Source organism: Phascolarctos cinereus, unplaced genomic scaffold (genome assembly GCF_003287225.1).
Source record: "Phascolarctos cinereus isolate Bilbo 61053 unplaced genomic scaffold, phaCin_HiC Scaffold_7;HRSCAF=346, whole genome shotgun sequence".
NCBI classification, from domain to species: domain Eukaryota; kingdom Metazoa; phylum Chordata; class Mammalia; order Diprotodontia; family Phascolarctidae; genus Phascolarctos; species Phascolarctos cinereus.
In genome coordinates this window covers 164668082-164812260 of record NW_027556180.1, presented here as the reverse complement: position 1 = coordinate 164812260, position 144179 = coordinate 164668082, and the positions used below count along the sequence as shown (strand labels likewise).

Sequence of the window (144179 nt, the reverse complement as noted above, 5' to 3'; positions counted from 1 at the left end):
CATTTTATAGTTTCCAAAGCATCTTCATCACAACAATATTGTGAGATAGGTTATACACATGTCATTATTGCTGTTTTATTAAATTTGTTTCATTCATAAGAAAAAGGAATTAAGAAAACTGAGAAAAGTTAAGCGACTTCCCCAAGGTCATATAGGTAGAAGGTGGCTAAAGCAAAAAATTAGAAATGAGGTCTTCAGAATACTGATGCAGGCATAGAACATGGACAGAATATGCTTTCATACCTGGACCATACTCCAGTATGCACAACTGTGGCATTAGTCTCGATATCTTTTGTTTTCTACTATGCCACATTTCCTCTATTCCCAAACTATCCCAATCCTCAGTGATTTTTCTCTTTCTTTAATTTCCTGTAACACTTATATTATCTTGAAACCTTTCCCCCCCCTATTTTTCTGGATACTTGTGGAACCCATCTCATTATTTCAGTTATCCTTCAGAATTTTTTTATGAACTAAGTAAAAGGGATTTTAACTTTAGGTCATGTTCAGACAGGACTTTACATTATTCTGAGTCCTGCTTCAGCAGACAATGAATGATTTTACCACTCAGACCTATTCTGTTCTCTTTCCTAGTGTACTGAGGGTTGTGATAGAGGCCTTCGTCACAAGTTAAAAGGCAGGATCATGCTTAAGGCTTTGCCTTATTGGATATCTGTAGACACAAAGATATTTCCATTGTACTTTTTCTAGGCACAATTGCACTTCGTAGTAGTGTGATGCTTTTAGCCATTCTCCCGTGCTCCCAGGTTTGTTTTCTCAACAGAACAAAACAAAATCTGCCTCCCAAAAAACCCTAAATTTATTCTTATTTTTGTATAACATTGTAATTTTCCAAGTGAAGATGGAAGTTTAAATAAGAGCTTCTAAAATCCCACTCATATTTCAGATACTCTAAGACCCTGAGCAATTAAGTGAGGTCTATTGAAAAATCTCCTTCTTTGAGCATTTTCCACTTAACTCCTCTGCGTGTCTAATCATTCCAATGAGGAATTCACAAAAAGATGGATCCATTACCAAACAAACTGGAAAGGTGCAGCTAGAAGTAGTGAAAAGTGATCTTTTTCATCTTTATAGAGCTTTAGGATCAATGAACTCTTGAGTTCTCATTCTTCACTGTTAATCATAACAAATAAAGGTAACAGGAGTAATGTTAACAGTCCTATTTGGTGCACACAGAGTGGATGTCACATTGCTTATATTATATGAAATGAAATAAAGCATGCACTGCTGGGGTTGATGTCTGCTAGACTTAAGGAACTCAAGGAATTTGGTGAATGACTACTGAGCCCAGGCCAGAACATACAGACAATTACACGGAATTCTCTGTTTGTTTTTCCTCCCCTGATATGACAGCTTGGATCTATGGGAAACATTCCCCAGCATCCCAGAAATATCCTGCATAACCCAAAGGGAACTCGAACTAATTGGAAACAATTCAGAAAGAAGGAAATGCAGTCATTGAATCATTTTTTCCCTGTTACTCAGATGTACATATGGACTATTTTTTTGTGGGGATATTTGTCTTAATTTTAAATTATACATAGTTTAATGGAACAAAATTAATTTAACACTCTAATCTCTACGTAGCCCAAGGGCCTTTCAAGTCACAATGAAGCTTGACAAAAATATCTCCCCCACCCCCTACTTGATTCTGGCTATCTATATTGCCCTAGGAAATAGAGATAAAAGTAAAGTAATTAGTTATTAAGCATATGTGCATCTAATTACACATTTAGTGTGATATGTAACCTAACCATTAAAGCTATTGAATGAAGAAACCCAAAGACAAATCAAAGGAAAAAAAAAACACAAAGAAAACCAAAGGTAGTGTGGAAAATAGGAGGTAAGCAGGTGACTGGGCTTGGAATGGGAAATAAAAAAATTTAAGTTTTCTTTTGTTGGTCTGCTGTTAACTTCCTATTTGACAAAGTTGGAAACAATTTACATGGGTAGAGTAAAACTCATAACAATTTCTTCTAGAGATGGTAGGATGATAATACAGATAGTAGGTGTCTAAGACCAGATTTGAACTCATCTTCCTGATCCTAAATCTAGGGCTGTATCCATGACACCACGTTTCCTTTCCTTTATAACATGACACTATTGTAAATCTTCCATTTTTACTTCTGCCGTCCATCATCAGACACCATAAACATCAGTAAAAGGGGAGCATATCAAGTGTGATTGTGCAGTGATTCAAATAGGTCCAATCTGTTTGTAACTTGTACAAAACAGTATTTTGGATTTCCTTAGTTTTATTGATGTTAGGGGTAATGTAGAAAGCTATATTCAGTAGCTTATCCTCTTCATGGAATTAAAATGTAGAAATGCCATCTTTCAAATTTTCTTATCATTGAAGAGTAAAGCAAGTACCTGAAATGATGGAAATGTCATCAGGCTGTAGGATGATGACACACAATAGGTCCAAATAGTTGCATCTCACCAACCGAGTTAGATCCTTGCATATCTTGTGGCTTATTATATTTGATGTTCAAAATTCCTCTAGTGGTTTAAATATTATTTTCTATTTTTCCTCCATCTTCATCTTCAGAAATTGATGCATACAAAGATAAAAACTTCACAATTTAATGCCCTCCCTAACACAATTACAATGGCTCCAAAAAGATGATATGAGGCTTGGTGGTGGATCCATGAATTTTGTTGTTTCTCAGCTGTTAGTAATATTTTTTAGTTACAGAACAAATACTTTCACACATTCATGTGAATCCGCACAGCTACAATCTTCTTTGTAATTAATTCACAGCAACAATAAAGTAGGAGATTTGCGGTCATTGTTACCTATATAAGAACCTCAGCATTTACTGTAGACTGGTTGTGGAGCACCATTCCTTCTTGGCCTGGAATGCTTTCACTTCTACTTTTTACTTATTTACTTATTCTTCAAAGCCTAACTCAATTTCTAGCTCTGCAGCAAGGTCTTCCTAGACCACTTCAACCCAAAGTTTCACTCTTTTGTATACCCTTCCTCAACTCCAAATACATTTCCATTCTGTTTTACTTTTCATTGTTTACTTATCCTTGTTTACATTCATTGCTTATTTATTGTTTTTAATTGTTATCTATTTTTTCTTGTTTTCTTGTTTTCTTTTTTCTTATTTTTTAAAAATTTATGGAATAAAATAAACATTTCCATAACATAGTATAAACACCCCCCCAAAAAAGGTCGCACTTGAAGTCACAAATTCACTATGTACAACTTGCTATTCCCTTCAAATATATAATAAAGTTATTTTGTAAATTTCCCCTTTTTACCTTTCCTTGCCCCCCCACCGCAGACATGACTACCATTAGACACAAATAGGTATATATATGTAAAGTTATTCTATACATACGTCTATTTATCAGTTCTCTCTCTGGATGCAGATAGCATCTTTCTTCATATGTCTTTTATAGCTAATTTGGGCATTTATAATGGCCAAAATGACTTATTTGCTCAAAGTCATTCTTAAAGCAATGTTAGCTATATTTTAAATGGATGTATGTGCCCTCATATTCTGGTTCTAGCTTGCTTTCTTTTCTGCACGATTGTAATAAGGATGTCTTCTGCCTACACATTTATAGTAACAAAGGTGGGAAACTATGAAGAAGGACCCTCCCAGCACTGATAAGCATTTGAAGTATTTTTCTCTGGGTGTATATTCTCTAATGACATTTTTTACTCTGATTCTCTGTGTAATTCCTCTGCATCACAGCCTGATTATACACTACCATATGACTCTCCATTTACATTTGCTGGATCTTTAAACCTCATTCAGTTCTTGAAAGACCAGTGGTATCCCCTAATTCAGAGACAAATGATATAGGAATCTCATTTTAAAGTCTGCAGAGTATTTTATATAAATTGTCTTATCTGAACCTCACAATCCTATGAAATAGGCATTAGTGGTGTTATTATCATTTTTGTTTTATAAATAAGGAACAGGTTCTAAGAAGTTAAATGACTTGCCCAAGTCTCTCCCTCTATATGTTGTCACTCTGCCTCTCACTTAGCAATGAAATAGAAGCATGACATGATGTAATGGAAAAAAGTCCTGGACTTGGAGACAGGACATTTTCATTCAAACAGCAACTCTGTTTATCATCATCATCTAAACATCAAATTATTCACTTGTGAAATGAGATTAATAATATTTGTGATACCATGGTAAAAAAAATGGATTAGAATGAAAAGGTATAGGAAGTGGAGAAAAGATGGTTGAGTAGAAGAAAACCACACAAGTTCCTTTCTACAAAACTCAGTTTTAAACAGAAGAGACAAAGGTCTGTGGATAAAGGTCTGATGAAGAGCACACTGCTAGGTGAAGCGAATTCCAGCACCCAGGGTGAGGTTGTACACCAGGGAAAGAACAGGTCCCAGCCTCATACCAGGGCATTACCCATGCCAGGAAACTAGGACTGGGACAGGTGCCAATGGGCAGTGTTGTCACCTAGTACTCAGTTCTAAGTCATAGATCCAGGGCAGACTTGCACATGAGGAGTGACTTTTCCTATTCCCAGTTAAGGAGGCCCTGGGAAGTTTACTGAAGAAGGACAAAGTTTCAAAGCCAGAAGCAGCAGTAGTGTGATTCAGACCCCAGGGCAGAGGGATCCAGGACCTGGGACAGACCCTGGCCCTGACTCCCTTTGCCAACATGGGGAAGTGGCAGCACCAGAAGGATAAGATGTATATGTATACATATGTAACATGTGCTGAATACATGCACTTCCATGGTGGTAAGAAACCTGATCCCCCGCAAGTAAATTTTTGCTGCTTACCTTTTGATCACTGCAGCCTATAGCTATAGCTGTTTGAGTGCCTGGAGTGCACCCCCAGAGGGTGGTCTTTGACTTACTGAATATTATGCCTTGGATAAAGAAGTATGGGACCAACCCTAGCCCTGGAGAGAAGCTGAATGCCAAGGCTCTGACCAAACTGAACTTTAAAAAAAACGATGAAGGTAAACACCATTGTCTAGTGCTGTTCGCTGGCTTTACCAATAACTCCTTCGTTGTAGCAATGCAGTCAACTCGCAACATGTATGCTTATGAGACAGTGGAGCAGGCATCAAAAACAAAAAGTACAAAGATCTGCTGACAGAAGAGCCCTTTTCGTGCCTGACTCTCCAGGAGCTTATGGATCTCGGCGAGTTTAAGGCGGTCAACTTTTTATCATGTTAAGAGCAATCTAAGAGCCCTAGATCCAGAGGAGGAGAAAGCCAGGCAGGAGCTGACTTATTATCTGAAAAGCACCAATTGTGAGACTGGAGAGACCCTGCAGGAACTTCACAGAGATGTTAAAGGGATGAAATCCAGGGTCCAATGTTGAGGGCTCTGGAGAAGAAAAGAGCTGAATGTGGCTCATTATTCCACTGGGAAGCCAGTACCTCCAACACATTCACAGACATAGTGTTCAAAACAGCCCGTGAAGCAGCTGCCATTGATGATGATGTCCTCTGGTACAGGGTTGTGAAGAAGAAGGGTTGGAACCATCTACACACCAGCAAGGGGGACCTTAACCTGGAACTATGCTGTGACATGACTCCAAAACCATTTGAAAACTTCATCAAACTCTGCAAAAAAAGAATTACTACAATGGCTCAATTTTCCACAGGTCAGTGTGAACCTTTGTGATCCAGGGTGGGGCACAGAGGTCAAGTCCTACTGGAGGAAGCCCTTTAAAGATGAGTTCCTGTGCAACGTGTGGCACCCAGACCAAGGTATTCTCAGCATGACCAACTCTGTGCCAACTGCAACAAATCTTGGTTTTTTGTTTGTTTTGTTTTTGTTTTTGTTTTTTTAGTCACTTTTCAATCTTGTGCTTATCTGGACAAGAAACCCACCATCTTTGGAAGAGTTGCTGCTGGCTTTGACAACCTCATAGCCTTGGAGAACATGGAAAGTGACCCTAAAACCCAAGGAGGAGACTCTAATTGATTTTGCCACAGATTTTATAGACACATATGAAAAGGCAGATAGATTGCTGAAGAACAAAAGAAACAAGACTGGAGGAGGAGAACCCTTCCCACCCATCCCTGCTGCACAAGGTGAAGGCCAACATAGCCCAGAACAAACTGGAGAGTGTGGGGCCTTGAACTTAACAGTCAGGGAGTGGGCAAATATGTCTCTTCCAAAGCCACAAAATGAGCTGCAGGGAAATAGCCGTCCACCAGTTGGGTCTCTGGGAACTTCAGTTCCTGGTAATGGCCTCAGCCTAGTAGGCACCAACTGTTGTAAGTCTGAGCCCACTTGTGACAGAGGCAGTTCAAGGCCTGACACGGGCTTTGATTCCAAAGGTGTGGGATTAGGGAAAGATCTTTGTAGAGTTGCCAATTTGAGGAGTCAGGGGACTGAGGGAAAGGAGTAGAGGTGTCCAGGGTGGGGCACAGAGGTCAAGTCCTATTGGAGGAAGCCCTTTAAAGATGAGTTCCAGCCCAATGTGTGGCACACAGACCAAGGTATTCTCAGCATGACCAACTCCGTGCCAACTGCAATAAATCTTGGTGAAATAAAGCGGGATGCTCTTAAAAAAATAAAAAAAGAAATAAAAAAAGAAATATAGTGGATAAGTCATGGTAGGTCTCTAATGTCAGGTTAAAGAATCTGGAATTAATTTGACAATGGAGAACCAGTCACTGAAGACTTTTGAACAAGTGAATATCATAATCAGAACTGTGCTGTAAGAAGATTGATCAACTACTGGTTCTTAAAAGATTTTTGAAAGGCATGAGAATAAAGGTATAGAAGGACGGTGCCACTCTCTTCACCCCAGTACTGACGTTACCTTTTTACATACTTTTTATCTATTTCATGTTTTCTTTTATGTGTACATAATTCTTCCTTGAAAGAACGTGAGCTTTTTCAGTTGTTTCATTTTGGGGTTTGTATCCTAATGCACATTACAGAGCCTGACACACAGTGGGCACTTAATAAATCCTTCTTGATTATTTGTCTAGGCAAAAGATAATGAGTTTCTAAATTAAAATGTCATAAAAAAGTGTCATTGATATTGACATTCCACTTACAGATTTGAATGTTTCTTCATTCTTTCTTCCTCTTCAGCCTAATGCTCTCCACCATACTTTCCTCTCTCAAATTCGGATATTTCCATATATATACATACATACATACATACATACATATATATACGTACATACATACATACATACATATATATACATACATACGTATGTAGATCACAATACTGCTATATTACCCTTTCTTTTTCAACATGATATATGAGGTGTACAACTTTTGAATCAAGTATACCAGCCAATAAAATGAGTAGTAACCATGAAAATGAAGGACTGAATGAGAGATTTGTGGAGGGAGCATCCACAGGATTTAGCTAATAAGCATATGTGAAGATATGAGAAAAGTGATAATGACAAAGTTTCAAGCCTAGGTGACTGGAAGGATCACAGTATCATTAACACAAATAAAGACAATAGGAATGGGTGAAGTGATTTAAAGGAAAAAGATAATAAGGTTGATTTAAGATATGTTAAATTATATGGACCACCTTTACAATCCACAGAATATGTTGACCAAGTAGTGATAAAGCTTGAGCTATAGGTCAGATGAGGGAAAAGCCAGGGCTAGGGAATATAGATTTGGGGGGTCATTTGAAAATTGAGCCTAAGGGATTTGGGAAAATTGTCAAGGGAGAGTGCAGAAAGAAGAGAAAGGAGGTAAGAGCAGTACCTTGAGGGAGTAAGCTGGAGTTAAGTAAAATTTGTTTAAAAAAAAAATACTGGCAATCTAAGGCTGAACAAATTGTGGCACATGAATGTGAAGAAATTTTATTGTTCCATAAGAAAGGGGGAAATAGGAAAATTTATAAGAACAAGAAAAGACTTGTATGAACTGATGCAGTTAATAAAATCAGACATATATATCACATTAATATAAAAAAAGAAAAAAAAGAATACTTTTGTAAACTGATAAAAAATAAAATGAGCAGAACTAGGAGAATTATTTATCTAACACTGTAAAGAATAATACCTTTGTGTGATATATGAATGTAATGGAATACTATTGTACTTTACAAAATGATAAACAAGCAGACTTTCAGAAAAACCTGGAAAGATTTGAATAAACTGATGCTGAGTGAAGTGAGCAGAACCAAAAGAACATTGTACACAGTAACGGCCACAATGTGCAATGACTAACTTTGACAGACTCATCAATGCAAGGATCTCTCTCAGCAAAGTAAGGATCCAAGACAGCTCCAAAGGACTCATGATGGAAAATGCTGTCCACGTCCAGAAAAAGAACTATGAACTCTGAATGCAGATCAAAGCATGTTATTTGATCTCTCTCTTTTTTTTCCTTTTTTAAAAATTTATTTCTTCTTTCTCATGGTTTCTCACATTGGTTCTAATTCTTTTTTACAACATGACTGATGTGAAATATGGTTCAATGTGAGTATAAATGTAGAGCCTATATCAGATTGCACACTTTCTTGGAGTGGGGGGAAGGGAAAGATGGGGAGAAAATTTGGAACTCAAAATGTTATGGAAGTGAATGTTGAAAACTAAAAATAAATAAATAAATTTTAAAAAGAAAGAAAGCAAAAAGAGAATAATTTTGAAAGCTATAAGAACTATGATCAATTGAATGCCCATCTATGATTTCAGAGAACTGATGAAGCACACCATCTCACTCCTGACAGAGAGAGGTGATAGATTCAGGATGTAGAATAGGATAGATTTTTTTTGAACGTGGCAAATGGAGAGAATTTGTTTTGCTTGACTATTGATATTTATTGTAAGGAATTTATTTTTTTTTTAAATGGGAGAACAGGCACAGGGAAAACAACATAATCTAAGGATGTTTGTAGGGAAGGGAAAGTGCATTCATAGAAAGGAAGAGTCTGAAGATGGAAGAGAGAGGGAGTAATTGACAAAGTGAGGTCATGCAGGATATGGGATTGTATAAGATGGGATCAAGTAAAGGTATTACACTGAACATACAGGAGAATCTTTTTTTTTTCTTCAAAAGGAAGTAACAGAGGCATGGAAAATAAGATATGTAGAGACATTTTAAGTTGGAAAAGAGAGAGGATGAAGAAGTTCCCAGAAGATAGTCTTTATGTTTTCAATTTGTTGGGACCTAATTCATCCTCATACAGCATACAAGCTGAATTTGGGCTTGAGAATTTATGTCGGGGACAGATTAAGTGGATAATGCAAAAGGAATTGACAAGAGATAGGGTTATAGTTATAGTAAGTGGAAATCTATTCTTTTGGAGTTTTGTATTTGAATGAGTCAATAGGTATGTTCAGACATGACAAATTCCAACATGAATTTTCAGAATCGTTGAGGGAAAAATAATACAGATATTAGGCACAGAATTAAGTAGGGATGTAGCTGTAGATTTAAATATAGATACAGATGATACAGATGCAGATTAGATATGGATACCTTTGGCAGTGTTGTATAGCAGATAGAAAGTTGACCTTGGTATCAAGAAGACCTGGGTTCAAACATAGACTCTGGTTCATACTAGCTATGTGATGCTGGCCAAGACAAGGCACTTACCTTCTTAGTGTCCTAGGCCACACTCTAAAACTGAAAATTATAGAACAGTTGTAAATCTGCATTGATAGAACTTTTCTCATCAAAAGTTACTGTAGTGATAAAATAAGATATTCTTTCCATTAAAAAAAAGGTTATGGAGATACATATATATTATATATGATATGTATATATGTATGTATATGTGTGTGTGTATATATGTGTGTATAACACATTTAGATATCACTATACTACCGTATAATACCACCTGATAGAATGTTAGGAATGAAACCAAGTGCCTTAATAGATGACCAACCAAGGGAAATGAAATGGATCAACAGATAAGAAACTTTGATCTCTTCCATTTATTGAATGGTCTGGAAAATTTTCAAATAAAATGCAGCATATTCAAAATCTTCACATATCTGTAACCAGTCCCAAATTTTGCCGTGAAGATTTGCAGAACTCTGACTTTTAAATAGAGAAAATGTCTTTTCCCGTCTTAAGAAATGACTATGTAAGTCATACTTAAAACACATTTACACTTTCGTTATTTTGGAGAGCATCAGAAGCCTATCTACTAAAGTTTTACATGATGCAAAAATATTTGCTTTGTAGGTCTAGTGATATAAATAGCTACAAAGGAAAAAAAAAACTTATTTCAAGAGTTGATGAATATACCCATTACCTTTATATAAATGGAGGCTTGAGGCAGACAACTGAGAAGTGATTACTTTTGAATGTTTGTCCCAAATATATTTAAAAGGTCCTTTCTATATTTAAAAGATCACTTTGCATGTGTTTCCTGAGTTCAGAAGTGCTAGGTTTTTTGTTTTCTCTTTAAAACGATATTTACAGCATTTTAATTTCATGTTTTAAAGTTAATTCAGTATCTTTAAAAAGTTATTTTCATTCTTTGCCATTTAATTCCAATGAAAAATGATATATAAGTGAGTGTTTCTGCCAACACATAACACAGAGATTGCTCTTCACCTTGGGGCCTAGTTTCCATCAAGAAAAAAGCGAAAAAAGGAATGAACACAAAAAGAGAACTGTAGCCCATTGAAGTTGAATCTCTTGAATGTCTCTTGTCCATTTATTTCAGACCTGTCTTTTCCCTCTCTTACCAGTACAATTCTCACTGCCCCGGGCTGTGCCCCTTCTTGGAGAGTCACACATGGCACTTAAGCCTTCTAAAACATTCTTAAGAGCAGCACAGGCTCTAATCTCTCCCAGGAGACCGAAAGAGTCCCATCTGTAACAATTTGAGCCCCTGTCAGCCTGAGGACCATAGAATTCAGTCACTTCCTAACCAGGGTCTCCCACATGTCACACTCTGCTTTGCCACCGAGGCAAGTAGAGAGGTTATAATAGTGCGTTTTTGAGTCACAGTGACAATGTAAAATTCAAACCTGTATAAATAGTTGTTACTGCGTCTGTGCCATGCTGCAGTGTACAGTGTCTCTGTGTCCGAAGGAAGACTTCACTCAATATCCCTTTCCAGCCAACTTTTCCAGAAATCATTTACAAGCTTTGCACATATTTTTCTCTCTTTCCTTCAGAAACTGGATTTTCCCAACAACACCTACAGTCTTCTGTGACAATATTTTCTGCCTTAAAGTCTTTGCAGTATTTTAACATCTTTATATACCTTCCTTCTTCTTTTTCTTTTCTAACTCCCACTCCCTACAAAACTGCTAATATTATTTTCTCTATTGTTTGCTTGTTTGTTTGTTTTTAATTTAAGGGGCCCTACAGCAATATTATTCCCATGGAGCATCAAAAAACATCCGGTCCCTGGGAAGCATTACTAAGAAGTTTCAGCATGTTGTAATGACCATAGACAGAAAAATAACCTACTGAATGATCAAGTTTGCTACATTCTGTCACAATAACATGCTTTTTTTCCACATTCATACATCAAAAAGAAATACAAGGACGCTTTGCAGATTACTCAGATGGCAGATAAAGCAGAAATTAGCTTTCATCTATGTGTCCTTCCTCTTTTCCCCTCCCTGATTGCTTACCCATCCCCCACATCACCATCTGTACTAGAGTCTGTGGTAGATTTCTCTATTAACAAAGCCCTACCCATTTGGCCTATTGATTCTGCTTTAATTCACCCTCCTGCCTCCCTCCTTCTTTCACTCTTCCCCTCTCCCACCCTGCCTAGAAGGAACAATTCATACGGTTGATTCCTTTGTCTCCTGAGTTATGGTTTGGGAAACATGTCCTCTCTTTCATAGTTCATCAGGGAGATTTCGAGGCCAGTGTAACTATTGGTGTGGGCTGTCAAACTTTCATTAAAGGCCTGGATGAAGAGACAAATTCTTAGCTTTCTCCGGCCATGTTTCCCCTGCTGTTTCTGGCACTCTGGTAATGGAGAATTCACTTGAGCTTGTATGCAGTGAGGGAAAAATAGGAGAGCCCTTCCCAGAATTTTACAGCTTATTAGCAAACATTGTGCTTCACTCTATGCTCAGTGTTTCATTAAAAAATTAATGCCTACGGAATGAGCTTTCAATACAAAATTACATGGAGGTGAATTTTTTATTTTATTTTAAAAAACATCAGTCTTCTCCATAATTCATACTTGCCCCCCCCCGGTCTCACTAAATATTAAATAGGATAAAGTTAAACATTGTGGAAAACTAAACGTAGGCTTTATTCTCCCAAAGGATCTATGTTTTCATCGCTGCTAACTTACTTGAACATTTTTAGAAGTGGCACACGTGGCAGATGTGAGCCAGCAGGTGTGTGTGTGTGTGTGTGTGTGTGTGTGTGTTTCCACTTAGCTTGAATCTATTGAATAAATGAGTTTACGTACATGCTTTCTTTGACCTATGAAGAGCTGACAGGAATCCGTAGATTACACATGTTGGAAAACAAAACAGGAAGCACCCAAATGGAAAGTAAAGGACAATTCTTCCCCAGGCTACATCTACTCACCAGAAAGGGAAAGTCAGAGTTGGCATTTGGCCAGTGAGTTTGGTCAGTGTAGGCAGAATGCCTGGATAATTAATTTCAGGCCATATTCTCTTCTCTACAAAACCTCCACCTCTTCCTTTAATTATTTGGGTAATCAAAGGATTTGGGGGGAGATGGGTCTTTTTTTTCTTCTACTGAAATATCTGTATGTTATCTGTTTTGAACTAGTCACAGAGGTTTGATATGATCTGAATCCTTGACAATGCCTGCCTTTTGATTATTGTGATTATTTCTAATGGGCTTGAAATTATATCTTAAAAAAATTCAACTTGATATCAAATTTACACTGTAGTTTTTCATGCAAGAGATACTACAGTTTATACCCAATTTGTCACATTGATACTTGTAACTTACACCTAAAATAGGGAGCTAGTCCCTTCCAACTCCAAATCTATTATCCTATGATTTTATGTTCTTTCCATTGTAATATCATAATGATGATAAATCACATTTATACTGCCATTTACAGTACACAAAGCTGTTTCCTCACAACTTTATGAGGTAGGCAGTACAAGCATAACTATGCCCATTTTACAGATGAGGAAACTCATTATGTGCTTATTGATCTGGATATATTATATGCTTTCAGAGAAAGCATTTGAAGTATCTATTTTTTGTTTTATGGCCAGGGAGTATGTGTGTGTGTGTGTGTGTGTGTGTGTGTGTGTGTGTGTGTGTGTGTTGGAAATTTAAATCTATAATTTCCTGGGTGTGGAGAATTCTTGGGGTAAAAATTACCTCCACTGATGCATATAAGCAACTTATCTGTGTCTTATAGTATTATGGAGCACCAAGAGTACGAATGCCTTATCCATGGTCAAAAACCCAGCATGCGTCAGAGACAGGACTTGGCCTCAAGTCTTCCTGATTCCAAGGCCAGCCCTCTATCCACTACATCATATTGCCTCTTGAATGTGTCAGATAACAGTAGAAAATCCTTGTTCTCAAATCTCCTACAGGGACATAACAGATGAAACTGAGAAAATTTATTTTTTGAGTTCAAAAACAAGCGTTAGAAAAAAGGATCATTGAAGGTCAGAACTGTGCTGTGGTAACAACTCTGAATCCAGCTGCCAGCCCAATATGCCAATCTATTAGAAGAGATTAAAGTCTCACATATCTCGATTCAACCTTCTGTTTAGGGAACTTCCATAAACAAGCTAGTAATGTCATCACCAGGGAAACAAACAAGTGGAATTGATGCATGACTTCCCCCTGAGTGCATCTGTGCTACCTAGTATAGGCATTGGTGATGTTGTCTATTTAAACAGGCTTCCCTGCCTCCCCCTCCCCACACCACCCCCAACCCTTCTGTACAGACACTGCCACTTGCTGTAACTATGAAATAAAGGTTTGTGATGTCTTAGAATACAGTTCATTTACAAGGTGATATAAATTGTGGGTTGCAGGTTGAGCTTGCAGTGTGATAGAAATGCTAATCTCTGACATAGATCCTGCTTTCATGTTTTATTAATGACATCTGCAACATATTTGCAAGATATTTTACATAATATGTTAATTTACCAAAATGGGAAGGAAGGGGCTGATAATTGCATGTGAAATTAGCACTCACTCTATTTATGCCAAAATTAAATATATAGTACTTCTGTAGAACTTGTTAGGGCTATTTTGGTCAATATTACAGGTTTGGTCAATAGGATGATGATAAACTCATTTTTCAGGAAGTGAGCTTAGACTCATCCTATCTGGAATTGAACATGAAACAATAGATTCATTTGAATATTTATATTTTGGATGAACTTAACAGTCAATATAATATATATGGAATTTTTTTTTTTTTACTCATGCTGTGGGATCCTCAAATGAAATGAAATCTGGCATTTGTCTCTTCCACAAGACTGTTGGCAAAGGATTCCAGGCCACCTTATGAATGTGATTATCTTATGGTAATCATCCTAGTATCATGGAATTTAAAAATGCCGTGCTTTTATCTGCTTTACTTTCTATAGGGATTTACCACAGCAGGTCTGGCACTTGGCAGAGGTCATTTGAGAATCATCTCAAGAAAACAGATGGTGAGAAGATCCGGATCATCCAAATCTCACATTGTTGCTTCTGTCATAAAACCAAATTTGAAGGCGGCAGCATGCTCCTTTAATTCCTAGACTTGACTATTGCATACATTACTGCCTGCCTCCACTTCCTTATCTGTAAAATGGAGGTTATTAAAGGACCTGGCTCCTAGGGTTGTGAAAATCAAATAAGATAGTGTTTGTAAAGTGCTTTGCAAATCTTAAGATGTTATTATACAATGCTCCTATAAAAGCTAACCTTTAAAGTGCTGTATAGTACCACTTAAAAATTATTATAACCAGATATTCTTAGCCATCACTTATTTCAAAAAAAAGTTTGAGCCGCACATAATATGAATGTCTTCTTTTAGATTTGATCACAGGTAGAACATAGTACCATTTAAAAATTATTATAAGCAGGTATTCCTACCCATCCCTTGTTTCAAAAACAATGTTTGAGGCACACACAATATGAATGTCTTCTTTTAGATTTGACGCAAGTGGAATTCACTTTCTTCCTCGTTGTCAAGTGGAGAAGGGTACAAGACTAGGGTGAGTTATCAGAATATAGCCTGAATTGATAATGGTTTACAAGTCACTACCATTTATCCAAAGCAACACAACAGAAGTGGAGACAAGGTGGTGTAGTAGAATGAGTGCTTAACTTGGAGATAAAATGACCTAATAACATGACCTTGAACTTTGACATCTCTGAGAAGGTGGTGGGATTTCCCCCCCCCACAGAGATCTTCAAGCAAAGGCTGAACAACTACTTTTTGGGGCTCTTGTGGACGACATTCTTGGTTAGGTACACATCGAACTACAGAGCTACTGATGTCCTTTCAAATTCAGAGATTCTGTGAAAAAAAGGAATAGTAATGCAAATACCATAATCTGCCTCAAATAGTTGATATAAAGGAAATACTTCATAAACCTTTATGTTCTATTGAAAGTTACTATTTCTAATGAGTTTTTCATGAAGATCAAATGATATAGTGCATATTAAATAATTTAGACATAATGTATGTGTGTACACATGTATATTTTTATGTATGTGTATATGCATGTGTGTATATATGTAGTTTTATAAATATATTGTTATAGTCATTGAAAGCCCATAAAAGGGGCTTGTTTGTCTCAGAATTCTCTCTGCAGCTGAATCTACAAAACCTAAAAAAAAAAAAAAAGCAGGTGGTAAGTTGGGACAGCATGAAGAGCCTTGCATCTAACATCGGAGGATATGACCTGAGTTTGAATTCTGGCTCTGCCACATTCTACTTTTGTGACCATGAGCAAGTCACTTCTCCTGTTCAGGCCTCAGTTTCCTCATCTGAATCTAACAATCCTCTAGAATTATTCTTCCAATTTGTAGTTATTCTCGTAGGGCTCGGTCCCCAGAGAAATGACTACTATCTTGGCATTCTAGGGGTAACCAGAGGGGTAGCTACACATCTAACTCCAATGCCCACATCACTGTGATTCCCATCAGTACTCAGCCAGTAAAATAACTTTTAGCAGAGGCTTTTATTGTAATTTTATGGTAAGAACAGTTAAAAAAAAAGTAGCTTCCCCCCAGGGTGGGGGGACGGAACAAAAACAAAAACAAAAATTTGGACAAATGCAACATCGGTGAGAAAAGTGGGTTCAGTAAAGAATAATGAAAGTGAAACACACACATTGGGCATGCATTGCGAAAGGATACTTCTGACACTGGAAGCCCTTTTTTTTTTCTTCTCACTTTGTAGAACTCTCACATAGACCATCTAGGATGTTACTCTCTTCCGGGTAAATCACTCAAATGGCATCCAAGAGCCTTTCTTGAGTCCATAGGTGGCATTTATTTTTGCCGTTAGGGTTCACCCATCTTGAAGCCGCCTTTCTTCAGGAGACTATCTCTCTGCAATTCACTAGTCCTTGATGTATCTTCCTGGTCTGATGGAAGTGTTTTCCCTGCCATCAGCTCCTGCCAATCAGTCAACAAGCATTCTTCTTCCTCTTCCTCTCCTCCTCCTCCTCCTCCTCCTCCTTCTCCTCCTCCTTCTCCTCCTCCTTCTTCTTCTTCTTCTTCTTCTTCTTCTTCTTCTTCTTCTTCTTCTTCTTCTTCTTCTTCTTCTTCTTCTTCTTCTTCTTCTTCTCTTCTTCTTCTTCTTCTTCTCAATAGTGGTTAAGTGACTTGCCCAGGATCACACAGCTAGTAAGCGTCAAGTGTCTAGGCTGGATTTGACTCAGGTCTTCCGAGCTCCAGGGCCAGTGATTTATCTGCTGCACCACTACAAGCATTATTAAATACCCACTATGTGCCACATACTGGGCTAAGTTCTGGAAATTGCTATCTCATAGACTTCCTGGGATCTTCAGAGCTTTTAGGCCTTGCAGTCTCCTGGACATTCCATCTCATGATACTCACTAGTTAAAGATGAAGAAAGACAAACACCATGATTCAGAGGTGGTTCATGTATGTATCAGACCTGCACTGGTGGAAAGGGACCAGCTACTTCTCCCCTTCCTGAGTTTCTAGAGGCAGCAGTTGTAAGTCGTCTTCCTGCTTCAAAGCCAAAGAAAGAGAGGCAAGCAGGTCACATGACCTTTGGCTCTTCATTGCCCCCCATTTCAGACCCCAGTGCCATCAGTTCTTTTGTATTAGCTGCCAATTAGGTATCTCTTCATCACCATTGCTCATTCCTGAGTCATGCATTGCCAAAAGAAGGCTCCCTCTAAATTTCCATGTGATGGATTGGACCCAAACACGAAATCTCTATTTACTCACTGTGTAACCTAGTACAAAAAGCAAATCCAAGCATGCACTCTGAAAAATGGAAGTGTTGGACTAGACAATTTCTAAAATTCCTCTACATGTATGAGCTTATCATTCTGAGTCATGCTTTTTGACACTGCTCTCTTTCTCCACAGAGGAGACACAGGGCCTATCTTCAACATCTATTGTTAGGCCTTGAGACAAACAAAACATTTTTCCTTCTTAACCCTAAAAATGAGTCATTTTTCATAAGAATTATATATATATATATAAACTTAAATAGAAAAGATAGCTAAAGCCTATAGTCATCTACTATTGCAACACATGTATTATAATAGAATGATTATCTCCATCTTTCCAAAGTTTAGTTAACAATTCTAGGTTTCGTTTTTTAAACTTCTATACTTCCTTTTGTAACCAAAACCAGAAATACCAAAATATTACCAGAGAATGATACTGTCCTTTTGGTATTTCTAAACCCCGCTAAAAACAGGAAGTTAAGACACTAGTAATAAGTAGTTGGCATAGGCAAAATACCTTCTCACTGAGGCTCTTGTGTTTTTAAGACTAGTGCTATCAGGAGCTACTTTTACATATTTTAGAAGCAGATGGGGATTGAAAGGGAATACTTTGGAAGGATGAGGAGGGAGATGAGAAAAAACAGAATTAATTAAAAGTTAAATCTTAATAATGCAGACATTTTGGGGAAAGTAGAAAACAAAACAAACAAAAAAAACTTTAGCTACAAAAAAGGATAATCCTATGTGAGAAAAAAATTTTCTATGTATGTTATATGAAAATAAAGAATATAAGGTGGTTATGTTGGAGGTGTGAATTGATCTAACCATTCTGGAAAGTAATTTGGGATTATGTTAAAAAAGAATCTTTAAAATGTACATGTCCTTTGACCTAGAGTATCCACTGCTAGGAATATGTACTGAGGAAATCAAAGACAGAAAAGTCCTCTCTATATAAAAATATTTACAGAAATGCTTTTTTTTGTGGTAGCAAGAATGTAGAAACAAAGTAGATACCAATCCATTGTGGAGTGGCTAAAGCAGTTGTTGTACCTGAAGGTAGTAAGATATATGATACAAAAAATTACTAATGTGAAGGTAAAGAGAAAGACTGAAAGACTTACATGAAGAAATACAGAGTAAAGTAAGTAGACCCAAGAATACTATAAACAATGATTTTAACCATGTGAATGTAAGTAACAATAAAATGAAGCTAAATGTTGTATAATTATAATGACCAAACATGGAGGAAATTCACGTTTTGTTGGAAAGGTGGGTGACCAGGCATGTGACAGATTAGAAGATGGTGGAAGGGATTCATTCAGAGGTGAATCCGATGTAAGAATAAAAGGGGGTAGGAAAATCAAAAAATTAAGAAAAAAGAAAAGAAAACATGATATGTATGTATTCCATGTCTTAAACTGGGAGTTTCTTAGAGGAACAATTTTTCTGTCGAGTGCTTACGAACCTGGGATATTCAAATAAAGTAAAAATAATAATTTGTCCAAATTTACAGAGAAATTATGTCAAAATTGGAAATCTGTCAAGCAACATTGTTTTAAGAACAATTGCGTGTCTGACACAAGCCATACATACATATATATGTATATATTATATATATATACATATATATACAAACACACACACACACACACACACACATATATATATATATATATATATATATATATATATATATATATAATATACTGATTAAACACTAGGAAGATTCAGGCAATTATCTAATAAAATCAATCCTTGACCTAAAATCTACAGGCATAGATTGCTTTGTGTAGCATTTTACTGAGTATAGAAAACTCTCAGTGAGAAACTTTTCTGCAAATTATAATTAGAGAGAGCTATCTGGGCCACAGAAAGATTAAGTAGCCTCCCCAGGATCACAGCCATTATGTGTAAGGATGTTTTAGTTGCTCTTTCTAACTTTATCTTCTTTCTTTCTTTCCTCCCTCCATCCCTCTCTCCATTTTTCCTCTCTCTCTTCTTTCCTTCTCTCCTTCTTCTTTCTTTCTTTCCTTCCTTCTTTCCTTGCTTCTTCCTTCTTTTTCCTCCCTCCATCCCCTCCTTCCTTCCCTTCCTCTACCTCTTCCTCTTCCTCTTCCTCTTCCTCTTTCCTCTCCTCTCCTCTCCTCTCCTCTCCTCTCCTCTCCTCTCCTCTCCTCTCCTCTCCTCTCCTCTCCTCTCCTCTCCTCTCCTCTCCTCTCCTCTCCTCTCCTCTCCTCTCCTCTCCTCTCCTCTCCTTTCCTTTCTCTTTCGCTTCCCCTTCCCCTGTCAATATCTTTAATATTAGGGGCTGCCTTGTCCTACATACAAATACAGATATAAATAGAGTCCTAGCCATATGTGTGTATGTTTATGTATATATATATGTATGTTTATGTATATACATACATACACAGACACATATATACACATATATACAGACATATACATATATAGTATACCTGTGTGTAGTATACACACATACATATACACATATTATCTAGCTAGACATAGATAACATGCTATAGCTATAGTTATAATGGCATAGGTATAATCTGGGTTTATTATTGCACTAGTATAGACAATTCCCAGTGAGAAAATTCTCTCTGCTAGAGCTAATGAGGAACTTTCTACAAATTTTAGTGTTAGAGAGTTACCTGGAGTCCTGAGAGCCTGGGACTTTCTGCACAGGGCCACACAACCATGCATCAGAGGTAGGCCTAGAACCCAGATACTCTATATCCGCTATTCCATAGCTGTTTCTTACACACACACACAGAGATTCACAAGAAGTTTGTGGTATGGCAACATTTTCCGAGGACACAGATGTAAAGCAGTATATGACTTAGGAGAGTAGTCCTAGAGAGATGTCTGAGGTACTTAGAAGTTACTTTATTTGGCTAGAGGAATATAACTGGTAAGTGTCAAAAGTAGGACCTGAACCCAGTTCTTCCTGAGTCTAAGAGCAGGACACTATATTTACTTATACCCAATCGCTATATAAAAGCAGAAACTCAACTCTTCAACCTGAGTTTCCAAGAGAGTTTAGCAGCAATAGTTCACACTCACATATTGAACTCAATGTATTTCACTTCTACAGCTTGACATAAGGAAATATAAGCTGGTTTTTCTCTAAGTTATAGCAGTGAGGGCCTTTATGATGACATGGGCAGGGGGCCAGTGGGGCAGTGGAAAGAATTGAAAAAAAAATAATTAGTTCAAAGCAAGTCAGTGATGAAAAGGAAAAAGTGCTGTCTCCTTCAATTACTGTAGTTTCTTTTAACCTTGTTTTAAACAAGCAAAAGTATCTCAGAACAAATAAATTAATGAGATTCAGGGAATTCCTTTTGGTTACATTATTTTGAATATAGTAGACCAGAATGTCTCTAGAAAATTTAAAACAACAACAACAACAACAACAACTATATTTTATTCACCAGATTTCTTGCATTAATTCTTTCTTAGTAAAATTCAAAACCCATCTGGGGCCTCTGACAGAGCTTTTACATTAAGTACGTGTTTTTCCCTCTATTGAATTTATTAATGTGGTGGTAAACAAAAGATGTTTACTTGAAGCTTTATTAAATAGTTTGTAATATGTTTTCAGTGTGGTGAATAATTTTTGTTATTTTTAACCCAAAATGATCAAGAATGACTTGTCAGACAGTTTAAGTACTTCAGAGAAAGCTAATGTTAAGTTTCAATCATCTACTGGCCCCTCTGTGTTCCAAGATCCAACATGGATTGCCTTGAAAACAGCTTTCAGTCTAACAAAACAAGAGTTTATGATTCACTTTCAGACTTTGTTCCTTAACTAACTTGTTTATGCAAGAAAACAGTTTTCTAAGACTTGCACACACAGCAGTACCTTTGTGCTCCTGTTTATACTCCTGTTTCACTGGTTTTGGGCCAGAGAATACATAAATCCACAGCTACGTGTTGAAAAGTCAGCTGATCTAGTAATGGTGGTAGTGGTGGTGGTAGGTTCCTTCCCTCTGCAATTCCTTCCTTCTCCCGACCAGACTATGTATAGGAATACTTGCAAACACATAAACCAGAATGTCTATTTTCTCAACAATCAGATTTCAGTCTTAGAATCATAGACCTAAAGCCAAAACGAATCTTATAAACTTCATAATCCAGTCTCCCCATTTTATAAATAAGGAAATTGAGGCCAGGAGAAATTAACTCACTTTTTTCAAGTTTGTCCTGATAGTAAATGACAAAGCTAGGATTCAAATCCAGGCCTTCTCTTTCCAAATCTCTACTACAGTTTCTAGGATTTAACTGAACTCTGAGAATGAATGGTTCATGGTTCAACATGTGATCTAGATACCATTTAGAAAAGCAGAATCACGTTTTGATATTCTTGTCCATATTCTTTAGTTTCCTACTCCTTAAGGGCAGAGACTATTTAATGTATGTCTTTGTATCTCTATGTCTAGTATGGTATATGGTCTGTTGTAAGAACTTCATTAATGTTTGCTGAACTGAACTGAATTTCCCTCTCCATTCCCTATTATTCACTATAAACTGAGCCTTCATATGATTAATTCCTTCTTTTTCATTTTCCTAAAGTAAGTAAGTATCTCTCACTGAGTACCATCCTAAGTTTCTGACTAAAGCATGCTGGATTTGGAGTTGAAGGATCTGAGCTTGAAATCTGGTTTTGCTAGTCTGTGACCTAGTGCAAATAATTTCTCACATGTGGGCCTCAGTTACTCCATCTGTAAAATAAGAGGTTGGACTAAATGCCCTTAAAGTTTCATCAGTTCTTGATCCTTGTTCCTAAAATGCATATATATATATATATATATACATACATACATACATACATACATATATATATATGTATGTATACATATTCAATATATATTGTATATACAATATTTACAATATAATATCTAGTATCTATAAAATAGAGAAAGAGTGTCATGCAAATGAACTGGAACTAGTAGGCTCCTTTTTTGACTTTCTAAGCAACAGATAGGGGTGAAAAGAGGGATTGGGAAAAGTAGAATGGATGTGCCTTCATTTTCTTGGCGATCTGAAATGTTAAAAAGGAAATACTGAAAAACAGTAATGGATTGTACTCCCCATATTTGAGCCACAGGGATAATGGATTGATAGTCCACTGAGATCAACTAATCAATCATATCCATGTTTGTTGACACTGAGGTACAATGACAACATTGCTCTGTGACTTTACAACTCAATGCAGCTCTATTGACAAAGTTGTCCCATACGTATACAAGGTTGAAGCTCATAGGGTCAGCTAACTAGTTAGGAAAGAAATTCAAGTCTTCTTGAAGCTAAGCCTTCACAGCTAATTGAAACCTGAGCTTTGGAATAATTAAAACAAGAATGAGACAGTGAACTAGTCCTGTGCATGACTAAGAACTATTTTGCCAAATACACATAGTCGAGAATTACCTTCCATGACTAGTTGAGCAAAGGCAAGAATAAAGCCAAGCTTAGGAAAAATGGTGAAGTGGCAAGATGGGCAATGGGAGTTGGTCTCTGGTATTCTCCTGTCACATTTTGTTAACAGTTGCCCATCTACCTCATCAGCTTCCTTATCCACTCTCAACAATGCTTTCACCTTGTCTACTCTTTTTTTTTAAACTTTTTTTTATTTTAATTTTTTATTTTTAGGCAATTGGGGTTAAGTGACTTGCCCAGGGTCACACAGCTAGTAATTGCGAAGTGTTTGGTCTGATGTCAGATTTGAACTCAGGTCCTCCTGACTTCAGAGACGGTGCTCTGTCCACTGCACCACCTAGCTGCTCCACCTTGTCTACTCTTTAAGGGCAATTTTTAAAAATTCTCTAAAAACTGCTAACAATATAATCTTATTTTCAGATTGACTTGCCTTTGGAAACTTTCTAAGTTCCTTTAATGACTCTCACCTTCTCCTAGAAGCAATGGTCATTAAAAAATACAAATATTCCAAGGGTTGTTATATAATTGTGAGCCATGGAATATACCATGATCTACAATATACATTATTCAAAGGACATTGGACAGGTGCAAGATGAGTCTAAGCAGCCTGAAAGACATAAAAATAAGAAATTAAGAACTAGAGACTTATCTATGAAATGTATAATTGAAAAGATGAACTATTCATGTGGGGAGAGGAAGAGAGAAACTGTTGAACGGCCTGCCTGCTGTACTAATATACTTATTATGTCAAGATAATTGAGGAAGTCCCTCAACATGCTGTGTGGATGCCTTATGGGAAATTTATGGGAAGACAAGGACAAAGATCTCTGGGCAGGCAGGGGCAGGCCCCAATTTGCATGTTTTTAGGGAAATCCCAGTGATGAGATCATGGATCCCTAAGTATCTGCATAATTTGATTAAAATAAGCACTTGTTATAGCAATCTAGTTCAATGTCATTTACTCTTGTATCATTCATTTTTACTGCCCCTTCTCTCCTTTTTTCCTTCTTATTGTCTCTGGCCCCTACCTCTTTTCAACTTTACTTCTAAATCAGTACTCCTCCCCATGTTCTCTTCTTTCTCTTTCTTCCATTTTTCTCACTTTTACCTGACAACTTTTTGCTATTAGCTCCCTCTTCACATTTCCTTTTGGTAGCTTCAATGATTTCAGATGTAATAAAATCTCATTATTTCATATTAATTGGGGTTGGGAAGGAAGGAATTAGGTCAATCTGATTTAAAATATTTTATTAATATAACATTTGAATAAATACAAATTCTTAGATTTCATGTATACATAATATTGCTTCCCAAGGAAGGGGCAACAGAACTGTGTTCATTAGATAATCTTAAAACCAGTTAAATAAATGGACAATAATTATATATTAAGAGATTCATCATTTGAATGTGATTGCCTACTAAACCCTTCAGTTCCAAGCAAAGTATTTTTCCTTGGCTATTTGAGAGAGAGTAAAATATTTCTCTCTGCCAAGGACCACTAAGATGAAAAAAAAATTAAGGACCACATAGGTAAAATACCTTACCTTATAATTCGAATTTCTATAGCATTTTAAGTTGTTTTTTTTTAATGCTTCCTCCCCAGGAAACCTGTAAGTATAAATAATAATATTCTCATTTGATAGATGACAAAGTAGACTCAACTAGGTTAAAGACTCAACTAGGTTAAAGGACTTACCCAAGGTCACACAGCTAGTAGATGATACAGATTTTAAGATAGGTCTCAACTCAATGTTTTATATTCTTCCCATTTTGCAATGGTGCAACACTGCATTTTCTCAACTTTTTAGACACACACATCTGTGTGTGTGCATATGTATGGGTGTGTATACAGATTTATATGTATATACACGCATAAACATATACACATATATATGCATATGTAAAAAATTAAAAATATTTAATTTCCTTACTTTTAAAATTAAAAGCGGTTAACACAAAAATCTGTTTCAGCTTTAAATTATTTTGTTTCTGCAAATCTGTTCAATAAATACAGTGAAATTTTGAAAGTCATTTCTTTCTTTTGAGACAGAGACAGACAGAGAAGGGGGGCAGGAAGGAAAGGGAAACTGAAACAGATAGAGAAAAATTGAAAAAAAAAAGATAAAAATAAGGCCAATAATGAGACATCAGAGGATACAGAAAGACAGATAGACAGACAGACACACACACACACACACACACATACACACAAACACAAAGGTAGAAAGCAGGGATCAAGTGATAAATATTTATGCACTGAGATTTCATGTATGGCTTTATTTAGCTATTTAGAATATTGCCACCAAAGATTTTGAAAACAGGTTGTGGTTTTGTGTGTCCTGGATGAAATCAAACCACAGAATGCATTGTTACCTTATAGACTGCAATAGCTTTGAAGTGGAACAGATTCAGGATTCAGTCTACCGGCACAGCTCAGAATCTATGGGTATGGAGATTGAAGTCCATTAAACCTTGGGCCTGAGTTTTATAGATACTTGTGGATTGCATTAGTTAGCTAAGATGCACAGAGGTTGAGTGCTGAGTTTGTAGGTGCCCTTGGAATTATGGAACTCCGGAAAGCGCTTGGCTGAGTAGGTTAGCTGGAGTCATGTGATTACCTGGGAAATATCAATGATGATAAGGATTGTACCTAGTCTTGGTTTAATACCTTCTTATCTGAATAACTTTTTTTTCAACATTTTCTTTCTTTTCCTGCCTAGAAGAAAAGTATAGCAAGAGGACATGTTATCTCTCTTATACATACATACTCATACATATATACATGTAATTATTAATATTTATATAATAGTTATTCATCTATCTGTTATCTATTCAACTAGATTCTAAGTTCCTTAAGGGAATGGATGAGGTCTTATTCTTCTTTGTATCTTACAGAACCTAGAAGAATGCCTGGAACATAGTAGGCATTTAAAAGATGATCATGGGTTTGAATTATTGGAGGGATGGGCAAAGGATTCCATTTCATGGACTCAACCTTTATTGGTACTTATTATTATAAAGAATTATTTAATGTTGAATCAATGTTAGTGACATATTATGGGGAAAATATTCAAATAAGATCCATTGTGTGTGTTTTATCTTAGACTGGAGTAAGTGTCAAAGTCACCTTAATTTTTTAAAATTTATTATTTATTTATTGTTTTTCCTGAGAGACTGACTTTTCATCTTGATCTCAGTTGCTTTATATGTGCAATTGGCATATTTGGACATAATTGGCACAACTGATCTCTACCAGCAGCCATGTTTCAGATCATGGTTCCAACCAAGCCATAGCCCATGGTGCTTGCCATCAGTTATTCAGGTGCCTTAATGGCACAAGGAGGCAAACATTTTATTTTTTTTTCCTGATTAAAGTTGTTTAGATATAATACTTTGGCCCATAAGATCAAGCAAGTAGCTAACACATTATTGATTATCTTTTGTAAGCCAGCTTCTTAGTGTATTGAGAGTTTCTTCGAGCCTTTGAAGCTCTGGGCAAGTCATTTTTTGAACGATTTGGACCACCAAAAATTCCTGTCCCTTAAACTGTCCTATAGTCCATCTTTTTATCCACTATGTTTTTGGTTGCGTGTGGTCTATCCATGGACAGTACTCATTGTTACATTCCAAGGTAAGCGTTTTGTGCTCCCTTCATGCCCCTCTTGTAAGAACTTGATAGTTTGTGCATAATATTGTAGAAGATGGATTGGCTCTGAGTCCTTGGTTAGATAAGCCATGAATAATTAGCTTATGAACTAATAAGTTCCTAGATTATTCTCTAAGATGTGAATTCTTGCTCCCTTGTCTAGGAAGGGAATAGATGGAGAGGTGGGGTTTATGGGTCTGGTAGAGTGGAAAAATACCACCTGTCTCACAAAAGCTACTTGTACACTTTAATGTGGATTTCTGAAACAATGAGATTCAACATAAAGTTTATCTCATTATTAATGGATGCATTAATAATGCAACAAAGTATAAAGTATGTATAGAAAAATTCTTTTCCAAGAATAAAAAAATGATTATGAAACAAGGCCAATAATGAAATAAGAAGTCTAGTCTAATACATTTTAAGATTTTAAATCAGAAATTCTCAAATAAACATCTCAAGAAAATGTATTTCTTTATATCCTGATTCTGAAAGAACATAACACGAGCTCCTTAAAAGGTATCTACTATCCTGATTTTATTTTTATCACATACTTTCCAATTTCTTTTATATGTGATTTGAATAAATTGGTCCATTATTACACATTCATTCTTTATTTCATTAACTGTTTCTATGGCATTTTAGCAACAAAATAATTGCACATCTGATGTGTGTTTGCTTATAATTAGGGGAATTCTAGCATTTTAAGGATAAAAGCAGAGGACTAGTATTAAATAAGTGTAGTAGTGTAGTACTCAAATGCTCATTTTCTTCTCAAATCTGTAGTTTCTTCAAGAAAGCATTACATAGTTAAGCCAGTACAAATACATCAATACATGTTAAATATTCAGAGCCATTTCTGTGCTTCCTGCTTTCTGTTTTATTTGATACCATTCCAAATTATTCTGCTTGGGCTGTTATCATGGAACTTTTCTCTCTCCTCATATGGATGAAAAATTGGAGAGGTTCAAGCCTCGAAGTGTAAATTCCACCTGTTTTTCAAATGAGACTCATTTTCTTTTGTTCTTCTCTTACAGGTTATATGACACCAGGCCCTTTTGAAAGTTTAATGTATTGTTTTATTTCCCCCCAATTACACGTTAAAACAGTTTCTTAACATTTTTTTAAAGTTTTGAGTTCCAAATTCTATCTTTCTCTTACTCTCTCCCCTGCCTTTCCCTGAGACAGTAAGCAATCAGATATAGGTTATACATATGCAATCATGTAAAACATTTCTATATTAGTTATTTTGTACAAGAAGACTCAGTTAAAAGAAAAAAGAATAAAAGAAAGTGAGAGATAGCATGCTTTAATCTGTATTCAGATGATATCGGTTCTTTCTTTGGAGGTGGATGGTATGCTGCATCATTCCTCCCTTGGGATTGTCTTGGATCATTGTATTGCTGAGAAGAGCTAAGTCATTCACAGTTGATCATCATACAATCTTGCTGTTATTGTGTATACCATTTTCCTGGTTCTGTTCACTTCATTTTGCATCAGTATATGTAAGTCTTTTCAGGTTTTTTTGAAACCATGCCTTTCGTTATTTCTTATAACGCAATAGTATTCCATCACGATTATATACCGCAGCTTGCTTAGCCATTCCCCTGTTGAAGGGAATCCCTTTTGATGTCTAATTCTTAGCAACAAAAAAAGCTACTATAAAATTTTTTGTACAAATAGGTACTTTCCCCTCTTTTTTGATATCTTTGGGATGTAGACCTAACAATGCTATTGCTGGATCAAAGGGAATGCACAGTTTTACAGCCCTTTGGACGTAGTTCCAAATTGCTCTCCAGAATGATTGGATCAGTTCACAGCTCCACCAACAGTGCATTAGTGCCCCAGTTTTCTCACATCCCCTCCAACATCCATCATTTTCCTTTTTTCTTTTATCATATTAGCCAATTTGATGGACACCAGGCCCTTTTGACATAGTTTTACTGACATATAACCTGGGTTTACCTAGTTCTCTTTTTTGGTCCCAGTAAAAACTAAGACAAGTCTAAGAGCCCCATTAAAATTCCATCACCAGACTGAAAATTTCTCTCCAACTGGTCTGTTTCTTTCTGTCATGAATAATATTTTCCCCATTGCCACCTGACCCTGAGCACTATAACCTACATGTCTACTCCTTGTTTGGGAGGCTATGAAATAGAACTCACTGGGTTTATTCACTATTTTGCTGGCCCCTTGTTCTTTAAAGTACCTCATTAATTTCTCTAGTCTCCTTGTTTTACCAATGTCCTTGTCTCCCATTCCCCAAGGACCAGAGGATACAACATTTCAGCCATGAGGACCACCTTGCAAAGGCAAAAACATAATAGATGAGACATCTTGTATTCATACTAGCTAACAGGACAATTTGATGGGACTGGAGAGTGAATGAAAGCACGTAATTGAAAATTAGTTCCAAAAGGTAAATAAGAGTCGTAGTGGAGAAGGCTTTAAATGCTAGGTTGAATATTTTATATTTTATCCTTCATTCAGTAGAGAAGCTATTGATGATTTTTTTAAAGTTGGGGTGTGTTCTTTTCTTTCCATATATAACTGGCCCTACCTTACCTAGTAAAGTTTCTCATAACCTCAAACCTAGACTATTGCTATAGCATTGTAATTGATCTCACTACTTTCCCTTTTTCCAGTCCAGCCTTCTACATATCTGCCCCATTGATATTCCTAAAAAGCACCTTTCTGATCATTTCATTTCCTACTTAAAAATATCCTTATCGTCTCCAAAATATACAGAGCTTAGTTTGGCATTTAAAGCTCTCTACAATTTGTTTCCCACCTCATTTTCTATTCTCAATTTAAATTATTCCCTTTCACACACTCCAGTCAAACTGTCCCATTGGCTGTTCCCTTTATAGGACATGATATCTCCTGCCTCTGTTCCATTGCCTTCTGTCTCCTCCCAATGTCTGGACATAGGCCCTCTTTACCTTAAAACCCTGTGGAAATCTCACCTAGCTCTGCCTCAGGTGCCACCATCAACAGGGAGCCTTTTCCCAAGCCTGTAGCAGTTACTGTTTCCTCCCCGGAAAACTACTTTGAATATATTTTGTATTTACTCATGTGGGTGCCTGTTGTATCCCTCCAATGAAAGGTAAGCTCCTTGAGGGCAGCAACTATCTTGATTTTGTCTTTATATCCTAAGTGCCCAGCACAGTGTTTTTCAAATAATAGAAACTCAATAAATGTTTATTGAATTACGCAAGACAAAACCTAGAAAGCCCCCCAAAAGACAACAAGCAGCCTATTTTTTGTCCCCCAGGAAAGATGATAACTTTCTCAACTATATTTATAACAAATATATAAGGGTAGAAGTTGTAGGAACCAAGAGGAAAAAGGTGAGATCTTTGCTAACCTATATTGTTTCGTCTTCATTCATTTCCGTCTTCTTTCCATTTCCTCCCTGCAATGAAAAAAAAAAAGCAAATATTTACTCAGGTTGATCAGATTTTAAATTTTATACTTAGAAGCAAAAAATAGACTAATAAATTCACAGAGGAATTCCCCTCAAGAAAGAGGAACTAGATACCCTAAATGAATTTCCAGTAAATAGCAAAACTCCAGTTCTAATCCTTCCCCTATCCTTTCCCCAATTAACTCTGTGAACTTGAAGTTATTTAATTCTCTGTGCCTTAGATTTTCTTCTGTAAAGCAAAGGACAAGGACTAGATCACTTCTAAGCTCCCTTTCATTTCTAACATTCTATTGTTTTAAATATATATTTAAATATATAATAGGAACTATAATTTCATATACAATCCTCTCCTTTGTTCTTTGTATACCGAAATGTTCATTTTGTTGGTGATTTTTAAGTTCATAATAAAAAAAATTAATTACCTGGAAATTTTCCCATGCACTCCTCCCAATGGATCAATAACAGAATAGGTGACATTTAGAGGTAGCCAAAGTGATCCTCCTTTAAGGGAGTGCTCATAGTAATGACAATCTTTACCCTGTTCTTGTCCTATTTTTGGCCTCAGTAAGACTATGGAGTAAAAATACCTTGGTGTTTTGCCTTCAGCAATCATTCATTCATTCATTACACAACTGCTTTATCTTTGTGCATATCCTGGAACAATACTCTTAAATAAATACTGTCCTGAGGTTTTACTCAGTGATTATTTACTTTCCTTTTCCATGATCTCAATGGAATACAGAAGGGGAGGAGATAGGTTTGGCAAACAGCAATTTGCCACCATCTACGCACAAGTGACAAGTGTTCATGGATATTGTTTTTTTTTTTTGCAGTGAGACACGTCATGGACAAATTACATCTGTGTCCGGAGCACATACACACACACGCCCCCCCCCCCCCCATGAACGAGCGGGCGCGCGCGCACACACACACACACACACACACACATACATGCATACATCCACTTTGTAATCTAGCTAATGCCTATCCTGTAAAAGAATTGAGATAGCACTGTTTAGGTTTAAACCTTTAAGAGAGTCAGAATAATAGTTATAGAGGGAAGTGAGAAGGCCTCAGAGTCCGTAAATCTGAGTTCGAGATCTACCACTGACCAACACTGACTATAGGATATGACACTGGGCAAGTTCCTTAACCTGTCAATGGCCTAGGTAACTTTCTAAGACTGCAAAATGTCTGTCTTCAGCAGCAAAATAAATTTTTCCACCAGGTATTGCCTACACTGATAAAAATCACAGGACCAGTCAACAGAAGAAATCTCACCCATTTAAAACAATTACTCTGGCCTTATATAGTCTTATAATTGGGGTGATCAAGTTAGTTAAAATACACTTACACATCTACAGAGCTTTCAAATTACATTCAAAGTCCTCCGCCCTCTGCCCACAAAAATCCATTAAAAATCAAAATCTGTATTGAATCCTCCCACATTTCCACCGAGATTCACATTCTCTGTCTCCTTTCTCCTCTTGCCCTCCTCATATTCCTATTACAATTTACTAAGTATCTGCCCTCAGAAAAATACACAGATTCTCATGAAAATCAGCCAAAAGGGAAAAGAAGAAAGAGGAAGAGGATATAAAATTTCCTTTAGGTTTGCCACTTGATCCTTATTAAACCCCCCCCCACCCCGATTTCATTCCTGCCCTGCACATGAAAGCTAGTGTTTATTTTCATGAATGATAACCAAGATCAGACTACCCCAGAGGGCAATGGGACATTTGCCCAATGGCCTATTGAATACTATAGCTCTTTCTTTCTCCTTTTAGAAGATGAGGAATGAAGATCATCAGCTGGCTGCCTCTAGAAGGAAGAGCTCTCTAGTGGTCTTCAATTGAAGAAAGGCGATTGTTTCATTTCATGATGATAGTCCACTTGTGACAAATGGAGTTGAAGCCCCGATAATCCTTCAGAGGATGGTGAAATAAATAAATCTTTTCCAGGAGTTCATACCAATCCATTTTCCTCACATACCAAATGTAAATCTAACTTTATTTCACTTTTTTTAACCAAGAATTTTTGTTGTTTTTGTTTTTACCAATCATGTGATTTCATTGATGTAGTGAGTTCTTGCAGAGGAATTTCATCTACTACTGCCACCAATGGATTGCGAGCTCCTTGAAGGCAGGGACTTTTTTTTTTTTTGCTTCTTCTTGTATCCTCAGCACTTAGAATACTACTTGACATATAGATGCTTAACAAATAGTTAATTGATTAGTTTATTAATTCACCAGCACTTTGTCAGCAACTTAGAATTTTAGTGGGTTGCCTCAGGCACTGAAAAGTTTTTTTTCCCCAGGGTCAAACAACCCCTATACATCAGAGAGAGCATTTGAAACCAAGTCTTCTGGGATCTGAGGGCAGCCTTTATGTCTCTAAACAACTATATCAAAACTAATGTATTTAATTGAATGGTGTATGCATTAAAGTACTTACCTTCAGGAGGCTTTATACCTGTGGGTTGCTTTCCCCCTCCTCCACAAATTTAATGTCATCCCAGAAAGGAAGGAGTTGATAATAGAGACCTGAGGAAAGGAAAATCAAAACAATTCAAAGAAGTGCCCTAGCCCCTTTATCCTTTTACTGAGTTACCTATCCCTACCTGAAATTTAGGGCAGTTAAGTAGTTCAGTGGAGAGAGCCCTGGACTGGGAATCAGGAAGACTCATGTTCATGAGTTCAAATCCATCATCAGACACTTACTAGTAAGCCCCTTAATCCTGTTTACCTCAGTCCCTCACCTGTAAAATGAGCTAGAGAAAATGATAAGCCATTCCAGTATACCAAGAAACCCCCAAATGGGGTCATGGAGAGTCAGATGTGACTGAACAACAACCTGAAATTTAGACTCCACCTCTGCCCCCTCTTTTCAGTCCTCCTCCTCCCCACCCCAGTTCTGACAGGTGAACTTTTTGCCTTAACTTGCCAGGGCCCAGGCTTTAGTCTCTCCTCCATCATCTTTCTGTCTCTGTGTCTCTCTTTCTTTCTCTCTTTGCCTCTGTCTGTCTGTCTGTCTTTTCCTACAGTCTCTGTTTCTGTTTCTCCTTCCCCACCCCTTCCCCCAACATTTCTGGAAGTAGAATTAGAAAGGTAACTTGTCATTGGCTAGCAGAAAATTTAGCAATCACTCTGGTGTTCTTTAAGAAGCTAGACTTAATTTAAAAAAATTTTTTTAAAAAGAAGCTAGACTTAACCACCCAGGAGATAATCAACAGAATAGAATCCAGGGAGAAAGTAGCTTTTTTTCTTTTGACCTCTGTACCTTTATCAGAGGACAACAGGCAGTTAGTAAATTTCTTTATCCTGTCCTCCTCTCCCCTCTAATTGGCCATGATGTCTCACAGCAGCTAAGTTGAAATACTACATCTTGTAGGAAGCAAAGTGATAGAGGAAGAAGCAGCTTTAAGGAGCATGACCCCTGAGAGCAGAGAAAAGAACAATCATGTACTGAAAGGACAATTAGCTTTAGCAACTGGGAAACAAGTTGTAGAGATGATCAGGCATAGAAAACCCAGCCAAGTGGCCAGCCCACCAGAGTTAGCTGCCATCAGAGATAATAAGTGAGGGTGAGGATGGGCTACAGATGCAAGCAAAGGGTGTCATGAAAAAAGAAAGGCTATTGAGGCTCAACAGTACTGGAAGTATTGAGTTGCCACGGTCACATATACCCCAAATATGTATGCCTCATTACCAATGTATTCTGGGTTTGTATCTAACTTTCTCACTGACACTGTGTATATTTATGGAACAGAATATTTCAGGTTTGTGGGGAGAATATTACATAGTTACCATTCTTGCTATGGTATCTTAGTAAATGTCTTTGATGTTGTATTTTCCAGGCATGTCCAACGTGAACCCATTTGGGGTTTTCTGGGCAAAGATATTGGAGTGGTTTCCCATTTCCTTCTCTGGTTCTTCTTACAGATGAGGAAACTGAGGCAAATAGTGGTTCAAGGAGGACTAGTACCTCTGGTATGAGGGCTTGCTGGGCCCTTTTCGGAGGTGGTCATCCACCTTTGGTGGACACCTGTCATCTAGCTCTCACCTCTGGCTGTGAGAAGCCGTAGCATGTGCAGTGGTCACACCATGGTAAAACCATCTCAACAAGTGGGCTAAGCCACTTTGAGGGTAACCAATAGGCCTCAAACCCATCATTGAGCTGGAGGAATGTCTACCACAAGCATGTAAGGATCTTCCCTGGCAGAATGGGTAGATGAAAACAATTTGTTCCAGTGGCCATGAAGGCAGCTAAAGAAGGTGTTGTGGAGTACTTAGAACTTGGTCAGGCATTGAAGATGCCTGTCACCCACTGCATCCTGGGCCTTCGCCAATCATCCTGACTTTGGTTTTGCCATTGGACTTCAATGACTCTAGAAGAGAAAGTGAGGCATTATGCAACTCTGCTTTACTTAAGTCCAATTCACACATAAGTCAAGACTATCATCCTTTGATGTCATCGGTCCTTTTTGAAAATGAAAGATGAGCAACAATGACTTGCCCAGAATCACACAGCAGTAAGGGTCTGAGGTCAGATTTTAGCTCGAGAAGATTCATCTTCCTGACTGAGGCACAAACATTTTATCTCCCATTTCACCTGGCTGCTCAGTAAATGTTTTTACTTTGAGGTAATTATGTCTACTGGCTAAGGATTTAAAATAAGCATGTCAATGTGGGCTCATGAGAAAGAAAATTAGAAGTGTGGACCTGCAGAGTACTCTACAACCTGGGAATCATTACATTGACTGGGAACTAACTTGCAAAACTGTATATGCTTAGTTAGGGAGATAGCTTAGAATGGGTGCTACACAATTATTTCTGCAATGTTGCTGTTGTTCAAAACATTTTGTACCCCAATTTAAGAACTTTCTTCTGAACTTGTACATTATTCTATTGATTATTTCCAATTGAGAGCTAGTGTAGTAAAACAGAAAGCTTTCTGGTGCTAAGTTTTAATGCATTAAAGAGCACTGAAAAAATTGAAATGCTCTATAAATCTCTGTAGTTACTGTTACTGCTGCTATTGTTATAGATATATATCATCTTGCTTGGTGGAGTTCAGGTATATCACTATTCACTATTCTTTCATATTTATTATTCTATAGACTATTACACAAGCAAATTAAATAATTGTTTTGGGTAGTAAAATGAAAGATTTAGAATGTATGATTATCTTCTCCAAGCTCATTATAAGTATACTAGGTGCAAATTTAGTAGCAGACAGGACAATTAAAATTACATGCACTTTCTGCTGTTCTACATGAATTTGATCTATTCTAGGTCTCTATATTTTGAAATATATATGTATATATGTGTATATACATACATAACACATACATGCATGGGTGTATGTGTATATATTTCATCCCTTGTTTTTTGGAGATGACTGTCATTTTGTATGTCAACCCCCTTTAAAAATGTTATTCTTGTTTTTATGCATCAATATAATGCCAGAATTGTTGTGGGAAAGTCTGATTTTTTGATAATATTATAGTTCCAATATAATATGTTGGTTGAGTTTTCCAGGCTATTTTGAGGACTGTATAAGAATGTATCATCTGGTAGTCCATGAAAAATATTTTTGATATAGATTTCTAGCCACGTGGTCATGTCTTTCCAGGTATTTAAAAGGTGCTAGATTTTTATGGCCTGCAATAATGCATTGCACAGTTTTTACAATTTCCTTGCATGATCTATATTGGTAACTAAATTTGGTCTCCCTAATTTTACCCTTTCTATAATTTATAGTAGAAATGGCAATGCTCTGAGTAGTCATCATAAAGCCTTCTATTTCCTCAAACAAATCGTCATGACTCTCATCTTTTTGGTTAGCACTTCTCTGTGGACATATTATTGTTTGAATTCATGTGAATATTATACATAGGGGATCTTTTGATTCCACTGCTAGATCTTAGAAGTTTCATAGGCTCCATCAGAAGTAAACAACCTTTAGTTACAGCGACACTCAATAAATCCAATTACATATACCTATTTTCATCCTTTACTATGATTCAGTTTAGTGTTATCCCAATATTATAAAAATATTTCTGTATGTTTTTGATCTTTTATCATACATCATAAAAACATATATAAAATCTCTTCTTTTTTGGTGAGGAAATATTAATAACTTTATAGATGCTTCTGAGTGATTGGCCCTTACTTTTATTAATAGCATATAGATATTTGTGATTATATTTGCCAAATCTGTTATGATCCATTTTTGTAGTTCTGCAATATATATGCACACATACATATATATTTATATATACATGTACGTGTACCTGTACATGTATGTGTACGTGTACGTGTACATGTACATGTACATGTACGTGTACGTGTACGTGTACGTGTACGTGTACGTGTACATGTACGTGTACATGTACATGTATATGTATATGTATATGTATATGTATATGTATATGTATATGTATATGTATATGTATATGTATATGTATATGTATATGTATATGTATATGTATATGTATATGTATATGTATATGAAGGCTGGTATTGAATAGATGTTAATTACTTTAAACATTTTCTTTCCTTTCAGGTTTAATGCCAAGAAGTACCTTCCAAGATATACTTCCAAGAAGTCCCTTAATGTAAGCAGTCATGATATTCAATTAGAAATTTTTATGTTCGGTATTTCTTGTCTGCAGGAGAACCGGATTTGCCTTCATTCATTGGCTTATTGTGACCCCTGGATTCAAGCTAAAACCCTTAGATCTCTATCTTTCCTTGGCATCTATTAAGGATTGTATAGACATAGAAACTAAACAAGAATAATAATCACTAACATTTATATTGCACTTACTATATACTCCAGGCACTGTGCTAAGTGCTTTAAAATTATTGTTTCATTTGATACTCACAGCACCCTGAGTAATAGATGTTATTTCCATCCCCATTTTACAGATGAGGAAATAGAAGCAAATAGAGATTAAGTAACTTGCCCAGGGTCACACAGCCAGCAAGTTTCTGAGGCTGCATTTAACTAGGTCCAGCACTCTATCCCTAAGCCACCTAGCTGCCCATAATGACATTTTTATATTATTAGATAAAGGTTACTTAAGAAGAAGCACATCTAATGTGTTTTTCAGTGGATCTCTATGGGCTTGATGACATCCATGTACATAAAATGCTTTGGTTTGACTTCCTCTTTAATTCGGAAGCCATATTTGTGGACAGATAATAACGGATTTAAGGCCAGACGGAATCATGATAAGCCAAATCCTACTCTTGAAGAATGTCACATTTTACATCAATTGTTCTTGACATCATTGGGTTAGTGAAACATTTTAAATAAAAGATAGTTTTCCATGTGGACATCAAATACAGCAGTCTTCTCTCTATACTTGGGTCAATTTCATATATTTGCAGTGTATGAATAAATCATGAGTGCAGAATTGAGTCAAAAGTCTTGTGATCATCCACAAAGGTAGTTATAGCAATTTTTTTTCAGCTTGTTCAATAATTACCAAATTGATAAGTTGAATTTTAGACTCCTGAGACCTTTTGCACACTTTTTTTGGTTCCTCAGTCAATTTTTTTTATTGTTTATAGATTTCTTAGTGATACAAATAATGAATTATTTGTGTAAGGTATATTAACATGTAATTGGTCTATATGTGAAGAGGTTGTGAGTGCTTCCTTTTTGTGATAATACATGATATGCTTTTATCAAGAAAGGTGAACTTACATTTTTGGTGTGTTATAATTCTTGTTAAACAAGCTGAAATTCTCCATATCCTTCCTCAGGCTTTCTCTCTCATCTCTGATTTCTTTGCTTCTATAGGAAAGGTTTTTGATTAATACTGAAATATTTTGTTCTTTCCTTTGCTTTAACTAAGTCCTTGTATTATCCTTCTTGTTGTTGTTCAATAATTTCAGTCATGTCTGACTCTTTGTTGCCCTATTTAGGGTTTTCTTGGCAAAGGTATTGGAATAGTTCACCATTTCTTTCTCCAGCTCATTTTACAGATGAAGAAACTGAGATAAACAAGATTAAGTGACTTGCCCAGGATCACACAGCTAAGAACCATGTGGGAGCTGATTTGAATTTAGGTTTTCCTAATGCTAGTCCTGGTGCTGTATCTACTGAGCTACCTAGATGTCTTTTGTATCATCTTAACTTTTCAATGTCTGATTAGGAGAATCTAAAATTTTTATATAATTTGTTTTCCGTATTACTTTCTACATTTCTTTTCTCTTGCCTTTAGTTGGGCCTTTAGTAATTTCTGTTTTGTGTAACAGGTATATTTATGCAATTTTCCAATGACTTTCTGCAGATTGTTAATAGATCTCTCAACTCACTTCTGCCATGGTGATTTTTGATGCTTATTTTTAAGGTTATACCCTGGAAGTTCCACATTTTCTCCTCTTTAAAAAAAACAAGCATTGAAACAGATTTTATACATACATACATTCATGCACATAAATGCACACATGTGCATTGTATATATATGTGTGTGTGTGTGTGTGTGTGTATAAAATTTTGTACATGACCCGAATTTTTTTTACAGTTTCTGACAAATACTGTGAGAGAATGCATTCAGTTATGATGATTGCAGTAGATATCGGTTTTTTTAAAAATAATTTTGTTTTGGTATAATTTATATACTAGTGGAATTAATGTCATCATACCCAAGAAGGGTTTGTTGAAATTATAATCTAAGTATATTCGTTTCTTTATTTTTCAAAATCATCACAGATGATTTTGCTATTTTTGTCATCTCTTTTACTATTAGGTATAACTTCCAGAGTTTGCATTAAGTGAACATTTCCAATGACCGCAAGATCAAACTTTTTCCCTTTTCAGCTTTTAAGTGCTCACTTTCATTTTCTTTTTCATCCAATCAAGGCTTACAGATGAAATTATTTTTTATGATTTCCTTCTCAAGTTGGCAATATACAGTTGCGTGTCTTAGAACTGACAAAAAGCAAGATTTAGCCATTGTCCATACTAGTGAGATTTATTTCCAATTTTGTTATGTGATATATGCTACTGCATAAGGAAAGCATTCATATCTTTAATCTATTTCATGTGGTCTTGTGGTTTGCCTGCTTTAGTAGTAAGCTTCATCTCTACTGCAGCAGTTCCAGAAGACAGTGTATTGGTATCTCTGATTGTTTTTTCTGATGTATTTTTTTTTATGGTGATGGTGGTGGTAATAGGACATAGATGCAACTTGGTCTGCTGATATGCATGTAAAAATGGATCATTTTAATTATTTAGAGGAGGTCCATTTTGCAACCCTATATTATCTTGTAAATTTATTAGATTCATAGGAACAGTTTCATCAAATGGGCTAGCATATTAACCCAATCAGTGTAATTGCCTAAGTTCAACTGCTCAGCATTTCAAAATTCTTTCTAGGTCTTCATGTGTCAGAGCTCACAGAGTCTTCTTTGTACATTGTCCTGACTAGTATTCATTCCTTTATGTTGCTTCTCAATCCTTCCTCCTAACAATATGGAGAACGAGTTTGGTTTTGAGGGGATAACTATCATTGATGTTATTGGTAGTGTCATCCTGCATCTGTGACCACGGTTGTCACTTAATTGCTTATAGTTTCAATGTCCTCATCTTTAATTTAGGAATATTAACATTTCGAGTATCTGCATATAGGATTTCCATAAGTATCAAAGAAATTTTTAAGAGCTCTATATGTGTCGATACTTATTATGTTTTCCAATGATGGCAAATCTCGTTCACTGAGGATATATCTGACCCTTGGAAATCAGATCTACCCTCATTTGATTTATCTTCAAAAGTCATTTGAAAACAATTTTGTTGACAATCAATAAGGGCAATTCTAGCTTTCATCAAAAATTTATGTGGCCAAAAAATCAGATTTTAGTTTGATTGTCTTTGTTTTTGTTCCCTGAAACTCTTTCTTGAACTTTAAAGGCAATGCTGATTCTGTTTTTTTTCAATAGAAATTTTGCTATGGTCTGAACTTGGTACTTAATTTTCACCCAACATTTAAATGAATAGCTGAGGGTATTTCCATAGAAGCTTGGAGTACACTACTTAATCGATGCTGTGGGGCAGTTGGGCATGATTCTAGGCTCATTGACAAAGCCAGAAGAAGGAAGAATTCTACTCCTTGTTGATATGAAAATGAATACCATGGGAATACAGTTTATCTAGTTCATTGAACGAACATATTTTATCTTATGGTTGAAATATTTCTCTGAGGGTTAAATTTATTCTGCTAAAGGATTTTAAATGAATTATTTTGATTACCTATTTCATCATCATATTGAAAAATATTTATTAAGGTTCTATATCTATAAGTTCTCTGCTAGTTATGCTCCAAAGCAAGATAATTAGTTAGTCACAAAATGTTGATCTTGGATTGCGCTGATCAATTAGATGAGCTTTTAATGCATTGATCAAGAACATTTGATGAACATCTCCCAATATTGCATGAGCATGCCTATCAACACTATAATAACATCAGTCAGTTAATCAATTAGCATGTTACATATATATATATACACACACGTATATATAATTTCGTTAAAATTTTCCTGATTACTTGTAATTTTTTTTAAATTTGTTTTAAAAAATTGAGCTCCAATTTCTTTCCCTCTTGCCCTTCTCTCCTTGAGAAGGCAAGCGATATGATATGAATTATATATATGAAGTCAAGCAAAACATATTTCCATATTAGCTATGTTGCAAAAGAAAACACACACAAAACAAGAAAAAGAAAGTTTAAAAAAGTATGCTTCCATTGGCACTCAAGAGTTTGTCAGTTCTCTCTCTGGAGAGAGACAGCATTTTTTTTTTTATTATGGGTCCTTCGAAATTGTCTTGGATCATGATCTTGATCAGAGCAGTTAAGTCTTTCACAGTTGAACATTGTTAAAATATTCGTATTACTATGTACAATGTTCTCCTGGTTCTGTTCACTTCACTTTGCATCAGTTCATATAATTCTTCCTAGGTTTTTCTGAAACTATCTTGTTCTTCATTTCTTATAGCATGACAGTATTCCACCACAGTAATGTGCTACAACTTTTTCAGTCATTTTCCAATTGATAAGCATCCTAACAGTTTCTAATTCTTTGCCACCACAGAAAGAGGTGCCATTAATATTTTTTATATGAATAGGTCCTTTTTCTCTTTTCTTTGATTATCTTTGGGATTCAGACCTACTATCAGTATTGCTGGGTCAAAAGGTATGCACAGTTTTATAACCCTTATTGTTCCAAATTGTTGTCCAGAATGGTTGGACTCAACTAGCATTTTAAAAATGGCTACTATACATTAGACCCTGCGTTTAGTTAAGGGGATGCAAAGAAAGGAAAAACAACAACAATAGCAGCAACTACGACAATCGCGGCTTTCAAGGAGTAGTCTAGTGAGGAAAATCACATACAGATATTTGTGCACAACAAAATATATGCAACATGCATTGTAGTCTTAGAGTGAAGGCACTAAAAATTAACAGGAACTGGGAAAGGTTTCTTGAAGAAGGTAGAACTTTAGCTGACACTTGAAGATGAGAAAAAGATAACTCCTGATTACATCTAACAGAATGCCTTGTTTTTGCTCCCACCCTTACCCATGATAGGCCAGTATCTTTGTTCTTCTGGACTGTAGGTCAGATCATCTCTTCCCCCTTGTAGTTTGCTAGCTAAGCAGACTATGTTTGTAGAAACATTTAAAGGATACACAGATAGAAAACTGTCTGAAAACAAATCCATAATCATATACAGTTTCTGAAATTGATAATATAGAAGTAAAGGGACATGTTTCATGGGATAATGAATAAAAATCTTTGTGGGCATTGTATAAAACTATGAAATTACTGTAGGCATATAGGTTCTTATCTAATCAATCAGAGAAGGCTTAATGGAAGAGGTGATATTTCAGGGGCTATTTGAATTGTTGAATGACCAAGATAATATTTTCTCAAATTTTGATGGATGAATTTTAAGCAGCCCAATATTGTCAGGGTATTTTTCATCAGGTATAGTGACAAGAGGGAAAATGACCAGAATATGATGGGAAAAATAAATATGCATCATTTTGTATCAGTCCATCTAGAGACAAAGGGTTTGAACATTTCAGTCACTAGTTGTGGTGATATTTTCTTTTAAAATAGTAGAACATGCTTTTCCAAAACATTTCAAATAGGGTATTCATTTCTGGCACACTGTATGAAATAATTCTCTATTTAAAAAGCATGGTATAACTTCTTTTTGAAAAGTAAGGTTAAATCCTTTCATAGAAGATCTGTGTGTGCATTGCTGAACATATGTACATACATGCACATACACATTCATGCACACACATTCATTCTCACCCACAATGGCTTCCTATTGTATCCACTATAATTTGGGAGTACATGTAGATTCTCCTATCCAAATATGAAACACTAACTCCCATTTCCACTTTCCATTTTCCTATTGAATCAAAAATTGCCTGAGGAGAAAGGAAGAAGTCCCTGAGGCACATTGCTTTGCTTGTCAAAGAATTTCCCTTCCCCTCTCATTTTTTAATTGCAGTGTGTTTTTGCTATGCCAACTTTCCCTCAGAGTAGAAGCCTGAGCTCCTCAGCTGTGGGAGAGAGGAAGCCCTAATCTAACCCTTTTCAATGCAGCAGCAGAACCTCTTCTTCCTCCACACTTAGATTTATCTTGCGAAACTGGGCAGACCATTAAGCAGCATATAAATTGTCTTCCCCTCTGATTTTTACTCCCAGAAGGAGAAAAGCAGAAAAAAAAGTATGAAGAATAATTTCCATGCTTGACTCACTGAGATTCTAAAATGTGCCTAGGGCTGTTTCAGAGAGAAATCTGTGCATTCAGGTTGCATAGAGACCTGCATGTCAGTTTATTTGAAAAAAGAAATTCATATGTGATATTTGGAGTAGCTGTTGTTTTAGGTGCAGAATGACACAATAAAATCTGTCTAAAGTAGCTCATTATATTGAAGATTTTATAATATTATGGGTCAAATGATGCCTTCCATTTCCCTTCTCCCCTCTTCCTCCACCATCCACCAAGATATGGTAATTTGTAGTGATTCCTCACTCCATGGCATGGATATCATTATCTGTGTGATTCTGATCCCAGAATGTAAGCAACTAATGGGGTCCTACTCGATTAGTGAAAATCAAAATCAAAGACGAGCCTCTGTGTGTGTGTGTAATTGAGGTTAATCCCCTTCTTCAAATACTCACATTTTCCACAATGCAGAAATAAAAGGGTAGGAAAAAGATGGTCAGAAGAAAGAAGCAAAGAGGAAAATGAAGGAAGGTGAGACTCATATGGAAGGGCAGATAGAATAAGAGGGAGAAAGCTCATTATGTCCTATTTATTTCCTATCTTTAATGGTGCATTAAAGTTATACATACAGAACATATCTAGTGTATTAGCTGTATGTATTACCATTTTTCCAAAGTCCATAAAAGGCACGGTATAAGATAGAGTTTTAAAAAATAGTGCTATCAATGACTTTTTTTTTACAATTTAGTTATTTATGGGTATATTCCACCCTGACATTTCAAAATAATTAAGGAATATCACTCAACATAGTCGCTATGTCCAACAGTATATGAAACATTCCACCCCTTCAACCCTACCTCTCTCCAATGTAAGCTTTTGTTTCATTCATGTCTTTTTGTCCCTATGGCCTGTAATATTGTAGGAATTTAATTAATGCTTGTTGATTGATTGAAAGAGGAGAGATGCTTTTCTTGATAATTTTTTGATAATTTTTTGGGGGGGCTAGGCAATAGGGTTAAGTGACTTGCCCAGGGTCACACAGCTAGTAAGTATTAGATGTCTGAGGCAGGATTTGAACTCAGGTCCTCCTGAATCCAGGGCCAGCGCTCTGTTCACTGCGCCACCTAGCTGCCCCATGAGAGATGCTTTTCTCATCTCTTCTCTAAGGCTAAAATTAGTCATAATTATACTGTTTCGTTTTTGCTTTTTTTTGTTTACAATATTGTAGATATTTTATATGTTGCCTTCCTGCTGGTGCTTACTTTACTGTTCATCAGTTCATACTAGTCTTCTCATGTTTCTCTGAGTCACTTATATTCTTAGTTTTTTACAGTGTAAGAATTATATTCATAACACCATGATTTCTTCGGCCATTCTCCAAGTGATAGATACTTTCTTACTAGTTTTTTTTGTCTATTTTTACTACCACACACAACAGAACAAAAATGCTTAGGATTTCATTATATAGTGGACCATTCTTTCTATCTTTTATTTCCTTGGGATAGCAGTGAGATGAGATAAACAAATTTTGCAGTATACCTTTCCACTTTGGAATATTTTAGTTTAAAACTTCACTTGAGAGATTCTGGGAATTTCTGAATCCATTGTCATTTTCTCAAGGTAATTTTCTCCTTGCTCCTGATTTCAGTCCCTGGTTGAGTAGCCTGCAATACAGCCCATTCAAATATTCTATGAGACACCCTCCCCCTCCCAAATTGTAGGTTCTTCAAAATAACTAAGCCTGTTTTGAATATGGGAGAGTTGCTTATTAGTTATGGAGTTGAAGTAATTTGTAGAATGACCTGAGATGATATAATCAGGAAGAGGAAAATTTAAGGTTAAGGCTCAAGTACAACCTCAAATGATGGCTAGCTGTGGCGTGATGGAGAACAATATTGGAAAACATTGAGTTACTTGTCTTATGGCCAAGATATAAATGGGGTAATTTTGAGGAGAAAGGTTTAGCAGCAGTTGAGGGTAAGTGATGTTTAGATTACATCTCTAACTATTGAGATGATTGCTCAGAGAGTGACTGTTCCCCTTTCCAATGACTTTTTTTTTTTTTTTTTGCTTAGGCAATCAGAGTCAAGTGACTTGCCCAGGGTCACATAGCTAGTAATTTTCAAGTGTCTGAGTCTGGATTTGAACTCAGGTCCCCCTGACTCCAAGATGAAAGTTCTATCCACTACACCCCTTCTAATTACTTTAAACATTTCCCTTTCATGTCACTGCCAGTAACCGAAGACTGGGCTCCATGGGCCAATGGTTGTTTGTTTTTTTCTACCACTAATGGCTTTCTTTACATTTTTTTTGTATGAATGGGACAGAAATAGCCAGACCATTGAATGATTAATCTTATTATTTTTACCATCTTAATCGACAATTTGGATTTCTGCATATTTTAATTCAAGCAGTTCCATGAATAATAGTCTCTAATGTGCCACATACCCCTCATGACCAAATCAGGTATAAAAAAAGGCAATTCAGTGCCAATAGCATAAGACTTAGTGACCCAAACAGTGACAGCTCTAGCTATGCAAATAGTCACTACAGCTACAAACCAAATCAAAGGACAATCATCACATGCATGCAGCCAGAACAGAGAGGATTATTGGTTACATCAGTCATTCAAGTCACACCTGTATGTACAGAGAGCAATCAACATCCCCAGCGTCATCTTTGAAAGCTGAGAACAAGAGTGATATGTAAACCTGAAAGAACAAAACCTGCAAGGCTGCCTTCCCAAACAAGTGTAGTCCTTTTGTCATTGATACCTCAGACACATTTGTGAAGATTGGCATTGATTTATTGATTTTGGATGGTTCCGACTTTTGTGGAAGTCAGATAATCAAGCCTCGAAACAGATAGGAATTTACCGTTCACTAATTTCCTTGATTCAAATAACCATAAATAAGCTGCTTGGGATCAAAGAAAAGTTATTTCTCTTTATACTCAGTATCTAGGTCTGCAATAATACATGCACGCCCATACTCCTGTCTGTGTCTATCTGTCTCTCTCTCTTTCTCTCTCTCTCTGCCTCTCTGTGTCTATCTCTGTGTCTGTCTTTCTGTACGTCTATCTGTCTCTTTCTCTCTATCTCTGTAGTTCATTCTCTTTGTCTCTCTCACATGTTTCTTCTACCCACCAAGTTTCCTATTGTTAAATGCTGAAATATTATGAAGCAAAGTAAATGCTAACCTTAAAGTACATGTTGGCCTCAACTTTTCAGGTGGATGAAATGGTCTTATGGAGTTTCAAAGATGAGTACTCCTTTACTTTTTGGTAGAGAAAAGTGGGTAGCATCTTCCTGGAAGGTCATACACTTTCATGGTTTAAACATTCTCTGACCTTGGAGGGAATGCTAGTGGGAAGACTGGTAGGTAACATAAAAGGGAATGTACTCCATAATAGGAAGCTTTGAGAATAATTAGGATTCAAAACTCCTGAGGGTATATAACACAATATGTACCATGGTATATAAAGTAGAGAGTTTTTCTTTCCATTTTGTTCTACCTTTGTTGTTGTTGTTCAGTCATGCTCAGCTCTTTGCGACCCCATTTGGGGTTTTCTTGGGAAAGATACTGGAGTGGTTTGCTATTTCCTTCTCCAGCTCACTTTACAGGTGAGGAAACTGAGGCAAACATGATTAAGTGCTTGCAGGGTCACACAGGTAGTAAGTGTCTGAGGCCAGATTTGAACTCAAGAAGATGAGTCTTCCTGACTCCAGGCCCAGCACTTTATCCACTGAGCCACCTAGCTGCTCCTCTTCTATCCTTAGAAGGGTAATTTCGACCACAAGAAAAAAGCCCTCTGGCAATAGCCCTATGGCCTGCTCCATAGCTTTTAGTAATACAGAATTAGAGGTTTCTCTTTCCCCATTCACACCTTTTCTCTATTAACCCTTAAAGGATGGGAAGCTGAAGCTTGTGCCCAGCTGCCTCCATGAAGCCATAAAATACCAACCAGGAGAACGAAATGTATCTGTGTTAGTAGAGGAACACTGAAAAGGATGGAAGAGACCTAGAAGATAAAATTGGTGGATTTCACACATGTCACCCTCTCACTCTTAAAGTCTATCTGGCTATATAGAATATTCCTACATGCCAATAGAGACCAGTGCTTTTCCCTGATGATCACAATGAACCCATGTGTGTTTGGTGCTTATCTGAAGAGAAGAAAAGTAGTAATGTGCTGGTATAGTGAAAAATTCTGGACTTAGCTCTGGACACTGGCGGAGGATGTCGACTCAAATCTCACCTTTGGTGTTTACTTCCTATTTGACCTTGGACAAATCTCAGCCTCCCCAATACTGTTTCCCCTTATGTAAAATAAGGTTGTTGGGCCAGATGATCCCTATGGTCCCTATCAACCCTAAATTTGTGACCCTATGAACCTACGTGGAAAGAATATAGATGGAGAGCTGAATTTGGGGAGCTGAAATTCATGGGTTTTTTGTTGTTTTTTTTTCTCCTGATGTCAGGACCGATTTAATCTCTTGATTTATTCTTGTCAGATAAAGTCAGGTATGATCAACACCAATGGGTCATTTACATGTACTGAAACAATCAGAGGCAGTGTTTTGTTTTTGTTTTTTGTTTTTTGCTTATGTGCTATTCTTTTACTGATGCCTAATTATGACCCTTAACAGATTGAATTTTTTTTAATATACTACTTACAGATCTTCACCCAGAGAAGCTAATTTAAGGCAGAGATGGGCATACACACATAAAATAGCATGATGGGCTATAAAGGGCCACTTTATGCTCATTCTTTCAGCAGGAAATAGAATTGTTCCTGTGGTTTCTGAGTTGATTGGTGATGGGCAGTTGAAACAGCAGCTGATGTCTTCCTAAGCTATCCAGGAAGGATGCTTTCATTATTAAAAAAGCAGTCATTTAGCTTGTGTGCTGTAAAACAATATGGAATTATGTGAACTAAAGAGGTCCCAACAATCTAGCCCCATAAACAATTTAATTAAAAAGCAAACAAACCCTGAGAAGTCTATTTAAATAAATCACTCTGTGTGTGTGTATGTGTATGTGTGAGGGTGTGTATGTGTGTGTGTGTGTATGTGTGTGTGTGTGTGTGTGTGAGAGAGAGAGAGAGAGAGAGAGAGAGAGAGAGAGAGAGAGATTTTCCACAATCATGTAAATCATGTTGATATGACTCTCACTGAGCCAGTAGAGAATAGTTGCAATAGTGACCTCATGCCATGGTTGAGAAAGCCACACTGTTCATGCATAAATAAAAACCAACCAGCATAATCATCCTGTGGGTGGTATTGGTTTGTCATCCATATTCCAGCCCATGTTTTTCCTACTGGGTGCATTTACACTCATTATTGAAGAGGCTGACTCATCATTGAGGAGTGCTAACAGGGCTTGGCTAGGTGACTTTAGTGCCTTGGTTTCCTCCCAAGTGATTAGGGTAGCTTTGCTCAGTACCAAGTAAATAACCAGGCTCCAGCACTGAATTTTGCCCAAATGGTTTTAACTGAGGAATATATTTGGGAAGCAATTTGACCCAGTACAAAGATCCCCTAAACTGGGAGTTAGGAGAGCTGGATTTAAGTTTTAAAGTTCTATTACTAACTTGTTACTATTACCTTGGGCAAGTCATGTTCTATCTCTGAGCTTCAGGCTCTGGATTTGCATAATGAAGTGATTGGGCCACTGATATCTATAGTATGCTCCTTTCAGCTCTAAAATTCTTACATATGGAGAGCTGGGGCACCAGAAGAGGCATTTGGTTTTTCCTGTGGGCCATCAGGGAGGCCAAATGACCATTTAATTGCAGAGATTTGATCCATTCAGTCTGGCTATTCTCAGCCTAGAAAGTAACTAAGGAAAAAAAAATGCAGAATTCTGCCTCATTTAAAAATATGTATCCCTAGCATAGGAGTCCCTCACTCAAGCAAGAGTGGTATGGCACCATGCTTAGCACTTAGTTTGATGCCTCCTGTCACTATATTCAGCCCAAAGGTAAACCAGAAGCACAACAGTAATAAATTGACAATCAACAAATACTCATTAAGTTGCTATTACTTTCAAAGTATTGTGCTAAGCACTGAGGATACAAAGAAAAAATAAGTCCCTGCCCCCAGAAGCTAGCTAGCAATGTATTGTTTGTACATGCCAATCTTTCCCATGTTTTTCCAAAGTAATATGTGTGCAAGGGAATAGCTTTGTAGAGTAGACTCTGAAAAAATGTTGTGTGTGTATAGATATACACATAAGTATGTATTAGACATACATACACATATATTCATATGCATATAAACACATTTCTAGGTCTATGTATGTACACACATATGCGTGGGCATATAAACATCTGTATGCATTGTGTACCTATGTGCATACATGTACATACGGAATACCTTGTTATGTACATACGCAGACATACAGACACATACATGAATTTATAAACTTCCTCTTCTCCCAAGATTTTTTTTTCACCTGAAAACTGAAAAAAAAATGATTAGATGGATGTAAAAACATTTATTAAGCACCTACTTTTTGTCAGTCATTGTGCTAAGTACTGGGGATACAAATAAAAAAAGTGCAGTCTGTGCCATCAAGGCATTTGCCTTTTAAAAAGTAAAGACAAAACATAGGAGAGCAGGAGGAAGAGATCTGGTCTGGAGAAGCAGAGAAATGACAAATCGACTGTCACAACCTTTCTAACAGTGGATGGTAGTATTGATTTGTCTAGTTTTCCCAGAGAAAGAGGAAGAAAGTAAAGGGATATGAAAGGGACACAATCATAGCTGGCAGGGCAGATGACATGTCCAAAGTAAATGGATTTGAACTTTTGTCTGGGGTCTACTAGATAGAAACATTGGGTTAGGGAACTGCACTCATTTGCCAATTAGAACGGCTCAGGGGTCCAGGGCAAGAGTGTCAAAGCTGAAAGAGTTAACATCGTCCAGAGGGGGCTGTTTCAGGTGGGGGAAGAGGACTTCAGTGGGGGAAATGGCAAGATGTCCAGGGAATGATAAATACAATTTAAATGATAGTACTGATATACCTTTCCTTTCCTTGGCTGAGTTGTAAAAACCTGAAAAAGAACTGAAAAATAGAGGTTTGTATAGAATGTTTTTACACACACACACACGCACACACACATATCTAAAAACACACACATTTGTGTCTAATGGTAGCCATTTCTAGGGCTTGGGAGGGGAGAAAAGAAAAAAGGGGAAAATAGAAATTTTTACGTTAACTTTATTATATATTTAAAAGGAATTATACAAAAATAGATGTAAAAGTTTTATGAAAAGATTTTTAAAAAATAATTCACAACTATCTACAGCCTTCTTTTCTCAAGTCTTCTTTAAATGCCTCATTCTAACATGAATATATATTATGTCTGAGAAGCAGCCTAATTAAGTTTGGAAAATTTCGCCATCAGACTAAAGAGTAATGAGTTTTTTGTCCATGCAAACCAACAAAGACTATCTTCCATTAAGGTAGTTATCTATGTTGACAGAGGATTGTCCATAAAGACAAAATTACAGATTTCTAAGGTGCTGAAGAATCTCTTGCATCAGACCGTTCCATTGACAGCAAACCGATTTGTCCAGCGCTCATTGTACCAGAATCAGTGTATCTCTACTAGATATTCTTCATCTAATGGTACAGATGAAATCAACTGTCTTTGAGACTATGAACTTCCGTTTACAAATTGAGAATAATGCTAAGTGAAAGCCTGTGGTGGGTTTTTTTAATTTAAAAAATTGAAAAATCTTTGTTTTTGTTTTTGTTTTTGTCATAAGGTAGATTCAGGGCTAGAGGGGATCTTTGAGGCCATTTATCTCAATTCCCTAATTCTCCAGATGAAGAAATTGAAGTAAAGAGATGTAAAGTGGGTATGCTGAAGATCACATAGGCAGCAAGTATCCAAGCTGGGATTTGAACCAAGCCTTCCAACTCCAAAGCCAATAATCCTTTCACCATCACATGCTGCCTCCTTCATGAGGCTAAACTCATTTGAGTGATTAAGGATCTCGTGTAGGAGGCTCTACAATGTGCCAAGTCCTAATTAAATAAGCCAAGCATCATCCAAAAAACACAAACATCTGGAGGATGTCACCATCTATAGTTAATGCATACTGTTACACATCTCTTGGATCTATGATTCAAAGACAAAATGTACCTAAGTTAAGACAGTAATGCTATATAGCATTTAACTGCATTGCAAAACACATTTGGAACTTGGTGTTGGAAATATTCATGAAGATGTTGCATAAAACAGAACATTTGCAATACTTGGTCAAGTAACATAATTTGGGATTAGGTCAAGTATAACCTTCCTATGCCATGGGGATAAAGACCTTTGTTTGACATAGCTTCTGACTTATCTTGTTTCATGTCTGCTTTCTCTTCCTTCAACTTTTGCAACAAAAGTAAAAATTGGTCTTTCAGGAAATACATCAAATTAAGAAGGAAACTAATATAGTAAATGTAAAGACCCTTGTCTCTATCAGACTAAATTTTCCATTTTCAACATTTTTGGAAAGATGATAAATGTCAAGTATCAGAAAAAGCGTAAAATGCTAATGGTGACAGCTCAGAAACTAAAACTGACTAGACGAAGTTACAGGTGGAAAAGTATTATTTATAAACTTCGGAGTTTCCTTTCCCATCGTTGTTTTTTTTAGTTGTTTTCCTGAAAGTGGGTGATTTCTGCACCTGCTTAACACTAATGAAGGTACTAAGTCAAGAAAAAAAAAAGCTTAGTCTTTCTTTTCTTTACTCTTCTCTTTTTTTCTCTCCTTTCCTTTTCTTCCTTTTCTTCCTTCCTTCTCTTCCTCCCTTCTTCTCTCCCTTTCTTTCTTTCTTTTTCTTTCTTTCTTTATTATTCCCCCTTCTTTCCTTCTTTGCTTCCTTCCTTCTTTCTTTGCTTCCTCTCTCTTTTTTTTCACTATGAAGTTACTAGCTTCTTCAATCTTCTCAAAAACTAGAAAAAAATGACAGAAGTTTAATTCTTTAAAATTCAAGTACAAAAACTGGAAAAAATTAAAAGTAAATTCAGTGAATAATTTTTTAAAAGATTAGTTAAATTGTAGTTTAAATATACTAACACAGTAATTTTATAAAATAATTAGATTATATACATGACAAGTTTTATATTCCTAAAATAACAAAGGCACTTTACCCCTGTAAAAGTTGTTAAAAGAAGTTATTGTATATGTAACTGGGTTTGGTGCATGCTCAGATCACCTAACTTATATGGGAGAAGCCAGGGACTAGCTTCTGAGAAAAAGACTTTCTGTATTTCTTTACCATATGGGTAGGAGCATGACTTTTTGATTGACTTATAGAAGGAACTGGATCTATCTTTAAAACTAACAGAGTAGGACAGTCATTATCTCTTTCCCTTGGCAACTAGGAGGATGAAAATCCTGTTGATGTACTGCATGGGGGCCATGAACTCAGATGGTTGGGGGGAAGGGCCGTCTCCTCCACCGCCTTTTAGGCCCTATGGCCCCAAAAAATAGGTTTGAGGGTTTTGTTCTGGTTCATTTTGTTTGTCCTTTTCAGTTCTAGGCACAGGCAGTAGAATCCCCACTGGATTTGGACTCGAGTCATCGTGACCTTGGAAGCAGAATTCCAGGCTGGTTGTTGCTGCCAGGCTGGCAAAGAAGCTCTTAGAAGGCAAGGTTCCTGGAACTTGGTCAGAAAGGGGGCTTTGGATTTGGAACTTGGTGAAACTGTGCTATGTAGGAGCTGAAATAAGCTGTAAATTTAATCTCCTTGTCCTTCTTAGAGACTGAGGTGATACAAGGGTGTGTGTGTGTGGAGGAATTATGTTCTCCTAGGTTTTGTGAGGGATGTTTGCATGTTTGTTTTGGTTAAAACTGTGAAGTAAATATTCTTTTGTAAAAGATAATCCAGTGCTTAAGTGGTTTAATGGAACCGGGGTGCAGGAGACCACCCGAAACTGAGGAAACAAAATAGGTAGGGGCTGGGGGCAATGGCAGAGAGCCTAAATAACCTCCAACCCCTTTAAAGATATTGCTGAACTTTGGGGGAGGGCTGAAATGTGAACGACTTGGCCTTCAGACAGTAGGGACCAGGTTTTACATACATACATTCACACACACATATTACACATACACATGCACACAAACACACACGGCTACATATGTATATGTATTAAATGTAAACATAAGCACATATGTGAAAGTTTATATAGATAGAAATGTATATATAGAAAGATATATACTCATACATCTGCACATACACATATCATGAATATACAAATGTATGTATGCATATGTATGCATTCATAAACACGTGTACATGCACACATGACTCCTTATTGAAAAAGGAGTAAAATGATTTAAAATGATATTGGAAGAAAAAATCAAAAGGGATTATCCACCCAAAGTTTGAGTATCATTCAGGAATATCTGTCTACACAGAATTTAGAATCTTAAAGTAGAAAGGAACTTCAGTGAGCATCCAGTCTGCCTATTGCCTGTACCCATATTATTTCTGCAAAATGACCACAGATGATCATCCACCTTTGTGATGGTAACATTATTTCTCTGTCCAAAGGAATGATGGGCTTTTGTTGCTGTGGGTTTTTTTTTTTTTGAAGAAACACAGTGGCCCTCTGAAACTTGTGTCTTGTCTTATCTGCCCAGAACAGTCAGTTGGCCTATCCCAATCAGGACCCTCTTTAGAGACTCATAACAGATTCTTTTTCTGTTGTTTAGCCAGGGGTGGTGTAGGGATGAGGAATAGCTACAATTTAGGGTTTTAAGACTTGCTTTAGGTAGAAGGCTATTATTGTTCCCATTTTACAATTGAGGGATAGATATATATGTGCATATATGTAAATATACATCCATCCATCCATCCATCCATAGATATATCCCCACAAATATGTGTGTGTATGTGGAGGAGGGGGGAGAGAGAGAGTGAATTTCCCATAAAACTAGTTTTATAAAAATCTATAAGAATTTTAGAATTTATATGTCCTCCTACATATGCAGAGATATGTTACCATGTGTTTTATGAGACACTAAGAAGATCCTGGGATAGAAGACAGTGTGATATAATGGAGAAATTGCTAGATCTTGAGACAGGTAACTTGGATTCCCATCTTGGCTTTGCTACTTACTATCTGAGTGACCTTAAGCAAGTAACAACTACTTGGGGCATCAGTTTCCTCATCTACAAAATGAAGAGGTTGGATGAGATTATCTCCAAGGTTTCTTCTAGCTCTAAACTGATGATCCAGACTTCTACAATCTTGGAGGATCCATATTTTTAGCACATACCACTTAGTCATTTACTTCTAACCAGGTATGAGCCAAAAAAAGAGTGAAAAGCAGTTTCTTAGGAATTATACTAATGATCAGAACTAGACTTCGTGCCATGGTGAGGATGATGATAAAGATGATCATCATCATGATGAATGAAACCTACATTTGAATATTCCTTGGCAGTGTGCTGTCATATAAATTAACTTATTGAGTTCCCATATTAGCCCTTGGAGGAATTTACCTATTCTTGTCTCACTTAAAATCACAGTTAGCAAGAGGATTTCTCTCCTAAACTGAAATCCAGGCTATCTATTCAAAGTCCAATGTGCTTTCCACCATACCTGCTTTGCCCAGATTCCTTAACATCTCCATGCTGCTGGCTTCTAGGAGGCTTGGTAAATACACAGAATGCTGGACTGGGAGTCAGTAAGACTTGAATTTGTTTCCAGAGATTATATTCCATTTATATTACATATATCTTGTATGTACATTTTATTTGCTTGCTGCTTCTCTCATTAAAAATATAAGCTACTTGAGACCAGGGGCTGTTTTTCCAGCACTTAGCACAGTATCTAACTCATAAAAATGTTTAACTAATGCTTATTGACTGACTGACCCAGTTACCATTTGGTTGATCCTAGAAGTCATAACCTCTGCCTGCCTCAGTTTCCTTGTCTGTAGAATGAGGACAACAATACCCTTTATTTCAAGCAAACCTTAAAGCCCTAAGTAAATGGTAGCTATCCCACCTTCCCCCCCCAGGCTAAACAACAGAAAAAGAATCTGTCTTAAGTCTAGTCTAAAGAAGGCCTAGATTAGAGCAAGCTAACTGGATGTTCTGGGCAGGCAAGACAAGACACAACTTTCAGAGGACTATTGGGTCTCTCCAAAGGAAACACATTAGCAAGAACCCATCATTTCTTTGGATGGAGAAATGAGGATACCATCACAAAGGTGGGTTATCATTTGTTGGTCAAATTGTAGAAGCAATATGGCTACAAAAATATGTAGATTGGATGGCCACCAAAATTCCTTCCTACTCTAAGATTCTAGATTCTGTTGTTTAAAATGACTAGTCAGATATTATTGACTGACATCCAAACTTTGGGTGGCTGATCCCTTTTAATTTTTCCTTCCATCATCACTTTAAATCATTTTACTTAGTCTTCAGTAAGAAGCCATTCGTTTATTTCCTTTTACGTTCCAATACTTAGACTTTCTCTATACCATTATTCAATTCCCTTATCAGTGAATCTGCTGCTGCAAATCAGCTAGCTGAGTTTCAGACTTCTCAGGAAACTATCAACTCTCCCAAGGCTCTGGGCAGGTGCCTGTCTGTGAGCCCATGTGTGCGTTTACCCTTCATGAGTTTCCCATAAACTGGGATACTGGCTGAAACTATGGAAACAGAACTGAGGGATAAATAAAAACAATGTGTGTGTGTGTGTGTGTGTGTGTGTGTGTGTGTGTGTGTGTGTGTGTGTGTGTGTGTGTGTGTTGGGGGGTGGGGTATTGGAGGAGAGTTACAGGCTTAACTCTGGAGCAAAACTCTTGGCAAATACAAAACAATGATATTTTTCAAGACTAGTTGTTCAGTCCCTTCTTTAGCATAATAAAACCTTGAATATTCATATGTAACCTTTTCTAGGTCTGTGCTTAATGCGTATTCACGCTCTCTGTGGTGGGCGCTGGTGACTCATAGTGCCTGTTCCAGGCTATTGATTTCCTACTTCACCCCCCTCTCTCCCCCAATGCTTATCCCTCCATTAATTCTCCACAGAGACTGTGAAAAGTTCTCTGGCTGTGTGATTTCTTTAGAACATTGAAAAGACACAAGCCCAATGTGCCCTTGAGTCTTGCCACTTTCTTCTTTTATAAGGCACTGGGATGAGGGCACTCCCTTCTACCTCCCTCTGCCTCAATCAAAGGCAAAAGGGGCTTCATCTCCCGTGGGAACAAAAGCACTGATGACAGTTTAATTGTTGATCCCTGTCTCTGGGCCCACTTCATTTCTGTGAAGCACTTCAGTTTGAATGCGCTTTTCTTTACATTTGGGCAAATGTCTACAGGATAGAAATATTTGTGACTTCTGTTATTTAGCTTAAATAGTGCATGTGATAGATATATCGATAGATCTATAAACAGACAAATCTGTAGATGGATCTATAAATAGATTAGAGAGATAGATCTATAAGCAGAGAGACCTATAGATATATAGATCTAAGATAAATCTGTAGGTAGATAGATCTATATATAGATAGACAGATACAGCTCTATCTATATATTACTGTTTACATGGATCAACAAGGGAAAAAGGAAACATTAACAAGGAAGAAAATGAGTTGCATGGGAAGTCTTGTACTTACCACTACAATTTTTCACCAGTGCAAGGAGATTCTGGCTTTCTCTGCTTTCATCATGGGCCCACTCCACCTCTCACACCTACCTTGTCCTTCTCTACCGGCAGTGCTACTTCTGACTGTAGTTGAAAATGATAGACTTAAGCTCTGTGTAAATTAGTCAGTCAAAAACCATCATTTAGCTCTATGTGCCAGGTACTATGCTAAATGTGGGATGGGGCGGGGGGTTACAAAGAAAAACAGTTCCTGTCCTCCAGGATTTCAAAATCTAATGGGGGAGACAACATGCAAATTATTATATACATGCAGCATTTTACAATGCAAATGGATGGTAATTTCAGCAGAAAGAGACTAGCACCTAGGTAGATTGGTTACTGTGAAAGACTTCCTGCAGAAGATGAGATTTGAGTTAAATCTTGAAGGAAGCCAGGGAATCCAGGTACTCAAGGTTAGGAAGGGGAATATTCCAGGGATGGGGGATAGCCAGAGCAAATGAACACAGCTGGGCAATAGAGAGGTATTTGAGGGGAACAGCAAATAGAATGTAGCTATATTGAAGAGTGAGTAAAGTGTAAATGCTCCCTACTAATCAGAGCTAACTTTAAATAGAATTGGCTGCCTTGAGGAAGTAGTGGGTTTCCTTTTATTAGAGGTTTCAAAAAAAAAGACTGGATACTCACTTGGCAAACATGTCACAGAGGACTGAATAATATTGGATTAGGTGACTTCTGGGTACATTTCAGCTCTGTGATTCTGTGACACCCTGGTTCAGAAGTTCAGAGAGATGTTATTTTTGATTTGTCTCCATGAGCAAAATGAAGTTAAGAATAATTTAGTAAATAAGATTTTCATAAATAGCCAATCATATGACTTAGAGGGCAACAGGACCTCAGAAGTCATCTGGCCTGATACTTTTATTTTACAGATGAGGAAACAGAGGCCCAGAGAGGTTAAATAAACAGTGTTATACCTAGGAATTCTTTCACTTGGAGTAAAAACAGTTGTAAGAAGAGGGAGGGATATGGGAAAGGACAGTTTGGTGCAAGTACAAGCATGCTGAGAGGTAGTGCAGTACATTTCCAAGAAAATCCTACACCTCTTAGAAATGTGGGGGTAGAGAAAAAGTCAAGTTCTTAGAGAAGGCTCAGAGCAACAGAGTCCAAGGGAGGGTAGATTAGGCTCAGGCAAGGGAGAGGAGGCCCACTTCAGGTATAGAGCAATGGAGAATCTCCATGGTTGAGGACCAAGTAGACCCCTAGAAGCATAAACCTTGAGTGTCATCAATCTGGGATAAAGCCTGTCACTACTTTCATTATGGCTCTAGAAGTGAGTTATTCAAAGCCATATAGGAAATAAATAGCAGAGTTGAGATTCAAATTCATCAACTTCCAACTCCAAAGCCAAAATCGTGCTTCCCTGCACCTCCACTATGCCACACTCCCCTCAATCACTCAACCTTAACAAAAGCCTTTTGCCCTAAGACCTGGTTTGGTGGGAGCATTTTTCCCTTTTGAGTTTCCTAGATACATACACATGTAAGTGTAAGCATTTTTTTTGGCCAAAGTATTTGTTTTTGCTTTTTTTTTTGCTTGTCCTGTACTTATTGTCCCACAGAAATACCATTCAGTACATAGAGCCATGCTCAATATTTTAAAAAAACATTGATGACCACAGCTGTATCAGTTTTATCGATCCATATTAATTTCTAGGAAATGTCAGAGTGAAAGATGTAGCCTGCTGCTATTTTTTTTAATCCTATAGTGACATATGTACAATGATATGAAGTGGAACTTTAAACCTACATATTTGTGGTGGGTCAGCACAATAAAGTATTTTAAGAAAGAGTAGCAAACAAGCAGGTGTGTATTACAGCCGTTCTATACAGCAGCATTCACTTTCTGGTTACCCTGTTACTAGTATATTAATGCCATATTCACTGTTGTTAATGCTACACCTTTTTCTCCCTTCCACCCTTACCTCCATTCTCATTTGTACTCATGCTAATAAAATGTTTATTCAATTATGGGCATAATGTCTGTATGTGTAAGTGTATGTTGCCACAGCAAAAGCAATGAATTAATTCACTTTCCTCTGTCACTGTCATTGGAATGTTTTTGCCGCTCTCTCTTCTCTCTCCTCCTTCATGATCTTCCCTGCTTCTCCCTATTTTAATTATTTGCACACGGACACACAGAATCATGGCACGTTAGAACTGGAAGGGGTCTCAGAGATTGCCTAGTCCTGCTAATTCTTTGTGTCATTTTTATTAATAATGGCTGCATTTTGCACTATGTTTATTAAACAGCCACCAATGTGACTTGTTGAAAATTTTACAGCTTATTAGTGGAAAAGCTGATACTAGAATCTCTAGGATTGCTCACTCATAGAATAATAGTTTAAGAGTTGGAAGAAACCTGAGAGATCATCTACTTTAATCTCTTCATTATACAGATGAGAGAATGAAGGCCTGCACGTAACTTTGCTAATGTCACAGATGATCTTGAGGGACTCATTCAAAAAATGAGCGACTGATTTTCAATCAACTCCAGTTGCCTATTCCATGTTTAAGAGACTCACACCTTTTGGGAACACACTCATGTTTGCTTTTCTTTTTTGATTTAGCAGTCTAGATTGGGTGTGTTACCATGGCATGGGTCTAGACAGTTTATTTGGAATCTATTTGCACTCTGTCTAGGTCCATAAGAAGGATATTGCCTGATGACCTAGAAACCTCAAGTGTTTTCCCTTTTTGAAGAGTAAGCTTGATTGAGCAGAAGATGAGTGGTTGATTTCTCATTAACCCCAGTTTTGCCAAGGATCTCCATCTTGGAGTGCCCTAGGTATACAGTGATCCATTTAAAAATTTTAATATTGGAGATTTCCATTATGGATTGCCTTAAGTATTGCAGGGATCTATTGGAGAAGTTTTCAACAAGGATAGTTCGGTTGTTTACCTGAGAGTAAAGAAGTCATTTCCTATTGACTCCAATTATAAATTCCTGCTCAAAGAGCCCTACATGCCTTTGGAGCTCATCTTCCAGAGGGAAGATTTTTAAAAATCTTTTTACAATTCTCCTATTGTTTGTTTTACATTTTTTCTTCCCTAATTGTTTTTGGAAAGGCAATAGAAACTATGCCTAATGGACAAATGTTAAAGCTTCCCCAAGTCATTAGCTATCTAGAAGTGGAGATATGGATCAACGTACCTTAAAACTCTAGTTTGATTTTCTGGGACACTACTTACTTAAATAGAGGTAAAGTATATTATTGATGATGATTAAAAGAAATCAATTTTATTTCCCCAGCCAATGTGATAAGATTACAGGATGTAACCATTTCGTGTCCTCTAAGAGACACTTCCCTTGGGAATGTGACCATACTGATTGGTGCATTTTTAAAGTTTAAAGTTATCTTATTTCTATTCTCATAGCAGCCCTGGGAAATAGATGCCCCATTTTAGGAAATATCTCCCGATGAGGGAATTCAGGGAGATAGAGATTTAAATGACTTGGCCAGGGTCACAGAGTTTTTAAGTATATCAATCTATTGCACTCAGGTCTTCCTGACTCCCAGTGTAGCATTCTGTCCACTGTTCTTACCTAGTTGAAACAAAAACCAATATTTGTTGATTGCTTTTTGGAGGGATTGGCTTAAAGCGCACCTCCATCTCCCTCTCTCAAAATATTTATTTGCCATGAGGATTACCACTTGGCCATGGCCCTCAAGTAAACTGGCTTTTTAGATGCCAAAGGTGAATAAACAACTGACCTTAGAAGCTAGGTATCAAGAATAAGTAGTGGTGGCATTACATTCATATGTCACAACTTGTTCAGCCATTACCAAATGATGAGTATCCTCTCCATTTCCAGTTTTCTGCCACCACAAATTATTATGTGCTATGAGAAATGATGAGCAGACAGATTTCAGAAAAACCTGGAAAGACTTACATGAATTGATCCTGAGTGAAGTGAGTAGATTGATTAACTATGAATAACTTAGCTCTTCTCAGCAATACAATGATCTAAGACAATTACAAAGGACTTATGATGGAAAATACTATCCATGTCCAGAGAAAGAACTGATTGACTCTGAATGCAGATAGAAGCATACTATTTTCACTTTATTTTTTTGTGTGTGCTTTTTTCCCCTTTTCTTCTGTTTCTTCTTTCACAACTGTAACTAATATGGAAATATGTTTTACATGATAGCACATATATAACCTATATCAAATTTCTTACCATTTTAGGAAGAGGGGAGGAGAAGGAGGGAGAGAGGGAGAAAAATTTGGAACTCAAAATTTTGTAAAAATAATTAATGCTAAACATTGTCTTTGCATATAATTAGAAAAAATAAAATACTATTAAAAAGAACAATTAGTTAAAATAAGAAATGACCAAATGCACTCATTTCCATGGGGACAGAAGTAGATATAAGTAGTTTTCTCATCATTGGTATCATATTATCCTGAATCTGTTTCTTCCCCTGGGGCAATATATACTCCCACAGCAAGCAAGGCTGTCTTTGTTGCTACCTGCCCTAGGTCTGGTTTGTAGCACTTGCCTCAGATACAAACATTCCTAGTTATGGTTCTGCATCAAGGTATTTTCAGTATGGACTGAAAGCAAAAGGAGCATGAGGTTAACCTTTCATTAAAAAACCCAGCCTACTCTATGTTGTGATATGATTTTACTATGCCAGCAAATAAGCTTTGTAATACTGAAGGTCAGTATTATATTTTTTGATCAAACACAGGGTGGCAAACATTGCTTTCTCATTGATAGGATTGAAGTATTTCCAGCAATGGGGAAAAGGAAGTGAGCATTCTAGAAGTTGTCTTTACTCCTAAAGCTAGGAATCTGATATTTAGGTTCTATATTCTTCAGGACACAAAAAAAGTGTGTATGGGGGAGAGATCTATGAGAGCCAACAATAGTTTATAATATAAAATGTTTTCCTCAAAAATCCATGGCAATTTATGTGAAACTATAACTGCAGAAATTCATTTGGAAATGTTTAGCCTGAATGTGCAAATGGTTATATTTAAATTTCCCATAACTTAATTATTTTACCCCCATCTATTAATCCTCAGAAGAATAGCTATATGCAACTTTTGGTGTTTAAGTTGGTTGTTTACAGTTTCTGAACAAAAATCTGAGTAAAGGTCCAAGGATTTTTTGTTTGTTTGTTTGTTTTAATAACTCTTAAATGGCCAAAAGGTTTTAGCTAAAATTTTATTTTTAGATATGAATTCTCTTTCCCAAGATTTTTGTTAAATAAATGAGACCAAAAATGGGAAAGTTTTTGCTGAGAAAATTATTATACTGCTTTCTGTGGCAAATATTCAATGATATTAGGAGATAAATTATATTATTTCAGGAAATAAGCAAACATCATGTACAATATGAAAAGGAAAGAAGAGATAAAAATGCTTAGGAAATCTTTTTCAGGTGGTGAAATGTGTTAGTAATAGCACATGTATGCAAGGACACATAGATTACTGCATAATTGTACAAATGTAGGAAGGTAGGGGGATTTTTCCTTGGCCAAAATATACTGCTCTAGACAGAGATAACCATAATAGTTTCTTTTTTGCTGCTGACAAACATAGGTCATAAAGATATGAATTTAACACAGCAGGGTGAAGAAAAATGACCTTCCTTGTTTTCGTTAACTTTTGTTTTGGTTCAATTTCATTTGTGTGCCAAGTCAGGGAGGATACTGGGAGTAATGTCAGTTTTATAGCTTAACATCCATAGTTGGCCCAATCCTATGATTTCTCTTTGTCAGAGCCCTATTGTAATAGGGTTGAGAATTGTGGGATTGCCTTAAGAGATTAAATGGGAATTATAAGGAATTTCTAAGACTAGGTATTATGTTGGGTCCTACAATTGGACTATAATTCAATTCATGATGCAGAAAGTTAAAGAAAAACTTAATCTTGGCCCTGGGGTATTCTCCCTGGCTTTTGTTCAGATGTGATGATTGATAACCTGGACATAACAAAGTGCTGTCAGCCTGACCTTATCAGGAAGAGGCATTATACTCTCAGAAATCTGCTAGTAAGGAGCCAAGATAGTATGCAGATGTCCCTAAAGGGATGAAGCCCAGCAGTGAGAAACTTAGCTATGGTCAGACCAGTGAGATGCACAGCAGAAGCAAACTAGTAGTAAGAAGAGATGTAATGTGGTGATATCAATAGAGGACCTCACTAGCCCTGTAGCAGTGAAGAGGGAGCTTCCCTGGCCACGTTTCCCTTATGGTTGTACCTTAAATGCATGTAACCTGGTTAAATGTGTTCCTCTCTTGTGTCTCTTTATATATGCTCCCTAGCCTCACATACTCCTTCCATGTGGCTTCCATATGCGATACCCATTTTTGCTCATTCTTCGCATGTGTGCTCTTTCTTGTAGTGTAACCTGTGGCTAGTCCTTTTGTACAAATGCAGGTAGATGGAATCTTTTCTCATCACTATTTTATTTGATTAATGTCTCTGGTAGTGAACTTATGGCTCCTCAGGCTGGCTGATAAAAATAAGCACATTGATGAGGATTTGTGAGCTACAGTTTAGAGGGGCTACTGGCTTGCTGAGTTTTTGAATCTGGGGTAGCTTTTCTGGGAGCACAATTATAAGGGGTGTGCTATTGCCAGGAGTTATCACCACTAGACTAGAATACAGACGATTGTTTTGTTTTGTTTGTCTTTGTATGTCCAGAACCTAACATAGTGCTATGTAAACTAGAGATTCTTAATTTAAATAGTTAAGTTTCCCTTGTTTGCAGCTGTCTATCAGATCTGCTATGAAGAGATATTTTCCTGCCTCCAGAGCCACTCATAGCATATCTAACGGCAATGACACCACCATGTGCTGGGCAGCCTCTGCCTTCCCAAGTGACCCACAAGCTCCAGCAGCAATGATGGTTAAGCCCAGATGCTGCTTGCCTGATGATCTGTTCCAAAAATGAGCGTTGGTGGATTTCTCCAGGTTCATTCTTTTCTAGCCCAGATTGAGAGGGTGTAAGTGGATGGTCCAGTTCTGGATGGGTTTGTGACTCCTTTCACTGACCGAGATGTGGGTGTTTAAAACACCGTCATGCAAATCTTGCACAACTATGCCTGCATAGATGTTTGTGTGTGGGTGTATTTGTCTTCTGTATGTATGTGTGCACAATTGCCTCCAAAACCCACTGAAGTGGATTTTTGGATCCATCTTTTGGAATTACTCCAGCATGGTAGCTTGGGAGATTGGGACTATCTTTACCAGTTTCTTTTTGTTTGTTTTTAAATTGAACTGATTAATATGAATGAGTCCGTTAAATTGAATTGAATCATAGGTTAGACCAAGAAAATGTTTTAGAATAAATCTACGTATCATTTTAAAATTAGAGGATGAAGAGAAATTGCTTTGACTGAGATTGCCTTACCAATTCTTATTAGGGCAGAGGATACGGTAATAGGAATAGTCTTACTAAGTTACCCTTGGAGTATTTGTCCTAATAGACTAATAAAGTCCTGGGGTGATAGACTCACATCAACTGGTATCAGGTTGTTTTCTTGGAATGTGGAGGTCAGGCAAGAATTCAGGAATGTAAGGAAGGTCATATTTCTTCCACTTCTGAACATTCTGTACCTCCATCAGGTCAGTTCTACTTCAATTACTATTCTAATCTTTCCTCCTTCTCCAGGTAGAAAGAAACTTTAGCCATTAGAGTGGGTTTATAAAAGAGCCACCAGTTCAATCTCGGCAATAGATGCCAGAACAACACTAAAGAAATAAATAAAAATGCATACATGCTTAGTAATTTTACCATATATGTGTGTCTCTTTAAGGCTAGATATGTTATCATAGAACTGAGTACATATATATTAAGTTCTCAGTAAATACTTGCTGAATCCAACATGAATTGTGCATAATTTCCATTAGAATTCTGTGGAATTTGTTATTGATGTTATTAGAGTTGGTGGTAGCCATATTTTGTTCCATTTAAAAAAAAAAATTCCAGGGTAAAGGAAATATAAGAGGGGCTATTAATGGAATCCATTATTATATACAATAGGAAAAGGAACATTAGTTCAGCTTTCATTCTAATGTTATACTATATAGGAGGAAAAACACATTTTTAGGTTTTAAAATGGTTAAAAAACTAAGAGAACTCAACATATGCAACCTTACCATCTCAACATATTTAAAGCCACAGGAACATGTGCACATAGGTAAAGATTGTACTTATGGTCAGTCATTAAGACACATTTTCCTTATCTATACGGAACTTCTTGAAGATATGCAGTGGCAAGAATCTTTTTCTTTTTTCTATTTGAAATTATGGGAAATGAAAGTGCAAAGCAGCTATATCTAAGCCTGCCCCAAGAGTCAGTCACAAAAGCAGGCATGAAATTCAGCTTCTCTGGCTTTAAAAGAGAGTGATGCTAATGCATAAAAGTATATAAATATCAGCTTCTGATTTTTTTATGTGGAACATGGACTCTGTATTGTAAGTATAAGCAAATTTCCAGTGTTCTCTAATTTGCTACCTTTTCATTGTACCTCAAGCTGCTAATATTTCATGTCCTTTTAATGTTAGCATGACTGAACTCTATCACAAATTTTAGTGGAAACATGGTTTCAAATGACCATTCAAGTCACTTCTAATTCTAATGTTCCACGAGTTCAGGAATTTCTAAAAAGACAGATGAGGAGACAGCAAGTGTCTAGGGACCAGTGGACATTACCAGATAGAAGTTGTTTGATTGTATTCCTCAAAAGTCAATGTGACCACAAGGAGAATCAAAATCTGGCTAGGGAAACCCATTGAAACTATACTGTGAGGCTATAGGGTTCCCATTATTTACCTTAGAGAAACAGAGTTAGCAGTCAAAGGACAATTGCAGACTTTAGATTTTGAATCATGTATCATTATTAATACTAATAAGAAAAGGTTTACAAAGCACTTTACAAATGACATCTCATTTCATCTTCACTACAACTCCAGGAGGTAGGTGCTATAATTATTCTCATTTTACACATTAGGAATCTGAGGCAGAAAGAGGGTAAGTAACTTGCCTAGAGTCACACAGCTAACCAAATTAGGTGTTTCATTGTGGTCAGATTGGCTTTGAAGACCATCACAAACCGACTCCTCCTAATTTTTCTATTAGTCCCTAGAAACTTTGTATCTCCTTATCCATTTTAGGTGAAATTTAAACTCAGATCTTCCTGACTCCAGAGCCAGGACTCTATCCATTCTGTTATCTTACTGATTCAAATTAAAGATCACTGGGATATGATTTGAACCTCCCCCTCCCCTTCCAAGACCAGGAGCTAGTAAAAAAAAAAAAGCACTGCAAAAACATATGGGAATAGCAGATCTATTTAGTATTTATCAAACAGGTCCCTTACTGAAGCAAGGGAATCCTTTTGTTCTTCTCTAACCCACTCCTCACAGTGGCTGTTCGAAATCTTTCTCTTTTGCTCTACATCTGCCTCCCTCAGCTTTAAGGATTTTAACTCTTATTTTGCTGAGATAATAGAACCCATTTGATATGCTCTCTTCCTTTTTCCCTTTTCTACATCCTACAGCTCTTTGACATTATCTTCCATTCTCTACACTGTTTCTCCAATCTCTGATAAAAAAAAATGACTCTTCTCTAAGGCAAGGTCAAACTTTAGCAGCACGATAAGTAAAGACAAATGAAATGCCTTCTGTAAAGAGGACCTTCTCAGAGCTACTTTGGTTACCATTATGAATAGCATCTCTTCCCCTACATGTACCCATGATCCTTTCCCCTCCTTTAGCAGATTGCATCCCAAATCATCTCCCTACTAACCTTCAGTCTCTCCCAACCTACTGGATCTTTCTTTCCTTGATGCCTACCAAATACAGCCACATTTTACCTATCTTTAAAAGATGTTTGAGAAATGCAAATTAAAACAGTTCTGAGGTACTATCTCACACCTATTAGGACAGAAAAGGAAAATGACAAATGTTGGAAGGAGTGTGGGAAAATTGAGATATTAATGCAGTGTTGGTGGAGTTGTGAACTGATTCAACTATTATGTAAAGCAAGTATGCCCAAAGGGCTAAAAAATTATGCATACCCTTTGACCTAGAAATACCACTGCTAGTTCTGTATCCTAAAAGATATTTTGAAAAAGGAAAAGGAGCTGTATGTACAAAAATATTTATAGCAGCTCTTTTTGGGGGTGGCAAGGAATTGGAAATTTAGGGGATGTTCATCAATTGGGGAATGGCTGAACAAGTTGTAGTATATGATTGACAAAAATGCTATTGTGCTATAAGAAATGATGAGCAGGATACTAAAAACAAAAACAAAAACAAAAACAACAAAAAAACAACAACCTGGAAAGACTTATATGAAAGATGCAAAGTGTAATGAGTAGAACCATGAGAACATTGTACACAGTAACACCAATATTGTAAGATGATCAGTTGTGAATGACTTAGCTATTCTTAGAAATACAATGATCCGAGACAACTCTGAAGGACTTATGATGAAAAATATTATCCATTCCCAGAAAAAGAACTGGCAGTATCTGAATACAGATTGAAGCATATTTTTTTACATTCTTTATTTTTCTTTTTTCTTTTTGGTCTTTTTAATGACATGACTAATATAGAAATATGTTTTGTATGGCTATACATGTATAACCTATATCAAATTGCTTGCCTTCTCAATGAGGGGAATGGGGAGCGAAAGAGAAAGAGAACTTGGAACTCAAAATTTTAAAAACAAATATTAAAAATAGTTTTTAGGAAATTGGGGAATTAATTAGGGAAACAGGGAAAAATAAAATACAAAATAAATAATTCAAAGAAAAAAGATGTTTGGGGGTAGCAAGGTGGTGCAGTGGATAAAGTTCTGGCCTTGGAGTCAGGAGGACCTGAGTTCAAATCCAGCCTCAGGCACTTGACACTTACTAGCTGTGTGATCTTGGGCAAGTCACTTAACCTCGATTGCCTTATTGGAAAAAAAATAAGCAACCCAGATGTTTACTAATCTCTAGCATCCCCCTCTAGCTATTAACTTAAATATTTTTTCCCTTTCTCAGTCAAAATCCTAAAACTCATTGCCTCCATTTTCTCTCCCCTCATTGCTCAAACCTTTGTTGTCTCACTTACAACCTCAGCAATGGATTGAAACTCCTTATTTGAAAGTCATCAATGATTGCTTAATTGCCAAATCTGAAAGCCTTTTCTAAGTTCCCATCTTTCTTGACCTCTCCACAGCATTTGACACTGCTGATCAAATTCCCTATCTGGATAATTTTTCTTCTCTGGGTTTTTGTAATGATGTTCTTTCTTGGTTCTTTTAATAATTTGGTTGTTTAGGGGCAACTAGGTGGAGCCGTGGATAGAGCACTGGCCCTGAAGTCAGGAGGACCTGAGTTCAAATCCTGCCTCAGACCAAACACTTGACACTTACTAGCTGTGTGACCCTGGGCAAGTCACTTAACCCCAATTGCCTAAAAAAAAAAAGCAAAAAAAAAATTTGGTTGTTTATCTTCAGTCTTCAATGTTGGATCATGGGTGTAAACTAGGTCTGTGTCCTGGGCCATCTTCTTTTCTTTCTCTAGACTTTCCCATTTACCTCATCAGCTTGCATGGGTTTAAATATCACATACTGATGACTCCCAGATATACATATTCTTCTTTAGTTTTTCTCCTAATCTCCACTTCCACATCAACAATTACCTATTAGCTATTTCAAATTAGATATCCTATAGGCATCTCAAACTAAGAATCCAAAACAAAAATCATTCATCATCTGTCTATCCCTCCCTCCCTTTCTGTTGAAAGTAGACACCCAGACACTCAGGTTCATCACCTTGGTGTTATAAATGACTCTTCGCTCTCCTTTACCACTCATATCCATTTAGTTGAGAAATATTTTCATTTCTATATCCACAACAGCTCGTCACATCTGTCCCCATCTCTCCACTAAAGAAGTCATCACCCTAGGTCAAGCCCCATCAACATTCACCTGGTCTATTACAATAACCTCTTAATTTTCTCCATGCCTCAAATCTTTCCCCAGTCTAATCCATCCTCCACACCATGGCCAAAGTGATTTTCCTAAAATGAAATTCTATTTCACTTATTCAATAAACTACAGTGGTTCCCCATCACCTCTCATATCAAATATAAATTGCTCTGTTATTTAAAGTCCTAAACAAAGCAGTCTCAATCTATCTTTCTAGCCTTATTACATATTACTTCCCCCACATCTTCCACAGCCCAGCTATAGTACCTTCTCGCTATTCCTCACACACAGTTGTCCATTTTCCGTCTCCATACCTTCCTCCTTCTCTCTCCTTCTGAGAATTCCTGGTTTCCTTTAAGGCTAGGCTTAAACATTATTCTGCCTAAAGCCTTTCCATAGAATCATAAAATCGTAGGGTCATAAATATAGGGCCTGAAGGGGCTATCTAGTCCATCTAATTAGAGGCTAGCTAGCTAGACTTTTTTTTTTTTGGCTAGGCAATGGGGCTAAGTGACTTGCCCAGGGTCACACAGCTATAAGTGTTAGGTGTTCAAGACCAGATTTGAACTCAGGTCCTTCTGACTCCAGGGCCAGTGCTCTATCCACTGCACCACCTAGCTGCCCCCTAGCTAGATTTTAAATGCAGAAAGTCTCCATAGAGCAAACACGTGAGTCCTAACCCATGATTTTTGGGAAGATCAACTGGCATAATGTTTATAAAGTGCTTAGCACAATGCCTGGCATATGTTAGGTGCTGAATAAATGCTTATTATCTCATATGATGCTCACAAAAACCCTGAGAAGTAAGCTCTCTTACTACCCCATTGTGCAGTTGAGGTAATTGAGGGAAATAGAGGTTAAATGTCTTGCCCAGGGCCACACAGCTAGTAAATTGTCGAAAGTCAGATCTCAAGAGAGGAACAAAGACAACTAAGGTCTTTTGAAAGTGTCCCTAGCTCTGGTTCTGTAACCGCAGCCAATCAGAAATGCTACTGTACATACCACATGGTTTGCAGACCAGACCAGTTAAAGAAGGATAGACCTTCTTTAACTGATGCAAATGTATGATGCAAAACCTCGCCAAGGTACTTGCATTTCCTTTTGTCACAACTCTCTCCAGACTCTTCCGTATGGAGATTTATACCAGCAGTTCACACTGATGACAGTCCTCCATTTTATCAACATTTCACCCTCTACAGCTGTGGTAGGTAGAGGTATTCTGTTGCTAGCAACTTTACCCTTAACATCTTTTTCATTCTCCCTGTTTCATCTATTGTTGATGAAAGAAGCAATTTAGAGATAGAGTTGGACAATGTATATTAAGCAGCATGTTTCCTTTGAACCCACCTTTCTAACTTCCACAGGAATTTATACTTCACCCTGAAGTTTAACAATTTTTTTTTATATTACCTTTTCAAACAAAAAAGTAAGGGTCTTACAGGAGGGACTGTCTTGATACTTAGCACAATGTTTGTCGTATCACGAGTGGTTAATAGAATATTTTTTCATTCATTCATTCATTCAAGCCAGGTCTCTAGACTTTCTAAGGAAAGTGTTATCAAGAGATTGTTGAATATTTCAGACTTGAACAGGTTAAGATAAGATCTTTACAAGGAGAATGACTATAGGATGTAACTTTACTGACAACAGATGTGACAATCTGACAATGAATAAAACTGAAAAAAAAATGACAACAACAACAGTTCCTTCTCTATCGTGGAAGAATACAAGCAGGTATAGGTAACATCCCAACTGCCTTTCACATTTTACAAATTCAGCAAACATTCATTAAATAACAACTTCATGCAGAATTTGCAGTACTAGTTGATGAAGAAGGTCTACAATTTTCATAAGATATCATCCTTACCATGATGGAGATTACAGTCTAGTAAGAGAATAAAGCACACACATAGACAACCATAATTACCTTTGCATGATACCTATGCTAGAAGGTTACAAAACATAGTGCTGCAAGAATTTCAAAGGGGAAAATCATTACAAACATGAAGAATCAAGGGAGGTTTTGTGGAGGAGGCAAGTCAGTTAGGCTTTAAAGGATGGCAGAAATTCAACAGGTAACGAAGAAGAGGAAGCAAACATATTATCATAGATCTAGGATGAAAAGAAACTTCAAAGATCTAGTTAACAACCCCCACCCCGATTTTATAGATGAATAAAGTGTAGATCAGGAGGGCTGTCCTTCGCCCAGTGATACACAGACAGTTAGGGGAAAGGGAGAAATGTAAACTTGACCAATTCCTGAAGAAGCAGAGAAGATAGAAAAATGCAGGGCACATTCAGGGGCCAGAAACCACTCTGGTTTAGTTGGAGTATCATTTATATGCAGGGTAGTAATATGAGATAAGGCTGGAAAAGTAGAAACTTGCCAGAATATAGACAGACTTGAATATCAAGCCAAGGAATTTGAACATTATTAAGTAGGCGGTGAGAAGTCTCTCGAGATTTCTCAAAAGATTGGAATGACCAGATCTATGCATAAAGGAGATTATTCTAGAAATGTTATGAAGTATTGGAGTAGAAGATTGGAGTATGATAGTTCAGAGATAAGAAAACCTGTTAGGATGCTAATGGAATAGTCCATGGCTGGTAATAGGGGTAGTGTTAGGTTGGTATCATTAACACCAAGAAATAGAGAAGGGAAAATACAGTTTAAAGGAGTTGCAGAGGTGCAGTTAAATCAATCAACATGCATTTATTGAGCCAGACATTATGTAATAGGCCTTGGAGATACAAATACAAAGAAAAAAGCATTTCTACTTTCAAGAAGCTTCCATTCTAACGGTGAAGACAACACATGTACACGTACATGTTTACAGATATATATACACATACATAGATATACATACATACTATATATTACACATACATATATATTTATGTATGTTTATATGCAATTGAATATTAACAGAATAAAACACATAAATATAAAATAGTAAGAAGGAGAGGGGATAGGGGGCAAAGTGGATAGAGTTTTGGGCCTTGCAGTCAGGCACAAGAGTTCAAATGTGACCTCAGACACCTACCAGCTGTATGACAGTGGGAAAGTTACTTAAACTCAGTTTCCTCATCTATAAAATTAAGGATAATAATTTCACCTACATCCTAGGATTGTTGTGATGATCAAATGAGATATTTGTAGAGCACTTAATACTTAACTTACTTCAACAATTTTAAATTGCACTATTCTCTTGCCAATCTGAAAAGAGCAAAGAATTAATAAAAACAAAATAAGAACTGCAATGTTAATTCCATTTGGTTGCTTTTTGCAGATGCATACAGAAGTATAACAAAGAATTTCATAATCCATACCACATAGCAATCTTAATCATGTGATCCTATGCATAGCAGGACAGAAAACTTCTTACCAAGAGGCTCTGGGAATGGCAGCTGGAAGAAATATGCAAGGTGAACCATTTCTTTCTAATTATGGCTGTCAATCAGTTAGAAATTGGCCTGGCATGTGGTAGGTGCTATATAAATGCTAGCTAATATTATTATTATTAATAGTAATATTTTGGGAGTGGACTCATGTAGAAGGTGATGCTTGAGTTGCATCTTTAAAGAAGAGAGAGATTCTGTGAGACAGAGAAGAGGAAGAAGTGAATTCTTGGCATGAGAGACAAGTAGAAAGTCTTAGAGATAAGGGATAGAAGACCATTTTTGCTGGATCATAGAATAAAGGAACACTATAATAAGTCTGGAATGATAGGTAGTGGCCTGATTGTAAAGGTCTTTAAAAAGCTAAACAGAGGATTTTATGTTTTAGCCTAGAACAGGTGTTCTTAACTAAGGGTAAATAGATCTCTGTGTGGTCCATGGAAAATTTCAGGCCATCAGTTAACTTGAATGGGAAAAAGTTACACCTTTATTTTCACAAACTTCTAAAAGAAGTCTAATATTTCTTTCAATTATTTAAAAATGTTATTCTGTAGATTCCATATACTGTCAGACTACCAAAGAGATACAAAAAAAGTTAAAAATCCCTGATCTAGACAGAATGGATTTCCAGTGGCATTGAGTAGAGGAGTGACATGAGAAGATTGGTTCTTGAGGAAAATTATTTTGGGAGCTATGTGCAGGATGGACTAGAGTGGCCCAGTACATAGGTATAAAGACCAATTAAGAGGTTATTGTAATATTCGAGGTGAGAGGTCAAGAGGTCCTGAACTAAGGTGGTAGCTGCTTCAATAGACAGAGGGAGTCAGAAGTGAGAGATGTTGTGGAAGCACAAATAGAAAGATTTGGCAACAATAGTGAAGTGAGAGTGAGTTGTTGAAAAGGGAGCGAAGGAGAGTGAGTTGTTGAAGATAATGCTTAGGTTACCAACCTGAGAGACACGAATAATGGCAGTAGCTTAAACAGAAATAAGGGGTTTGCGGAAAGGGATAGGTTTGAGGAAAGCTAATACATTATCCTTTATACATATTGAATTTGAGATGTTTATAGGCCATCCAGTTTGAAATGCCCATTAAACTAATTAGTGATGTGGGCAAAAGCTTGGAGGATGGTCTAGGGCAGCATATATAGATCATGATAGATAGATGGAGATAGGAAGAGACAAATAGATACAGAGACAGAGAAAGAGACAACTACAGAAAAGTACAGAAGAAGAGAGAGGGAGAGAGCTCATGCCCATTTTTGAGCCTTGGAGAAGACCCATGCTTTAGGATGCAAAATGGATAGTAGGCCAGGAAAGGACGCTGAGAAGCAACAGTCAGGTTAGAAAGCCATGAAGAGGCAGGAGGAGAAGTTATTAAGGAAGAATGTTATCATAGTATTAAATGCTGCATAAAGGTCAAGAAGAATGATGGCTGAGATAAAAGGAACTGTTAGATATTGGTTACTGAGAGGTGATAGAGATGATAGTTTCAAGGCTAACCTCAAGATTTCTGCATGGGAGACTGTGTGAATGCATATATTTTTTTAAGTAGTAAAGCAAAAAGAGAGGAGCAGGTTTAGTGGGAAAGATATTTAGATCAGGGTTTGTCTCCAGGGTGTGAGGGACAGGGGAAGAGCCATTTGGAGTTATCTGACAATGACTTTGGTCATCATGGTACCAATAATAGTAGAAATAGATTTCTGTAGCCTGATGAAAGCACTCATGCCATGTGAGAAATGATCTGTGTCCCCACTACAGAATTATAAACACATACACACACACACACACACACACACACACACACACACACTATAGAATTATAAATATATACATACATGCATACACATATACATACATACATACATACATATATATAAATGATCTCCAAGGATGCTTCCCGCTTTAGAGCCATAATCCTAGGTAATGCAAAGAAACTTTGGTTCCAACCTACCTGTTTTTAGGATTTTTAATAAGAACTCTCAAGAATTCCCAGTCTAGGGTCCTCTCAGAGAGGTTAGTTAGCTTTAAATATGTGTATATATGTGTTCTGTTGTTTGTTTCTTACAAGCTTACGTACAATATTTTATATTTGTGTTCTTTCTTATATCATATATCACGTCACTTTTCTTTATCTTTCAGTTTCGATTTTCTTTAATTACTTTTATCCACTATTCCCAGGATCAGGACAAACACCAATACAGTATTGGATTCTAGTGCCACAATATCTCTCTTTTCTGTCCCTTACTTTATACTCCCACTGCAGCCATCCTAGTTCAGAACCTCACCTTTTCCTTATATTATTTTGTGTGCATTGTAGAAGAATATTCTTAAATACAGCTCTGTTCTTCCCTTTTGTGCTCAGGTGATAGAAAAGCAATAGTTGAAGTAAATTCCAGAAGGGCCCAGTGAACTCATGGACTCTTAATCAGAGCAAAAGAAGACTTAGGAGTTGGTTATAAAAGCTGTTTTCCCATTATTTGAAAGGCTTTTATGTGAAGAAAGGATGAGCCTTTATCCTACAGAGTTTCAGAGGGCAGAACTTCTCATTGTTGTTGCAGAACTAGTGTGAATAAGTAGAAGGAAAATAGGATGAAGCAGATTCCACTCAGTGTAAAGAAAATATTTATAATAATAAAAGCAGTTTGAAAATGGAATGGTCTGCTTTGCAAAATTGTCCATAGATCCCCTCCATCACAGGAAATTTTGAAGCAGAGATTGAACGATCACCTAATAGGGATACTCTAAAATGCGATGTGGGACCCTTCCTGTTCTTCAGTCTAGAATTCTTGTTTCAACTACTGTAAAGGCCTCCTAACTGACTTTTCTGTTTCCTCTCTCTAATCCATCCTTCACATTGGGGGCCAAATAATCTTCTAAATACATTGTTCTAGCTATTTTGCTCCTAATCAGATTTTTACCTGGTACCTATTGCCTACCAAGTAAAGCATAAGCTCCTACTGTTGGAATTTAAGGCCATCCATGGGAAGGAAGCAGCATGGTGCTATAGTAGGAGTGCCAGATTGGGAATCAGAAGACCTTATTTCAAATCATATCTCTTGCCATTTACTCTATCAGCTAACCTTTCTAGACTTCAGTGACCTCATTTGTAATATCAAGAGATTTAAGTAGATGCCTTCTAAGGTTTAATCAAAATCTAAATTGATAATAATGCATACCAGTTTGGCATTGAAGAGTTCCAGAGGAAGGTTGTCTTCATTTTGGCCCTGCTAAACTCCACACAGTCATCAAGGTGGCACAGTGGTTTGAGTACAGGAGCTGGAGTCAAGAATCTTCCTGAGTTCAGTTCTGGCTTCAGACACTATCTGTGTGACCCTGGGCAAATAACCCTGTTGGCCTCAGAACCGTGTGTGTGTGTGTGGTGTGTACACGCATGTGTATGTATATGCATATATTTACATGTATATATATATATACACACATACATATATATATTTATGTAAATTTATGTATCTATATAAATCTATCTATATAAAATATATCACTTTGGACAAGCCATTTAACTATATTGTCCTTCTATTTCTTCATTTACAAAATGAAAAGGTTGTAAGAAATGATGAACAGGCTGACTTCAGAAAAACATGGAAAGGCTTATATGGTCTGATGCTGAGTGAAGTGAGCAGAACCAAGAGGACTTTGTACACAATAACAGCCACTTTATTCTATGACTAATATTGTTAAACCGAACCCTTCTCAGCATTACAAGGATCTAAGACATCTCCAGAGGCCTCGTGATGGAAAATGCTGTCCACATTCAAAGAAAGAGCTATGGAAGTTGAATAATTATCACCTATTTTTACCTTCTGCTGAGTTTTGTTTCATCTTTCTGATGGTTCCTCCTATTGGTTTTAATTTTTACTTACAACTTCACTAATGTGAAAATATGTTTAATAGGAATGTAAATGTAAAGCCTATATTAGATTGTGTGCCATCTTGGGGAGGGTGGGGGGAAGGAAGGGGGAGAAAAATTTTCAACTCAAAAGAATATGGAAGTGATTGTTGATAAATCAAAATAAATTAATAAATTTTTTTAAAAAAGAAGCAGTGAGGGAAAAGGGAAAGGGTAATAGAAAGGAGGAGAGACTGAAGGAGGTGATGGTCAAAAGCAAAACACTAGTGACGGGGGGAAAGGAGAAAGGAGAAAGAAAAGCATAAGCAGGGAGGGGGGGAAAGGATGGAGAAAAAGACATAGATAGTAGTCATAACTGTGAAAGTTGAAACACTATCTTTTTTTTGTCTTCTGTTGGGTTTTTTTCCTCTTTCTGATGGTTCCTTCTATTGGTTTTAATTTTTACTTTCAACTTCACTAACATGAAAATATGTTTAATAGGAATGTAAATGTATAGCCTATATCAGATTGTGTGCCATCTTGGGGAGGGGGAGAAAAATTTTAAATTCAAAAACAAATGGAAGTGATTGTTGATAAATCAAAATAAATTAATAAAAGAAATAAAAGAAATAAAAGAAATGAAAGGTAAAAAAAATGAAAAGGTTGGATTCAGTGATGTCTAAGGTCCATTCTAGCTCTATATCCATGTCCTATGATGTCCTGTTTGCTAGATGATGTGATGGGGGTGGGGTGATTTCACACATCAAGATCCTAGTCCCTGCTCTCAAAAAGCCCACTGGGAATTAATGTGCATAGGAACATGTTACTAAGACCATTCCTAGACAACCATGAAAAAGCTGGAATGAAGGAGTTAAATACTATTTCCTTCATTATTCAAATACACAGGGTATTTAGCTCACTTTTAAAAGTTCAGACAGTAAATCATTTCTGTCCTTCCAGCATTTTTCTTCTATAAACTACTTTATTCTATACCCTGCCGTTAAAATAATTTCCTCTGCTTATCCTTAACTTCAACCATGCTTTGAGGCTTCTGACTCTGAAGATCTTCATCAGCCTTTGAAATAAAAACAAGCTCTTATAATCCACCTTGAGGATAGGCTCCATGAAGGCTTCCCTTTCCCTCTAGTACCCTCTCCTGTTCTTAACACTGGCTTTCCCTGGCAGCAATCAAACCCACAAAATATATCTGGGAATCAGGGTGTGTTCAAGGTCCATCCCACCAATATTCTATTTAAACCCTTGGGTTTTGTTTAATCTGCAAGCCTTTTCTTATTTTAACACCCCCTGACCTCTGACCAACAAATCCCAACTTCCTGCTCCCTAATCCATGCCATTCGGAACTGCCACATGCTTTGCAGAAACTCTTTTCTCTATATTCTTATCTCTCTCTAGCTCAATCCTTCCTTCTCCTGTCTTCTTCCCATCTTTTCCACTGTACCCACTGGAGTCCGTGATCTATTGTTAATAGGCCTCCTCCTTCATCCTTTATGTGTTCTTGCACTTTTTCTATTTCCTAGTAAGGACTAAAATATCTAACTAGTAACCAAAATTTCTTATAAAGTACTCATCCTTTTGCCAGCCCTTGTAAATTCCACTTCTTCCATTGTTAACCAGTCCTTTCAATCCTGACCACTCTTCCCCTTCACTTTGGAGAGCACCAGGAGAACAGGTTGCCATACTTCTTACTCTTGAAACTACCCCTTCCAGACACTTACTGCTGTTAGCACTTAGCCAATCTCTGCTTCATTGAAATCCATATCACCTAATTATAAAAATTACAATCATTATCATCACAATAGCTAGAGCATATATAGTGTTTACTATGTGCTAGATACTGTGCTAAGTGCATATTACTTAGGACAAATCCTTTCCCTTCCTACCTATGGATCTCCAGGACATTTTCCCACCCTACATTTCAACAATACACTCTTGAATTTACTCTTGAATCCTTCCTCCCCTGTCTTTTTGCAATTCTGCAATTCACTGCCTTTCTCCAACCTCTTCCTTCTCATTTTTTCTTAGTTTACTTTGTCTATGTCTCTCTTTTGTGCCCATCATACTTTATTTTGGACTATGCTTACCTCTATACATGTAATTGATTCCCACTCCCTTCTACAAATTTTAAACTCTATACCATAAAAGACAACATTTTGTTGGTTTCATTTTTCATATTCTCAGTGGCTATGGGAACTTGAAGAAAAGAAAGAAGGTTTGGAACAATTGCTATGGAGAATGTGATAGACAATCAGAAATGGGTAGAAGGATTGTAGTTCATTGTTAAAGTGGATGCTGGCATTGACCTAATTCCATTCAGCAAATGCTTGTTAAGTGCTGACTGTGTACAAAGTACTATCCACTTCTCTCCAGCTAGAATTTCAAGGTAGATGATGGATTGAAGTCATTTGTCATGAGTTCTTTCACTTTGCCTCTTCAATTAGTCAAAAAAACCTTGCTATATCATCACTTCCAGTTTCAGTAGTTAAAGGGGCTCCCTTCCTTTCCAGGGATTATTTGTTTGTACTCTTGACCCTATCCCCTCCTGTAATCTCCAGGGCCTTAGTTGCTCATCCTCTTGCAGAATCAAATAAGTTTAGAGCTGGAAGGGTCCTCAGCAGTAATCTATTCTAACTTATACCTGTCAGTCAATAAATATTTATTATGCACCTACTTCCTCCCTGAGTCCCTTCTATCTTGTCTACAAGTATCTTATTTAAGTATCATCTTCACCACCAGAATGTAAACTTATTGAGGGAAAGGATCATATTTTTGCCTTTCTTTGTATCCCAAGTCACTGTTTTAAATTCTTGGGATACAAAGAAAGGCAAAACTATTGTACTTACCCCTCAAGAAGCTTACATTCTAATGGGGAAGCCAACACATAAACAACATACATACAGACAAGATGGAAGGTACTCAGAGAGGAAAGTCATACCCAAACAAGAATGCCCTCTACAGCGTACTTAACAAATGACCATCCAACCTATCTTTGAAGACCTCTAACAAAGGGAATTCATAATCTCCCAAGGCAAGCCATTCCATTTTTAGATAAGTCAATAAGTCTCACAGGTTCTAGCTCTTCATTGTAAAAATACATTTTTTTAAAACATGACATGTATTTCCCACTCCATTCCTTCTCCACTCACTCCCAGAGGACCATCCCTTATAATTAAGCATGAAGCAAGACAGAAACATACTTCAAAACCAAATCACGTATTAAAAAATTTTGATTTTATATGCAGTACTCCACTTACATAGTCTTCCATTTCTCCAAAAAGATAGAGGGAGACATCTTGTATCTCTTCTTTGGTACCAGGCTGTCATTATAATTTTGCAGGATCCAAGTTTGATTATTTTGTTGTGATTACTTTTTCATTTACAGTGGTATAGCATTTTATACATATTTACATATACATATATATATATATATATGTATATAGGTCATTCAATTGTTTCACTTGTGTCCAACTCTGTCACCCCATTTTTTGTTGTTATTGTTTTTGTTTTTGGCAAAGATACTGGAGTGCTTTGCCATTTCCTTCACATATAAATACACACACACAAACACATATATATGATAGTATAGGTATTAGCACATATTTATGTATTGGTATATATGTATTTGTGTGCATATATGTGTACATATACATATGAGTGTGAATGTGTACGTATATGTATGTGCATGGGTATGTGTACATATATGCATGTGCATGTGTATAAAACCTAGTTCTGCCTGCTTAACTCTGTATCAATTCATATATGTCCCTCCATTCTTCTCCAAATTCATTATGTTTATAGTTTCTCATAGCACAGTAATATTACACAATATTCCTACAACATAATTGTATTTTAGCCATTCTCCAACTGTTGAGCAACCACCTTGCTTCCACTTCTTTGCTACCATAAAAAGTGTTTCTGTAATTATTTTGATGTGTGTTGGGCCTTTCTTATTTTTATTAAATATTTTAATACTGTCTTTACAAAACTCCAGATTGTTTTCCAGAGTGCTTGTACTCATTAACAGCTTCACCAATGATGCATTGGTGTGCTCATCTTTCTACAACCCTTCCAGCATCAATTATTTAAATCTTTTGTCATCTTTGTCAATTTTGGGGTGTGAATTGAAGCCTTAATGACATTTTGCTTTGTGTTTATCTTATTATTAGTGATTTGGAGCTCTCTTTCATATGAATTGCCTTTCATCATAAATTTCTGCTAGAGGTCTACATATCTTAGAGATCATACTCTTGGAGACATTGAATACAAACTCCATCTACCTCACAGTCAACCACTTCCTTTCTTATCCTAAATGTATTAATTTGTTCTGACAAAAGCTTTTCAATTTCATGTAATTTAAAAAAATCTTTTGGATTTGCTTTTATCCCTTGTTTATTTTAAAAAAATTCATGCCCTACCTATAGCGATGAGATATGTATGATTTGCTTCTTTTCTAATTTTTTATGGGACTATTTTTTAATATTCAGGTCATGTATCCAATTTGAACTTATTGTGGAATATGGTATATGATATTGCTCTAAATCTCCCATCTGCCAGACTGCTTTCCAGTTTTCCCAGCGCTTCTCTTATCAAATAGGAAATTCTTTGCTAGATAAGTTATGCTTTTACATTCATTGGACACTGAATGATTGAATTCAGTCATTTCTGATTCTTCCTTGTCTAGCTGTTTCCATTGATCTTTTCTATTTTTAATCAGAATGAGATATCTTTTGATGATTGTCCTTAAAGTATAGTTTGAGGCCTAGAAGTGCCATCTTCCCTTCATTCTGACCATTTTTATTATTTGGGTATTCTGAATCTTTTCTTCCCCCAAATAATTGTTGTTATTGTTTTGTATACCTCTCCTTTTTTACTGTCTCCTTTTCTACTGTGCTATAAGTGCTCAGGTTTCCCCTATCCTAAGCAAAACAAACCAAAAAAACCCAAAAACTCTCATGACCTTCCCTCAACATTAATATCTCCTCAAGTAAACGTCATCTGCCTTGCCTCCCTTTCAGTGCTAAAGTTCTAGAAAGATTAATCTACAACCCTTGCCTTTACTTCCTCACTATCTCCTTAGTATTTAGCCCCTTGCTATCTGTCCTAACTACTAGAACCACCAGCCACCACCACCTCTTACTGAAATGATTATGTCAAACATCAGGGCACCAAAGTCTCCAATTACCAATCAAAATACTTGTTTCTTACTCTTAATTTTCCATGACTTCCTACAATCCTTGACACATTTGACCACAACTTCCTTCCTGATACTCTCTGTTCTCTTGGATTCCATGACAGCATTCTTCCCTAGATTTTTCTCTAACTGGTCTGGTGATTCCTATTGAGTCTACTTCTCAGATCTACCTTCCTCCTCCTACTTCCTATATGTGGGCATTCTTCTTGCCCTTTAGCCCTTTTTTTTCTTTAAACTCTCTCTATTTTTAAATTCTTAATAACCACCTAATTGTACAAGGCACTATGTGCTAGATACTGGCTGTGAAAAGACAAAAATAAAATAACTTCTTCCCTCAAGAAGTTTGCATTTTACTGAGGGGATAGATAGATAAAAAGCATATAAAACACAAAATAATTGTGGGAAGCATTGAGTGCTTTAGGGGGATCAAAAATGACCTCATGTAAGATCAGCTCATGTTGAGCCGATACTTGAAGGGAACTAGAGATTCTGAGAGACAGATGAGGAGGGAGAGCATTTTAGGCATGGACAGAGGCGGAAGATGAATTATTGCAAATGACACATGAAGTACTCCAGTTTGCATGGAAAACAGCATATGAATGGGAGTAATAGGAAATGTCTGGAACAATAGGTTGAATTTATCTGGAAGATTTTTAAGTCCTAAAAAAACTGAATTCATATTTTATCCCACAGAATTAAAGTCATGAACCTTTTTGAGCAGTGTGGTGACATGACAATATCTATGTTTAGGAATGTCATCTTTTCATACGGATTCGATTATCTTCATGTAGATGATTCTATATCTTCATATTTAAGCTTGGTCCCCACCAATCTCTCCCACTCCTTTCTTCCTGCTTCTGATGCTTCATTTCTGGTTCCCTCCTAGAAATCACTTGCAGCTACCGCTTGGCACCAGAACCCCAACATATCTAGAAATGAACTCATCTTTCTCCAAGCTACCTTCCTTCTCAGATTTCATATATTTGCTGATGTCATCATACTCCTAGGCATATAAGTTTGGAAATTCAGTCATCTTTGTTTCTTTCTTCTCTCACCTCATAATCTATCAATTCTTACTTCAGAGTATCTCTCATTTCTATTCACACCTCTACACACAAAGTGGCACCATGCTAAATCAAACCTTTATTACTTCTTGCCCTGAGATAGCTCACATAAAGTTCTTGAAAAATCTTAAAGCATCATGGTAATGAAGGCTGCTATTATATTACAATTCATTTTTTAAAACTAAAAGATTATTTTGCTGAGGAAAGAAGTGCTATAAAAGTCCTTGACTTTGCCTCTTAGACTTTTATGAATTTTGCCTGTTCAAAAACCCTAAGTGGCTCCCCATTCATCACCTATAAGAGAAGCTACAAAAGTCTTCAACCTAGCATTCAAAGTACAGTTATCCCTTCCACATTGAGACTTTTCCTATTGCTCTTTCGATATATCATGGGTTGGCATAAGAAAAATGTGAATTTGGGGGGAGTTTAGCAGAAACTATAGACAACATGTGAAGCCATTAGACAACAAAGAACATATGACTAAATACTTCACCAAGATTTTACAATAAGGTACAATAAACACCCATAAAAGAAAAAATTTAAAAAAAATCAGACTTCTCTGTTATGAGGGGAGAACCAAAAATTTTACTTTGATTTTCCAGATTGTGGAGGTGTCATGCCCCTAACCCCCATGCTGTGGAAGGGATAACTGTATTCCCTAGTTTCTCTTCAACCTACATTTACAGTTTTATTTCTCCTCAATCTCCTTTATCCATTTCACATTTCAGGTGAACTAGATTGCCTCAATGCATTTACAGAGGCTGTCCCCCGTGCCTAAGATACTCCCTCTCCTTATAGCTTCCTCTTAAAATCTGTTTCTTTTTTTAAAGCTCTTCTCAGGTGCCAATTCTTCCATGAAGTTTTCCCTGGCCCCATAGCACTCTCTCTCCCTAACCTCCACTGAAAGTAATTTCTCTTTCCTCCAATTTTCTAAGAGCTCTCTGAATTACACCTTTGCCCTTATCAAATCTTACTTTGAATCCTATTTATAGGATGACAAAGAATCAAAGACCTAGCTCTAAAAGAGACTTCAGAGGTTATTTAGTCTAACAAGCTAATTTTTTTTAATGGGTAAATAATCTGAGTATCAAGGAGCATAAGTGATTTCCCCAAGTTTAAGCATATATAGTAAGAATCAAAAGTGAGATTTGAACACATCTCCTCAAAATCTAGGGGCTCTGATCTTTCTACAATGCCATACTGATTCTTAGCATTTGCACCATATTTCTACACACACACACACACACACACACACACACACACACACACACACACACCCCTCCACCTTTTGAACTTAAACTGTTCAAGGGCTGGAACTAATGTGTTTGCTTTTTGTTGTTGTTGTTAATGTTAGCATCTCTAGCTCCTTAGACACGGGTGGGTAATATGCAGTCAGGAATAGACCCATGATTTTACTGAGATAATGAACTTCTGAATGAGAAAACTCCCTTTATTCATGCAGGCAAGCAGTTTATTGAAATTTGAGTTTAGATAGATAGATAGATAGATAGATAGATAGATAGATAGATAGATAGATAGATAGATAAAAAGTACATACAACACAAAGTAATTATGGGAAGCATTGAGTGCTTTAGGGGAATCAAAAATGACCAATTTATTATCTTAGAGAGTTACCCAGACTATGGAAAAATTAAATGATTTGCTGGATTTATGCAAGCATATGTCAGAGACCAGATTTGAACCAAGTCTTTCTGTCTCTAGGGTTAGATTTCTATCCACTACAGGTACTTAATTAACATTTGTTGAACTGAGCTGAGTTCTAGACACTACCATTCAAACTCTCACCCTATCTGCTCTAAAATACTCCTGTTCTAGTATATATACCTTCCTATTAGAAGCTACTTTCTGAAAAAGCTGAAGCTGACCAAGAAAGGACTCTGTAACCATGTGTAGTCTGCTTGGCAAACTTTTTCACCTCTGCTTATGTCACTAATTATTCTCAAAGGTGCAAACTTTAAATGGAACCCTAAACTACTTTGTTGTTGTCGTTGCTGGTTTTGTTATCATTGCTACTGCTGCTATCTGGTTGTTGTTTAGTCGTTTTTCAGTTATATCTGACTCTTTGTGAGCCCTTTTAGGGTTTTCTTGGCAAAGATACTGGAGTAGTCTGCCATTTCTTCCTCCAGCTCATGTAAACAGGGTTAAGTGACTTGCCCAAGGTCACACAACTAGTAAGCATCTGAGGCTAGATTTGAACTCAGGTCTTCTGACTCCAGGCCTGCCACTCTACCCACTATGCCATCTAGCTCCCCAACACTGTTTGGAATCATGATCAAATCAGCCCACCCTGAGCAAGGAATGCCCTGGCCAAGTGGACCCTTTGGAGAGCTACTCTTGAATGGATTTTGATAATGTGTTTTGAATAGTAGAAGGTTTCTGTTTAAGTTTTAAACCTAGTTGTAGGTTTTATGAGGAAATGTGGATACATCATTAAAATGAAAATCGCAAATTCAGGGAGATTTGGAGAAGAGACTAGTAGTTAATTTTCTGGGCAGAATCCATAGCCTCTGGCAAGGGAGAAGAAAGTAGAAAAATAGTTAATCTCAATGGGATTTAAACTTACCTACTATACTGTAACTCATGTAATTGGATGATTACTAGATTTAGAGCAGGGGGCTGACATTTTGCCTTCTGATAGTAGTGAGCACCAAAACCACTCAACACAACTCACAAAGTTTATGACATCTCCCAAGCCCCTGCATGCAATTTATATCCCGATTATCCAGGCTTGCCTATTACTGACATATATTTCTTTCAGGGAATTTCCAGATCTAAAATCTCAGTATCAATGCCCTCATTTTTAAAATGGAGATCTAACACCTTTGTTATCTACTTCATAGGTGATGGGGGAAGGAGGAAACACATGACCAACCATGAGGCTTAAGGGAAAAAAAAATTGGGTTGAAGTTTATCTATGTGATTCTGAGTAAATCACTTAACTACTCTGAGCCTCAAATTATTATCTTATTAAAAATGGAAATAGTTACCCTACTGAGCAGGTAGTGAAGAAGACAGAGCTCCAGGCCTGGAGTCAAGACATGTTGTTGTTTAGTCATTTTCCAGTCATATCCAACTCTCTGTGACTCCTTTTTCAGGTTTTCTTGGCAAAGATACTGGAGTGGTTTCCCATTCCTTCTCCAGCTCATTTTACAGATGAGGAAACTGAGGCAAACCAGATTAAGTGACTTATTCAGAGTCACACATCTAGAAAGTGTCTGAAGCTGGATTTGAATTCAGGTCTGCCTGAATCCAGGCACAGTGCTCTATCCAACTGTGCCATCTAGAAAATCTTGAGTTCAAATCTGGCCTCAGACTTTTACTATCTGTGTTACCTTGGGCAAGCCACTTAACCCTTGTCCCAGTTACCTCAACTGTAAAATGGAGATAATAATAGCACCTACTTTCCCGAGTTGTTGTGAGGATTAAATGAGATGATAGTTATAAAGCACTTGGCACATCCTAAATGCTGCATAAATGTTGGTTGTAGCTGCTAATCCTGAAAAAACTAGATCTATGTGAGTCCTGCTCATTGGCATTAAATTAACTTTTTATTTTTATATTATAAATTATAAACTTAGCAAATGGTCAATAACGAGAAAAAAATTAAAATAGAGAGAGGGGCTAAGGATTGGATCTATGATTTCATTCACATAGCAAACTCTTTGTGAAAGCAATTTCCTTTTCCAATGTAGTAACTTCCTCTTCCAGTGTCATAGTTTAAATTTTTAGAGAAATTAAGTGAAGCTATTATATGTGTCAAAGGACTTGAACCCATATAGGTTTTCCCTATTACAAAGCTGACTTCCTTTCTCTTCTCTTCGTTCTGTTGCACCAATTGTGTGTGTATACATATTTATGTATGTATACATGCATACATACATACATACATATATGTGTGTGTATGTATATATATATGTATAAAACTGGTTCTTCTGGTATTGTTTTGCCCTTTTTTTGCCTTTCTCTCTTTCCTAATTTACTTCATATTTACTACTTTTAATATTACTTTAATTTTATATCATTCAGTCAACAAATATTTATTAAGAATCCACTAAGTGCCCTGCTCTGGGGATTCAAGCATCAAAAATAAAACAATCTCTATTATAAGTGAGCTTGTTCTAAGAGGGCAGATAAATGTATGTGAAATATAAATAACTTAAACATGAAGTCAATACATAAAGACATATACAAAGTGGTTAAATTCAAAATAGTTTGAGAGGGTGGACATTCTAGAACTCAGGGGAATCAGGAAAGGTGTCATGCAGAACATGGTGCCTGAGCTGCCTCTTAAAGGAGAAAAGTGACTTTATGAGGCAGAGGAGTGCGTTCCAGGCCTGGCAAAAGCAGGGAGGTAAAACAGGGTATATTGTGAGTAAGGAACAGAGAGATGGCCAGTTTGACTGGGTCACATAGCACAAGAGAAATGTTCAAAGATGCTAGAAAGATAGGTTGATGCTAGGTTGTATAAGGCTTTAAAAGCCAAACAGACCAGTTTATTTTTTACCCTCAAGGCAATAGAAAACCACTGAACGTGGTTAAATAAAGGAGGCACCCAATCAGATCTATACTTAAAGCAGTGTGAGAATGGAGTGACTGGTGGTAAGGGCCTGAGCTAAGATGGTATTTAGGAGTGGAGATAAAGAGTTGGGTGCAAGAGATGTTGTAATTGGTGATTGATTGGATGTGTGAACTGAAGCAGAGTAAGAAATCAAGGATAATGCCTGAGATGAAAAACCTGAGACACTAGCAATATGATGATGTATTTGATGCTGAGGAAACAGTGGAAGATAGGAAGATTTAAGGGGAAAGGTGAGTTCTAAACGTGTTGAGTTTAAAATGTCTATGGGACATTCAGTTTGAAATGTTCAATAGGCAATTGGTGATGAGGACTGAAACTTGGGGGAGAGAATGAGACTAGAGCGGTCTGAGAGTAACCTTCACAGGGATGTTAGTTAAACCCATAAGTCCTTATAGGCTACTGACATAGATTAAAGAGGAAGAAAACAAGAGGGTCCAGCACAGAACTCTAAGGAACACCTAAACTTAGATTATGTGATATGGATAATGAGCCAATGGAGGAAACTGAGAAGAGGTAGTGAGACAGGCAGGTGAGTACAGTGTTACAACACAGATAGGAGACACAATCCATGAGGAGTGTAGTCAACAGTGTCGAATGCAGCAAATGGATCGAGAAGGATTAGGGCTGAGAAAAAACTCAGATTTCTCATTTATGGTTTCATTGGACAGAGCATTTTCAGTTGAGTGATGAGCTCAAAAGCCAGATTGCAAAGAGTTGGGATGAGTGAGAGAAGAAATGGAGTGATCACAGTAACATTTTCTACTTCCTGTTGTCTGAGAAAAGGAGGAGAGCTATAGGGTGATAGGTTCAGAGGATAGTAGGAGCTAGTGAAGTTTTTTTCCTCTTCAAAGGATTTTAGGTAAATATAGACAATAATTTAAATATTCTCCAGTTGTGGGACCTACAAATTATTTATTTTGCCACAGTAAATAAAGCAGCTATGAATATGGGGGAGAGGGGGCAGCTAGGGGACACAGTGGAAAGAATGTTGGGCCTACAGTCAGGAAGACTCATCTTTTAGCCTCAGCACTTACTAGCTGTGTGACCTGGGCAAGTCACTTAGCCATGTTCGTCTCAGTTTCCTCATCTGTAAAATGGGCTGGAGAAGGAAGTTGCAATTCACTCCATTATCTTTGCCAAGAAAACTTGAAACGAAGTCAACAAGAGTTAGTCATAACTGAACAACAACAAATGAATATTTTTTGTAAGGCAGCATCCCTTACCCTGCACCTTTAAAATTACATTAGAAAAATAAAGTCCTAGAAATGGAATTACTGTATGGAAAGTTATAATCAGTTTCAGCACTCTGATGGTTTATTGTTTTATTGTTCTACATAATGTGCATACCATTCTCCAGTTCCATCAACAATGTGACTGAGCATTTTTTTTCACAATCCCAAAAACATTATATTTTATCATTATACTCTATTTTTTTCACTTTTGTGAATATAAAAACTATATTAAAATATTCTATATTTTTATCTCAACGATAATTAGGGAATTTTAACTGCCCTTTCATAGTGCTATTAAAAATTTGTTTTTCTTCCTCAATTTAATATTTCTTGACTTTGCACTACATATAGTATCCTATTATGCCCTGCATAATAACAATAAATTTATAAGTAACATTGTGATAGAAAAAATCCACATATCTACATGTCTGTGTATACTGGCATACCTTGTTTTATTGTGTTTTGCTTTATTGCATTTTGCAGATATTGCATTTTTTACAATTGAAGGTCTGTGACTTCCTTAAAAATTCAGCTCAAATCCCTCCTTCTGTTGGAAGGCTTTTCTAATCCCCTGAGCTGCTAGTATCTTTTCCCCAAGTTATCTTCCATCTATATGTATGTATCGTGGATGTAACCTACTTATTTGTATGGTATTGCCTCCATTATTATGAGCTCCTTTTACCTTTCTTTGTATCATTCAGGGCTTAGCATAGAACCTGGCACATAGAAAGTGATTAATAAATATTTTTTGACTGACTGCCTAGCCAGATTCTATGTAGCATGAAACTGTCTCTACTCTGTCAGGATCACCTTTAGATCAGTAATTCTAAACTTTTTGGGATTTGGGACATCCAAAGTTTATTATTTAATTTGATTCTCCCTCTATTTTCCTTCTCCTACTCCCACAAAATACGGCATGGCATATAATGCTTTTTGTAAAAAAATAAAATTACTTTAAATGGAAAGAGATGGGAGGAGATAAAATAAAGACACCTACTGAGTGGGATAATTGACTTCACATATAGTTTCTTGAAATTAAGGGAATTATTGATGGAATCATTTATTCAGTCAGTATTTTAAATAACTGCCTTTAAGCATTAACCACATCTTCTCAATGTGTGAGAAGAGTGATAGACTTGGAATCCAGACAGTCTGAGTTCTAATCCTGCATCAGATACTTACTACATTTTTAATCTCAGGCAATTTGTATGAACTCAGCCTCAATTTCTTCATCTGTAAAATATGAATAACAGTATCACCTCATAGGGTTTTGTGAGGATCAAATGAAGATTTATAGGTAATATACTTTGTAGACTTTAAAGTGCTATGTGTGTTTATGCACATATACGTGAATGTGTATATGTGTATATATATATATGTATACGTATGTTTATATATGTCAAGAGTGGGCTGGTAGATGTTTGGCTGTCTGAGAAAAATATATACGACATATTTTTTAAATTTAATCTACATTTTCTCCTTCACTTTCATATGTCTAGACAATTAGCAAGAAAAAAAAAGCCCTCATTTGTAACTTTTGCTGATTTCCACAGTGTAAATGCTCATACTGAAAATTTAACAATCAGTTCTTGTGGTACAGCCAAGATGTCTCCAGCACATCCCTGGTTATCATCACCATCATCATCATCATCATCATCATCATCATCATCATCATATTTGTTGTTGTTAGTAGCAGCAGTAGCCCAAGAGGTTTCTCCCACTATTGGGTGACAACAATCTGCTTTCTGTATTCAAGTTTGAAGGAATAAGCCAGTAGCTTCCTATCTTTCCTATTTTATCCACTTTATCTTGAATATTTACTTAAAACTTTATTGAGTACCACCAACCCCACCCCATGACTAATTCCAAAAAGGTATGAACATAGCACAAAAGTGGCTTCCTAAGACTTCATACACTGAGTGTACCAAGCAGAGTTTGCTGTTAACTACTCCTTTCATCTTCGCAAAATCATCTTGACACTGTCTCATTTAATGGGTTGCACACGTGTATGCCAGCTCAAAGTTATTTAATAAATCAGGGTTATGAGTATTAGACTTGGACACGGCTTGTTTGGAGCATCACCCTCCTGTTTCCTGTCAAGCTCACTCTATTTCAGCATTGAAACATGAAATAAATACCCTGAAAGACTTAATTATTAAAACAGGAGCCATATGATTGAATCTTTTTCTCCCCCAACACTGCAGACATAATTGAAACCGACTGCACCCAGGCAGCTTATGTAACCTTTCCACAATGTGTTCATTATAAAATAGAAAGAAAGGAAGCTTTACCCCCCTCTTTTATCTTTGTAAGGAAAAGCTATTGTGTTTGCAAAGTGCAGTGTGTGTGGGGGCGGGTAGGGGAAGGTTGGAGGATTTCGTGGTCACCATGTGTTAGGTCCCATATGATCATTGATAAAGTTCAAATAGTACTGAGAAGAGGTTATGCAAATTCTGGTCTGAAGGCTCCCAAAGAACCCATACAGATACTATTGAGAGAGGGGAAGATAAGGCTCTATGCTGAGCCTTCAAATGCTTTCAAAATAATTGCCACCAGTGACACTCTCAGCAAAATCACTGCTGGATATTAATATTAGAAATTAATGCTAGGTGGAAAATACTGAGTTTTGAGACAAAGGGAGGGCAAGATTTAACGATCAGTATCAAGACATTCTGTGTGAGTCACTCTCTGCCACACTTTCCCCATCCTTAATGCATTGGCTCCCCTTTTGTGTAAAATGAGGATTATAATGCCAGAAACCTTTTTAAAAGACAAAAACAACAACAAAAAATGTTATATACTATGTAATCTAGCTAGAACATGACTATGTCTATTTTAACTATTTTAATGGCTACCTTAATTTTATAAATGCTATCTGTAGCAAAATTAACTCACTTTTAGAGTGATTTAAGAATTGCAAGGCATTTTTTCATAACCACATTGTCAGATAAGTATTGAGAGATATTCTTAAGATATCTGAGAGAGAGAATTTTTCCAGTGGCTTATTATTGAAAAAAATTGTGACCAAGAAAATATAAATAACAAAATTAACATATACATGCTCTCCCATTTCTATGAAATCCTTATGAGAATAATTCACAAATAACATTTATAGCACGTATGAAAAAGTGCTAGAAAAAGGAAGGCTTTCTGTAAAAGCCATTCTATAATATTTAATACCTTTAAAACTACATAATTCAATGAAATATATAAAAAACACAAGATTCTACTGTGCTAATGTTTTTTAACTATTAAAAAAGCCATTTGAATCAGTGGAGAAAAATGCTTTCTTTAAAGTTCTCTAAGAAATCCTCGCCAAAGCAGATATCAAAATCATACAAGATTTCTTGAAAGATGTAATAACAGAGATAACCTTGTTCAGCAATCCTTTAATTATTGGAATCAAGTGAGGCAGAAAACAGGAAAATATGCTTGCCATAGAGTATTCACCATCTGGCAACACCAATGTCCAACCTTGAGTCCAAATGGAAGGTTTCTCTATAGTTCCGGGGTTCTTAAACTGAAGTGTCTGAATTTTCTTTAATATTTTGATGATTGTATTTCAATATAATTGATCTCCTTTGAAATCCTATGTATTTTATTCATTTTAAATTATTATTATGAGGAGTCTGCAGACTTCATCAAATTACCAAAGAGGTCCTTGGAACACACACACACACACACACACACACACACACACACACACACACACACAAAGTAAATAACTGCTGAGGTCCTCCAGATACTATTTATGAAAATTCTTGTGGTCATTTTATCAAGCCCTAATAGAATCTCCTCAATGAGATCCATAATTGTTCAAAACAGTTTGGTCAAAGTATCCACAGGAGCCAGCTAGGTCCCAGACAGGTGGCACAGCCGATAGAGCACTAGGCTAGAAACCAGGAAGACTTCTTAATGAGTTCAAATCTGGCCTCAGACACTAGCTGTGTGACCCTGGGCAAGTAACTTAACCTTGTTTGTTTTAGTTTCCTCATCTGTAAAATGAGCTGGAAAAGGAAATGGCAAACCACTCCAGTATTTCTGCCAAGAAAATCCCAAATAGTGCTACGGTGAAATGGACACAGCTAAACAACAAGTATCAGCAGAAGGAAAAACAAGTGGTTTAAAAATTCATGGTGCAGATTTCCAAAAGCCAAGATGGTGGAGTAAGCAGTAAGTTGCTCTCACCCTTCTTTATTGACCTTGATAAACCCAGAGAATATTGTCCCAGGAAAAGTCCTGAAATAGTGGAGCCAGCAGAAAGACGAGGTACAGCAGTCTTTTAGCTCAGGAGGCTGGGGGATTAATGGGAAAGGTCCCTCTTGCTGTGGCTGAAGGGGGACCAGTGCAGGATGCAAGGCATTCCAGCAAGCCCCACCTCAGCAAACCAGCAAGAGATTCTGAGCCCCAGGGTGGTGAAACAGGCAAACGCCAACACCAGGCACACACCAGCCACCACTACCAGCTCCAGCTCAGCCCCAGGTAAGCTACCAGACACCTACAGCCTCTAGCTGCTAATGCCTGAGGTCCCAGAGCACAAAACCAGTATCCAGCCCCTAGCCCCCCACAAGAAGCCTGGGACAGCACTCCCTGTGCTCCAGAAGCAGAGATCAACTTTAACAGCCAGAAAAAAGGCAAACAACATGAGCAAGAAGCAACAAAGAAAAACAATGACCATAGAGAAGTATCTTGGTGACAGGGAAGATCAAAATACAAACTCAATATACCCATATCAATCCGAAATCTCAAAGGGTAATATGAACTGGTTTCAAGGCCAAAAAGCCTTTTTGGAAGACCTTAAGAAAGATTTTAAAAGTCAAATCAGAGAAGTAGAAGAAAAATTGAACAATTCCTTTAAAAATACAATTGACAAAATGTAAAAAAAAAAGTACGCTGAAGAAAACAACTCCTTAAAAAGTAAAATTGGCCCAATAGAAATGGAGGTACAAAAGCTAACCAAAGAAAATAATTCATTAAAAATTAGAATTGGGCAAGTGGAAGATAATGATTCTATGAGATATCAGAAGTCAGTTAAGCAAAATCAAAAGAATGAAAAAATAGAAGAAAATGTAAAACACCTCATTGGAAAAACAACTCACCTAGAAAATATATCCAGGAGAGATAATTTAAGAATTATTGGTCTACCTGAAAGCATTATTTTTTAAAAAAATGGCCTAGACAGCATCTTTCAAGAAATCATTAAAGAAAATTTCTCTGGAGTCCTGAAACCAGAAGGTAAAATAGTCATTGAAAGAATCTACTGATCACCTCCTGAAAGAGATCGAAAATTGAAAATGCCAAGGAATATTGTAGCCAAATCTTGGAATTATTAGGTCAAGGAGAAAATCCTGCAAGCAGCCAGAAACAAACAATTTGAATATCATATAACCACAGCGAGGACCACGTAGGACCTTGTAGCTTCTACATTAAGAAATCAAAGGGCTTGCAATATGATATTCTGTAAGGCAAAGGAGCTTGGATTACCACCAAGGATCAACTACCCAGCAAAACTGAGCATAATCTTTCAGGGAAGAAGGTGGATATTCAATGAAATAGGGTACTTTCAGACTTTCCTGATGAAAAGACAAGAACTCAGTGGAAAATTAGATCTTCAAATATAAGACTCAAGGAAGTCATAAAAAGGTAAATATGAAAGGAAAAAAAAAACCAAACATATTATTCAACAAGGGCAAACTGTTTATATCCCTACATGGGAAGACAATACTTACAACTCTTTTTTTTTGTTTTTGTTTTTATTTTTGGTTTGTTTTTAGGCAATTGGGGTTAAGTGACTTGCCCAGGGTCACACAGCTAGTAAGTGTCGTGTTTGGTCTGAGGTCAAATTTGAACTCAGGTCCTCCTGACTTCAGGGCCAGTGCTCTATCTACTGCGCCACCTAGAATACTTATAACTCTTGAGAAACGTATCTTTATTATGATATTTTGAAGATTAAATTTTCCATATATATATAAATTTTACTAAGGTAGTTTGAAAGAAAGGAATAAGCACTTACATAGTGCCTATTATGTACAAAGCGCTGTGCTAAATGCTTTACCAATATATATTAGGGGCTATTATTATCCTCATTTTACAGCTGATGAAATTGAGGCAAAAGAGAGGTTAAGTGACATGCCCAGGGTGATATAGCTGGTAAGTATCTGAGATCTGATTCGAACTTAGGTCTTCCCAACTCCAGATATGATACTTTCTCCTAGTTCAAATTCTGGTTCAGTTGTCTTATAGTTGTGTGAACCAAACCTGGGCAAGTCACTTAACCTCTCCAACCCTCAATTTCTTTACCTGTAAAATTATTTAATAATACTACCTTCCTCACAAGGGTGTTGAAAAAGGAACAAATGAAATGATAGATATATACAGATTTTTTTGTGAACATTAAAGTGTCATATAAATATTAGCTATTATTATATTTAACCCATGAATGTATATTGTCTAGAGTCTATACTAACCTATGAAATTGGATGAATAACTACTAGTACATAAATCTTGAAGATACACTATGGATAGACAGTCAACCAGGCCCAAAACTGAACTGGAAGAGGATAGCAGATTGGATTGCCTTTGGGAAATTGTGCAGTGATTTAAAGACCAGAAGCTTCTCCCTTTGAATACTGGTATTTTTTTCAGCCATGTACCATGGTTTCAAAGACTTATATTTCAGATCACCCAAAGGTCAAAGAGAGACACGCTAGTCACAGGTAGGATGCAACATTTTATCAATGAGTTGTGCAGAAAAGGCAAAACAGATGTTAATAGACATATGTATGACCAGCAAAGGAGGTGGGCTGCCCATGTAGTAGGAGTAAAGGCTAACCAGTGTATCACCTATGTGCTCCATTAGGTTCTAGATCTAGAAAAAGGTGCTTAATACATGATATAGGTATTTTGTGGAAGATTTACAGGAGCAAGTGAGCAAGAGTAGTATCCATATCAATGACATCCCAAATGCATTGAAATATTGAAGCATTATCCCCGTTTTACAGATGAGGAAACTGAAGCTGAGAGAGACAAATGGTAAGGTAACTAGAGAATGTCAGAGCCAGTATCTGAACTCAATTCTCTTCAAGTATACCATTTGCCCACACTATCACACTGCTTCTTCATGGTCTAGTCTGGGTAGCATTGCTTTGCGATCCCGTTTGGGTTTTTTTGGGGAAAGTTACTGGAGTGGTTTGCCATTTCCTTCTCCAGCTCATTTTACAGGTAAGGAAACTGAGGCAAACAGGATTAAAGTGATTTGACCAGGGTCACACAGGGTCAGGAATATGAGTTTTTCCTGACTCCAAGCCCAGCAGAAATAGGGCAGCTAGGTGGCACAGTGGATAAAGCACTGAATCTGAAGTCAGGAAGACTTGAGTTCAGATCTGGTCTTGGACACTTAATAACTGTGTGACCCTGGGCAAGTCACATAACCCTGCTTGTCTCAGTTTTCTCATCTATAAAATGAGCTGGAGAAGGAAATGGCAAGCTCTGCCAGTATCTCTGCCAAGAAAACCCCAAATGGGGTCTCAAAGCATCAGATATGATTGAAACAACTGAACAACAACAACATTAGAAAAATAAATATCTTCCTGAAAGTTCCCTATATGAAATCACAGGTCTAATCAAACAAAATTTAAAAAAAAATTATCTTAGAGTAGTTCAGCCAACGCAAGGATAGGAGGATCAAGATAATATAAATCCCTTCAATTACTAATTTTATCCAGGAATCCTACAGGATAGACTCAGCAACAATGCTTTGCCCCTCCAGTAATTTTTTGGAGGGAGGGGGAAGTATAGGGGAGATAACAGAGCTGTAATTTCATTGGCATAGGGAACTCCCAACAAGGGAGAGATTCCACCAATGCAGATTAGTATCTTCTCTCTAACCCTTAGGCGGAGAGAGATTCTAGAGTCTCTAAGCGGTTAAGTGACCTTCCCCAAATCACACAGCTACTGTATTTCAGAAGAGTACTCCTACCTAGATCTTCCTGATTCTAAGGCTGACCAATCATTACATCAACCTGCCTCTTCAATGAAAATTAGGGACAATGACTGGACCTGAGATTTCATTGATATCTAGGCTTTCCCAGTGATGAAACTCCCTCTAGCTGGCACCTTTTCAACAACTTAAAGATTTAGAATATCAGTTTTTAACTTTTTGGGAGTCATGGATCCCTTTGCTAGCTTAGTGAAACCTTCGGATACCTGCTCAGAATAACATTTTAAATACATAAAATTGGATCATAACAGAAATAAATTTCATATTGAAATGCAGCTATCAAAATATTATTTAAAACAAGCTCATGTATTTAAGGCAATGCTTAGAGATTCCTAGAGCACAGAGAGGTTAAATCATATTTGGCCAGGGTCTCATAGTATATGTGTCAGAGGTAGGGGGTGAATTTGATGTTAAGGCTAGCTCTCTATTCCCTATCCCTTATTCCATATTACTTCTTATATTTTTAGGACGTTACCTTTAGTAGACAGTGAAAATTAGGTCTACAAATATGTGGCCCCATTTTAATACTAAACAACAGTCAACAGTACAGTAGAAATTTCCTTTTGGAAAACCAGCTTTTTTTTTGTTTTCATGTTTGCAGCTAAGATAATTAATGTTTCTTCATGTGGACAGGAATTTATGTCATCAGTTTTACCAGCTGTTTGACATCAGCCAATTGATGGCTTATAGCTTGTGATTGAAAATAATTTTTTTCTTGGAGTGGCATGCTATAATAATGACATCCAAACTATTCAGAGAAATCACAAACAGGTGCAGCCAGTGGCAGTTTCCGTGTGCGTAGTTGATGAGACATTTCCTCGTCACTGTTCCCAATGTGCAGGGCACTCTAGAAAACACAACTAATGTGAAATTCAGATTGTCAGCATGAAAAGAAAGTTGGCAGAACACAGGGATCTGTTGCTTAGCAATCCATGGCAATGAAACACATGCCCATCGTAGCACTGATGCTACCACGGGGAGAGGAAAGATTTTCAACTGGATGGAAATCCTTGATTTCAGAAGTATATGGGTATGGAAAAAAAGGAGGAGGGAAGAAGAAGAAGTACTAATCCTGGGGACTGTTGGGCTCTTTTGCTTAGGGAGCAAATGTACGGCTGCTTTAGTCTATATTACATGAGATCATTGTAACTGGAAAGGGAGACTCTAAAATCAATAAATACAGGAAAAACTGCTATTCATAATCATAGTAATGTGCACACATTGATTGGAATCTGGATATCCCCACCTGGTTGGGCTTCTACTTACCCTTTGAAGTTGGGAGAGGGCTGACTCACAGTAGCCTTAGTTTAATCATGGTGTAAAGTAGGTATTATAAATGACTGCAGACACAGGTAGGTAACATTTGTATGGATTTAAAAGAGTCAAAACAATGGAAAGGATTTTAATGTCTTTCTATCCATTAGAGGGAGAAAAAGATAGGAGATAGAGACTGGACCTATGATAATATTGGTATAAGGAACTCCCAGATGAGGAATCTCTTACTAAAAATGCATGTCAACACATTCTCTGTAGTTTATTTTCTTAAAGAGCTGCCCAGATCACTGAGATGTAAAGTGACTTGCTCTTGTTAGAATAGCTGGTAGGTCTTCAAGGTGAAACTTAAGCTTAGGTCTTCCTAATTCCAAGCCCAGTTCTCTATTGATTATGTCTCACTCGAGGAAAGCAGACTGATAATTTGGTGGTAATTACTTTAAAGAATTTCACATCTCGAATAGCCTTTAAAGATCAACTGCCTCATTTTATAGATGTGGAAAACTGGTGAACAGAGAGAATTAAATGATTTCCCAATGGTAATAGAGCAGGACAGGGGATAGAATTTTGGGCATTGAATTAGGAAGTCTTAGGTTCAACCCCTTCAGCCTTCTAAGTTTTAATTTATTGGCTATATTTTCTCAGATATATCAACTTTCATCTAATTATTCATAATTGGAGGAGTAGCATGGTGGTTGATTAAGAGTCTGGAGACTCTGACTTTGGCATTCAGAATATAGAGTATTGATGGAAAGAGCCTGTAGAATATTATACTGGCCCTCAGATATTGACAAGAATATGCCACTTAAAGAGCTCAATAATTAATTAATACATCCTAAATCCACATCAAGGCTCATATTAGCAGAGAGGTCAGCATATGTGCACAATATACTGATTTAATATGACAATTTATTTTAGCCCCCCGAATCATTAAAGTTGTATTGTTAAATAATGGAAGTTAGATTGACAATAGCATGAAAGATTAGCATCTTTTATATAGCTATGATGAAATCTCTGACTCTGATCCACCTAGATTGTTTGCTTTTTGAGGTGAGCTGGTCTTTTCATCAGAGATGGAGGCTACCTACCTTGGAAATGATATGTCTTAGAGTCCCAAATGCAGGCAAGAAGAGACCTGAAACCTCTCCAATTATAGTGATTTTTATAAAACCAGACTATAAGTGATCCCAACCAATCAGAATAGCATGATTGGGCTGGGACAACACTATTAATTTGTTCAGAGGTTTAATTATAAACACAAGAATTATCTTTTTCCTTTACAGGAAAATAAGTAGGTACTGGCATGAGAGCATAAATAACTGGTGGATAACACATAAAGTGAAAAGAGTCCTAAACTTGTATCACAAGTCCTGAGTTCAATCAAATCTTTCACTTCTTATCTGTGTGACCTTGGTCAAATCATTGACTTCTCTAGGCCTCAGTTTCCTCATCTGGAAAATAGCAGTGTTCGGTTGCATTAAATAACCTCTAAGATCTCTTCCATCTCTAGATTTATGATCTATGACATTTTGCAAAGCTATAACTAGAAGACAAGATGTCATAGTGTTTTATCTTAAGGCAACTGTGGCATTTTAAACAAAGGTATCTAGTGATTCCATTATCACCAGCATCATGGGTTTTGTGTTTTTGTTGTTTGACCCAATCATTTTTTAGGATTAGATTATTTAGTTTCCAATTATTTTTTAGTCTATCTTTCCATGGCCCTTTATTACATATAATTTTTATTGCATCATGATCTGAAAAGGATGCATTTAATATTTCTGCCTTTCTGCATTGGATTGTGAGGTTTTTATGCCCTAGTACATGGTCAATTTTTGTGTATGTGCCATGTACTGACGAGAAAAAAGTATATTCCTTTCTATCCCCATTCAGTTTTCTCCAGAGGTCTATCATACCTAGCTTTTCTAATGTTCTATTCACCTCCTTAACTTCTTTCTTGTTTATTTTGTGGTTAGACTTATCTAGTGCCGAGAGGGGGAGGTTCAGGTCCCCCACTAGTATAGTTTTGCTGTCTATTTCTTCCTGTAACTCCCTGAACTTCTCTGGATTTTGTGTTTTTGAAAAAGATACAAGTGATATTTAATGAATAGTTATCATTGCCAACTTTTAATTTCAAAATTGGAATGTATCACATGGTAGCTAAAATATTTTAATCACTCTGACAAGTGATTATTGAACAATGACTCCATTTTAAAAAGATTTGCAAAAAGGGTTACTCCATTTTAAAATACAAATAGTCTGGATTGAAAATCAATTGCTTCATTGCATAGTCATTGGAATAGAGAGGGTATTCTTGTATCTTTTCCTTTTTTTTTGGCATGGTAGTAGGTAAAGATTTGGTTAAATGCACTGAATAATAAGGTTTCTAGGTAACACCGTTGTGAAAAGAGTACTAGGTCAAGAGTCGGGAGATATGAGTTCTAGTCTCTGCTCTGTTGATAAATAGTTAGGTAACCTTGGGCAAATCCCTCTCCCAGTCTGGTTTTCTGTTTCCTCAGCTATAAAATGAGGAGGTTTGGATTAGATGTTCTCTAAGGTTCCTCCCAGCAATAAAATCCAGTGATTTCATGGACTCCATTTCCATTCACTTCACATGAATTGGTGTTCTTTGAGCCTCCTGGAGTACTGCATAGGGAAAGGAGAGAGCTACATTTGAACATAAAGTCTAAGGGCTGTGACCTCAAGGATCTAATTAGAGAGACACATGAAACAATTAGGGAACTCTACAAGACAGCATATCATTAAGCCTTTGACTATATGTGCAAGCAATAAGTCCAATCATGAAAGAGATCAATGTTGCTTGAACTTCACAAATCTTCCCCTATAGAAATCATCCAATTAAAAGGTTTGCTGAAACATACGCTCAATACGTAAACCAATATTAAAGCAAAATTAGATCTGTTCACTTTATTAACAGCAAAAACAAAGAACAGAGAGTAATCACATCATCTGTGGGGTGGGGAAAGAACAAATGCTGCATTGGTGGATCTGATGATGAGCAACCAGAGTGGTCCATTCCATGACTTTTGGACCATTTGAACTGAACCTGAAGCACTGTGGAAAGTTTCAGCAAAATTTCTGGCTTGTCAAGCAAGTCAATTCCTAAGAGAGCATTAAGCAAAATTTAAAGCCTTGTGGAATAGTGCTGAATTAAAATTCAATGCCTCAAAATTTGGATTAAAAACCAAGTAGTTTAGAGCACTATTAAAATGCACAGAATTAGGCTTAGTGTATATCATAAATAGTAGATTTTTAAAACCAGCTTTGAGATAAATAAACATTAAAAGCTACATAACCTTTTGCAAATGACTTGGCCAATAGAAAGCTATCCTTATTTAGTAACACTTTATCCCTTTGTCCTGAAGTTATTTTATATAGTATTTGTGTGTGAGAGGGTCGGTTTCTAAGCAACAATTTTCTCTGCTGATTTGTGTAATTCTAGTCAAATAAGAGTGTTCTCTGTTAGGAGTATGTTTCTATTTCTTCGGAACCAGGTTCCTCAAGTATGTGCTGCTCCCTTCTTGTCACTGTTTGGGGACTGATAGGGCTTTTGACATGGATGTTGCACAGGTGGGTGGAAAGATAAAGCTTTGGGATAATGAATAGACAGGGGCTAGATTGTTTTTCCTTCTAACCCCCAATGCAATACAGCTTATTCTTGTTTAATCCCTTATTCTTGCCACCAAATAAAAAAATCAAACGAGTTTTCTGTTTTCCTCCAACCAACCCACTGATTGATGTGACGATAACTACAAGAATTATGACCTATAATGATACATATGATTTAAGCAATCCTATCTTCCACCAGGAGAAATATATTTTAAAATAAGGGTAGGAAAGACAATCACTTTTCACTTACCTTCTTATACATTGCTGAGCAAAGGACTTTCTTTACCTTCCATTGGAGCTAGTTTTCTCTCCTGGATCAGTGAACTAAATTAAATCATTCTAAATGTTGCATCTTAATGTACTTTCTACCTGACAGATAACCTCTGGTTGCCTTTCAGAGTAACAGCATTCAATTCACCATATAATCCTTGCAATATGGCTTTAGAACAGATATGGTAGTTGCCATGGATTTCTCATCATCCCAGTAAAGTGGTTTCATTTCTTCAGATCCAAATTGACAAGGAAGAACACAGGTAATTAAATAGTGGGCCTTTTAGATGTAGAAGATCACAAATTCAAAGCCAGGTTTTTTCCAATGTTCCCCAGGCATGGGAACAGACATTGGCTGATAAGATTTTGGTGTGATATTTGATAAGAAAATGAATCTAGAGTCTTAATTGTGGAGCTTCTTCCTTCCTGCAGGTTTAAGCATGGGCAGATGAGGTTTGCATTTGTAGTACGGCAACCCCCCAACAGGACAGTGGGAGAATCTGTTGTTTTAGAATTGAAGATCTCCTGGTAGAAGATGTTCCAGGTTGTAAAGTTTTTTCCATGATTCCTTAGGGCATGTGTGAGTGAGTCATGTTGATCTCAGCTGGGGAAGAAGAGACAGTGGTGGTGTAGGGGAAAAAATTTTGAAAAAGGGACCTATGTCACAATTTTATGAAGATCCAAGATTTGCCAAAAGGTAATTTTTTTAAAAAATCCTGGCCAAATACCATATTCTGCAATATAATCCTTTACAAAACTATTGCTGCATCTGTGGTTAATTCTTTTTTCATATTCTAAATCTAGTGAAGTAGAGAATTTGCCTTTTATCCAGGAAATCTGGGACCCATACACCCAATATATGTATTGTGTTATGGCCATGGAACTTGTTTTGAGATGGTTAATAAAGTCATTTTAGTCACCTTAACAACTGATAATATGGCCAGATTGAATGTCTAAAGTTCTTTGTTTATCATCAAAATGATACCCAACTGAATAGACCAGTAATGCGTGTCAGATCACAGGACTTTGAGCTAGAAGGGCTTACAGTAGTCATCTAATCTAATGGCATTATTTTTCATATGAAGAAAATGAGGCCCAAGGAGCTGTGACATGCCCTGGTGAAGCAGAAGAACTAGGATGCAAGCTCATGTTCTCTAATTCCAAATCTGATGTTTTGTTTTGTTTTGTTTTTTTCCACCATATTATGCTCATCACTGGGCAGCTAGGTGGTGCAGTGGATAGGGTGCTAGGCTTGACATCAGGAAGACATCTTCCCAAGTTCAAATCTGGCCTCAGACACTTTCTAGCTGTGTGACCCTGGGCAAGTCACTTAACCTTTTTTGCCTCAGTTTCTTCATCTGTAAAATAAGCTGGAGAAGGCAATGGCAAACCACTCAAGAGTCTTTGCCAAGTAAGCCCCAAAAAAGTGTCATGAAGAGTTGGACATGACTGAAAAAATGGCTAAACAACAACATGCTCATCAAAGGTGTTGAATTTAGATATTCTGGCTCTAGGACCATCCCCATCCCCCCACTTTAATTAGGATGAAAATACTACTTTTTCTTCCTGAAAGATCAGAATCATTGTGTTAGTGTTTCCTCTACATAGCCTGTGTGGGACAAGCCTTTGACCTGTTCCTGCGACGTTACTGTTTCCCGTTATACTGTTTCCCTCACCATCTCTTTGATAGTATGTTCTAGAATGTAATCAAGCACCAATGAGAAATTCTCAGACCTATAATTTGCATAGTCTCTTCTTAAGAAAAAAATAAGTAAGGAAACTAGCATTTATCAAACACCTACCAGTACTAGGCTAAGCATTTTACAAATATTAAATCACTGGCCCCTCGTGACAATCCTGGGAGGTAGATGCTATTATTATTCCTATTTTACAGTCGAGGAAATTGAGGCAGACAGAAATTAAATGACTTGCTTGGGACACAACTCATAAGTGACTGAGGTTGAATTTGAACTCTTGTGTTCCCAATTTCAGGCCCAAGACTCTATCTTAGCTGAAGAGTAATCTTCCATGCCAAGATTTCATTCTATTTCCTTAACTCATCTATTTTTTTTCTTTCCAGGTAGCCTTTGGCATGCAGCCATGAAAACATCACCTCTTTTTTCTCCCTTTATTGATTTTTATTTAAATACTCCTCACTATTTTTCATCTTCTGTTCCCATATTTTTACATGATTAAATCTATGTAATCAATACTATTTGTCCTCACCTTCTTAACCATTCCTTTTCCAGAGCCATTTCTAGTAAAGAATTCCATCCCACCCAATCTCACTGATATAGATAAAGTCAAATTTTACTTCTTTCTGAGTTTATCTCACTTGTTGCCCTCTCTTTAGGCATTTGTCTCTCACAGACATCTAAGGCTATAATTATTAGTAGCTCCTTTCTTTGTTTCTGTCTCCTTTAAATTATTGGAAATTTCTATTTCTATTCTTCTTCCCATAGACCCCATCTCTAGGGGAACACTTTTAGTTGATACTCATAATATTTTTCTTCTTAATCTTTATTTCTAAGTCCAGTTCTAATAATTGCCTATAATTTTGCTTTTCTTAAATCCATCTTTCAAACAGCTGAAAAATAATCTTCCTATTATTTGTCTGACTATGTACCTCTCCTGCTCAGGAGCTCTCTAATTAGCTATGGGATAAAATACACCTCCTGGTCTGTCATTTAAGGTCCCTCTGAACTATCCTTCCAGCTCTGTTTCACATTGCTTCCCTTTCTGTACTTTACTTTCCAGCCAAAACTATCCCTGAAATGGCACTCCTTCCATATCTTCACCTGATTAAATCCTTCTTTCTTCTGTCAAGCCTGAGTTTAAGAGTCATCACCTCCAAAAAGCCTTTTCACTGCAAGCTACCCTGAGATGATTGTGCTCTTTTCTTTCTTAAATCTTCTTCAAGCACATTATTTTCATCTCTTCTTTGTCCCCACAATGGTAATGTTGTATTGGAACTATCTATACCAATGGCAGAGGCCTAAATTGTAAGCACTTAGAGATCAGGAGCTGTGTCATTTTTGATCTTTTTATTCTCAATAACTAAACATGGTATACATCAAGTAGATGCTTATTGAATTGAATTTGAGCTGGACCTTGAACAATGTCAGTAAGCAGAAAAGGATGGGGAACACGATACATAGAATTACTCAATCACAAAATTAAAGAATCACAAAATTGAAAGTAACCTCAACAATCATTCAGCCTAACTCATACTGGCTAAAGAATCATTTCTATAATAACAATTTATTCAGCTTTTGCTTGAAGACCCTCAAGGAGAGGAAACCTTCCTATGAAGTCTATTGAACTTTTGTTTGGGAGTTCTTTCATGGAATAATGGTTGGATCTTTCTAGTTTCACTTTGTGACTCCTTTTTCTAATATGTCTAGAAAGTTTCCATTCATGATTTCTTGAAATGTCATTTCTCAGTCATGCTTTCAGGTAGTCCAATGATCTTAAATTATAAGTGAATGAATAAAGCATTTATTAAGCCCTTTTGTTCCTATTTGAGTTAGATCTATACCTTCCTAATTCTGTGACCCAATGAGTGCATTGTTTTAGAAACAGGATGGTTAACTTAAGACTTCTTGCTTCTTTATTTTTTGAATGATTGAATGAATGAAATAAAAGAATTTATTAAGCACATAGTATGGGCAAAGCACTATGCAAAGTGCTATTGGTACAAATAGAAAAGTAAGACAGTACCTGCAGTCAATTGCTCACAACGGAGGAGACAACATATGTAGAAGGTTTCAGCTGCAATTCTGATGGAAAGGTCCCGTGTTTCTTAGAATGCAGAGACAAAGCAGATGTTAATGCCTCTTCTTTAGTGTCATTTCCACCAATAAAATCATGCCAGTTTCTGATTTTGAAACATTTGGAAGTGCCAATGTTAAGCAGGCTAACCTAGAAACACAGCCTGCTAAGAGAGAGAAATACCAGGCAAGTTAGACCGCCAAGAAAGCAAGACCTTTCTTTTCTGAGTCTTCAAAAGGTATGGTTGTAGAGCATATGGGTTCAGTTACCAGGTTGCACTTTCTCAGGGATTGCTTCCCAGGATGACAGCTGGGGGCACTGGGATGAAAGCCTTACTAGGATCACAGTCCTGGACTATCTCCATCAGGGTGTGAGGGGGCAGGATGGTCAAGGTGGTGGTATTTGGGTAAGGTTTGGTACTTTTTGTACTAATCTATTAATTTCCCTTCTGAGTCTTTCAACACCGACATTTCTTTTCCAATTTTTTCTCTAGAATTCTCATTTTATTTGTAAAATTATTTCAACATTATAAAAATTCTAGATTAATTTCTCACAGGAATTCTAGTTGATTGTGTGGTCAAGTGGTTTTGTTTCTTTTTTTTAGGTTTGTTGTAGGTGTATTGGCATTATTATCTTCTGGAGGTGAGGGCTGAGTCTTGGATGTCACTCTCTCCATAATATCTCAGTATGTATATGTATATGTATATGTATATGTATATGTATATGTATATGTATATGTATATGTATATGTATGTGTATGTGTATGTGTATGTGTATGTGTATGTGTATGTGTATGTGTATGTGTATGTGTATGTGTATGTGTATGTGTATGTGTATATGCATGTACACACACACACACACACACACATACCCAGTGTATACAGTAGTAGAACTCTAAATAATATAGGCCAGAACCATACTAGATAGATAGATAGATAGATAGATAGATAGATAGATAGATAGATAGATAGATATAGATAAAGATAAAGAGATAGAGATAGAGATAGATAGATAGATAGATAGAGATAAAGATATAGAGATAGATAGATAGATAGATATAGATAAAGATAAAGAGATAGAGATAGAGATAGATAGATAGATAGATATAGATAAAGATATAGAGATAGATAGATAGATAGATATAGACATAGATAGAGATAGATAGAGACAGAGATATAGACAAAGATATAGATATAGACATAAAGATAGATAGATAGATAGATATAGATATAGATAGTTATAAATATATAGATCACTAGATAGATGTAGATATAGATAGATAGATAGAAAGATAGAAAGATATAGATAGAAAGATATAGACAGATAAATAGATAGATAGATATAGATTAGATAGATAGATAGATAGATAGATAGATAGATAGATATGAACTTTATATAAGGGCCAATCTCTACTTCTGTAAGGAAGGCTGGGTCTTGTATGGTTCTGGCCTATATTATTTAGAGTTCTACTACTGTATACTATGGGTGTTAGGTAATGTGTAATCTAAGGTGCTCAGGAGTGGCTCAGGGCAGGGAGTTGCAAACTTTTAGTATACATTAAGGGATCTAATTCAGGGCATGGTCTGATTCATGTCTTCCTGGTCTAAGTTTTGCAGACTTAGGTCCTTGGCTTAAATATGTACTTGCTGAATCAAGATTCTGTCAGAAAGCTGTAAGATTGTAAGAACTATAGCCTTCTCTCCCAATGATCCCTTCTCTGTGGCTTGAATCCATGATCTCAGGCTATAGTCAGAGAAACAACAACAGAGGTCCACCACTGTTCCTCAGTTCATGCCCTACAGTACTGTGATGGTGACTATCTTGGGTTAGAAAAATTAACTCCCTATGGTTTTACCTTGTATTTTTCACTACTAAGTCTGATTTTCTTCCTAGATCTTCATCGAGTAGTGCAAGGGAGCTGGGCTGTACCACTTCCTCCTATTATTCCATCTTTGCTGGTTCCCTTTCATTACATTTTTGGCTCACTTTACTTGTTAGGAAGTTTTTTTCTTACATCAAAACTAAATTTATCCCTTTGGTTCTAACCTATCTTTCTAGGCTAATTACATAGTCCTCCCCCTCACTTACTCCATTTATGATGAGATTGTCACTTTTTTTTTCTTAGAAGCTATATTTCTCTTAATGCAGTCCAAGACTGCATTAGCATTTTTGGATGGTGTAGTACACCAGTGACTCATAGTGAGCTTACGGTCTCACCCAACCCCACAGATAGTTTTCAGTCAAACTTCTAACTAATCATGCTCCCCTTATTTTGGACTTGTGAAAACTACTTTTTAAAACCCAACTTCAGAATTTGTATTCATCACTATTAAATATTCTTTGAGTTAGCATGAGTTTCTAGTCTGCCAAAACTTTTCGAATACTTACTGTATTACCCTGTGAGTTAGCTATTCCAACCAGCTTTGTTGGATAAGCATACTATTAATGCTTTTATTGAAGTCACTGATGAGACAACATAAAGCACATATCTCTTGGTCACTCCACTAGTCATGGAGCCATTGATGACTACACTTTCCATTAATTCATTCAACCAATTCTGAATCCGTCTAGTAGCACGATCATCTAACGTCTGTCCCTTTCTCTGTCCTATAAGAAGAGCATGAGAATATTTTGGCTTGAGATAATAGAGAGGTAGGAAATAGTTGAATGGGTCTAGGACACCTTGGATAATCCAGTTGGGATAGATTTTAGATTAAATGAAGGGAAGTGGCATGAAATGGGTCTAGAAAAGTAGGTTAGTGTCAGATGTAGAAGTGTGCAACTAAAGAGTTAGTCATAGGGGCAGCTAGGTGGTGCAGTGGCTAGAGCAATGGCCCTGAAGTCAGAGTACCTGATTTCAAATCCAGCCTCAGACCAAACACTTGACACTTACTCGCTGTGTGACCCTGGGCAAGTCACTTAACCCCAATTGCCTAAAAAATTAAAAAATAAAAAAAAATAAAGAGTTAGTCATAACGGTCACTTCCCAAACAGTGAAAACTCCAAAGAATCGGGCCTGTCTTAGCAAGGCTAACTTCACACACAAAGAAGTGATATCTTTTCAAAATGGAATCCTTACCTGGCTTGTGTGACTTGTCTGCTGTGGCTGGGGACAATTATAATCTTTTTCATGATAAGTGCAGTGCTTTTAGATTTATTCACACCATTTAGAATTCTTGGTACAAGGTAACTTTTCCTTGTAGGTCTCACTAAATAATTTTCCATGTAGCTGGTTTTCCCTCATTCTACAGCTTAATTGGTCTTCAGCAAGCCTTTAAAATTTCTTACATAGTCAGAGAGCTTACCTCCAGGATGTTATCTACGGTCTTGGCAATTATATTTTTTATTGAAGACATTTTTTTAGCCAAATAAAAATCAGTTCCTTAATAAGGATATTAAGATCTATTTCACCTATCCCATTCCCCCATCCCAGTCCTCAGCTAGAAGGTCTTTCGAGTGTTTTCTGAGTCCCTGTTGGGCCCTTTAAAAAGGGCAGTTAATTATGGTGTTTTTTTAAAATTTCTCACCCCATAGCTAGAAGACTCGATGACTTTTGAGTGAAACAACAGTGGCTATGATTATATGGCCAAAATGTGGTGAAGAATTAACCCACTATCAGATGAATATGCATATTCCGACAGCTATTCTGAATAATTTCAGCTCATGAAGTCCTTTCCAGTGTGATCATTGTGGGTTGCTCTGGGTCATTTCTATAGTGCAGGGTGATCAAAAGCTATTGATAACTAGGGCAGGCTGATAACCACGGGCTTTGTCCCATAGTACTCAAATTGAAGGGGCACTGACTCAACTTATAGTCTTTCACCAAGGAAATAACTGAGTTTGGCATCTAGTTGACAGGAATAATTAGTTAAAATAGGGAATTAATTGACTTCATCCTCCTCTATGCCATATTGAACCACAAGCAGTACTGGTGCAACTGTGTTCTCCCAACATAGCCCTTCATCGAATGGACATTAAAAAGTAGATTTGAGGGCATGTCTCTTGCTGTTCCCAGCATCTCATTCTTTGTGAAACTTGTCCTGAATGAAATAAATGGTAGTTAAAGATCTACAATAACCTATATCAGGATAGAGGCAAGAAAGGAGAAACAAGTGTGAATGCATATCTGTTTATCACTGGGAGCTGTAGCAGAGCAACACTGGGCTTGTATTTAAGAAATTTCTTGCTCTGTAATCTGTAGGAAATTCCTGAACCTAGGGTTGCCTTACCTGCAACTCCATGCTGCACTGGCAAAAGTAACTCACTCTGGGCTTTACATCATAGAAACCTTGTTCCATTGGGAAGAAATTTCATTGTCATTGCCAACTTTTCTTGTTTCCTAGAGGAAACATCTCCTACAGGGAATCTCCTAGACCCCTCCTTCCTCACATGCACACTTTCTACCTTGTATAGGTGGGGAATCCCTGTTTCCTTAGGAAGTCCTCTGGGCTTTACATGCAGAGAAGAGAATCTAGGTATCTATAAATGCTCATGGTGATGAATCAGCAACAGATAGTCCCTTAGCATCCCACAATTTAGAACAAATAGTATTTAGTTTAATTCTATCAGTTTCTCATGTTCTGAAAATCCATTTAAACCTGTTTTCATCATCACCTCTTTCCATTTATCCTACTGACAATGGTAGGTCAAATGTAGCACCTGGAAGTCTGCTTCTGCTCCTCCTCACAATCTATAGCAATGTCCTTGGTTAAAGATTCTATTTCATCACAGAGATGGAAGCCCAGCAGTGTTAACAGATCATTTGAAGGTTCCATAGAAATAACAGCCAATTCATGAACTGTGATTCTCTGAGTTGACACAGGTCCCATTTACCTTCTTCCTCCCAACCTTCAACTGATGTACATAATGTATATAATCATGTAAACTGAATAACAATGCATGTGCGTTCATATGTGCATACATTTGTATGTATATTCAGGCCAATTATTATCTTGGTGTAGGAAACTACTTATGTAAAAATTCCCTCCATTAAAGGAGATTGGGTGACCTCTCTAACTTAGAGCTCAAGGTGACCTTAGGGGCCATTTAGTCTGAACCATTCATTTGACTTAGGAAAGCAAGGTGGCACAAGTGGATAGAGTTCAAATCTGGCCTCAGATACTTACCAGCTGTGTGACCCTGGGCTGGTCATTTACCTCAGTTTCCTCACTTGTAAAATGAACTGGAGAAAGCAATGGCAAACCACTCCAGTATATTTGGCAAAAAACCCTAAATGGGGTCACAAAGAGTTGGATATGACTAAAATAAGTGAACAGTAATAACAATAACAAAAATGCATATTTAAATGTAAACACATCCATATGTACCTGTATGTATGTACATATATACACATATATATACATACAGAAATATATGCATACATATGTCAGCTGAAGAAAGATGGTAAGGAGAGGGTAAATTGGACATACACACACACACACACACACACACATATATATATATACACAAAAGTATTATAGATACATACATATATTATTCACAAACATGTATCATATTCATATATTCATATATAGTAGCATACTGGTAAATATTTAGCAACTGACTGAAAAAAACCATGCATAATACATTTTTAAGTTCAATCTGCATTATTAACACTATGTCTACCAATTTCTTAAATATGGATGAACAATAAAGCAATAACTCCAACCTTGCTTTGCAGCATTTGATAATTTCTGAGGTATAAATGTTCACACTAAAAATTTAACACTAGGCTCTTATGAGCTATTAAGAGCTAAGTCTAGCATGCCCTTGCATATATTTGTGTCTCTACATATGCCTGTTTTATTATTATATAAATATGCACAAGCTCCCTATTAACTCTTCAGATCTAAATGGCCATTCAACAACTTTCATTACAAAATACTTTCATTCTCATTAAGGCCACCCCTAACCTTCCATTTTCAGTGACCTTCCACTTGCAAATTTTTACAGTACTTTTTGGAAAATATTAATTAATGAGTGTGACTTTAGGTAATATAGACTTTAACAGAAGCTGCATCTTTCCTTTCAGCAGCTGTGGTCAACGCAGATGTTCCAGCTGTGGAACTGTCCTGTCTGCCAAGAAAGTGGTGAGATGTAACAAGTAAACTGACAGTCACATTCTGGTCTTAAAACCATCTGAAAATTCAATTTGTCAAGACTACTTAGACACATTTACAGAGCCCTGAAAACAGTAATACTGTAAAAGGGATGTATTCCTAAATACCAGTCACCCAGCAAAATCCTTGCAATTAACCCTTGTATTTAAAGAACATATGTCCAGGGCCAGGTGAGAGCCAACAAACTTAATAATGATAAACTCTAAATTCATGCTGTAAACAATTTTCAGGTGGAAAAGAAGCGTTTACACAAATTTAAGATAGAAATGGGGACTTAAAATATTCTCATGACTCATTATAGGGTTTGCCGTACCTGGTATTTCCTTAAAGTTGTCTAGCAGAATAGACATCAGAGAAAGAAATTAAGGAAACCTCCAGTGAAAGTTATAGTCATTGTGGAGCTGTTCAGGACAGCTTGATCACATTTATTAGGATGATGAGAGGTGATCTTTTTGGGGGACTTTGTATTCCCCTATAGAGTGAACAAGTGCATACCTAGTAAATCATTGGACATACTAGAATAAGGTATGATTATACAGAGCTGATCTTATAGGCAGAAGAGTCCATTTCTTGGATAATAGCATGTCAGGAATGACAATAATACCCTTTCTTCTCCCTGGGACTCAAACACCTTGCCTGTCATCAAACCTATAACCTAAATCCTCTACTTTAGAGATACTTCTTTTGGCAAATAAGTTTAAATAAAGAAATATGTAGTCTCAGGAGCTGTGTTCAACTTGCTCTACAAGGTGCCAGTGGAACTGCCTACATTCCTCCTGTGGAAATGCTATCAAAGTTGCAGATAAAGATTACTTCCATGTATTTCCTCAAGATCTTTAAGCTCCCTTAATCTGCTCTTGACACTGAGAGAATGCTCAATCATGAAATTTAAATTACTTTCCTGGTAAAATAAAGCAATTCATCTAAGATAAATGCCAAAGTAATGCATCAACCTTTTAAAAGGCAATGCCTAGCCTTGTAGAAAAACAAAACAAAACAAACAATCGAAAAACATCTGGGCCTGATGGAAGGGCCCTCTTATGGGTGGGAGCAACAACATTTAAGACTCAGTGACTGAGGGGCACCTGGGTGGCGCAGCCCTCAAGTCAGGAGAACCTGAGTTCAGATTCAGCCTTAGACCAAATACTTGACATCTACTAGCTGTGTGACCCTGGGCAAGTCACTTAACCCCAATTGCCTAAAAAAAAATAGTGACTGAAATGGATACATTATAGAGAAAGTAGAGAATTCAGAGGCCTGGAAGGGGCTTTTCTCTTTGATGGACCTCCAGGTAATTCTCCAGTTTCCTTTACTTTATTCAACTGCACTTGAAATTCTATATGAAAGAAGTACGCATCCAATTAATTCTCTTTTCTATTGCCAGGAAAATTGAGCCTTGGTGTCCTCCAGGCAAATCTGGGAAGTAGATAAAGTTTGTTTTCATCCTTCAGTGTCTTTCTTTTTTTCTATTCAATCTTTTCATCAGTGGTATCTTCTGGACAAATACACACACATGTGTGTGAACATATGTATGTGTGTACATACATGTATGTATGTATGTGTACATATATGTATGTATGTAGACATATGTCTAAGTACATTTTGTGTGTGTGTGTGTATGTGTGTGTGTGTGTGTGTGTGTATCACATCAAGTTTGCTCTCAAACCTTCAGACTCAGAGACTTCGTTTTCTACTCTCCCAGGAGTTAGTCCCAAGTCAAAGGTCCCCAGAATCACCATCTTTTCATCTATCAAAATCTGTTCTCAGAAAAACAATATCCACCTGTCCCTACAAAACAAACAAACAACCTGGTAAATTCATTCACTCAGAAGTAAATAAATTTTGAAGTATATGGAATACGTGCCCTATTATGGGTACATTCTTTAAACCAAAGGAAGAATCTTGAAAATAGTAGAATTTAGGTTTAGGATTTGAGGATAGAAAAGATGTTTGCATTCCAGGGAGAAGAGAAAGACTTATTGTCATCCTTGAAATCCCATTATTCAAGAAACAGTCTTTTCTATCTACCTTCTCCCTTTTGTACCTGCAAGTCTAACTCTGCCCAGTCACATCTTATCTTAGTGTGCCCAACTATCTATCTATCTATCTATCTATCTATCTATCTATCTATCTATCTATCTATCTATCTATCTATCCATCCATATATATACAAGTGTATATATGGATGTGTGTATGTAGATATGTAGATATATACACATGTGTGTATATATGTGTGTATACTCATACATATACACATACATATACAGAGAGAGGGAGAGAGAGAGAGAGAGAGAGAGAGAAGAAGGGGTTGGGGAGGTTATGAAAATACTAAAAAGCTTTCCTTTCAAAAAATTAAGGGACAAATTTTCTGTCAAATTCTATTTTGACCATATGGTTGAGTAAAGAATTATATTTTGTTAAGTCTTTTATACATTTTTCTGTATTTTAACTCTAACAATTTAACAAATTTAACAATTTAACAAATGGAAATATTTTGATATACTAAGACTAGCAACAAAGATTTTATATATGAAACCATGAATTTCTATTAAATACCATTTATTTTTTAAATTTATATTAAAATTGCCAAAGTAGAACAAAATTGCCCTTTTCATGTCTCTTTGAACTTCTTTTTGCATTCTATTTTGAATATTTTTTGCTTTTGTATTTCATTTTTTTCTGAATGTCTATTGCTGTCTGCTAACTTACTTCCCATCCCACAGAATAGAAGCTCTCCTTTACAATAATTTAGTGTAATAAAAAATAAAAAATAAAAAATAAATCCATTAGCTGTGTCTGAAAAAAAGTATTTTTCCTGTACCTCAGGACTGTCATCTGTTGAGAGGTGAGGTGCATCCTTTATCATCAGTCTTTTGAAGCTAAGATTGATCACTGCATTGATCAGAGTTCTTAAGTCCTCCGGAGTTGTTTCCTTTGATATTATTATGGTTATTGTGTAAATTGTTCTCCTGGTTCTTCTTACTTTACTCTATCTGTTCACAGAAGTCTTCCCAAATTTCTCTGCATTCTTCATATTTGTCATTTCTTACAACAAAACAACAGTCCATTGTTTTCATATGTGGTAGTTTGTTCATCTGTCTTCAAAATAATGACAATCCATTTTATTTCTAGTACTTTGCTATCAGAAAACACAAGAGGTGCTGCAAACAAATAGTTTTGTGTATATGGAAGCCCACCCTTGGTTTCTGACCTCGACTAGTACCTAGTAGTGATTTCACTGAGGCATAGGAAATGTGCAGTATAGTGATTTGGGGGGCTATAATTACTTTTTTTTTTCAAAATAACTGAAACAATTCCAATCTGTGAAGTTTAAAGGATCCTCTTCTAGTTACCAATTTGAGAACTACTTCACATCACAGTAGGGTTTCCCCTTCTACAGAACTATGACAACTGATTGAATTAGTTTAAGCCTGGAAAGGCAGGTAAAACGAAAATAAACATTTTTAAAATAAAAATAAAGGATATTCATCCATTCGTGAAGCATATGCTGATTAAGTACAAGCTTGGCCCATTTCGACAATCTAGAAAGACTTAATAACATGGGCTCAGCAAGAGATTGTTGGTGATTGTTGTATCTTTTGTCCAAAGAACAGCCTAGCTAAGTCTGTTAGTTCTGTTGGTTGGTTTGCTGAGACTGAATCTTTGCATCTACCCAAGCTGGAAGTGCAGTGGTCATTCATAGGCCCTGACAGGAGTGGAAACTTTGACCTACTCTATAATCTCCCAGAAGGTTCTCCTTTTCTTAGGCATCCTGGTGCTTCATCCCCCTACCAGGGGCTTATAGGACCTAGTGAAGCTGAGAACTCCAGAACTCCGGCTATCCACCAACCTCAGTACAATTATCCAGTAGAAATTCACAAACATATGATGTTTTTCTGTCTATATATTTATATCATACCTATAAATGTACTTTGATCGCCCAGGTGCACTAAGTATAAACAATATAAAAAAAGTGTAATGGAAGAAGGAAAATACCCTCTTTTATTTAAAACATGTGATGCTTCTGGAATGGAAACCTGCTGTAGAATCTTCCAAAAATCAATGACTGAGGAAACATGTTTTCATTATCAAGTGTATAGTTTCACATGTGTTTTTCTTAGTTTTGCTCCCTCTAAAGGAAAGTGAACACTCTAAATTATAGATTCACTTATTCTACTCCATGAGGTATAGCCAATATATATGTTCATTTTCTACTTCTAGATAATATTTTATTGGACGCTGGTTTCCAGAATAGCTAGTTTTCAGGAATCAATCAGTTTTGTGTTCTTACCTCAGATGCACAGAGCATTCCTAAATCCTCAGTGTTAAAATATTATTAATTTTTCAAGTGGGGCCTGTCTCTGTTGATCTTTGATCTGTATGGAAAGAAAGAGAAAAGGAAGGGAAGAAGGAAGAAAAAAAAGGAAGGGAGAAAATAAAGCTAGTAGAGTACCATAGAATAAATATTTTAATCATTAACCCACTACTTGGTATATCAATCTATGAATTAGGTCCATTTTCCCATTAGCCTTGTGAGGGGAAGCCTTGGAAACCACTATCCTTGCACCTTTTCAAGCATAAAATAGAAACCTTGAGTTGATTATACAGATCACTGTCACGCTACTACACTATATTTTATCCAAGACACAAACTAAGTTAATATTTTATGAGGGGCTCATCAGTATGCAGAAGAGTGATGGGTGAAGTAAAGGGCTCCCATTGTCATTTGTGCCCTTTGAGGATCTCATAAGTAAATAAAGTTGCTTTCAAAAAGAAAAGGGAAAGCACAGGGCTTGGTGACCCTGGAATTATTCCCAGGACACATGATATAGCAGAATGAATGCTATTATAAGTTAAATGGAACAGCCATGAAACTCTCGGGTAGAAACAGGGAGCTCTTTGCTTTAAAGATTTTTTTAAAATACACCTTTTACCAGGTCATAAGGGGAAAAAAAAACTGAATGCAGAGTTATTAAAAAAAAACCACATCTTTATGGAGCACACAGAGAGAAATGAATGCTATTAGTGAACTGAGAGAATTTTTTCCAGTGAAAGAAAAAGTCCATACATGTAATGTATTTAAAATGCAATAAAATGTGGTTTTGTTCTAAGGATCCTGATAATTTAATAATAGCATTTCTGATAGAATGAGTCATGTGGGTGACATTAATTAGAAGGAAGGGGAAAATTAGTAGAAAATTACTTTGAAATATTTTAATATAAATTAAATACTATCTAGTATTGTGGAGCCCCTATAGAGCCTCCAGGGATCAGGAAACTGCATCTTTACTACTTTAGGTGCCCCTCTACACTAGGTCATGTAGAGTGGTCTGGGCTAGGTTTAGTCCAGGGAATGTGAACTTTAATGGTAGTGGAGGTAGGTTTCCTTTTATTACACTCTTTGGCTCCTTAAATCTTTATGCCAGCAACTCAGGGGTGAATTATTTAGCTTAAATTTAGACTAGCATCTAGGTTTTCTCATCATTAACATCATCAATTAGCATTTAGATATTTTGAGGCATATCTTTACATATCTTATCTCATTTGACCCTCCAAACAAACCTGGGACAAAGTAGCACAAAACAGCAAAAATATAGCACAAAATTACTATCATAATCCCCATTTACAGATGAGTAAACTAAACCCTAGAGGAATCAAGTGACTTGCCAAGCTGATCACTCAACAAAGTATTTCAAGTCATCCAAATTTCAAGTCCAGTATCATTCTAGGTGCACCATGAAGAAGATGAGGGTAGAAAGATACAGTGTCCAACACGACTCTAATATTACATAGGTGTTTATTTCCTACACAAATAAAATGCTAAAATATTCTCATAATTTCTCATTAACAGTAACAACTTATAACTATGTTTCTATCCTGTAAGAAGGCTGATACTTAAACTTCATCAGAATATAAAGTCGTTTGTGGGATTACTGATTAGACATTTTATATTTGTGTCATGTCCATACAAATCCCAATTTATGTCTTCTGGTAAATGGATCGCCTTATGCTAATCCTCTTGTTCATGGACATCTCAGGGATGTCGAAATTTCCCTTGCCACCAGATGTGCTCAGTCATTGGACCAAGGACCTCAATATTTCTCAAACATATAAGGTAGTCTTAAAACCTTGACATGTTCACCTCAAGGTCAATGTTTGTTCAGCAGTTCAGGAATGGAAACAGAAAACAGAAAAGACAAACAGGGACCCTGGCACAAGCTCATCCAGTTGAGTCCATGGTCCACATGAGAGGAGACCTTGTTTATTCCACCTTTCCACATCAGGAGTGTAGGAAGAGATGATACTTGCCACATGAGAAAATCAAAACAGATTTTCAGAAGCTGTCTCTTCTTCTAGCTGACACAGAGCCTTGCTTCTCCACTGTTGTCTTGGGGTGGGGATGCGGGAAGGACCAAAGGACTATTAAGAGTCTGCCACATCATACCAACAGAACAAATCCTTTTATCACAAGGTCACCATATTGCCAAAACTAAGCTTCAAATCTCTCGAAAGGGCAACTCCGATCATGTTCCATAGGATGAACCTTGATGGACTAGTTCAAAAAGGCAACCTTTAAGTCAGACCTGTTTATCCATGGTTTAACTGTGGCCTGGCAGCAAGTGACATTCCACACCTTCTCTTTGCAGATGATGCCAGATGCATTTTTGCCTTCAGTAGGGTTCCTGAAGACCTTAAGGAAGTTTGTCTTTATATCTATCATCATGCACCAATATCCAAAGAGTGATCTGAGCAATGTGTGCATTGAAAGATGTGAATTATCACCTATTTATGCTTGTCCGTTTTATGCATCTTTTGCCCATTGAACATTAATATACACAGATACATAATGTTCTGTTGGAGTCATTTATATATCAAAATGATATACAAATGATATGTACATACATGTGTATGTATATTTGTCTGTGTAAATGCATTCTGGTATCATAGTGATATAATTTGTTCTCACAATGTATGTACCATATATGGGACTTCAGAAAAATAGGAAGTCACTTAACCTTTAAATGTCTTCATTTAACCAGGCAGGACACTTCTAGGGGATCAACCAACTTAGATCCTTCTTGATCAAATATGTGACGGATTTTTTAAACAGTTTTAAAAATAATATCAAATTTGTCCTCACTCCCATTATTATTAAACCATCAAAACTTACCTAACCAAATTGAAAAGCATGGAATTGCTGCCCATGTGCATGAAGAAGGTAGCATCATGATATTCTTTGCTTTTTTTATGTGTGAAGCAATCAGGGTTAAGTGACTTGTCCAGGGTCACACAACTAGTAAGTATCTAGTGTTTGAAGCTGGATTATGAACTCCAGGGCTGATGCTCTATCCACTGCACCACCTAACAGCACCTGAGGAATTCTTTGCAAAAGAAAACATCATGTAGGAGTGCACGGAGCTTCATATAATAATAAACCTGACAATCAATAAAGACCGATAATGTTAAATGTGATCAAGAAAATAAAACACTACTAATACTTCCATGCTTCAAACAGAAAAAACCCCCCACAGAATAAGCATAATGAAACAGTTGGTAAAGTACACTCCCACTCTCCAAATAGATAGATGTATCAATCAGTTAATAAATGGCAAGATAGAGAAATAGGAGAGCTAGGTGATGCAGTGGATAGAATGCCCTGCTTGGAATCAGGAAGACTCATCTTACTGGAGTTCAAATCCAGCCTCAGACACTTAATAGCCCTGTGACCCTATGCAAGTCTTAACTTTCTTTGCTTCAGTTTCCTCATCTGTAAAATGAGCTGGAGAAGGAAATGGCAAATTACTCCAGTATTTTTGCCAGGAAAACCCCAAATGAGGTCACAAAGATTTGGACATTGCTGAAAAGTGACTGAACAACAAAATAGCCAATAGATAGATAGATAGATAGATAGATAGATAGATAGATAGATAGATAGATAGATAGATAGATAATGGATGAATTAATAAATAAATAAATCACATATCCTAAAGCAGATTGCAGTTTTTCTTTTTTTTTTTATTTTTTGTGAGGCATTTGGGGTTAAGTGCCTTGCCCAGAGTCACACAGCTAGAAGTGTTGTGTGTCTGAAGACAGATTTGAGCTCAGGTCCTCTTGAATCCAGGGCTGGTGCTCTATCCACTGTGCCACCTAGCTGCCCCCCGGGTTGCAGTTTTTCAAAGCCTTTGAAATACTAAATCACCAGAGAGGCTTGGATTCAGAATATATAAATTGAGGAAAATGAAAAGTTCTCTGGCCCAAGGTTATGAAGCAACTATGTAGAAGAGGCAACATTAAGACTGCTATCTCTTGGATGACAATCTTGTGTTCAGTCCCAAGGAAGCACTCTTCCCTGTATTGGGTGGGTGGAAAATAAACAAATAAGAAACCCTCCTGTTTCCTAAAGAAACTAATTCAGTAAACAAATATCCATTGCAATTTTCATACTATTAGACAGCCCAGGCTGTCTCAGAGCCCAGACTAAGTCCAAGCATGACAACTCTGCAAACAAAGTGCTTCAGAAATATATATACCTGAACACCTGACCTGTAAAAGGGAGCAACGAACTAAGAAATGGGAAACTGCCTTTTCTGACATCTCACCACCACAGCCCATTCAAACTGTCACCTGGATACTGAACCAGAAATAGCTTGTCACTTCATTGCATATATTGGAGCTACCTGTTGAAGCAGTGACTGCTGGCTCCCTGATTGTGCCTCTTGGGCTCTGCCTATTATACATCCTCTATGTGAGGCAATGTAGTAGAGTAAACTGAGGGATGGATTTGGGGGCAGCAAGAGATGGATTCTTATCTGCCCCTCAGATACTTACTAGACACATAATGGAAAGGACACTGGCTTTGGAGTCAGCGTGCCCAGGTTCAAATCCCACATCTGATTTTTACCATATGTGCAACTCTGGGCAACTTGTTTATGCTCACTTGGCTGCAAAATGAGGGATTTGCTCCACTCTGTGTATTCTAAGGCTAGCTACACTGGCCTTTTTACTGTTCATTGCACATCTCACACTATTTCCTATTTCCATGCCTCTGAGTGGCTGTTCCTCATGACTAGAATTCTCTTCTTTCTCACGGCCACCTCTTAGAATTCCTAACTTTCTTCAAGATTCAGTTCAAACGCTACCTTTTGTAGTTCTTTCCTGGTTGCTCCAACTGCTAGTGTCTAACCTTCCAAAGCTACCTTCTGTCTACTCTATATTTATATGGTATGTACTCTTTAATGTATATTCTGGCTGCCCCATTAGAATGTGAGCTTCTTGAAAGCAGAGGCTATGGGTTTTTTTTTGCTTTTTCTTTGTACCCTTAGGACTTTGCACAGTGCCTGATGCATTGTGAGTGCTTGATAAAACTTGTTAATAGATTAACTGACTAAATGATTCGAAGATTGCTTTAGGCTCTGAATATATATTCTATGATTCTATGACCCCGGGCTAGTACCCTAACCTTTCTGGGCTTCAGTGTCCTCATAAGTAAAATTGGAGTATTAACAGCCTTTACCTCATCAAAGTATCCTGAGGATTAAATGAGATAATACATGTACAATGCTTTGCAAACCTTAAAGGACTATATAAATATGAATTAGTATTAGTATTCATCAATTTCATCTTTTGGATTTCAAATGACAGGGAAAGAATATTGTTCAATCACTAGTGTGTGCCATTTGATTATTCTTTCCTTTGTTTTGTGATGATGTGGGCACCCAGCCCTCTTCTTGGCCATGGTCTCTGGAAGGCTCTGCCACTAGCAGGTTTAGGTTAGAGGTTTCGTCCTAGAATAAACTAAGACCCCTTTGCCCTGCATTGCTGCTTGTAGTTCAGGTTGGCTACTCCCATGGAATGTCAGATTAAATTAGTTTGCCACATTTCAGTGGCTGTCCTGGGAGCTGGTGGCAGGTGTAGAATGATTTCTCAGTCCCTGAGGCTTAAAGACATGTAGCCATCTTCACTCTGACTTGTTTCCCTCTTCTACTCCACACTCCATTAGGAATCACATAACGCTAGATGTGGGGAGGACAGGATGGGGGTGGCAGGCAGGGGGAAGGGAAGGAGTGACCAGATATGTAGCAGAGGTGAAGAATGATAAAAACCCTTGGGTTTCAGAGGCAGGAGAGAAAATAAAAATTAGAATATTTTCTGCCACTAGAAGAGCATGGATTATACAACCCCCTGCCAATAAGCAACTAGCATTTATATATCTTAGTATTTGTAAGGCAACTTACATACCTTGTCTGTTTGAGCTTTGGTAACTCTGTGAGGTAGGTATTGTTATCCTCATTTTAGAAATGAGGAAACTGAGGCTCAGAGATGATTAAGTGACTGCCCTAAACCAGAGTTCATTAGCCTCAGAGTAGGATTTGAACTTAGCCCCTCTCAGTCTACTACAAGTACTTTCTTCTCTGTAGTATAATGAAATATACTTTTTGAGTTTCTCAGTTTTAGCACTTTACACTCTGGAAAACAATCTATGCTACAAATCAGTCCTTGATTTATCGTTGGGTTGGCGGGCTAGATTAAAAAAGAGATGGAGAAAATATTAATAATTCAGATTAAACTGAAAAGTGTATTGTGAGACTGTATTGTTTTGGAGAGTTGGTTGTTAAACACTTTTCAGCACATCTTAGTACAACTAGCCAAAAAAATAGGCCTCAGAAAGGGTTGCATTATGTGAGAAATCCTTAGGGAATGGGTAACTGATAGAACAAGATCATTTTTTAAAATTTCTTTTTCTCTTCCTTCCTTGCTTCCTTTTTTCCTTTCTTTCTTTCTTTCTTTCTTTCTTTCTTTCTCTCTCTCTCTTTCTTTCTTTCTTTTTTTCTTTCTCAGATCAGATATGTAAGAAATTTTGTGCCTATTTGTTTTCAAGTTTATACAGATAGATACACAGCAGTATAGATAATGCTTTTCTACTTTTCTGAGTCATGCTTTCTGGGAGATGTTTTATAGGATTTTTCTTTTTCAAATGTAGGTAAGAATTTTCAACTGCTGACATGAAGCTTTCATGTTTATTCACAGATAAAGTGAATGGCTTCATTAGCGACTCCCAACCCTGTTTGTGAGACATCTCCTGTATATCTCCAATTATCTCATTTACTATCTGTTATCTGTAGAATTTATTCAAATGCATTTTAGTTTGGAAAATAAACAAATGGCTGATCTGTGGGGAACAGGGGGAAGAGACGTTGATACATACAGGAATAAGGTGAGGGAAATAAGAGGTGCATGAGGCAGCTAGGTGGTACAGTGGGTGGAAATCTGGACTTAGAAGACATAAGTTCAATATTAAATGCGTGACTCTGGGCAAATCAATCAATCTCATTCAGCCTCAATTCCTTCATCTGGAAAATAATAAAATAAATACTAAAAAAATAAACCAAAGCACCTGCCTCACAGAATTTTGGTAAGGATCTGATAAGACAAATTCAGACAAGCATTTTGCAAACCTTGAAGTTCTTTATAACTGTTAACAATGCTAACATTGTTGATGATGATAATTTTGATGATGTCTTGAAATCAAACAAATGAGGGGTTGTTGCCACTTTTGAAGAATTTGAGAATCATTGCAGCATTTGACACTACTAATTGCTGCTTTCTTTTGGATACTCTGTTTTCTCTGGGTTTTCCTGATGCTGCTCCCTCTTGCTTCTTCTCCTACGAAACTGTATGCTCCTTTTAAATCTCCTTTGCTGTATCTTCATCATTTCAAACTCTTCAACTGTGGATATGAGACAGTTAGGTGGCACAGTGGATAGAACAGCAGGCCTGAAGTCAGGAAGACTCATCTTCTTGAGTTCAAACCTGGCCTCAGATACTTACTAGCTGTGTGACCCTGGGCAAGTCATTTAACCCTTGCTTGTTTCTCAACTGTAAAATAAGATGGGGAAGGACAAGGCAAATCACGCTAGTATCTTTGCCAAGAAAACCCCAAATGGGGTCACAAAAAGTCAGACACAACTGAAAAGTGACTGAATAAGAATTGTAGATATACACCAAGGTTCTATCCTGGGCATCTTCTCTTGCATCTTTATAGTCTCTCAATTGGTGGTCAAAAGAACTTTCATGAGTTCAATTATCATCTATTTGGAGATGATTCCCAGGTCTATATATGCTAGGATCTTCCCTGAACTCCATCCAATTTCACATCAGCATCTACTGAACATTTTGAACTGTGTATCACAAACCCAATATGTCCAAAATAGAACTTATTATCTTTCTTCCACAAACCCTGTCAGTTAATAAACATTTATTAAGTGCCTACCCTAATCCAGGAACCATGCTAAGTGTTGGGAATACAAAAAGAAACCAAAGAAAGTCCATGCCTTCAAGAATCTCACAATCTAATGAGGGATAAAACAAGCAAACAATGGACAAGTAGGAAATACTTAAGCAAGAGAAGGCACAAGAATTAAGAAGGTCCGGGAAAGGCTTCTTGATGAGATGGGATTTTGGTTGGGACTTCAAGGAAGCCAGCAGGAGGTGTTGGGGAGCAATACTATTCCAAGCATGGGAGACAGCTAAAGAAAATGCCCAGGGCTGAGAGATGGAGTGTGGTGAAACCTCAAGGAAGCCAATGTCACTGGATCAAAGAATAAGCATCAAGGATTAATGTGTAAGAAAACTAAAAGGGGGAAGGAATAGCTTGTGAAGGGCTTTGAATGCCAAGTAGAGGATTTTGTATTTGATCTTGAAGGTGATAAGGAGCCATCTTTTGGAGTGGGGGGCTTTTTAAGTCTGGGACAGGATGACATTGATGGACCTGTGCTTTCAGGAAATTGCTTTACTGGATGAATAGAGGATAGGTTGCAGGAGAGAGACTTCAGACAGTGAGACTCATGAGCAGGCTATTGCAATGATCTAAATGTGAAGTGATGAAGACAGGTGCCAGGATGGTGGCAAAATCAGAGGAGACAAGGAGTTGTATTTGAGAGATGAGTTGGGTAAGTGAATTGGGTAGGCCTTGGCAATAAATTGCATATGGGAGGTGAAAGATAGTGAGGAGCTGAGGATGACACCTAGTTTGTGAGTCTGGGGGAGAGTGATGGTGCCTTTGACAGTGACAGGGAGGTTTGGGGAAAGGATAACGGGTTGTATTTTGCACATGTTGAGTTCAAGATGTCTATTGGGTATCCAGTTTAAGATGCCTGAAAGGAAATTGGAGATGTAAGATTGGAGGTAAGCTGAGAGATTGCAGCATAGAGATGGTATATAAATCCATAAGAGCTGATGAGATCCCCAAGCGAAGTAGTATAGAGGAAGAAGAGAAGAGAAGAGGCTCTACGTTAGGACTCTGTGGGATACCTGTAGTTAGAGAGTGTAATCAAGATGAGTATCCACCAAAGGAGACTGAGAAGGAGCAGTCTGACAAGAACTAGAAGAGAATATCACTCCCTCTTCTTTACTTCCCTATTACTCTCAGGGATGCTACCATCCTGCAAGTCATCCATGTTAGCAACCACATTACCATTGCTGACTCCTCACTCATGCACCCTGCATACCTAATCAGTTGCTAGATCTTATCTTTTGTATCTCTACAACGTCTGATACCATTTCTACACTCATGTCACCACTACATTAGTTCAGGCCCTCATCACCTCTCATCTGGACTATAGCAAGAGCTTTATGTCGGTGGTCTAGTCTCAGATCTCTTACTCCTCTAATGTATCCTCCTCACAGCTGCCAAAGTGATTTTTCCTAAAGTGCAGGTCTGATCAAATTGCCCACTTCAACCACCAAGAAAGCTTTATTATGTCCTTATCCACATTCAGGGTCAAATATAAACTCCTCTGTTTGACATTTAAAATTCAAACCAAACTCTGTCTTATAATTCCAGTCTTACACATCTCCCTCTCCACACTCTTATCCATACTGGTCTACATATTTTTCCACACAAATGACACTCCATCCCACATCTCTACCTTTGCAATGACTATCCCCCACATCTGGCATGTTCTTCCTCTTTACCTCCTTTTCTTTAGAATCCATGGCTTTACTCAAGATCTACTTCATACATCACCTTCTCAGTTCTCCTAGGTGCTAGTGCTTTTCTCTCTAAGGTTGTCTTGTATCTACTTAGTATATATCTTGTATATAATAATATGTAGTGTGTGCCTTGAAAGATAGTGAATTCCCATTCCTTAGCACTCTTCAGGAGACATCTAGACAACAAATCATTAGAGATGTTGTAGGGGAGACTCAAATTCCAGTGTAGGTTGAATGAGATGACCTCTGAGGATTCTGTAAAAGGTAGATTCCTGTAACAAGGATGACCCTAACTGGATCCTCTGAGCCCCCTTTCTGAAATACTGTCAGGCATAGTTCTTGAGAAGGTAGGTCTCCCAGATCCCTATAAGCTTGGTGGATTCTCATAAGCCTGGCTCCAGGTGACCACCTCTTAATAGGCCAGGATAGTGGGAAATACCCCAAAGCAATTGTAAAGAAGTAAGACTAATCACTGACGTATGCAAAATGAATTCTAGATGATTCCATCTGCCAAATACAATGAAGTAAGACAAAGTAAATATTTGTGTGTGTAAAATAATCATCTGACTTCTTGAGCATAAAGAGTAAGTATATGGAGAATAGGGGCCCACTCATATCAGCAGAAACTTTTAAAATATTTAGAAATGAATCACGTTTTTAGCTTGTCATCCTCATTATAGTACACTAATTACTCTAACATGTCTTCAGTAAATTGTCACATCTAAGAAAATAAACAAAAGTATTAAAAACATATACATCTTTTTCTCCTTAGAGTGTCTATTTTTGCTTTTAGGTTTGGCATTTTGTTGTAAAAATACACACACATACACATACATATATAAAATTACTGGCTGTCACATTTAAATGACAAGGTCAGCAGAGAGGAGAAATAGGTACAACAATAATCTTTTTTAGAAAGAAATTGCAGAATTCGTATTCATAATGGTGAGTATTAATCAAATAGCACAAAAAGATACAGGAGTACAAAGGACAGATGATGGCTAATGGAGAATTCCTCACTCCATTCTTCTCTGAAAAAATAATGGTGGTATTCATCATTTTTTATGTCAGAAATGAAAGAACTGTGAGGCCTAATCTTTAATTCAAATAAATGAAAAGGAATGGACTGAGATTCACTTAGTGCCTTAAGAAAAAGTAAGAATGGGAATGAGGTTAATTATGAGGCTCTTAGAGACTCATGCTCACAAGTCAACTTGCAGGGATGAACAGCTCTGAAAATATATGGTTTGTCAAAAACTTTTTACAAAAGCTCAACTTTGTACTCAGAATTCATGGTCTAAATTGCAGAAATGTGAATGTGACTCACATTTCGTAAACAGTGCATGTATTTTAGGCTAACTATTTTGTGATTTTTTTCACCGTCTGTTTTCAATGCAAACAGGACAGAAATGGCAAGTCATTTAACCCTGCTTTGCCTCAGTTTCTTCATCTATAAAATGGGGATAATAGTAGGACCCACCTCCCAGAGTTGTTGTGAGGATTAAATAAAATATTAAGTACTTGTCACGTGTCTCCAGGCCCATCTCCTGAAGTGCAGACCTGAATCTTTAATTACCTTAGGCTATCTCTAGAGTATCTCAAACTCTACATGTTCAAAATTAGTGGTTCCACAAAAAAACTGTTCCTCCTTCTGCCTTCATTGTTTTTGTTGATGGTACCACTGTTAACCTAGATACCTATTTTTAAAATGTGAGGCCTATCTTTGACTCCTCATTCTTCCATGCCTTTCATACCTAATCAATTAACAGGTATTTATTAAGTGACCTGCTGTGTGCCAAGTACTATGCTAAATAAGTATTAGGGAGACAGAGAATCAGTTCATATCTAGAGGCAGCTAGGTAGCACAGAGAATAGAGCATTGGATTTGGAGGCAGGAAGACTTAAAATCAAATTTTGCCTCACACGTATACAACCTTTGTGACCCTGTAAGTCACTTAACCTCTGTTTGCCTTCATTTCCTAATCTGTAAAAACAGAGATAATAATATCACCTACACCTACAAGAAAACTCCTTCTATCCAAGAAAATCAGCCACTGCTCTACAACTTATAGTCTGAAAAAGGTGCCTGGAAAACTAAAAGGTTAAATGATTTGTCCAGAGTGGCCAGTATATGTTAGGGATAGGAATGAGGCTGTGTTTAGGCATGATTATAACAATTCATTAAGAACATACTTGGGTAGTATTGAGAAGGGTGGAAAAGAGAAAGAATAAACCAGAATCAGGGAGACCAGTCTGTTGGATGGAATAGCACTGGATTGCTTTACCTTTGTGTATGAAAAACAATATATTAAAATGTGGTATCAGATTTGAATTCAGGTTTTCTTGACTCCAGGTCCAGTGCTTTACCTACTGAGCCATCTAGTTGCCTCTAAACACATCATGAAGATAAATAAATCACATTGTACTTATCCCACAGAATATGCCCCATGATGGAAAAAGCTAGAACCTGAATGCCCTATGCAGTCAGCTCAGCCAAAGCCTCCTCACCTATGTGGAGTTTGACAGGCTTCTTTATTTACTATTAAAGTATTTCAGTATTTGCCTTCCTTCTAACAATGCTGCTTTGAATGCAAAATAAAATCTTTGATTTAGATAGGGAGTCAGAGGACCTGGATTTGATTCCCAGATCTAAATTAAGTAGATGACTTTGGTATCAGTTCACTCATCTGTAAAATTGGAATCCTTTCAAAAATATTGTAAAGTTTAAATGTGATCAAGTATGTAATGTACTGTGCAAATGTTAAATAATTATGGAAATATAAATTATTATTGTATTTAGTAACTATTTTCATATCATAGTGGGTGCAAATGGGAATACTGCAGATTCCCATCATCAATAAAATGGACTCTTAATATCCATAAGAAACCCCTCTTCCCTTAATGAATAAAGCTTTTATTAAGTATTTGCTTCTGGCTAGTGAAAACCAGTGGACTAGTATGGCCCCAGATCTCATTTCGGCCTCTTGCTGGAATGATGCTATTAAGGGTAAATTTCTTCTTTCTCTACTCCTCATTCCTTCTTCCCTGCTCTACATTCTTCCCTTCTTCTTAGGTAATTTAGATAATACTCTTATTTTACTGGTCTCAAAGATAACGGCAATCTCCCATTGGTATCATACTGGCTCTTTCTCTCAAATGATATATAAAGTTGAGCCCAGGGGGTTCTGGATCTCCTCCTAGAGCACTCTCCTCTCTCACTATCTTCCCACCCTACTGCTGTTGAACACTATCTCTAGGTCTCTGTTAGTGGCTGTACTTCTTTTGTGAGTAGCTATAAAGTCTGTTAAAGCTGCCGCTGTGTAGCAGGTGGTTTTCATTTGAATTTGTCTGCACTACCTACTTTACGCCAGTCATTGTGCTAAGTGATAAGATACAAATATAAAAGGCAAGGCATTCTCTGCCCTCAAGGAGCTTATATTCTAATAAGAGAAGAAAACATATATAGGGGTATTTGGGTCAGGAAACCACAGCAAGGTCAGGGAAGTCATAAGAATAGGTGGGAAAGGAAGCAGGGGACATGGCATAAAGGTGATCTTTGAACAACATTGTGGTTAATCTGTTTTGCCTTAATTATGGTGAATGCTTAACCAAGTATCAGCTAATGAAGAGCAGGATTGAGCCAGAGTGCTATATAGGATGAGAAGGCAGAACCCAGAAATATGGCCTAAAGATGGCTAGGGATTAGTAGCATGGTGGGCCTGGGTCAGGCTAGTTCTGGTGCCTCTCACCAATCAAAAGTTCAGGATAGATCTGGAGTGCTAGTTTGGAGCTCGAGGTCTGAGCACATGACCATGGTATCAAGATGGCTAGGAAAGGTAGCTTGCTATGTCGGTTCTTCACTGGCTATCTTCCATTGACAGTGGCAAATACTTTTGGGGAGTATGCATCTTCCAGTTCTATGCATACTTGTGAATCAAAAGGTAGTTTTTAAAAAGTTATCACCGTGATTGCATCTGCCAAAGAATCTTTTTGGACCTTATCATGTACAAAAGATAACTCCAGAAAAAATTGTGTTTATATATACATAAATTTGTATATATAAATATATACGTATATATACATACATAAATACATACATATACAGTCATCCTTCTACATTCATGGGGCTTAAGAATTTAGGACCCTTGTGCATTCCCAAAGAGAGTGCATAGCCTGTAATTCTTTAGCACATTGAAATGCTTAACACAATGTTACTGTTTATAATAAATTTATGTATGGATTCTATGGTAGTAAATGGTAAAATAGATGAATAACATACAGTGCTTTGACAACCATTTTTTAGACTTTTCTTTCTGTATGTACATCATCTGCTATTTTCTGCAGTACACCACAAATCTCCAAAAATTCCCATTTAATAATTACCGACGGCCGATCTGTGAATAATCAAAACTGCCAATGTAAAACCCACAAATGTCGAGGGTGCATAAGACACTTTTAAAATTTAATCTGCACTTGGGATAGCCGGCAGAGGACTTGAGATAGCAGGTGGAGCCAAGATGGCAGAGTGAAAGCAGTGACTTGCTTGAGCTCTTCCCCAAACCCCTCCAAATACCCGTAAAAAAATGGCTGTAAACAAATTTTAAAGTAACAGAACCCACAAAAAGACAGAGTGAAACAAATTTCCAGCCCAAGACAATCTGGATAATTGATTGGAAAGGTATATCGTGCTGGGTGGGAAGAGGAGCACAGTGTGGTGTGGGCATGCAGGCCGCAGTGAACCTGGAGCAGGCCTCAGAGAACTGAATCACAAGCTGCTGTGGCAGACTTCTCAACCCAAAGACGACTTAGAAGGTCAGTGGGAAAAGTCTGTTTTCTGCGGTGGTGGAGTCTCAGCTCCATTCCCTAAGGAAATCAGACCCAGGGAGGTGGCTGCCTCCTGAGCTTCTTCCGGCCCACAGACTGAGGGGGAATCGAGTTGCTGATAAGAGGGGGATTGCAGGGATCTCTCTGCTGGTGCAAGATTCTCTTGTTCTGCCTATGCTTGGATCTGGGTCACAGTTCTGGGTGGCAGGCCTGGGGTGAGGAGGAGTGCTGGTGCAGTGGAGCTTGTAGTGGTGGTAAAGAGGAAACCCTCCTCACAGTACCAAGACAGAAAAGAGTGTTTGTGGCCAGTCACTCATAGACAAGAGCACAGGCCAGGAAAAGAGTAAACACCTTGACGTTTGTCATACCACCTTGAAAGAACTGAAAATTTACAGGTCCCTATGAGTATCTCTGAAAACAGCTGCACAAAGCCCCAAAGCTTGGGACAGTACATTCTCCACATTGGAAGCAGATTCTTACCTTAACAAAGAGTTTAAAACTCAGGTAGTTGGCTGGGATCATGAGCAAAACTCACAAAAAGAGTCAGACTATGTCACCTTACTTTGGTGACAAAGAAGATCAAAACATACAACCAGAAGAAGACAACAGAGTTGAAGCTCCTACATCCAAAGCCTCCAAGAAAAATATGAATTAGTTCCAGGCCTTGGAAGAGCTCAAAAGGGATATTGACAAGTAAGTAAGAGAAGTAGAGGAAAAACTGGGAAGAGAAATGAAAGTGATGCAAGAAAATCATGAAAAACAAGTCAACAGCTTGCTAAAGGAGACCCAAAAATACTGAAGAAAATAACACCTTAAAAAATAGCCTAACCCAAATGGCAAAAGAGGTCCAAAAAGCCAATGAGGAGAAGAATGCCCTAAAAAGAAAATTGGCCAAATGGAAAAGGAAGTCCAAAAGCTTACTGAAGAAAATACTTCCTTAAAAATTAGAATAGAGCAATTGGAAGTTAGTGACTTTGTGAAAAATCAAGACACTGTAAAACAAATCCAAAAGAATGAAAAATTAGAAAACAATGTGAAATATCTCATTGGAAAAACACTGACCTGGAAAATTGATCCAGAAAGAGAATTTAAAAATTATTGTACTATCTGAAAGCCATGATCAAAAAAACAGCCTAGACATCATCTTTCAAGAAATTATCAAGGAAAACTGCCCTGATATTTTAGAACCAGAAGGCAAAATAGAAACTGAAAGAATCCACCAATCTCCTCCTGAAAGAGATCCCCAAAGGAAAACTCCTAGGAATATTGTAGCCAAATTCCAGGTCAAGGAGAAAATATTGCAAGCAGCCAGCAAGAAACAATTCAAGTATTGTGGAAACACAGTCAGGATAACACAAGATTTAGCAGCTTCTACATTAAAGGACCAGAGGGCATGGAATATAATATTCTGGAGGGCAAAGAAGATAGGATTACAACCAAGAATCACCTACCCAGCAAAACTGAGTATAATCCTTCAGGGGAAAAAATGGTCATTCAGTGAAATAGAGGACTTTCAAGCATTCTTGATGAAAAGACCAGAGCTGAATGGAAAATTTGACTTTTAATTACAAGACTCAAGTGGAACATGAAGAGGTAAACAGGAAAGAGAAATCATAAGAGACTTATTAAGTTGAACTGTTTACATTCCTGCATGGAAAGATGATATTTATAACTCATGAGACCTTTGTCAGTATTAGGGTAGTGGGAGGGGAAAAAATTATGTATGTATGTGTATAGATATAGATAGATAGATAGATAGATAGATAGATAGATAGATAGATAGATAGTAGTAGTAGTAGTAGAGGGCACAGTGAGTTGAAGATGAAGGGTGATATCTGGAGAATAAAATTAAAGGGTGAGAGAGGATTATACTAGGAGAAGGAGAAAAGGAGAGGTAGAATGGGGTACATTATCTTGCACAAAACAGACAAGAAAAGGTTCTTACAGTGGAGGGGAAACAGGGGAAGGTGAGAGGAAATGAGGGAATCTTATTCTCATAGGATTTGGCTTAAGGAGGGAATAACATACACACTCAATTGGGTATGGAAATCTGTCTTACCCTACAGGAAAATAGCAGGGGAAGGTGACAAGAGAGCAGGGGGATGATAAGAGAAGGGCAGATTGGGAAAGGTAATCAGAAGGAATACTTCTGAGGAGGGACAGGGTCAAAAGAAAGAATAGAATAAATTGGGGGGGCAGGATAGGATTAAAGGAAATAGAGTTAGTTTTTCACAACATGTCTACTATGGAAATATTTTCAATAACTGCACATGTATGGCCTGTATTGAGTTGCTTGCCTTTTCAAGGAGGGTGGGTGGGGTGGGAGGAAGGGAGAAAGTTTGGAACCCAAACTTTTAAAAACACATGCTTAAAAAAAAAGTTTTCCCATGCAACTGGGAAATAAGAAATACAGGAAATGAGGTACAGAAATCTATCCTGCCCTATAGGAAAATAGAAGGGGAAGGGGATAAGAGAAGGGAAGAAGAAATAGAAGGGAGGGAAGACTACAGGAAGGGGTATTCAGAGTGAATGCCATCTTGGGGTGGGGGGAAGGGTGAAATGGGGTGAAAATTTGGAATTCAAAATCTTGTGGAAGTAAACGTTGAAAACTAAAAATAAAATTATATTAAATAAATTTAATTTTCATTATTAACCTTTTTTCCCACTACTTTCTTAAGTCTTCACTATCAACAAAACAATGAACTAAGCCCTGATTTTTAAAATTTATCAATTTCTAAAGTGTAAATGCTCAGAGTGAAAAGAGCTGGCTCTAGCACACTTCTGTAACTAAGGAATAGGTTCACTGTTTAAGGTAAATTGGAAGACAGGAAGAAAGCAAAATTACTAAATTCATTTCACCTTTCTGGGACTGTTTCCCCATCTCTCAAATAAAGGGGTTGTACTAGATGATCTCTAAAGGTCCATTTCAGTTTTAAATCTATCATCTGATGCCTCTTTTTTTCTGTTTTCTTTAAGAGAAGAATAAGCAGACTTAAAAGAAAAATGGTTAAGAGAGGATTGAAGCTCAAGATAAATCAGAAACAAGCACGAAAGCCCCTAATCTGCCTATTGCACCTGGTTCAGTCAATTGCATCCAAGGTTACTAAAAGAACTTGCCAATGAATTTAGAGGAATGGGAATATAACAGTACAAAGATAAGAAAATATATTGATTTTCAAAAGCATTAGGAAGATAGATATCATAAACTCTAGACTGGTGTGTTTGATGTTCATCTCTGGCAAATTTTTAGAACAGATTATTGAACAGATTGTGAGCTCTTAGAAAAGAAAGGAGTGATCACTACATGCCAACATGAGTTCATTAAGAATAAGTCATTAAAGATGAACCTAATTTTATTTTTAAAATGATTTTTCAAACAAATAGATGCCATCGTAGTATTTACCAATGTCTCTCCCACATCATTTTGGTTAAATTGCAAAGACTTGAGCAGGCTGTTAGTACAATTAGGTAAATTTGAAATGGTTAATGTCTTCAGATATTTGAATGGATATGCTGTGGAAGGAGGATTAGATGTATTTTAATGGCTTTTAAAGGAAGAAACTAGAACCAATGGTTAGTAGTTACCAGTGAATATAAAGGAAAAGTTAGCTTCCTGCACTTTCTTCAAGTCACAGGTAAAGACCTACTTTCTGTTGCAGGAAGTCTTTCCCAGATTTCCTTGATCTTACCATTCTTTCTCTGAGACTATACCTAGTTTATCCTGTATGTACCTTGCTTGTACACAATTGTCATCATGTTATCTTCCCTATTGGACAAGAGCTCTTTGAAAGGTGGGACCATTGTTCTTTGTTGTGTGTGTGTGTGTGTGTGTGTGTGTGTGTGTGTTTTCAGCACTCAGCACAGTGACTGACTCATAACAGGCACTAAATAAAATGTTAGTTGGCTGATGAGAACTTAATAACTGGAGAGGTCTCTATTCTTAGTGTATAGGAATTTCATCTGTCGATCGTCAAATATTTGAGTAATTACTATGTGTCTGGATCTGCGTTTCTGCTGAATGTGCAATGACCATAGTGGGTACTTATCAAATGTTTTTTGAGTGAATGGGTGTTAAATGGTTAAGTGGGGTAAATGAAATAATTAGATAAAAGTCATTGTAAGTATAAATGGGAACCAGGGTTTTAATTGGAAAAAAGAATAATATTAATTTTATGAGGCACGATGTGAATCAGTGCTTCATTTTGGAAACATCTTAGCCAAGGTTGCAGAATAAAACTAGTTCAGGGTAGAATTATTATTTTTAAGGAAAAAGAATTTCCATAAGGAGAAGGTGACTATCTACCTTGGAAAAGGGAAAAGGAAATAGAACTTCTAAAATAATTGGGATAAATAGAAAATGCCCGCTCCACCCCTGGAAACAACAAAATACACAATGGATACAGAGCACATTTATATAAATTTACAGAGCCTTGAAATTAATCCTAGGATTGTTTTCCCATACACATAAGGCTTAAAGAAAAATCAGACAAAAGACCTAACAAGTTCCAGGTAACAGACCTAAAATCAATTTAATAAATGTTTTCTCTATTGTTTGTTTAAGTATTTTTGTTTCATTTTGTTTTCATTGTAGAGAGAAGTAGGGGGAGGGTGGGATTCATCAAAATTCTAGTAAATAGGAAGGTTAAGTATATTTGTCACAGGCAAATCTTTTATTTCCTTAGTCTGGTGATGCAAACAATGAGTGGAAGGGAAGGCACAGGGGAGGGGATCATTGGTAAATATGGATGAGACTAGTACCAAATTCTGTGGAAGAACTACTTTATCCGCTGGATAAAAGAAACTCCTATAGTAAGCAACATATAGTTAACAGTATAAAACTTGAAAACTGTGAGGGACCAAAATGTCTTCAGGAAAAGAGATACCTATCTAAAATATAGTTACATATTATGTACACACAAATATAGCAATAATGAGCAGGTCTATAAATCCCATTTTGTGGGCTGAATTAAATAATAGGACAAAATACAGGCTCTAGAAAGAAATCTTCTCCCCAGTTGTATCATATTGCACTCATTAAGGAAGCATTATGTTTGGATTTCCACTATCATTGACACATTTCCTGGAATAAAGTCTGGGAAAGATGGATCATTATATTGCATATAGAAAGACCTTTAGCTCCATAATCATGGTGCCTGCTTTATGAAAATTTTCCTTTCTATGAAATATTTGATCATTTAGGTGACTTTTTCTAAACTGTTTTAGTATGCCCCCTCCAAAATTTGGTTCACGAAGTATCTCAAACAGTTTAGAGCTGTGTTAGAGTAGGAGATATTAGTTTTTTTAAATAGGGTCCTTTTTCACAAAATGAGCCATAACTCTCCTTCCATATTGTATTGCTAAGGGGACTTTTCTCAGCTAACTACATTACCCTGTTTTTCCTTCCCAAGGTATCACTGTTATTAAAGCTAATGTTGACAAATGGTTATGGTAACTTGTTTTAACAATGAAATCAGTAATCCAGAAAAGACTTTTCTTTGAAACTCCAAGCTCAAGACAATGTTATATTGCCTTAATTTTAAATGAGTTATTTTGATCTATTTGCACAATCACATAGTCATAGAGAGAGCCAGTATAATATAGTGGTTGGACAATAGGACTTCAAGCCAAGAAGACCTAGGTTCAAGTACCACTTCTGACACATATAACAAAAAATTGTTGTATGATCCTAGCAATTTACTTGACCCTCTTATTGTTCTGAGCCAGCAGTTTCCAAACTTTTTGGTCTTGAGATTGCTTTATATTCTTAAAAATTATTGAGGACCCTGAAGAGTTTTTGCTTATGTGGATAATATCTATTAATATTTACCCTATTTGAAATTAAAATATCTTAGTGCAATTATAAAAATACGTACGACCTTGCAGATGCCATGAAAGGGTCTCAGGGACCTCTAGAGATCCTCTGGTCACACTTTGAGAACCAGCAATCTATGCAACTCTCTGAGACTGTAAATTATTGTCAGTCTTCAATGGCAGACTGAATTTCCTTAGCAGGAGATCCAATGAAATAGCAACAATGAAATTGTAATCATACTTCCTGTCCTTATGCTATGTAGATGTAGTACTTTAAATTATATAGGGAAATTACGAAGCCAGAAACATTCCTTTTTAGAAGAAAATAAGACAACTTATTTTCTTTTGTTATCCTTGCATTTCTAAAAATAGGTTGGAATTAAATGTCATGTACCTTAGGAATTCATTTTATAAATATAGTTGGTAACTAGGAAAACTTACATTGTCATTATTTATGATCTAGGAATTTCTTTCCATGGAAACTATGCTAAAGTCACAATTATCAAGCAGTAATAGGAGCTAAAAGATTATTTAGGAAGTCACCAGGAATAGTCTATTCACAGAAGGTGGCAAGATCTGATGTCTAAATCCAAATTAATGAGGTGAGATTTTAAGCACTCAAGTGCGCACCTTCTGCACCGCCCCTGTTCCATGCCATGGGCCTAGTCTTAAAATAAGGCAGGGAAACATGCTAGTGTGACAAATTCTTCCCTCTAAAGAACTTTGTGGCTCTGCATTCCTGAAGACGGAGGTACCATTTATAGTCCTTGTTCTTTCTCATGATATCATTTCACGGCTATTATGTTGGCACACAATCGTCTAGTTCTCAAAGCACAAGATTCAGCTGTGAAACTGAAGGTAGATTCCTGAAACACACAAGTCAGCTCTAAGCTGCCCTGGATTGTCTCCCTAACTGATGCTTACCAGAGATTGGGATAGGACAAGAGGGTGGGGAAAGGCATCCCTGGAATTTGTGGATGGGGTGAGGGTGGGGGGTAGTGCTACCTTCACAAGGATAAGCAACTTTTCATTTGTCTCCTAAGTATGAAAACCTTGAGTTTCTAGTGAGGTTATGCACAGGATGCCAGAACATTCTGGAAGCAAATATTAGTGTGGGCTTTGGAATAAACTGGGCCAACCATCTCCCTTAGCAAACTGCCTCAGAGAATTCTGAGAGGCAGTATAACATACGGAAAGATACTGGAAGATCTGAGTTCAACTCTGGCTTCTGAAACGTATTGGATGTGTGACTGTGGGCAAGTTACTTACCCCCTCCAATCCTCACCTTCCTTACCTGTCATATGGGAATAATACTACTTATATATTTCCATTATAAAGTGATTGTGAGGATAAAAATGTAAAATGTTTTTGTGAAAACACTTTGCAAGCTTTAATATGTTTTATAAATAGTAATTATAGTGATTATTGATCTTTTCTAATCATTACTTGAGGAATTAAGGGGGAATCTTCTCAGTTGTTATATATTCATTTAATAAATTTCCTGAGATCACTTAAAAGAATATTAAGAAGGAACAGGGCTGTGTCATCAGGAACTGTCCCTCTGGGTGTAGGGAGAGACTAAGGCATAGACATTTTGCTAACTTTTACTCCACATCTCCATGGTCCATAACTCTGACTCTATAGTCACAACACACATAAACTCTGTCAGTATCTGGAGCAAGAGAGTGAGCGTATCAATTACAATAATCAGAGGCCAAATATTCAGAAAAGAGGAAATCATTTTGCCTTACTTAGTCCTCATTAAAGAGGTCCAGACTCCCTTTTCTTTTCTTTTCTTTTCTTTTCTTTTCTTTTCTTTTCTTTTTCTTTTCTTTTCTTTTTTTAAGTCATTAAGGAATTTCCATTTGTCATATATTATGAATAACAAGGAAAGTTTTAGGTGAAGATTTTTTTAAAATAAAATATGTATTTTTTTTAATTACAAAACACCAGAAATATAGATTTGGGAAAAAATTTAATTGTTCATAAAGAACTTCTTTCAACTACTTCATTATATTTAAAGGCAAATATTGTTCTGTAGTGACTATCAAAATAGTTGGAGTCAAAGAAAAAGAATTCTATTTCTATTCAATTTTGGAAGAATTCGAGTTCTATTCTAATTTGAAACTGAATTTAGATTGTCTTACCCCTCCCCCATCAATGATCTGGCAATGAAGACACGTTCTTAGAGAATATGTGAAATCCAGAAAACCTCCTTAAATTTAATTAAAAATGGAGTAGAGAGAAAAATACACTCATGTCTGCCAAATTATGTGCCACAAAGAAAGTAACAGGTACCACAAAGGAACACAAATAATAGCAGAAAGATCCAATCATTTACAAAAGACAAATATTTAAGAAGCATAAAAGTAATGAAACAAATGGCCATTAACACACAAAGTATGTTTAACAACAAAGTGAACTAGATATCTCATTCAAGGAGGTAAATGCAACCAAACCTCATCATTGTCACTGAGATTTGGGAAAATGTGCCTCAAGATCACAGTTGGATGTAGTACCAAGATGGTACTATAACTCCATCCCACCACTGAATACTAAACAACTCACCCCTTTTACAGATCGTAAATATGATCCACATCAACTAGGAGATGAAATGAAAAAGCTTTGGGCTATAGGAATAAAAAGCCTCTAATGTAAGATATCCCCTAAGAGATGAAAGTGAAAGATTTTTAAATCTCATGGAACTCCTCTGAGGGACTAACGTAAAACTGAAAGATTTCAGCATATAATTAAAAAAAACTGCAGGAAGGGGAAAACAGACACTTTAGTATGAAGAAAAAGAAAGCCTACATGAAGTTGTTCATTGTTTTTAGAAAAAAAGGGGGGGGTGGATCTTAGCTGGTTTTGGAAGAAAAAAACCTCACCTTAGTTCATGTAAATATAAAATAAAAATTCCCTCTTTTCTCCTACTCCCCTTCACTGAAGAGGTCTGAATTGGGTCTATTATACCAAAAGAGGCTAACCTTGGACTTTATTGAGGGATAATGAAAAGATCTCTTCTTCCTTTTTTCTCCTCATCCAAAGGAAATGGCTTCAGCTAAGCCTAATCACAGGAGAAGAGAACATTGGTGTCCATGGTGGAGTAAAAGTAATGGGTCAAAGCCTTAACCTGAAGAAAGAAAGAATCTGGCCTCTAGAAAAACCCTCTAGGCAAGTGAAATTGAGGCAAAGAAATTGATGTGATCACCAAAATAGTAAAGACATAATTCAATTCCCAGGATCCAGCAATAAAAATGAGCAAAAAAAGGATTTTATGATGCCAGGAATAACTAAGACAAATCCAAAAAAGAAGAGTAACTTGAAAACACCTACAATCCAATCCAAATACACACACACACACACACACACACACACACACATGTAACTTGCCTAGAAGAACAATTAGAATTCTTGGAAGAAATTATGCAAGAATTTTTAAAATTATGAAAGAAAATTTAACTGTGGAAAAAACACTTAGAAAAAGAATCAACATCTTAATAGAATAGATACCAAATCTTACTCTAGTATAAATTCCCTAAGAAGCAAATAGAAATAATGACTCCAGGAGACAGCAAGAATTCTTAAAATAAAGTTCAAAAAGTGAAAAAATAAAAAGAGATTTAAGATATTTCATATCAAAAACAGCTGACTTAGAAAACAGATCAAGGAGTGATAACTTAAGAATCAATGGATAACTTAAATTCCATGGCCAAAAAAAGAAAAAAGAAAGGAAGAAACTGGATATAAGATATAAGAAATCATTAAATTGCAAAGAAAATTGACCATCCTCATTATAATAAGAGGACAACATGAAAAAAGAAAGAATTCACTGATCACCTCCTAAAAAACACCTCCTGAAAACTACCAGACATGTCATTGCCAAAACTGAGAGCTTCCAGAATGAAACAATCCCTCATCCTCCACAAAAAAAAAAATTTGCAAGAAGCTGCAATTAATTCAAATATGAAGAAGCCATAATCAGGATTACACAAGATTTAGAATTTAGCAATATGAAGGAACAGAGAACATGGAATAAGATATTCCAAAAAGCAAAAGGTAAAATTCTACAACAAAGCAATAGTTGCCTAGCAAAATTGAATATGGCACTAAAAGGGGAGGAAAATATATTTTCAATAGAGGAATTTCAAACATTCCTGATAGAAAAGAACTTTGAAATACAAATATGGGCATCAAGAGCAAAATAACAAGGCAAATACAAGTAAACATCAAAATGTCTTTATAAAGATCAAATGTTTACTTTCTAGTTGGGCATAAAAGAGATGTTACAAAGGTTCTTTCAGTATCCTAAAGTTACAAAGGATCATAAAGTTAATCAATTAAAACAGAAGACCTATAGTTTTGTTATATATTGAAAAATGCTATAAGAAAAATGAGAAGAGAGGCAAGTGAGGCTATATTATGGGCAATTGAGAGGAAAGATGGGGGACTTATATACACACATAATTAGGTTGTTCAAGGATAACTGTATACAAACATAGATAGTGTGGGAGGGTGTAGGCAGCACTTGCATATAATTTTCATCTTACATGTACACTCATACCCATACACACAACATTTGGCATAGTTATACATTCAACCCAACAGGGATATAGATAGAACAGGAAGAAGAGAAAAGAAGGTAAATAAACAATTATGCATCATGACTCTGAACGTAAATAGGATGAACTAACCCATAAAATAGAAGAGGTTAGCAGAATGTATTATCAAGCAAAATTCAACAATATGCTGTTTCCCCCTAAAAAGGTACTTGAAACATAAAGACACATACAGCTAAACATAAAAAAGTAAGAGTATAAATTATGATTTTAGACAAGACAATAGCAAAAAAAGACAATTAAAACAGAGAAACTACATTTTGCTGAAAAGTAACAGAAAATGAATTTATTTCAATACTTAACATATATGTAACCAAACATATAAAGGAAGTATTAGATTCTAAAGAAAACAACAAGTTAATTACAAGAAGAAATACAAATAAAACAGTAATCATTATTTAGTAATTTAAAAACTTTCTAAAGAAAAAATATTAATTATAAGGTGAAATAGTAAATTGTAGAAGTGGGAGGGCTCAACTTAACACTGTCAATTTTCAATAAATCTAAAAACAAAGAAAGAAATTAAATACCTGATAGAATTTTTGAAACATTAGATATGACAGATCACTGATTTTTTTTAGCAGAAACAGAAAGAAACATGTATATTTCTCAGTTGTGTGTGGCACCTTAGTAATAAATTGATCATGTTTTAAGACATAAACATCTCACAAACAAGCCTTCTCCATCCAGAAATCAGAGTACTGACCTTAGTCCCTCCAGGGGCCATCGCAGCCACCAACTTGACACTATTCAGGATCCTGTCCTTTTCCCCAAAATAGAGACCATTGTTCAATGCTGCCAATTCTTGTGGAGAGTACCCTAAACCTTTCTCCAGAAGGCTGGCAAATCTCCTCTCTTCTATGCCCAGAATTGACCCCAAAATGATGGAAACTGGATCCAAACCTACTTCTCTGGCTATGACCATTTCACCAACTCATTTCCATCAAGTAAAAAAAAAAAAACCACATCTCCAGCCAATGAGAAAGACAAAACTTCCAAAACTGTGGTATAGCATGCTGGTGATTCTCAGCAGTCCACTGGTGAATCTCAGATTCCCTCTGGCCCTCCAACCTCTACCACAGGCCAGGTAACTGCTAGTAAATGCCCCTTCCTAGAGGCTCAGATGAACCAAGGAACCAGAAACATCTTTTGGAAGGCCAGTTTAGAGCTTCAAGATGATGTGCTGGAAATGCAGGCTGTAAGGAAAGAAGTTGCTCAAACTCCAATTAATCCTACTGTGAGTAATCTCCAGACCAGTAAAGAAGACCCGAATGGTTTGCTAAAGAATTTTCACAACCTCATGCAAAAGCAAAGACCAGAAAGGGTATCCTATCTCCTTCAGTACAACTTGCCAAAATGTTTCCACTTTTCAGTATGATTGTTTCTTTGAGAAAATAAAAATTGATGAGGAAAAAAGTGAGCATACTTATTAAAGTGTTTAAAACCGTGAACCAGAAGGCATACGTATTCCCAATGGCAGATGACTATACCGATTCTCTTGTTACTAAAAAGCAGGTGTCTGTCTGGTGTAGCAACGACTATCAACGGGATAAGTTGTCATCCCCGGTGTGTGGGGCAGTCATGGAAACATTAAAACAACATGGTGCTGGAGCAAGTGGTACTAGAAATATTTCTGGAACTAGTAAGTTTCATTTTGATCCAGAACAAGAATTGGCTGACCTCCATTGGAAAGATGTAGCATTACTGTTTGCATCCTGCTTTGTTGCTAATGACTCCACTGTCTTCACTTTGGCCAAGATGATGACAGGCTGTGAAATTTATTCTGATTCTAGGAATCATGCCTCCATGATACAAGGAATTTGTAATAGCAGAGTGCCAAAGTATATATTTCGCCATAATGATGTAAGCCATCTTCCATTGGTTTCTAAAATTGTTGCATATGAAACTGTTCATTCAAAGGATGGAGCAGTACGTCCTGGCAAAGAACTGTGTGATGTGGCCCATGAATATGGGGCAATTACCTTTGTGGATGACGTCCATGCAGTGGAATTATATGGTGCTCGAGGTGGTGGGATAGGTGATCGAGATGGAATCATGCACAAAATAGACATCATTTCTGGAACCCTTGGCAAAGCCTTTGGTTGTGTCGGGGACTACATTGCCAATACAAGTTCTTTAATAAACACCATACCATCCTACGCTGCTGGCTTCATTTTCACAACCTCCTTCATCTCCCCCCCAGTCCACATCTTAAAGAGCACGAAGGTGGAGCCCTTTGCTGTTAACACCAGCTCAATGTCAAGCTTATAAGACAGATGCTAATGGATGCCGGGCTTCCTGTGGTTCACTACCCCAGTCACATCATTACACTCCAGGTAGCAGATGCTGCTAAAGATACAGAGGTTTTTGATGAACTCAAGAGCAAACATAATATCTACATCCAAGTCATCAACTACCCCACAGTCCCCGGGAAGAAGAGCTCCCCCCATTGTGCTGACCCCTCACCACACTCCACAGATGATGAACTATTTCCTGGAGAACCTGCCGGATAATTGGAATTTGTTGGGCTGGATCTGAATCTTTACCCCTCAGCAGAGTGCAACTTCCATAACAACCTTCACAATTTGAAGTCATGATGGAGAGAGAGAAGGCTTACTTCCAGGGCGTGAGCAAACTAGTTTCTGACAGCGCTTGAATCTGACCTCTGTATCTCTACCTGATGTCACCCAGTCTCCTATCCACGTCCTCTCTGTAGTCTTTATATATGAATAAACTTATCTTAAGTTTTAATCCATAGTAGAAATATAGTTCTGAATATAAATTCCTTATTAAAGCAAAAAAAATCTCACAATGTATAAAAGAAGTATGCTATATACTCTTTGCTAACCATAACATAATAAAATATATCAAAGGGCTATTGAAAAAATAATAAAATAAACTGAAAACTAAACTTAATCCTAAAGAATCAGTGGATCAAAAAGTGAAATTAATGAATTTTTTAAAATATAAAATACTCAAATTAACAGAACAAGTAATACAGAATTTAAACAACCGTATTTCAGAAAAAGAAACTGAACAAGTTATAGTGAAATTTCCAAGGAAAAAATATTCCAGAACAGTATGGATCAACAAGTGAATTTTATTAAACTTTCAAATAACAATTCCAATGTTATATAAACTGCGACACAAAAAATCACAAAAGAAAGAATCCTACCACATTCCTTCTAAGTTACAGATATGGTCTTGATGTCATTGTTTGTCCTTTGTTTTCAAAGAGGACCAATGATGTCACAGGGTGATATCTTGACTCATGTGTGAATTGATTTAAGTGAAGCAGAGTTGCAGAAAGTCTCTTTCTCTCTTCCAGAGTAATTGAAGTCTAGTGGCAAGACAAAAGTCAATGTGACTGGCAATGGTCCAGGATGCAGTAGATGACCTTGATGTCTTAGATATCCGACAAAGCTCTAAGAGTTTCATAGTGCCCTTTTCAACCACCTTCACGGATATTTGAACAAATTGTTCTCAGCTGCTCATTCCACCAGGGAAGTCTTCATATGCTTGGGATAGATGCCTGCCTAACTCATTGACAGAACCAATGGTTTTCTGGTTTAGCTCTTCTGCAAGATGGTTTACTGGGGTGTGGCTGCTATACATGCTACAGCTTTTTAGAGCCACAGGTGAGAGTGGAGTGTCAGGTAGACACCAAAGGTCGATAAGCATCCCTGAAAAGGGCCCAGCAAGCTTTATACTAGAGGTCATTCTTGACCATTCCATATACTCCATGATATGTGATACATGAACCATGGAGAGTCAAAACAGAAAGAGAAAACCATAGACAAATATCTTTAATGAACATTGATGTAAATCTTTTAAATAAAATGTTAGCAAAGATAAAATAGAATCACAAATATTATACAATATGATCAGTTTGGATTTGTATCAATAATGTTGGGTTGCTTTAATATTAAGATAATGATATACTTAATTATTCATATTAATAAAAATCAACAAAAGCACATGATTATATCAATAGATACAGAAAAAGTTTTTTGACAACATATAACATTTCTGTTAAATGTTACACATTATAGGAATAAATAGACCTTTCCTTAAAATCACAAACAGTATATATCTAAAATCAAGAGCTACCCATTATGTGTAACATAAATAAACCATAATCCTTTCTGATAAAATCACGTCTATTTGATACAGTACTAGAGATGCTGATTATGCCAATACAACAGGAAAAGGAAACTGAGGGAAAATCATAGATAAATAAGCAACAATTATCACTTTTTGCAGATGATAAGATGATATACTTAAA

At 36.8% G+C, this 144179-nt stretch overlaps 2 pseudogenes; both read left to right on the top strand.

Moving 5' to 3' along the window:
• The first annotated feature begins 4673 nt into the window (after window positions 1–4673).
• Window positions 4674–6222, top strand: LOC110196686 (RING-type E3 ubiquitin-protein ligase PPIL2 pseudogene; annotated as a pseudogene).
• Window positions 6223–33273: 27051 nt separating this feature from the next.
• On the top strand, window positions 33274–142550 carry LOC110196687 (5-aminolevulinate synthase, non-specific, mitochondrial pseudogene; annotated as a pseudogene).
• Window positions 142551–144179: the final 1629 nt, after the last annotated feature.